The following is a 140,048-nucleotide window of genomic DNA, read 5'->3' on the forward strand; positions in this document are numbered from 1 at the left end:
CTGACCCCAGCCCATCAAGTCTCATTAGGATAGCCTGCATCCTCTTCCTCTGTGGCCCTGCAAGACTGCCCTGCCAAAGGGAAGTGATCAAATCTCGGGCACCAGAGTCTGTGTCAGAGGTAGCTCCTGCTCCCCTCACTAGGGAAGCCATGTGGAGAGTGAGCTGTCCACGGGCGACATCTAAACAGGGGTTTCAGTTCCCTGCATGCATTGTCCTTGGTTGGTGCATCAGTTTGGGCCCAGGTTTGTTGGCTTTGATGGCCTCCTTATGGAGCTCCTGTCCCCTCTGAGTCCTTCTGGGCCCCACTCTTTCATATGACTCTCAGTGTCTCTGCCAGAGGAGTGCAAATTTACACAACCACTTTGGAAATGAATCTGGCACTTTCTAAGAAAACTGGGAGACCCAGCGCTACCACTCCTAGGTATATACCCGAAAGATGCTCCAACACGGAACAAGGACATTTGCTCAACTACGTTCATAGCAACTTTATTTTTAATAACCAGAATCTGGAAACAACCCGAGATGTCCCTCAACCAAAGAATGGATAAAGGAAACTGTGGTACATCTATACAGTGGACTACTACTCAGCTATTAAAACAAAGAAATCTTGAAATTTGCAGGCAAATTGCAGGAAATAGAAAAGATCATCCTGAGCGAGGTAACCCAGACCCAGAAAAACATATGTGGTATATACTCACCTGTAAGTGGATATTAACCCAACATAATATCCTCTGAAGACTTCATCCAGCCGGGGATCGGGACAGATGCTAAGACAAACACACATAGTTTAAAATAATTAAAATAACACTAATGTCACTTGTACTTAGTAGCTCATTATGTCACTACTTTCTCTGGTAGCACATTTCTGGCTTTCAACGTAGCATGCGGTCCCGGGCAGCCCATTTCTTCCTCGGTGCCCCTGTGGGAGCCGACACTGAAGGCAAGCAAGCGCTACTGTACTGTAGGGGCCATCTGTGTACTGGAGTCTAGTGATGGGAAGGTGAAGTCAGAAACTGTTACAAACATGCATCTTTCCACCAAGTGGGGCTAAACATAATCTACAACAATCCAGGCGACAATCACAAACCAGAGAGTTAAAGCAAGGCTAGCGGGGGCTGGCAGCTAAACCCAGCGGCCGCTCCTGAAGGCAGGCATGGAGCTGGAGCCCAGCCACAGGGATGCCAGGCTTCTGCCAGTGCTGAGGGCTTGTGATACCTTATTTTAGATATAACTGAACTATTGGGTGGCAGTAGTGAGTAGCCCTCAGAGCTAAGTACATTGCAGGCTGAACTGAAGTTATCTCAGAGCCTGGCAGGAGGCAGCCGGGCTCCTCGGAGAGTGAGCTGTTCATGACAGGACAGCCACATTTTTGTTCCTGGGGCCCTCAAGCCGAGGAAAACACCCGGAGAAGGTAAGCGCCCACAAACTGACAGGAGAAGCAGAAAGCTGGCTTTCGTTGTGTGTGCCTGTTCAAGTTTTCTGAACATTTGCCTAAGAAACAATAATAAACAGTACAGGGAGAGGAGACAGTGTCTGGATGAGGCGGGCTGCAGGTGGCAGTTGCTGAGAAAGACACTTCTCTCCTTTGAGAGCCCTTCCTTCTTTTGGTTTAGAGGACAGGAGGGCTGGGAGGGCAGCTGCCTCCATCAGATGCCAGGAAAGCTCTTCCAATTCTTCCTGATTATTTACCAAGAAAGCAAGAGGTAAGGCCCCATGCAGATCATGTGAACGGAGCAGAGAACATGGTGAGGTGGGCTAGAATTACTACAGGGAGAGTTGGTTCTGATTCGTTGCCTTTTAAAATTGTGGAATATAGCATGCATGCATACATACACACACACACACACACACACACACACACACACACACATATATATATGTAAACATGAATGTATCACCAGTCAGTTAAGCAAACATACATAGCCACTACCCAGGTGAAAAACGGGACCATCAGAAGCTTCCTGAACATTCCTTCCATCCGGACATCTTCCCCGTTGGAGGTGAACGGTCTGACACAGTGCACGATTCAGCTTGGTTGACTGGTTTGGGACTTTACACGTCTTTACACGTCTTCTTTCAGTACTGTTGCACCATTTCCCATCCGGTGCGTGTGGTTGTATTTGAGTTGCTGTGCAATCTTCTAACATTGGTATGCTTGTTTATTTTCATTTGATTGTTTCCAGTGTTTCAGAGGTTATCCTGCTGGATGCATGAAATGGTTAAGTTATGGGGTGTGTTTTCCTACGTAATGACTTCCTCCAGTGACTTGGGCCGCTCCTACCCAATCTGCCCAGTCGTATGTGCATGACTGACTGGCGAGTGGACAGTAACACAGGAACTCACCGCGCCTTCTTTACTGAGCTTCCGTCGTGGCACCAGGTCAAGCTCTTTTCATGTGTTGGTTGTTATTTTTTATTTCCTCCTGTGAAGTTTCTGTTTCTCACACTATTTTACTAACCTGGGTGCCCTGTTACCCGCTCACCTAAACTGGAGCAGGGGACATAGCTAGAACAGCCCTGTCTACTGGGGAGCCGCGGGCAGCAGCGAAGGCAGCTGGACCGACAGAAGGACATGGCTACGGGTGACTTTTGAGCCATCCATCTTGCCCAGGCTGCTGCAGGCTGGGGCTCCTACTTGCACCATGTACAAACCCACTAGGTGCCCAAGGATGTGGGAGTGGAATTCCTCCGACGAAGTCTCAAAAAGCAAAAATAAGGAAAAGGAGGAACATTCTAGGCCAAAGAACAGAATATGCAAAAGTCAGGAAGGAAGGAAATGTATCCACGAGGTGGTATGAAGTTTAGGACAGCCAATAGAGTGGATGAGGGACAGGCTAGGGGGACAGGGCATTGGCCAATGGTCACTCCAGGAAGGGATAGACTTGTAAATCCTGTTAGTGGGGATTGAACACGGAAAAGGAACTTCCTCCCAGGGCCGAGAGGGTGCTGTTGAGTGCCCGAGTGAAGCTTTCCAAAATACCGTGAACAAAAATAAGCTTGTCGTTGAAATAAATTGCGCGGCAGCTCTCAGACAACGTATGAATACAGCCAAGCTAGCGAGGGGTGTGGCGAGGACGGCCGTGGGTGTGGACTGCGGCCGCCCAGCCCTTGGAGTGGGCGGGATGTTACTCTGCGACTGAAAGCAAACCCCTCCTCTCGGCCCAACTGTTGGGCGGGGGAGCCTTTCCAGGAAACGAAAGCGAACTCTGGGGAGCCATCTTACGCCTAGCCGCCTAGCCGGCGCTATGTCTCAGGGGGGCAGGGGACCCGCAGGTAAGTCCGCGGGGTCTGCACCCTCACTCCCGGCTCCTGGAGTATGAGTTGCGTGGGTTGTGTGCTCCCTCTGAAACCGAACTGCCTGCCCTTCTGGGGATTTGTGTTGAGAGAGTTCTTGCAGCTTTGAGGATTCTCAGGAAGGAGGCGTGGGAGAAGATGGACTTGATTCTGAGTGGATGAGGACCCAGGACCAGGCTGACACCTTTCCCTGTGTGTTAAGGTCCCTGATACCTCTCTGAGCCGCTGTAGCCCGACATGAGCAATTTTCCTTACCTCAGGGCCATTCCTCTTTTCTCTCTTTGAACTTTCTGGGAATTTTTAATTACCTTCAAATAACTAGTGCCTGGGAGTGGGGGCAGGCGTCCTGCTCTGTTCACTGTGGCTGAGGAGGAGGTCGGTCCACAGCTTACTGAGTAAGCTGCAGTGGGATTCGGCTTAGCACTAAAGTGAGATGTGCTGTTCTTGTGCTGCCATACATGAGTCTCAACTGCAGGGTCTGACCAGAAGAACCGCAGCTTCAGAGAATGTTCTCGCTGTGCGGAGCACTGGTTCTGGAAAGCAGTAGGGATGGAAAACATACTTGGGTGCTGAGGGCATGAAGTAGGGCAAAGGTTGGAGATAGAGGGGAAGGAGAAAACTTTTTGTTAAGTAGGAATGTTCTTTATCTTGACTGGATGATGCTGGTTTGTTTTTTGAGACAATTTCTATCTGTTGCCTAGGCTGGAGCCACTTGTCTTTCCCTGCTAGTGCTGGCCTTGCAGGCAAGCCCCACGCAGGTTTATACCTCAAAATTTAAAAAGCTATTTGGGATGAACCCATGGCCTCACGCTTGATAGGCACATACGCTACTGCTGTGCTATTATTCTAAATCTGTGTGTGTGTGCGCGCATGTGTGTTTGTTCTCACACTCATGAGCACATAAATATTTATCTATTTTTGGTTTTTCAAGACAGGGTTTCTCTGTGTAGCCTTGGCTGTCCTGGACTCACTTTGTAGACCAGGCTGGCCTCGAACTCACAGCGATCCACCTGCCTCTGCCTCCCGAGTGCTGGGATTAAAGGAGTGTGTCACCGCGCCTGGCACATGAGCACACTTTTAAAGCTTTTGATTTTGGGCTCCATGGTGGCTCACGCTTTCAATCCCAACACTCAGGAAGCAGAGGCAGGTGGATCTCTGTGAGTTCCAGGCTAGCCAAAGCTACATAGACCCTGTCTCCAAAAAACCTAAAAGCTAATTTGTAATTGTGTGGCTATGCAAGCATACATGTGCTCCTGTCTGGAGGTTAAAGGGCAGGGCCCTCGCCTCCACCTTCTTCTTCACAGTCGCTGGCCTTCGGGCTTCCAGGAATCCTAGTCCCCTGTGCCCTTGGGAGTCCTGCAATTACTGATGTTTATACCACACATCAGGCTTTTTTTTTTTTTTTTAATGAGTTCTGGAGATTCACACTCAGGTCCTTAAGATTGTACAGTAAACTGTAAGGCCGGGCATGGTGGCGCACGCCTTTAATCCCAGCACTCGGGAGGCAGAGGCAGGCGGATCGCTGTGAGTTCGAGGCCAGCCTGGTCTACAAAGTGAGTCCAGGACGCCCAAGGCTACACAGAGAGACCCTGTCCCGAAAAACCAAAAAAAAAAAAAAAAAAAGATTGTACAGTAAGCGCTTTACGCACTGAGTCATCGCCCCGGCCCTTACTCGTGTATGTTATAAGAAGCCCTCCTCTAAAAGCCTTAAGGGCTTGTTTCTTGTTGCCTGAAAACATGTGACTTGAAGGAAATGCGCTTTTACACACTCTACAGTATTAGCCTGTGGAGCGTGTATGGTACTCCATGGTTGTCCTTACGCTTGGTCCTGTAGGTGGGAGCCAGGAGCCGGGTGACATTAGGAGGGCCACATTTGGGGGAGATGGCTTGTTCTGTAGTTTGCATGGTAAATAGGCCCGAAGGGAAGGAACAGGCAGGGACTGGGGGGTCAGGAATACTCGGTCCCACTAAGTGACTGACTGCAGCTGTTCTTAGTCCTAGCTCCTCAGAATAGCTCAGTGCACTCATAACTGTTTCCTTTCTTCTGTGCTCAGTCTAGCATTCTCTCTCTCTCTCTCTCTCTCTCTCTCTCTCTCTCTTTCGGTTTTTCCCTTTTTCTTAACAGAAGAGCACATAACATACATTTACACTTTTCTGCCATTTACACTTTTAACATATACCCAATTTTTTGTAGTCAAAATGCAAATGTATTCAAACACATATGTTTAAAAACTGTGACAAATGTTCTATAGTATGAGTCTATGGCAATTTCAACTCTTTTGTAGCTAGGCATTCATATTTGCCAAATTTTGACTGAAAATAGCCATGTAAATTTTAAAAAAATCTATTTTGGGCTAGAGATGGCTCAGCAGTTAAGAACAGTAGCTGCTCTTGGGTCACAATGTCCAGTTCTGGGGAGTCTTTAGCCTTTGTGTGCACCAGGCACACATGTGGTGCACAGACATGCGTGCAGGCAAAACACCTATACACATAAAATAAAATAAAGAAGAAAAAAAAAGTCTAAAAAGGAGTATTTATCTAGAAACTAACTTTAACCTCTTTGAAACGAAAATGTCTTTTTTCCATTTTCTCTCAAAGAGGCAATCAGAAGTCTCTTAGAGTCCCCATTACTGAGCTGTGTGACTGGGCCCCTCATTCTGTTCCTCACACCTCTGTCCCAGCCCTACGGGGGTGGGGTGGGGTGGGGGGATGCATAGAGAAGAGCCAAGGATGGCCTTGTTTGCACAGACTTTACTTCAGCAAACACTGCTCGGCTCTATCTAGCCTCTTCTAGAAAATGTTTACCAGGGACTAGAAAAGAGTCTCAGGGTTGATGACTTAGCAGTGACCCAAGTTACAGCATCGTGACACTGTAAGGGTCACTAGACAGACACCATGTGGCTGAAAGGTGAAGATGGAAGTCAGTGACACAGGAGCTAAGGGACCCATGATCAGGTACCACAGCAGTGAGTAGGACGGTATGATCCCCAACCATCACAGGGTGGGGAGCAGAAGGCTGGGGCCCGGCTCCCCAGGAAGGCTGCCAGTGTAGCTCATGTTTTGCTCGCAAAGGGCTGCTCCTGACAACCATTAGCACTGCTTCAGCAGGGTGTTGGCGGCACGGAGGCCCTGGCAGCTTCCCCTGGGGTAGCTGGGGAAGGCAGGAGGACCCTGGAGGTGCTGCGTAGACCCAGGTGCCTGGGTGCCAGCAGAAGGAGGAGGCCCACATGCCGCTTCTAGACGACCACAACTCTCTAGCCTCCCTGTAACCAAATTCTGTCCTCCTGCCTCAGTGGTGCCTGGCAGGTAATTCTCTGAGGCCCTTCACCACATGAAGCCAGCTCCTGCTGTTACATTCCTCCTTCAGCTGCAGGAGGGAAGCAGGCACACTTCTGTTTCCTTCTGTCTGAAATACCGCTTGTCAAGATCGTGCACACGACAGGTCTAGAGACAAAAGGGCTGTGGAGTGTCCTGGAGGGGCTGATCTCGATCTCGTGCACTCCAAGGCCTGCTGCTCTCCCCACTTTTAGGGTTGCATTTGTTTGTTTCTAAGTTACCATTTGCTTATTTTTTACTTTTAATTTTATTTATTTATTTATTTATTTATTTATTTATTTATTTATGGGGGTGATGGTGCATATGGCATGCTGTATCTGCTTGTATATCCAGGATTAGACTCAGGTCACCAGGTCTTGGGGCAAGTGCCCCTACCCACTGAGCCACTTTTTGGCTGCGAGTTGGGGGTGAATAGAAAGTACCCCCCCCCAAAATCCCTAAAATCCTGTTGCAAGGGCAAGAATTAAGTTGCTGGGGGTCTCGCCAAGGCATCTAGAATTGTGTCTTGCTACCTGCTCCCTCTCTGTGTCCCCTGATGAGCTCGCAAGCAGTAGCCAGTAGTGGACTAAAGTCACCCAGTGAGAACACAGGCCATAGCTCAGCCAGCCATTCCTCCTGTTAGGGATCAGGAACAGCTTCCCCAGGCGGAAACTGGAGGGCTAATAGATTCGTGTACGGCTCTAACTCAAGCTCTGTCAACTTCTGTGTTGTCTTCTGCAGGAGTGTTCCCTCACCAGACACGATCCTACCTGGACCCCAGCTATGAGCATAGCAAGTGGATATGTCCGCAGCCACATGGTCCCGAGTTTCACCCTAGGAGTTTCCAGCTCCAGCAGATAGAGTTCCTCAAAGGGCAGCTCCCGGAAGTGCCCCTGATTGGAAAGCAGACCCTGTCACTGCCGCCATTCCTCCCAGGACACTGGCCAAGGTTCCCAGGGCCACCTGCCGAAGGCAGGCAACTGGAAATCCGGGGTTTCCCCAGGAGTGTGACACTCAGAAGTCAGGGGCTCCACATAGGATCCCCACTTCCTCCCCCACACAGCAGGAGGCTGCCATGGAGAGGTGCTGACCGCCTTTGCTCACACTTCCGGGAGCTGAACATCAGTCAGAACCCAGAGCAGAAGGTCCTCAGCCACCTGGAGCAGCTTGGTGAGGGGAAGGCCACCACTGCCCAGGTACTAGCCAGGGAGCTCAGGGTGCCGAAGAAGGACATCAACAGAATCTTGTACTCTCTGGAGAAAAGGGGGAAGCTACACAGAGGAGTGGGAAAACCCCCTCTGTGGAGCCTTGCACCCTCGCATCAGGCGTGGACTCAGCCCGGAGCTAAGAATCCACACAACTGTAGCCAAGAAGTCCCTCAAGAAGAGCCTGGTTTGGTCAGTGAGGACGGAGATCCTGCCACTGACCTGGAAGGACCCTCGGAGCTTCTTGACATGGCTGAGATCAAGGAGCAAATCTGTGACTACCTGTTCAATGTTTCAAACTCCTCTGCCCTAAACCTGGCTAAGAACGTGGGCCTCACCAAGGCCCGAGATGTGAATGCAGTGCTACTTGACCTGGAAAGGCAAGGGGATGTCTACAGACAAGGGGCCACGCCTCCCGTCTGGCACTTGACGGACAAAAAACGTGAGAGGCTGCAGATCAAGAGGAGCGCACACAGTGTTCCTGCAGCTACCCCAGCTGCTGTCCCAGAGGCCACTAGAAGCACCTCATTTCCCACGTGTCACTCACCCCCCTCAGGTGCCTCAAGCAGCATGGCAACCCCCAAAAGAGTGGAGAACGGGCAGGAATCTGTGATAAAGTATGAAAGTAGGCATGAGGCCAGACCAGGGCCAGTGCGACTCCGGCCACACACTTACCACAATGGCCCCTCGAGAGCAGGGTATGTGGACTCTGAACATGGCCAGTGGGCCACAGATGACATCCCAGATAACTTGAATAGTATCCATACGGCACCAGGTGAGTTCCGAGCCATCATGGAGATGCCCTCCTTCTACAGCCCTGTCCTGCCACGGTGTTCACCCTACAAGAAACTGACTGAGTGCCAGCTGAAGAACCCTGTCAGCGGCCTGTTAGAGTACGCTCAGTTCACTAGTCAGACCTGTGATTTCAACCTGATAGAGCAGAGTGGACCATCCCATGAACCTCGGTAAGCCACCACCTAGGAATGGAGCCCGCACTGAGCCTGCCACACGGTTCCCGCACCACCTCAGCACACCTGCGAGAGCTGTCCTTGGTGGCGCCAGTCCTTGCCTGCTTTCTCTTCCGTCTTTGGCTAAATCCTCCTCCACTGGTCCTTTCTCTAAATGCTAGTCAGGGATGATAGACCTCAGGGTAGCCAGAATCCTGGCTGACCAAGGGGAGACTAGTTCTCTTCCTCAGAGATGACCAGCTCGGGTGCATCCATATCTGCCTTCTGAGGCCAGAGGTAACACAGCGTTTACTTCTGTCCCCGTTGGCACTGAACTGAAGCTGCTGAGAGGAGTGTAGCAACAGGTGAGGTGCATGGGCTGAGCAGGCAGAGTAACAGCGACTTCCCACCGCAGCCGGGAGGGGAGGGAAGGGTGGGTCAAGCACAGGTAGGTGAGGTGCACCTGCTGCTGCTGCAAGTCAGAGAAGTTGTTCCCTCGTTCAGAGGGCCGGCCAGGCTTTCCACTGTGGCAGTGGCTACGAACCTGTAATGCAGTTCCCATGTCGCAGTGACCCCCCAACCACCAAAGTATTCCGCTGCCACTTCATAACTATAATTTTGTTGCTGCTATGAACCTTAACATAAATATCTGATATGTGGGGTATCTCACTTGCCAGCCCTGTGAAAGGTTGGGTTGTTTGACTCCCCCCAAAGGGCCCATACGTTGAGAACTACTGCACTATGGATTGTGTACACCAGGAGGCAGACTGCACAAGCTAGGTGCACCTGAGAGAGAATCACTGTGATTGAAGTCCCTGGGGCTGAGTAGCTGCAAGCGTAGGCTAGCTGCCACCAACTTCTCTACAGCCCACATTGCCCACTGACAAGGACACTGTCAGAGTAATGATCCCATGGCACGATTTCAGCACCCCATGAACACTGAGTATACTCAGCAGCTGCGACCAGGCCTCGTGTGCCATGCGCTCATGTGGAGGAGGTCAGGGAACAATGTTCCCGAGTCTGTTTCTCTCCCTCTGCCGCGGCTTCCAGCGCTTGCACTCAGGTTGTCAGGCCTGAGCAGCGAGGTGCTTCACCCACTGAGCCATGTGGGTAGCCCGTGGCATGTAACCTCAGGAGACGGCTGTTATCTGTAGAGCTCATGGTTGGCTCAGACGTCACTGAGCAACATACAGTGATACAGTACAGACCTGCTGTGGGTTCCTGGGGAATGTGAAAAGGAGTACTCCAATACCTTTGCTGTCTTTCAGGACCTCCATGGAGGAGGCCCATCCACACAATTGTGCTAGGATAAAGGTCTGTCCAGCCATCTCTTTTGTGTACTTGATTATTTTCTTTAAGAAATGGTAGGGAGCCAGCACCCCTGTAATCCCAGCATTTGGGAGGCAGAGGCAAGAGGATGTCTATTTCAAGGCCAACTTGGGCTGCAGAGCAGAACCCTGTCTCAAAAACAGATGGGCCAGCGAGATGGCTTAAGAAGTAAAAACACATGCCACCAAGCTTGACAACTTGAGCTCGGTCCTCTGAACCCGTGTAGTGAAAGGAGAGAGCTGGCTCCTACAAGCTGTCTCTGACCTCCATCCACACGTTTGCAGGAGCGCAGTAGATTTAAAACAAAACAAAAAGATACCACTGGGTGTGGTGGTGCACACCTTTAATCCCAACACTCAAGAGGCAGATACAGGGCAATCTCTGAGTTTGAGGCCAGTCTGCTCTGCACATTGAGCGTCAGGACAGCCAGGGCTGTGTAGAGAGACCCTGAAAGGCACTTGGAGTAGCAGAACATTCTGGAGTAGAGATCCTTTTAGAATGGGCAGAAGGGTGACCCAGCCTGGTGCTCACACATCTTAACCACTCTCTGGCAAGATTTAAATTCCAGGTTGTCATCAATGGCCGAGAGTTTCCCCCAGCTGAAGCCGGCAGCAAGAAAGTGGCCAAGCAGGATGCAGCAATGAAGGCCATGGCGATTCTGCTCCGGGAAGCCAAGGCCAAAGCCAGTGGACAACCAGAAGAGTTGTCTCAGTGTCCCATGGAAGAGGACTCAGAGAAGGTGCGTGTCCTCCCTGGGAGGGCAGCCCTTGGCTGTTCTGTGTCAGCATTTGACAGGCACTAGAAGCTGCACACACACACATACACATACACACACACACACACACACACACACACACACACACACACACACACACACACACACACACCTTGTCCTGGTGTGATTGTATTTGCAGGACCATAAATTAGTCAGGGTTCTCTGGAAGAACAGAACCTACAGAACAGATAATTAAAAGAGGATTTCTTAGGTTGGCACACGGTGTGGTCAGGTGGCCTCATGGGGCCATTTCAGGAGTCTTTGAGGCTGGGTGCCTCAACTGTCCCAACCTGCCTCTGAGGCCCGAGCTGTTCCTCCAGAGACCTGCTCGAATGCGCAGACAAGCTGGCTCTGCTGTGAGGGAGTCGGCAGCAGCACTGCAGATGAGCGCCTCAGTCAGAGTGAAGGCAGGGCGAGCAAAAGCAGCAAAGCCTCCACCGCCCTTTACCTGGGCTGTCGGCACTTAGGGCGGCTCGCCTACATCAGCGAAGCAATCAGGACAAGCTCCCACACATGCCTACAGGCCAGTCTGATGCTGACAGCACCTCACCGAGGCCCCTTGCCTACGGTTTTGACCTGTGTCTGATTGACAGTTAAACTACCCATCACTCTCCTGTTGTAGCTGGCACCTCACTCCTTCCTGTCCCCACAGCTTCTCCTTTGGAAGCCGCGCCTCACATTTAGTTGTCTAAAAGAAATTCTTAGCTGGGCATGGTAACTCTACCTGTAATTAAGTGCAGCACGGCTGCGGCAGGAGGATTACCTTGGGGTCAAGGCTAGCCTGGGAACTATAAGAGGAGACACTGTTTCAACAAGCCAGGAGTGGGAAATAAAGCCTCGGCCTCCCCACCTCCCTTGCTAGGATGAGCTGAGGAGAGTGTGCGTTGTCTGTGTTTTGTCTCATGGTTTCTTCTTCTCTTTTCTCCAGTCAGCAGAGTCCCAGCCCCCCAGCTCCTCGGCAACATCCTTACTCTCTGGGAAGAGCCCGGTTACCACACTGCTCGAGTGCATGCACAAACTAGGGAACTCCTGTGAATTCCGTCTCCTGTCCAAAGAAGGCCCTGCCCATGACCCCAAGTACGTCTTACTGTGGTGTCTCCTGTGGGGGTCTCCCTCAAAGTAGGAAAGACACTTTCTCTCGAGGCCGCAGAGATGAGAAGTCCGTTCTCTGCATGGTCTCTCCTGTTGCAATCTGAAAGGGCCCCTCAGGGCCTGGCTGCTACTATGAAGCAGAGAATCTGGGATTAGACTTTCAAAGGGACCGGGGACACTAGGTAGGTAGGGTCACAGCGTGGACAGTGTGGCAGTCACTGTAGGGGCAGAAAGGATGAGAACCTGGGCATGCCTTAGTAGCTCCCTCCTTGTGGGTTCTGTGCATAGACTTCTTCACAAGACTTCCTGAAGGGGGTGAGACTCAAATGGCCCTGGCGTGTTGAATGGTTAGCCAGGTCCTGTGACACTGGGGGCAGAAGATGGGTGGGGCACTGGCCATCCAAGGCCAAAGTAACTGCCCAGAGTGTGTGTCAGAGCTACAAGTGGTGGGGAATGGAAGCCTGGCAAAGGTGAGGCAGATGCTCCCAGCCTGGCCATCGTGACCTTTGCCCGTTGTTTCCTCTAAGGTTCCAATACTGTGTAGCGGTAGGAGCGCAGACTTTCCCCACAGTGAGTGCCCCCAGCAAGAAAGTGGCAAAGCAGATGGCGGCAGAGGAAGCCATGAAGGCTCTGCAGGAGGAGGCGGCCAGTTCAGCTGATGACCAGGTACAGTACTGTCCAGCTCAGCTTATAGCTCATCTTCTATGTGCTCTTTTCCTTTTTCTTTTCTGAGATAGGGTTTCTCTATGTAGCCCTGGCTGTCGGCTGGCCTCGAACTCACAGAGATCCGCCTGCCTCTGCCTCCCGAGTGCTGGGATGACGGGTGTGCGCCACCACACCCAGCTCACGGGCCATCTTTTACAACGTGGGCGGGTAGGGTTGTCTTTGAGTCCCTCTGAGTTTTCTGAGTTTCTCTTCTGCTAATTCCCCCTCAGTCCGGAGGTGCAAACTCGGAATCACTTGACGACTCTGCGGTCCCCAACAAGATCAGGAGGATTGGTGAGCTCGTCAGGTACCTGAACACCAACCCTGTGGGCGGCCTGTTAGAGTATGCCCGCTCCCATGGCTTTGCTGCTGAATTCAAGCTGATCGACCAGTCTGGACCTCCGCACGAACCCAAGTGAGTGTCTTAGTCCGGGCCACCACCGTGTGCCACTGGGTGAGGGTGGCCTGTAACCGCGGGGAAAGAAATGATGCACACTGTGAATAAAAGGAAGGCAAGCTGTCTGAACAGCCTAATGAAGACATTAGGTCAGCCATCTTGAGAATCTAGTCACTGTTCCACACTCACTAGGTGTGAGCCTTTTAGTTTTATGAGCTAATTTTAGTTCCTACAAAAATCATTCAGGGGCTGGGAAGATGGCTCAGCAATTAAGGGCACAGTCTGCTCTTCCAGAGGTTCTGAGTTCAATTCCCAGCAACCACATCTATCCTGGGACCTGATGCCTTCTGGCAAGCAGGTGTACATGCAGATACAGAGCACTCATATATATAAAATAACAAGTAAAGCAGCTGCTTCTTCATCATGGACGCACATACGCGCACTGAGCTGCAGCCTAGCATCACCCAGAAGTAGGATCTTGGAGCTTCCTTCCTTCCTTCCTTCCTTTTTATTTACTTTTATTTCATGTGTGTTCACATGAATGTGCCTGAGGAGGTTGGAAGAGGGTGTCGAACCCCTTAGAACTGGAGTTACAGACAAGATGGTTGTGAACCAACATGTGGATACTGGGAATTGAACCCAGGTCCTTTGGAAAAGTGACCAGTGCTCTTAACCACTGAGCTATCTCTCCAGCTCCCCTTAGAGAGCCTCTACATCACCCCATATCTTGTTTTTATTTTCATTTTTCTTAGTCTTACTATGTAACATAGGCTAGCCTTAAATTTGCTGTCCTCCTACCTCGGCCTCCCAAGTGTTGGGATTCTACATAAACACCATCACACCAGTTCACTCAGACTTACCCAGTCAGCCATAAGCCACTGGGAAGGGTAGTGGAAGAAATCCCCGTCCTGCAGGACAATCAGACTGATACAGAAGCACAGGCCTGCTAGGGAGAAATAGGAAGCATGTGAGTATGTGACAAGTTAACACCAGTCACAGATAGGCGAGGCAGATGAGAGAAGCAGTTTACGTATGTGTGTGTGGGTGGAAGCCAAACCCAGACCCTGTGCCAACTAAGCAAATATTCGATGGAGTTGCACCCCCGTTTCATGAAAATCTATTTCAAAAATATTTCCCTAAATTAAGCTTCATGCTTCAAATTACAAACACTCACCAATAAAATATATTTTGGAACTAGAGAACTTGATTCTGAGTCTTATCAAAAATAAATATTTAAGGACAGCCATGAAGGAGCAGGTGTGGTGGCCCACACCTTTAAACCCAGCTCTCGGGAGGCTGAGGCGAGGGGTCTGTGAGTTTACCTATATAGTGAGTACGAGGACAGCCAAAGCTATGTAGAGACTCTTTCTCAAGAAAGAAAGAATTGCTAGGAAAAAGAGAAGTAGTGAGTGTAGTGACCCAGAAGATGTGAGAACAGTGGGAGCGGGTTGGCAGATAGGCAGGCATAGCCGTGGAGCAAGTGGGAGTGCCTGAAGAGACAAGTGCATGTGTGGCTTCTGCCTACCCCTTTTCCTGCACCACAATTCCAAACAATCCAAGATTTAGATGGGAAATAAGTGAAATCACAATAATAATAACATGGAATGCAGGGATGTTTCTAGAATCTTCCACAAAACAAAGTCATAAAGGAAAAGTCTTGGAAATTTGACAAGAAGAAAAATTGGTGCATAGTAAAAAGATCACCTAAGGAAAAAACGCAAAACCACCTCAAGTCTAAGTTCAGAGGAACTCTCACAAAGTAAGCAATAAGCAAAGTATGGCATGTATATGTTCACAGACAGGAAAACAATAGATTAACAGTGAGTGAAAAGGTACTCAACACTGCAGAGCCCCCATGTCAGTGTGCTAGCTTACAGTCACCGAACAAACATGAGGTCACACCTGCTAAGTCTTGTGGAAGGGCTGGACTGGCCTGAGAAGGATCTGTCCTGACACAGCTTGGCTCCCTTGGGGGAAGGCTCTTCCCAGGAAGTGATGCCTGAGAGAAAACAAAGGATTCAGGACAGGGGACAGGCAGCCTGTGTCCATTGGAACTGCATCCACTTAGCCAAGTGGAGACTGGATTTCCTTTTAGTTGCCTCCAGCTTTGCTCCTCAGCTTCACCCTCACACAGTGTGTCTACCCTGAACAAATGCTCATTGTTCCCCGAGTCAGATGGGCAACAGTGTCTTATGCAGAACTTCTACCTCACTGTGTATCGGAAGCAGCTGAGGTGATGCTACACAGCAGAACGGCATGGCTCCTCTGCAAGCACCATGCTCTGCAGGTCTGGTGTCCTCGGGCAGTCCTGGACTGTGCATCTCCTGGGAAGGACAGAGCTAGTGAAGGGGCTGCGGTGAGGGATGGTGTGGCCTACCCTGCAGTGTGTGAGTGCTTACCACAGAAGCAGCAGGCGCTCACTGAGGCCTGTGCGCAGCCGCAGTTGTCCTCTCATTCTCGCCCCTTTATTAGCACTTCTTTGCTAAAGCTCGTTTTCTACTTTGAGAGAGCTCTTCCAGACTTCACCTCAGATTTCCACTGAGTCCCTGTTGAGGCTCTCAGCTGGTGACCCTTGTTTCCCACTTCAGAAAACAGAAAGACTTGATCCTCCCCGGCCCAGGCCACCTGCCTACCTTGCATCTGTCAGGACGTGTGAAGGAGGTGTCCTTCCTCCTGGCTCAGGTCCTGGTCCCCTCCGCTTGTGCCCTTGAGGAATGGTTGTCTCATCTGCTTTCTCCTCCCTGTCTCTCCCTTGCATCCTGTCATGGCTGTTGACCTCAGCCTTTACACAAACCCTCACTCCATCGTCCGAGGATCTTGCTTCCCTCCAGGCTACACCGCGTTTCTCTGCTGCTCTAGACCCCAGACCTCTCCCAAGGACAGTTTGTAGTTCCTCTTGTGCTCTGTTTACGCCCTCTGAGGCCTGGAGAGATGGCTCAGCATTGAGAGTGCAGGTTGCTCCCACTAGAACCCTAGTTCCCAGTTCAGTTCCCAGCATCCTCTAGGCAGCTCAGAACCACCTGTGACTCCAGCTCCCAGGGATCCAACACCTGATCTGACCTTCCAAGGCAGTGCACAGATGCCCATACACAATTTAAAATAGAAATAAAATCGTAACTTCTGCTGAAAAGCCTGTCCACTGCAGAGTGTAGTTATTGAGCCCTGGAGATGTGGCCCGGATGACCGGGTCTGAGTAAGTCATACACCTAACCTTTTAGTTCTTAACATGTAGTAGCCTCACATGCCTTATGATTCTAACCTCATAATTAACTAGCTTAATCACATATCATACATACATGAACATATTTGTACAAGGGGTCATCCTTCCAAAGACAGAATGGCCGCACAGCTGTGCTCTCCAGAGGCAGAGGCCCTACACCAGCTGCCTTCCAGCCCAGGCCTTTTCCTGCTGCCCTCACTGTAACGAGTTTTGCCCATTGGCTGGATGGACCTGCCAGCGTGGGCAAAGAGAGGAACAGAGGTGCTCAGCTACTCAGTAACTGTGGACAGTGGGAGCCCTGTGCGATGGCAGAGGCTGGGCTGGGCTGGCTGAGTTTGCTGTAGGAAATGGCGGGAAGCTGGCAGGTTTCCAAGCTGCTGTGCTCCAGCTTCCATCTGGAGGAGGGAACCTGCCCCAGGAACACTGGAGCCCGAGGTCCATTTCCTCCTCCCCCTCTCCCCGACTCAAGCCTGCTGCAAAGGGACAAATAATTCCTCAGGAAAGCTTGGCTCCCTGGCCTAAGGCCAACCTTGTTGCAATCACCTTCCCAAGGCCATCAGGAGGCATACAAAGAGACAAAATTGGGTACTATAAAATTCGGACAGTATTAGGAATACAGTGCAGGGCTAAGACACTTGCCTGGCCTCATGAGTCGTGGAGTGGAGGGTCAGAGAGTGCTGAGTACCTGGCCTGTGGGAAGACAGTCACTCCTCCATTTCTACTTGAGAAGAACCCTTTTCATTTGTGTGTACATGGACGTGGGGTGCCATGTCATTCCTCAGTCACCATGTTTGTTTGGTTTTTTTGTTTTTTTTGTTTTTTTTCCATTTTGTTCGTTGTTTGTTTGAGAAGGCTATGTTAGCTAGTCAGCAAGCCCCAGGGATCCAACTGCTGAATTTACAAGTATGCTGCAGCACCATGCCAGACTTTTGGGGGGCGGGGGCGGGAATAGAACTCAGGTCCTTGTGCTTGCAAGGCAAGTACTTCACCAACTGAGCCGTCTTCTCAGCCCGTAAGGAAACCTTTTCCAATACTCTCTCACCTTCCCTTTTAATAAGGAACAGCTCAGAGACTTTGCAGGTAACAGCATCTAGACAGAACTTAATAAGATCTTATGAGTTTTATGTCACTTAAAATATATGTGAAGTGGCACTGTTTTCCCATTTATGGTAATGAAATGAAATTTACTTTTAAAATACGTTTATAGTTCTGATGGGTATGTTTAAAGGGAAATACTAAGAAATAGTGGAACTGACATATGGAAAGCAAAAAAAAAAAAAAAAAATCATGTAATTCATGAGTCACCAAAATCTGAGAAGTGCCTCTCAGTGAGACCAGCAAGTCCTTGAGTTTCCAAGAGCAGCCTCATCCTAAACAAAAGTAGTCCTCCCATATAGCCTCAGGGTTCGCACTGCTCCCCCACAGCCCTCAGGGGCCAGGCTGTTCCTCTTCATTCTCAGTCTCATCCCAAAGGTTTGTTTACCAAGCAAAGGTCGGGGGCCGCTGGTTTCCAGCCGTGTGTGCACACAGCAAGAAGCAAGGCAAGCAAGACGCAGCGGATGCAGCCCTCCGTGTCCTGATCGGGGAGAGCGAGAAGGCGGAGCAGTTGGGTTTCGCAGAGGTAACCCCCGTCACAGGGGCCAGTCTCAGAAGAACTATGCTCCTCCTTTCCAGGTCCCCAGATGCACATCCAAAGACAGTTAAGACATCTGCTTTTGCTGCTTTCTTTGGGGGGGGGTCTGCTTGCTCCCCAGCCCCTGGGAGGATTTGGCTCTTCACCCCAAGGCTTCCGTCTTGGTCTCAGTAGAGTGCATGTCAGGGTTGCTGATGTGGGTGGGAAAGAGGCCTCTCCTGGCACCGTGGACACTGGCAGGCCTCCGGGGTCCTGACGTGCTCCTGTCCCACAGCTTCCTCTCACCGGCAGCACCGTCCATGACCAGATAGCCATGCTGAGCCACAGGTGCTTCAACACCCTCACCAACAGCTTCCAGCCCTCCCTGCTGGGCCGCAAGATCCTGGCCGCCATTGTTATGAAGAGAGATGCTGAGGACATGGGTATTGTCGTCAGTCTGGGGACAGGTGAGTGAGTGCTCCCTCAGACGCTGGCTAGCCTCTTGATAACTGGAAGCAGGTCCTTCTTGTCCTCTCTCCGGAGTCACTCTGAGCAAGTCCACAGATGTGGACAGAAAACTCCACATACAATGAGTGTCGTCCAAGTTGCTGATACGACATTCAGAACGTATTGGAATTGGAGCTGTTAAGGTTGTTTAATTAACTGCTTAATAGGTAAATACTACACAGATATTCCAGTCTTTGAAGTCTGCCAGTCTGGCCCCCAGCAGTTTAGTTGAGGAGGACTGGTTTCTGTTCATTTTAGCTATGGTCAGCTCAGACTTGAATGAGTTTTGGGTCTGACTGGGATTTGCTTTGGTTCCGGGATTTTGTTTTGTACTGAGGCAGGGTCTCACCGTGTGGCCCAGGCTAGCCACAAACAGCCATCCTCCTGCTTCAGCCTTTCTGGTGCTGAGATTTGCATGCAGCATGTGCTGGCAGGGATCCGGTCCTCCTCCCTAATCTAAAGGAAGCAGCCCAGAGTCTGTCCCCAGAGGCTGTTTCTGCAGGAACTCTTCACCTGCTTCACCAGCGCTTTGATTACCCCGGTTTTGTTTCGATGCCCTTCCCAGGGAATCGCTGTGTGAAAGGGGACTCTCTCAGCCTGAAGGGAGAGACAGTCAACGACTGCCACGCAGAAATCATCTCCCGGAGGGGCTTCATCAGGTAAGCATACGGGTGCGGCGGCCCTCTGGCCCTTCTGGGGCCCGTCCAGCCCCGGTCCACTCACCTCTCTGAACCCCAGCAAACTGGCAGCATCTGTCAGGCCTGTCGTGGGCAGTCAGTCCCTTTGTGGCCTAGCTGCGTCTTTTCAGAACAAAGTGACCCCTGAGGCCTTGGGCATGAAGCAGCTTTCCCTCCGTGTGAGACCCTGTACACAGGGGCCCGCGCTCCCTGCCAGCTGTCTCTGGCTCACCTTCAGGGAGACGCAGCTGCCAGCGCTGTCAGTTTCTTCTGCCTAGAATCGGGTGTGGCTACCCAAAGGCTAGCAACCTATCACAAGACGCAGGGGTCTCCTGCTCAGGACACCCAGTCCCTCTTCCACCTGAGAAGCTGAAGGCCGTGCGCCGTGGGGGCCTTTCCTTACCTGTGCTCAAACCCAGGGCAGGGTGTGGGAGGTGGGGTGCGTGGGTGCGTGGTCTTCGCTGCCTCCCAGCCAGCTCTCTGGTAGGTTTCTCTTCAGTGTGCTGGGCGGGGCGGGGCGGGGCGGGGGCGTGGTCTGCGCTGCCTCCCAGTGAGCTGGGAGGGGTGGGGGCGTGGTCTGCGCTGCCTCCTAGCCAGCTCTCCTCTGGTAGGTTTCTCTACAGTGAGCTGATGAAGTACAACCAGCACACCGCCAAGAACAGCATATTTGAGCTTGCCAGGGGAGGAGAGAAGCTTCAGATAAAAAAGACGGTTTCTTTTCACCTCTACATCAGGTCTGTACCCATGGCTTGGCTGTCCATTCGTTCCTCTGGCTCCAAACCCTGACCTTGTACTGTAAGCCTCCACATGACAAAGGCATTCCTGCCACCCAGTACCCATATAGGCTGAAGAATATGTCCCTGGCTTTGATAACAAATGGTTTCAAGGCCCGTGAGGTTGGAGGTGAAGTCCTAACTAATGCCATTATTTGGCAGCACGGCCCCATGTGGAGATGGCGCCCTCTTTGACAAATCATGCAGTGACCGCGCCGTGGAAAGCACAGACTCCCGCCATTACCCAGTCTTTGAAAATCCCAAGCAAGGCAAGCTTCGCACCAAGGTGGAGAATGGTGAGTGATGGGTGGGCCTCCCTCTACTTACAGAGATTCTGCAAGATCGCTAGTGGGCAGCGAGGCGTGGGGGGTGGGGTGCGTGGGTGCGTGGTCTGCGCTGCCTCCCAGCCAGCTCTCTGGTAGGTTTCTCTTCAGTGAGCTGGGCGGGGCGGGAGGCGTGGCCTACGCTGCCTCCCAGAGCTGGGCGGGGTGGGGGCGTGGTCTGCGCTGTGACGTAGGGGGGTTCTGTGTGGTCTGTAGCCTGGGACCGCTGACCGCCCTCCAGACTGCTTCCAGGGCAGCCGTGCCTGGAGCTCAAGAGAGAGTCTAGCTAAAAATTCTCTCGTGTAATGGGGATGGGGGGTGGGGGGATGGATATACAGAAAGGAAAAACCCTGACGGGAGGTGGGGCCCACTGAGCTGACAGAGCTCCTGCTGCGGCCCTGCCCTCCCCTCCTGCATCCTCTCCTCTCTTCTGTGGTCCAACGCCTCCTCACATCACTCCTGCCCTTCACACTCCAGTGTCATCCAGCTGGTCCTCAGACGTCAGTACGGTCCTTTCCTACACACTCGAAGTGTGATCAGAGTTGCCATACAACCCTGCTCCACTTGTAGGCGGTCACCTACGGAGAGACGGTGTGTGTCCACAGACACACGCGGCAAGAGCGCCTGTGCTAACAACAGTCACAGCGTCTGGCATGCAAGGAGCACAGGTGCCCATACCGGGGAAAGAGATGAGTAAAGTGTTATTCCAAACGATGAGCTAGTATCTGCCATGGAGAGGAAGAAAGTCCGCGACTGCCACAGCATGGACCTGGAAAACATGCTAGCCGAAAAACAAGTCGCAAAAGAACACACATCATGTGATTCCATGGCTGAAAGGGACAGAGTAGACAGATCCCCAGACAGAACGTGACCTGAGAGTTACCTATGTCCTCCCAAGGGAGGTCCTAGTGCAGAGGGCTTCTCTGTGACTTGATAGTGCTCCAGAGCTGGTTCAAGCATGAGAACTCATGTGTGTTGTGTGTTTAAGTGGGTGGATTGTATGGTGTGGCACACTTCCAGACTTGGAAGGTCAAGACTGGAGGAGCAAACATTTGTACTTGGGTTATATAGCAAAACTGTCTCAAAAACAAAACAAAAAAACAAGAGCGGGGAGATGGCCCAGGTGAGCTGGTAAAGTGTCTGCCGTGTAATAGCACAGGGACTTGAATTCTCTCTCTCTCTCTCTCTCTCTCTCTCTCTCTCTCTCTCTCTCTCTCTCTCTCTTTGAGACAGGGTTTCTCTGTGTAGCACTGTCCTAGACTTAAATTTGTAGACCAGGCTGGCCTGGCCTCGAATTCACAGAGATCCACCTGCCTCTGCCTCCTGAGTGCTGGGATTACAGGCGTGCGCCGCTGTGCCTAGCTCGACTTGAATTCTGATCTCCAGAACACATCTGTGGCAGTAATGCCCATAGCCCCAGTGCTGGGGGCCTGGAAGCAGGAGGCATCGGCCTAGCGCCTCATGTTTAGAGACCATGCCTTAAAAAATAAGGTGGAGATCCAAGAAAGACAGACAGACAGACAGCCAACATCAGCCTCTGGCCTACACACACACACACACACACACACACACACACACACTTGCACATCTGCTTGCATGTACACAAAAATAAATCATACTTACAAGTACCTGCACACCACTGCTACACACACACTTTCACACACACACGCACACACATGAAATGATAATAATAATAAAACAGGCTAGAAAGTGTAGCTGAGTGAATGTGGTTCCCCACAGCACTCTACAAAGGCGGAGGCCTTGGCCTCACTGCACACGCGGCCCTCAGCCGGCTGCTGTGGTTGCACCTACTCTCTGTTTCCCTTGCTGCCTTGGCGCCTTGGCTTTGCTGTTCTGGGTCTACAACACTCGCTGCAGTTGCTCTTTCTCCCTCGAGCCTAAGGTCCCTTGACTCCTCCGCCCTCTGTGTCTATTCCGTCCCCATTATCGCTCCCCTAACGTTGTCTGAGCACAGCGTGCATCCAGAGTTTCTGCACGTGTGTTGGTTTCGTGTCTTCCCCTCTCCCTTTCCTTTTATCCCATAAGTGTAGCAAGAAGCAAAGTCTTGAGTTCTGCTCCTCATTCTCAAAACCAAGCACCGTACTGGACACATAGTAGGTGCTGTAAAATATGAGCAGCCAACGGCTCATATCTCAGGAGCACACATAGTGTGCCCCAGATATGGCTTGGTCCAGAAGCCTTCACCGGTCCAACTCAAGTTTCTCGTGCAGGGGAAGGCACAATTCCTGTGGAGTCCAGTGACATTGTACCCACGTGGGATGGCATCCGGCTTGGGGAAAGACTCCGTACTATGTCCTGTAGTGACAAAATTCTACGCTGGAATGTGCTGGGCCTGCAAGGGGCACTGTTGACTCACTTCCTGCAGCCGGTGTACCTGAAATCTGTAACACTAGGTAAGGGACCTTACTCTGAGAGCTGGAACCCACATGTCATTGGCTCACATCCCAGCAAACTCTAGGCCACGCGGTACTGTGTTAATTTCTCTCCCTTCCAAAGTGAGCTTGATTTTTACCTTAGGAGCAGGGTCTAAATGCCCAGTCTGCCCTGACAGGGAAGATGGGCAGAGGTAGCAAGTCAAGGAAAGACATGCCAGACTGGATCTCAGGGTGCAGTGAGATCTCCCCCCCACCAACCCCCCCTCTCTTTTTAAGATAGGGTTTTTCTGTGTAGCCTTAGCTGTCCTGAACTCACTTTGTAGACCAGGCTGGCCTCACACTCACAGAGATCCCCCTGCCTCTGCCTCCCGAGTGCTGGGATCAAAGGTGTGCGCCCCCACTTCCAGCTGCAGTGAAACCTCTTAAAGCTGCATTGTTGTACATCTGTCTTCTCCCCAGCCCTCTGCCCTACCTAAAACCTAAAAACTCTGTGTTTTGTGCATAGGCATTTGATGACCCGTGTGGCCACAGGCGTTTCATATCAAGGGAACTGTTTTTCTCACCATCCAGCTCTCTGTGTGGCTCTGCCTCATGGTAGCACTTGCTGCAGACCCAGGCGTAAACTTGCTTTTGTTTTCCCCCAGGTTACCTTTTCAGCCAAGGGCATCTGACCCGTGCTATTTGCTGCCGCGTGACCAGAGACGGGAATGCATTTGAGGACGGACTACGCTATCCCTTTATTGTCAACCACCCCAAGGTGCCATAACCCTGTGCTGTTTGTTCTTGACCCATTCCTCCTTCTTATGCAAAGCTATGTACCGGGGAGAGGGAAGCTTTTGCTGGGGTCCCCAGTGCAAGGTGTTCCTCCCTTCCGGTATCTGGACTTAAACTCTGAGTCTGAAGTGAATCTGATTTGTGGTTAAGTCAGTGCAGCTCACAAGGAGAAAGTTCGGGGCCACATCCTCCTTACCCAGAAGGCTTGCGCCTCTTCTCCCAAACCCTTGCTCTGAAAGGCTTCCCTCCCTCCTGTCACTCTGTGCTTCCTAGGTTGGCCGAGTCAGTGTATATGATTCCAAAAGGCAGTCCGGGAAGACCAAGGAGACCAGCGTCAACTGGTGCCTGGCCGATGGCTACGACCTGGAGATCCTGGATGGCACCCGAGGCACCGTGGATGGGTAAGGAGGCGGGAGGGCCCAGGAGAGGCCCAGCTGGGCTTGCTGCAGCCTCCCAAGGACAGGCTCCTGCCTGCCAGTCTCCAGAGCGAACAACCTGGTGCAGAATTCACACCTTAGCTCCCACCTCGCCCGCTCCCAGATGAGTAACAGGCGCCTTTGTTTGCCGCAGGCCAGGCAAGGAGTTGTCTCGCGTGTCCAAGAAGAACATTTTCCTTCAGTTTAAGAAGCTCTGCTCATTCCGTGCCCGCAGAGATTTGCTGCAGCTCTCCTACGGTGAGGCCAAGAAAGCTGCCCGAGACTACGATTTAGCCAAAAACTACTTCAAGAAAAGCCTGCGGGACATGGGCTATGGGAACTGGATCAGCAAACCCCAGGAGGAGAAGAACTTCTATCTCTGTCCAGTACCCAACGACTGATAGTGGGCGTGTTTCCTGTGGGGTCAGAGGGAGGTCATGGCATTCCTCATCACATTGGGCCAGAGTTTAGGGGCTTTTGTTTTTAACCCACCCACCTCTCCTTTTTTTAAATGGCAAAACCATAATAGATGGTACCAAGAATTTTGGTTCCCGTTTATCCTGCTTGCTTTGGGGTTTCGAGGTGGGGTCTGGCCAAGCCTTCCCCCCATCCGTCTTTTCCCAAGGGAAGAGGCAGAGATTAAAGGAAGAGGAAGTGCTACCACTCCACATGCAGCATATAGATGGTCCCGGGTCACCCTGAGCCGCTCCCCAAGGGTGTAGTTCTGTGGCGGTTGTTTTCATCTCCTCTTCCTTTGCTATGCTGACTTGCCCCCCCCACACACCACCCTTCCCCCCCCCCCTCTGCCCTCCTTCCCACCTAGGATCCCTTCCTGTGATGAGGCTTCTTCCCCACCCCAGAGGGTAGAGGCGAACATAGGGGATTGATGAAATGTTTACAAGGGCAGGAGTTGGAAACTGGTCAGGGATTGTAGGGCAACCGGAATGTGGTAAAATGCATTTGGGACAGGTAAGCCCTACCCAGGAACAGACTGTGCTGGCCAGCCGAGGAACTTCCCTTCCTGGGCAGCAAGGAGGTTGAGAACCAGCCAGTGGTACTGGGGAAGGTGTCCACGGCAAGCAGGTCTCCCAGTAGGGACCCACAGAGCACTAACCAGGGTGCGCCAACATTCCTTCAGAATGTAACCACATCCCATCTGCCCTTCTATAAAGCATTCCCAGAAGCTGGCTCTGTCCACATGGCACAGGCCCCAGCTATTCGTGAAAAGCCAAGGACAAGTCCTGGAGGGCAGATCATCTGTCCAGACTGAGCAAGAGTAAATGCAAGTGTCATGTTGGCGATGCTTCGATCTACTTGGGAATCTTTTCATGGCACCGATACCACCAGAAGTTGGCAAAGCCTTGTATAAAGTTAATGCTTCTGAAAGGCTGGAGTGTTGACACTGAACTGCACTGCAGACTTGAGATGCAAATATATTTTTCCATGAGTGAATGTACTTTGATTTTAGCAGATGGCTTCAGAAGCTGGTTCATAGGCAGGGCACAAGGCACTGGGATTTCCTGCCCTGCCCCATTGGGAATCCCAATATATGTACAGCAGTGTTGTAGGTGACAGGGCAGGCTAGCTTCTGACTCTGGGGTGGGCTCCTTTGACTACTCCTCCTCCCGACATTGACTTGTAGACATGTGGGAGACTTAGCATCTGTAGAGTCTGGTTCTAGCACCAAGTCAACCAGATAGCCAGACCTTGTTCCATTCTGCGCCGGTGGGACCAAGCCCACCTCCTTCCTCTGAATGCTGTGGCTCCATCTGGGAAGCTGTGCCAGTGTGTTCAGTCGTTTCCTGCACTTCCTTGCTTACCCCTCAGTGCTGCCTGGCTTCCCCCACCCTCTGGCCCAGTGCCAACAACAAACATCACATTTGCACTTTGATTCTATGGCTACTGTCTCCTCAACCTATGATCAAACCTGGTCAACACAAGAGCCAATGTGTTAATAAACTGGGGATGTCTTTGCACAACACCAAATCATCCTGTGGAACTACCAGTGTCTACAGAAGTGAGGGTCTACCAACAGACTTCAAAAGTAGCGCCAGCTTGTGCCAGCTGGGAGGCACAGTACGTCCTGGCCCCTGCATCTGAAGCAGAGCCGTGATGGCTTCCGGGCCTGGGCAGGAAGTTCTTCCCCTGGGGTCTAAAAGCCAGAGACTTTTCTCCATTGATTCCTTTGGCCCCTCTGGTCCTTCCTGGGCGTTCATGTGGCAGAGCTAACTCAGCAACCCTTTCCTCAGCCAGGCACACTGGGCTCTCTCCAGGTCAGAGCACCCCGCCCCCATCCCCTCCCGAGATCCTGCATAGCAAACCATATGGTTCTGGGTTTGTGCTGGCAGAGGAAAGCAAGGTGTCCGTTCTGTGGGCTTGCTGAAGTGAGCCACGGGCACACACACACCCCATCTCTGGTCCCCACTGGACAGAGGGCAGAGCTTCCGCTGTGTTTTCTTCAGTGTGTGTGTGTGTGTGTGTGTGTGTGTGTGTGTGTGTTTTCTTCACTTTAAGAAGCTGGGCCTCCCTCTACACCGTTTAATAATTTCTGTAGTTGATTTGTCTGAACTGTGGCTGTCTTGCATTCTTTGAATAATCACGTGTAAGAATTGTCAATGCTTGAAACTATTTCCTGTACTCAAGTTGAAGGGCCTTGGGGTTTTGGCAGTGACTCACTCCAGGAGCAGAGGCAGGGAAGAGCCCAGGCATAGCCTTGGTGCTGTGATGAATGAGGTCCCTTCTTGTGTCCCTTAACAAGTGACAGTATACATTCCTCAGAAATAAAAACAATGAAGCATCAGGACTGTTAGAAGGTCTCCTGTCTTCTCCTGTCTTGGTTGCTCCGGGGAGGTGAGGTTGGAAACAGCGACCTGTGACACTGGAGATCTCAAGCCACAGCTGCAGCTGGTCCAAGGGCCCCGCTGCCCTGACAGCCTGACCCAGTGTGTAGTGTGGTGTGCCAGTGGGTTGGGCACTTCCCCTGTTCAAAACCTTTTCCTGTCTGAGCCCACTGTCATTCCTTGTTCATGGGGAGGGGCTTATATAGGATTTCAAACCCCCAAATGAGACAGCATTTGAGACTCAAAACTCACTGTTCCTGCCAACTTCACCAGTGTTTCCCTTCCCACAAGCCTTCAGCCTCTGCTATGCCTGGATGTGCCTTTTGGAAGGGAGTCGCAGCAGGGGCCGTGACACGTTCAGTTGCACCTTTTAACTTTGTACATGACATCCAGAGTCTTCCTCTTCAATTTCAAGGAATTTCATCTCTTCCTACATAGAAACTTACTCCAGATCTCCTGGGTGACCTGTCTTTGGCCTTTGAACCCAAGGATAGTTCCTTCATCATCCTTTAGACGGATGGGATGACTGTGGTCAGAAGACCCAGAGACATATTTTGGGGCACAATGCGATATAATTCACTGTCTATTTAAATGCAGTGATTGGGGAGCTGAGCAGTTTTTAAGGCAGCTCACAGTGACAGCTCCTGCTGTCCTGGGGTCTTCAAGTGCCTCTGTCCTCAGGCAGCCACTGGGTCCACATGCAAGGAAGTAGAATTTTCCAGTCTCTGAGGATGCAGCCAACTTCGTGGGCTAGGAATGTTGCTCAGGTCAGAGTAGCATGAACAGGTGGACTCTGTCGACCCCTGGCCCCCAAATGTAAAGAGAGCAGCCAGTTTCCTCCAAGCCTAGCTGACGACCCAAAGAGGCTCACCACAATTTCACTGGGACCCCAAGGTTTGAACACAGATCAAGCCTGTGCTGTGGGAGTCTGCCAGGTGACTGATGCCTGGAAATGTCAGAGCATGGGCTGGAGAGGAGGCCCCAGCCCACCCTGGCCCTGCTGGTTCCATATGGAGGGTCTTCCCCAGAGGCTCCTTCTGGGCCCAGCCACCTGCCCATTTCTTTTCCATCTGATAACTGGAGCAGATAACCCTGCCTGAGCATCACTCGCTGCCACTCACCTTTTGTTCTGGCTTGTGCAATGCCTTGCCCTCCCATGAGTGGGGATTCTGCGGCATTCTCCCCTTCTGTATCTGCCAATCTGGCCTGGAAGGGTTAGTCCCCCCTACCCCCCACAAAAAAAAAACCAACAACACAGTAACAAGACATACTTGGAAACAATTTTAAGAGAAATGAGTCCAGCTGTGGGGGAGCAGGTTAGGGAGAGGATGTGGACCATTGCAAATATTCCGGGAATGGGGACAAGGACGCACCTAGGATAGTTTAGGGGTGACTGCACTGGAGGTGGGTGGGTGAGGCGTCCTACTAGCTCCCAAAGTTTTAGTCCTATAGGAAGCACATGACTGGCACACTGACAGACTTCTCAGCCGTGATGGGGTAATTATTATAAAGTGTCTCTGACCAGTTACGTTAGGCGAGTGGGAAGCTACCTGCTGCTCAACATCCCACGTCTGCCTGGAAGCAGAGGGTGCAACAGGAACTATTTCACTCTCCTTGAGGGAACAAAGAAGGTTCTAAAGGCCTTTGCTTTTCTCCCTGGGAGGTCTCCCACCTGCCTGAAGACCCTGGTGACAGGCAGGGTGCAGGCACCAGGGGCTCGGAAGGCGTGCTCTGCTGCTTCCCTGCAGGGCTGTGAGAGATGGTGTCCCAGAGCATAGGCCCAATGGCCGGTCCCTCACTGTCCCTGTTCCTTACAAGGATGTCCTTCCCTTCCCCTTCAGGCTTCCCCCAAAAGAACCATCTGGAGGGTCCTGCTTGCTTTCAGCTTTCCGTATTCTTGGCACCGGTTGCTCCAGACCTTCACGTCTCCACAGAGGCAGGGGGCTTGTGGTTGCCATCTCTTCAGGCAAAGGTGGTTGCCAGGTTACTGCAGCTTAGCCACTGCCAGAAATCCCCAACTCCTTTCCCATTGCTACTCCCATACCACCCTGTCCCAGGTTCCTACCCAGACTCACCGAACCAGATCCCTGACTCCCTCCAGAGTCAGCTCCACACAGGAGACAAAGAGCCTCCCAACTTCAGCAAGGGTAGAGACAGAAGGCCCCCAAGTGGCAGGGGCTGAGTTTCCCAGTATCCTTTAGGGTTTATACTGTCCTGACACACTATGGCCTCCTAGCACCCGTCCCCCATTGCAGTCTTCCTCCAAAAAGGCTGCACCAAAATAAATAAGTAAATAAATAAATAAATAAATAAATGGTGGGAACAGCACTGCCCCGTGACCCTTCACACACATGGGTCCTTGACACCCGCCCAGCCCAGCCCTGCCTACCTCTGTTCCCACTGGGCAGATGACGAAAGCGGGCTCTAAGGTGGGCACTGTTTGCCTGATATGTTCAACGGGACGTGGAAAGGAGTTGGACAAAATGCTCACTGACCTTTCCAGCCCTGGCTGGTGACTAATTTGGACAACAGCCAGTCACAGGAGGTAGCAAAGTCAAGGGTGGTCTCGGCAGCAGCTGGTGGGTCTCACAGAGGCTGGGCAGCCTTCACGGGTGCTACCCTTTAGAGGGCAATGTCTGCTTATGACTCTGGGGTCCTTTCTCGGGGGCTGGAAGTTTGTGGGGGGAGCGGGGAGGCCTTACAGGCAACCTTCCGTTTCCTATTCTAGTAGAAGGAAGTCTCTGCTGCCACCGAGCAGAGATGCCCGTGAGCTCCCCTGACAGCTGGGGAACCCACTGAGGCACAGTTCGGATGTCTGTCACGTACGTCCTTCAAGCAGTCCGTGGCCTTGGAGCAAGGAGGAAAGGGCTCACCTTCCAGGCCTGCTTGGAATCTGTAGCAGGGTTCCCACTGGGCAAGTTCTGAGACTGTGAGCCTAGCCTTGTCACCTTGTCACCTAGCTCATGACCTTCGAAGGTTCTCCTAACACCTCACCTTTCCCACGTGAGAGAGGAAGGAGAGGCAGAGAATTCCACACTGGCACAAAGGAGCCCGGAGCTGGGCTCTGGAGGTACAGGCTGTAAGACTGAACTGAAACTCCCCAGGACACTAGGAGCTCTCAGGAGGAACACCTAAAATGGCAAGTCCTCCCAGACCAGCTGCTGCCCACTTAGGTGGTGGGTGCCAATTACTGGCCATAGCCTGCACCTCCTATCTCAGAGGCCACCACTGTCAGCCCGGCTGGAGCCCTTCTCCCTGCCTCTTCTTCTCCCATGACTTGGAGATCATAGATAATCCTGTCCTTTTCTTGGTCCCTTCTCCAGCATCCTCCTCAGGATGGATGGCTCTGAAACCTCTGGCCTCTACTTGCCAGCCTTGACCCCCCCCCCCACCATTAACACTACGGCCTGAATTAGCTCAGGAGGGGGAGGAGGAGAATACTTGAACACGAGGCAGCTGGTCCAGCCTCCAGGCTGTGTGTGGATGGAGGTGTGAAGCAGGGCTTCAGTGGAGTGGGGATCGATCCATCTTCTGCCCAATACTACTGAACCCCAGGGGTCACGGGGTGAGGCGCTACCGACGAGTGAAGCCTCACTTGGAGCTGGGAGCTGAGTGGTCGGGGTGGAGGAAGGTCGTGGCGGTGTAGTTCTGGAAGAGTGGCTGCAGGAACATGCCGATGGTGCCAAAGACACAGACAAAGACAAAGATCCAGAGGAACAGGCGGTCGATCACCATGGCAACATATTTCCAGTCCTCCCTCACCTGGATGGAAGAAAATGAAGGCGGCCCAGATATCAGTCTCATGATGTGGGATGGGGTAGCAAAGTTCCTACCATGTTTGCGCATCCCCACTCCTCTCCTTTGCCAAACCCAGAACAACCTGTCACAGCTCCAGTCCTGCCTAGTGTCCCCCCGGGGCCCACCCAAACCTACCCGTAACAAATAGGAACCTATTTCCTATTGCTTCCTATACCCCAAAATTCAGAGTTAGTAAAAATTCCAACATGTCTTCTTAGTTCTCTCACTTCCTTTATAAAAAAAAAAATCAGGGCTGGAGAGATGGCTCAGAGGTTAAGAGCAGTGACTGTTCTTCCAGAGGTCCTGAGTTCAGTTCCCAGCAGCCACATTTGGCTCATGACCATCCACAATGAGATTTGGCGCCCTCTTCTGGCCTGCAGATGTACATGGGGGCAGAATACTGTACAAATAATAAATAAATCTTTTAAAAAATAAAAAACAAGCCGGGCGTGGTGGCGCATGCCTTTAATCTCAGCACTCGGGAGGCAGAGGCAGGCGGATCGTTGTGAGTTCGAGGCCAGCCTGGTCTACAAAGTGAGTCCAGGATGGCCAAGGCTACATAGAGAAACCCTGTCTCGAAAAACCAAAAAAAAAAATAAATAAATAAATAAATAAAAAATAAAAAACAAAAACCTGGTAAACTCCTCCATACATTTGAAAGCCCTGATTGCCTAGTCGTTTATTCACTAGACAATTGAAGGTGTCCCTGCTCCTTTTGTCCCCTCAGCACTGGTCATCTCCGTACTTATACTATGCCACATTATTTCAATCTATATATTTGTCCCCCCTCCCTAACTGCAAACTCCTGCATGAACGGAACCCTGCTGGCATCTGGGGCAGTGCTCAGTAACTGAGAGCTGCTGCCTCTGAGGCTCTGCTTTCATGGTAGGTGGGGACACAGTTCCAACAGCATCCTTACCCCTGCACAGAGGCCCAGAGGATGTAAATGGAGTCTAGGTGTTAAAACCTCAGTCAGAAAGCTCATAATGGCCCACAGGGTTTGAGAACCGTCTACAGGGTCATAGGGAGAGCCAGCCTCTCTTCCAAACTGAGTCTGGTCTTTGTATGTGATTCTCTGGGGCCCAGCCAGCTCGCAGGATGGGGAGGAAGTGACTGTGCAATTTATGTAGCTGCCAGCCAGTCACTCACTGAAGTCAGGTCTACGTCAGACCTAGCATCCTGCAAGGTGCAGGGACACAGGCAACTGAAGCACCCTGTGGTTTTTAGTCTCTTCAGGGAGACAGAGGCAATAAACCAAAGATTATACACTAAGAGGAAATGGAAAACTAGGACAGAGAAACAGAAGTAAGGCAGGAGCCGAGGAGCCTGGAAACGCCTATTTCAGGAGAGGATGCTTAGAGCAAGATCTGACGGGCAGGAAGGAAGCTGTGTTTCAGGTCCACACTGAAGACATGGTCAGGCAAAGCCAGCAGAACAGCCCTCGCCGGGCCTGTTCCCTTCAAACCCAAGAAAGGCAGCCCTGAGGGGGGTCGCTAATGAGGCTTGGCAACCAAGTGTAACTCGGGGTCTCAGGTCTAAGGACAATGATCCTAAGAAGGGTGTTCCTAGGACAACTGAAAAGCTTTAATGTGGGCAGTAAAGTGGTAAAGGTGTTGATGCCGTTTCCAGAATTTGGCCTTTGAACCCAGGCGCTTCGTTATTATCTTGATTGGTTGTTGGCTGCAGGAGGAACTTGGGGCCTTTCACATGCTAACCATGAGCTCTATCTCTGAGCCACATTCCCCCTGCCCCAAGCTGAGTCAAGCTAGAGAGCATCCCTGTTCTTAAGGAGAGACACACTGACGTGTTCGGGATAAAAAGGTTACATGTTTAATTCTTAAATAACAGAAAAAAAAATAACAGTAATAAGTTTTTTGTTTTGTTTTTAGAAAAAAAAAGAAAGAGTAATATTGTCATCATGATGAGATTTAGAAGCACTGTGGAAACAAAACTAGGGAGGCCTATGGGGGAATTTTTCTAGATTAGATTATTTGAGGCAGGCAGCAAGCACTATTCCAGGGGTCAGGGTCCCAGACAGGAAAAAAAAAGAAAGAAAACGGTTAGTTAACACCAGCATGGGCCTCTCCCCGTTTCCCGACTGTGGGAGCAACAGGACCAGCTGCCCCCAGCTCCTCCTGCTTCCTCTCCCGCCTTGTGCTGTAACCTCAGATTATGCAGCAAAACCCCTGCTTCCCTGAATCTGCTCCTGTCAGGAATCTTGTAACAACAATTTTGTTACAATGAGAGAAGTAACTAATACAAAGGTTGTTCCAAGCTGAGGAACCCAGATGCAGAGGCTCTGAGGGCAGGAAGGAGCTTTTCTTGCTTTGACACAGCTGAGTGATGAGCCAGTGACCCAAGCAAGGGGGCAGTGCAGGAGCCCAGGGGCATGGTTATTTAAGGGCAACAGAGGAAGTCGGACAGGGAGGCAGTTGGGAGATTCTCTCCTGGCCCACACAGGAACTGACAGGAGCCCAAGGCCCAGAGTGTCATTATAAAAGTGATAGGAAAAGGACAAAGCAGAGAAATCATTTTGGAGGTAAAGGGCAGGGCTTTTTCTTTTTTTCTTTTTTTTTGGGGGGGTGGTGGTTGTTGTTATTGGTTTGGGGGGGTTGTTTGTTTGGTTTTAGTTTCTTGAGACAAGGTTTCTCTGCCCCAGAATTCACTTTGTAGACCAGGCTGGCTTTGAACTCCCATAGATCCACTTGCCTCTGCCTCCCGAGTGCTGGGACTACAGGCATGCACCACCGCGCCTGGCTCAGGGCAGGGCTTTTGACAAGTTCAGTGATGGGAAGATAACTCCAGTAAGGGGGAGAGCGGAAAGGATCACCCTAGGCCTTCAGCCTGAACCACTAGGCCCCTGGTGATGCCATTTATATACAAAATAGACAAACTAGGGGCAAGGTAGGGCCAGGTTGGGGGTGCAGATGCAGTTTTTTTGCATGTGTTGAGTTCTAGATGCCTCTGAGGCATCCAAGTAGGTCACTGCACCTTCAGCACCTGGCTTGAAATGTAGGCCAGATGATGGACGGCAGCAGGAGTGGAGGCCAGTGATCCGGCAGCCGCTGCAGCCTGCACCCTTGTGTCTCCCCGTTAGCTGCCTCAGCTGCAGTCCCAGCCTCCCCCGTTTCCTCTGAACTAGAAGATGCCCCCTGCCTCATGCTTGTCTGCTGTCCAGGGGAAAAGATGTCTGAAATCAGCTCCCAACCCAAACCACAGCGCCTGCCCTTTATCCTTCCCCAGCAGGAAGGGCAGAGTCCCAGAGGAAACCCAGCTGGTCACTATGGCAACAGCTGAGCCTTGGCTTAGAACCAGCCCAGGTACCTGAACATTGATCTGGGGTGGGGGTGGGGGCTCAGGCCAGATGGTCCCTAGAATGAGGGGGCAGAATGTTAACCCATCTCTCCTTCCCCTCAACTTCTGGCTTAGTCTCAAGGACTCTCTGCGAAGACTGCAGAAAAGGCCAGAAGCCAGGTGTGCAGAAAGAGGAAAAGATGAATCTAGGGAGGCCTGGCCTCTACCCACCCCATCTTTATAAATCTTCCATTAGACTCTTCTCAAGGCCCAGGACAGTAGAAATGGAATGTTGATTTTAAATTCTGCTCTCTTGGCTGGGATCAGCCCCATGGAACCTCTACACTTCCCTTTCCCTAACTGTCATCGTCACTGTCCTCAATTTTGCCTGCTCTGTGGCCCACAAGGACTCATCTCCATTTGCACAAAGAGCTGCACATTAACAACTCAGATGTGTTCATGTGAGCTACAGAGAAAAGCTCGGTGACACCCTCAAGCCCCAAAGTACCTCTCCCTGCCCCCCAAAGGTTCCCGGTCACCTCCCTCACACTGAGGATGCCTCAGCTGATGCATCTCACCCTGAATACCTCGGGGAACCACAAGGTCATTTGGTACAGACTCCAATGCAGGCAAGTCAATCTGAAAGCCTGCCCTGCAGAGTCCGCCTCACCCATGTTGCCTCTCTCCTGTATACCCTTGCTCTGTGACCCTAAATGACACCTACCCCCCCCCCCACAGGGGCCCCTGCTCCTTTGGCGTGCCTGTCTCACACCTGATACTCACACTCTGGTCGTCATCCTCACTCCGCATATGGTCTGCAATGAAGCGTACGCCATCCACTGCCTCCCGGAGACCACAGCTGCATGGCCCCGGGCCGGCTGCAGGAGTGGCCTCGGCCCGGAAAGGCCCAGCCAAGCCCTGCATTGAGGCGGGGTTGACAAAGCAGGTGCATGGGTCAGCCGCAGGGCCCTCACGGAAGAAAAGCGTGCCTGCGCCCTCGCGCTCCCGCTGTTGCCTCCGCAAGCGCAGGCGCTGTCGTGCACAGCGATGGCGTGGCTGCTGCAGGAAGAGCAGGGTGGGCAGCTTCTCCAGGAAGATCACCTTAACCCAGGGTGCCATGGTGTGCGTGGTGGGCGAGCGGTGGTGCACGTTGAGCACACACACGCTGGTGACGATGGAGAAGGTGACAAGCACCATGGTGAACATGAGGTACTTTCCCACCAGAGGTACGTCGAGGGACGTGGGCGGCACAATCTTGGAGATGAGCAGCAGGAACACCGTGAGCGCCAGCAGCACAGAGATGCAGAGCGTCATCTTCTCGCCGCAGTCTGAGGGCAGGTAGAAGACCAGGATGGCCAGCGAGGTGATGAGGACGCAGGGGATGATGAGGTTGATGGTATAGAACAGCGGTTTGCGACGGATGATGAAGTCGTAGGTGATGTCCACGTAGGTGGAGTCGTCCGGGTTCTCGTTGCGCCGGCCCGGCAGCGCGACGATGTCCCACTCCCCGCTGGGTGTGAAATCGTCCAGGCTGGCCACATCACTTTTGAGCACCAGGTCGATCTCGGTGCGGTCGTAGGTCCACGAGCGGAACTTCATGGTGCAGTTCTGCTGGTCAAACGGGAAGTGCTTCACCTCAATCTTGCATGCGCTCTTGTAGATGGCGGGTGGTAACCAGAAGATGCTGCCGTCGTAGGAGACCACGGCGTTGGAATAGAAGGAGACTTCGTACATGCCGTCAGCACTGCCAGAGGAACACGGGGCGGTCAGCCCTGACTTGAGGGTCTCTACTCAACCCAGGGAGGAGAACCTGGGCTGGGAGTGACCATCTAATGCACGACTGAGGCTGGCCAGAAATCAAGCTGGGGGTGGGGTATGCATGGTTTGGTAGTAAAGGAAGGGTGTTCTGTTCGGGAGATGTGCTGTGCGTAACCCTTCAGAGGTAGAGTAGAATGATTGGGGTGGGGGGGACACGGGGACACATCTGCTCCTTGACCCACACAAGCTGACTAGTGTGGGAAAGACTAAGCTTTGTCACAGGTGAAAGCAGTCTTGGCGGGCTTTACCCTTGGACACCCCATGGATACTCTGAGATAGACTGGGTGGGGCTCTCCCGGGTCTGGAATTCAGGAAGCGGACCTGGGGACTCCACCTGGACTATTGTTTTTCTAATCGACCCTCAATGGGAGAAGGAGACACAGGCAGGCAGAGAGGAGAGAGCAGCAGCAGTTTCAGACTGGGCTTGAGCGCACGTGGATCAACGCGCAGGCCAGAGACACCTAGGGACCCGTCGGGTGGAACGGATACCGGAAGGTTTACTCTTTTTTTTCCCTTTAACCTTTTTTCCCTCTTGTGTAAGCTAGTTGGGTTGTATAATAAAGTTTAATTGTGAAGAAACAGAGCTTACAGACTAGTCTTCATGAGGGAGCCGGAAGAGGCCAAAGCAAGGAGCCCCAGGCAGTGACACAATCCCATCAGTTAAGAGTTTTGTGCCTTGAAGGTAAGGAGGCTCACTGAAGGGAGCAGAACAGAACCATCTAGATGAAACTTGCTTCCAGAAGAGCCTGTTCTTAACCAAGTTAGGAATTGAGAACTGTCGATCTTTAATATCCTTACCCCACACCCCCAGCTCCAAACACTGTCAATCTAAGTAGCTGGGAAGGGCTAGTCCAGGCCCGAGTCAGTTAGGTCTGTGTGGATAACGCCTGGCTACAACCTGTAGGGGAAAGCGCCCTCTCTACCACACAGCACGTATCCCCACCTCGCCCCGTCATTCTGTCCCTTTCCAAGCACACCTCTGGTCTTCCCTACCCTTCCTCCGGCTCCAGGGTCACCTACTTGTTGTACAGGACCACATCTGGGAGCCAGATGTGTTTAGAAGGGAGCCGGACTTTCTTCATATTATCGAAGTCCTCAGGTCTCCATGTGAGGCGGTAATCTTCCCACTCCTGGGGAAGGGAGAGAGCAAGGCAGTACTAACCTCTAGCCCCCAAAGGGGCCCAAGGTCAAGGGGCAAAAGAAAACTCTTCTGGATAGTCAGCCGTCTCTAGACAGTGGCTTCTCTGCCCAGACATAGGTCATATGATGACGATGTTTCTTCACTTAGCTTGCAAAGCTAAGCCAGGTTGTTAGATTTTACATGCTACAGGCGTGGAAATGAATCTTGGGAGTGCTTAACACGTTTAAAGTCACAGAGTTGAGCAGGTATGTGAAGTAAACACCTTTAGTCCCCATCGCTAATGAGGCAGAGACAGGCAGCTCTCTGCGAGCTCAGGATCGCCCTGCTCAACACCTTGAGACCTAGGTCGGCAGGACCACACAGTGAGACCAGAGTCTAATTAAAATTAATTACAGCTGGGCGTGGTGGCGCATGCCTTTAATCCCAGCACTCAGGAGGCAGAGGCAGACTGATTGCTGTGAGTTCGAGGCCAGCCTGGTCTACAAAGGGACTCTAGGATAGCCAAGGCTACACAGAGAAACCTTGCCTTTAAAAAAAAAAAAGATAAAATTAATTTTTAAAAAATCTTTGGTCCAAACAAGGATTAAACCCAACTATTCAAGACTCCTCTCTGAAGGAGATGATAAGCCGGGAGGGGGAGGGGTTGTGGGTGGGAGAGAGCACTGACCTGGGTCAGCCAGACGTTGGTGGTCATGATCTGCTCCCGTTCATGCTGCGGGGAAACAGAGCAGCTGCTGAAAAGGCCCCACCAGCACCACCACCAAGTCCTCAGATCCGCCACCACCCTATTAAGGTCCCTCCGGCCCTGGAGGCACCTAAGGAACAAGCTCGGGTATTAAACCTTTCTGGCTGGGCTGACTTTCACAGCTAAACAAAGAGCTCAAGACGCACACTCACCACACTGATGAGCTGGGCCAGGGACACCATGAGCTGTACAGTCACCAGTTCAGAGCCATTAGTGGCTGGACGGATCAGCTTGTTGTAGCGGGAAGGGTCCAGGAGATGCTCCACTAGCCGCTCCTCAGTGTCGGTACCCAAAACCCCTGGGTAAGGAAAGGCAGGAAGTGAGTAAACAGAAGGGCTCAGAAAGACCCACCTAGTGTGAGGCCACTGATCAATCAGCTCAGCCTCTTAACAGCCCTGTGCTTAAGGGTATTGCCAAATATTCAATTATGCCACAGAACCACAGGAGCCCCTGGCTGTCTTTCATAGGTAAGTCCCTCTTTGAGACAGCACCACAGAGTCCAAACAGGACTAATGAGGCTTGATGAGGAGTTGTTTCCCCCCAGAAGGTCTCCGAGGGACAAGGCTTAAGGTCTCTGCCCCCATGGGTTGGAACGAGATATCGGGCGGGCACCCACCCTCTTGTGTTGTCATTCAGGCGTGGAAAGATCGTCCCGTTGTACTATTGCCTTGTAGCGGCTCCTCTCCTTGTCGCTCCCCTTCTGTGACTCTGCACAAGCCCCCTCTTTGGGCACCCCCACTGAGTGCCTCCCTCACCCTCTGTCTGGGGTGCTCTGTTCTTGCAAGTTTCCTAACCCATCCTATGAGAGGTGGGAAGTCACTGCTCTCCCCTTCCTGCCTTGTCCCCCAAAACAGAACCCTAATGAAGAGAGTGGGAAATGGAGGGCTCGGAGATTAGAGAAAGGTGTTAACCGGGTCATTAGAAGTCAGAGGCTATCTCAACCCTCTGGTCATCTCACTGTCCTCTCCTTCCTTCCTCCTTGCGATCGTTTGCTTCTTCCCTACAATGAATGGCCAGGTTTCCACCTCTCCTGGGCCTCTGGCCTGCGCCTGCGCCCGGGGCTCCCTTCCAGATCAGTTTTCCAGAGGCTCCCTACGGACCCTGGAGTCTCTCCCCATCCCCCCGCCCCCCCCCCCCCCAAGCAGGCTCCTCCGCCTCTTGAGAATCGCTCGTTTCTCCTTTGTCCTGGCACAAGTGACAGAGTTTGGCATCTTGAGCTACTAGCTGAGGCAGTGGAGCCAAGCCGGCCAGTTCTTACCTGGGCACAGGCAAAGGAGCCCGAAGCTGAGCAGCAACGCCATAGAGCTGGAGCGCCGGGCCATGCCGCCAGCATAGCGCGTGGCCTCGCCGACACCGAGGCTGCGGGCCGGGCGCTGTCCGTGGTGCTGAAGCCGCGCAGCAGCCGCCTGCGCCCGGCTTGGGATCGCGGCCTCCAGGGCTACAGCGCTCACTGAGCGGCAGTTCCTGGAACGCGAGGAGGACCCGGCTTCTCACCGGTACCGGCTGCTCTTCCAGGGAACACAACTGGGACTGCGAGGGGAGGAGTCTCCGCCCCGGAGGCGGAAGCGCGGAATCCCAGGGAAAAAAAGGTGGTCCCTTGGTAGGGTGCTCTTTGACTGGGCCTGCCTAGGTGGAGTGTGAGTGAGGCGAGAAAGCGACCCACTGCTCAGAGTTCTAAAGCCCCGAAGTTGGGGCATTACCTAAAAGAGGTTTGCGCAGGACTGGAAGGGAGCGAGAGCCGGAGGGAGCCAAGTAGGTCAGGGCTCTCTTTGGGTGTGGGGTGGGTTGGGGCGTTTCTGGGACCCCTGTCTTCCTCTAAGTTCTTACCCAAACTAATGACTCTGCGGCAGAGAATATGTTAGGACCTTGGACAAAGAAGCAGGGAGCTGGCTGGTTTTAAAAAGCAAATTACTTTGGTGTTTTATAATAGAGTCCCTTCAGCTGCCCTTTTCACGGCTTCCATAAGCTCTGACAAGGCCAAGGTCTTCCCATCCTCTGGGGGGTGGGGGGGCAGGGAACCTAAACTAAAAAGGTCTAGACCTCCTGAAAAGAAGGTAGCCTTGAAGGTTCTGACATGCGCATAAGCAACGGATATCAGCGGTCCCTTCCACCCCGGTCGTCCTCTGTGTTCTGGGGAGATCAGGGGACCATTTCACAAAGAAGGAAGCTAACACGGAGGAGAGCAAAGATGAGAGGAGATGTCAAAATTCAATGACGCCTTTGATCTTGAAAGCCCTGAACTTTAAGCTACCGAGCCCATAAAGGGCCTCTTTTTTTCTTAGTGGATCAGTGGTCACTTTCAACCAAAACGATTCCTGTCTGAAGCAGACTTGGCAGATGGCAAAGCTTCATTTCATTTCATCAATGCCTGCTTCCCAGCTCCACACTCCAGCTATCGGCAAGGTCTTTAAGATCCTTGAACATTTAACCCCTCCCAGCCCTCAGCCTTTTAAACATGTAGTTCTCGGTCCAGCTCTTTTATCACCCCGCCGCCCCTAACTACCTTCCACTTATACTTGAGTGATTTCAGGAATTTCACTTCCTCAGGGAAGCTGTGACTGACCAAAGGTTGAGTTAGGTACCTTGTCAGACTCTTCCAGAATGAAATCCTTCTATAGCAGTCACACAGCCTTTCCAGCTGGACTACGAACTAGCAGAGGGCCTGGCTTCAGATGACAGCTTGGCAGAGAAATGGCAGACACATCTTAGGCAGAAGCAACTTATTTAACAAATGCCCAGATTTGGGGGACTCAGGGGATAGCAACGCAGCTTGATGACAGAGTGCTTGCCTAGCGTGTGCAAAGCATGGGAGGAAAGGGGCATGGGGGTGAGGCTGAGGGGAAACAGCAGGCAGCAAAGCACAGGAGAGGGAGCTAGGGGACAGGGAGGGGACAACCACAGGGAATGTGGAAGTGGACTTAAGTCTGTCCACAGGGGCAGGGCAGGGCATGTCCAGGGTCTGTGGATGTGTAATGATTTCTTCAGAGAGAGAGAGATCCGAGCACCACAAGCAAAGGCCAGAAAGATGGCGAGGTGTGTGTGCAGCCACACCGCTTGGAGAAAGGCTCAAGGCTTAGAGCAATTTACATGGCACATGAGGAGGATGTTCCTTGAGCTCAGAATTGCTTGGAGCAGACGAGGCAATGGTTAGAAAGACTTAGCTCTGGTTGTTAAGGTGACCACACGACAACAGGGTACTAGATGCTGTGCCGACACTAGGAAGGACACCGGTGGAGACTGGGGATGCTGGGAGCAAGGAAGGCAGTGACAGGGACTGGGAGGGGCACAGATGAAAGCGAGGGTGAATCACAGGGGAAGGCTAGCTTGCAGGCGCTCCACACTCCCAGGACAGCTTCTCCCATGGACGCAGCATGGCTGAGGAAGGCTGGCATTGCCTTCTGCTGCTAAACTTCTTGGAGTGCTTACTTTCTCTGATGGTGACTGAAGGCCACTCACCTTTTAGATGACAAACTCGGGGAACTATTGGTTGCCTTCTACATGGCAGGCTTGGGGGGCGTGTGGTGGGGCATTCACTTGCCTTATGGATGGCTAACTGGGGGTGGGACACTGACCATCTAAATGACGGGTGTTGGGGGGCATTCAGTTGTCTAAAGCCTGTGGCTGTTCCTGCTTGTCCAGGTAGCCTGTACACCTTGGCCTTTATGTTGTCTTCTCGAACCTTCAATGTTTACTTCTAGCTTGGCAGGGAATGAGTCCACCGAGATAACCAACCAGTGGCCAGGGAGAGTGGGACACCCTCGCTCTGCCTTCTATGTTCCCCAGGAAGAGAGGTGGCAGAAGAGATGCAGAATTATACACGGTTGGGGCAAAACAGAAGTACCAGTCCTGACACAAAAGGGCAAGTCAGCAGGGTTCTAGTGCCCCTGAGTACAAGGAATGTTTCTCTCTCTCTCTCTCTCTCTCTCTCTCTCTCTCTCTCTCTCTCTCTCTCTCTCTTTTGGTTTTTTGAGACAGGGTTTCTCTGTGTAGCCTTGACTGTCCTGGACTCGCTTTGTAGACCAGGCTGGCCTTGAACTCGCAATGATCCACCTGCCTCTGCCTCCCAAGTGCTGGGATTATAGGCGTGCGCCACCACGCCCGGCTGGAATGTTTTCTCTTGAAGATATTAAAATTAATACATATTCCTTTAAAGTGTTTTACATTTAAATTTTTTTGTTACCACAGTAATACTTGTGTTCATGAAAACCACCTTAAAAACAGAAATTAGCAGAGAGGATTCAAAATCACACCTGTAAAGGGGTATGAAAGTCTGTATCTACAAAAATTTAGGCATAACATGCACACAGAGTATAGTTGGTGTATCTGGATCTATTACCACGACAGAAACGCCCATGTTTTGTTTAAAGCAACAATTACCAATAACCAGGTGCTTCTCCCAAACACTATCCCTCTTCAAGGACAAGAGACCCCAGTCGACACCTCCTCAAGTTCTGGGACCGGGGCTGGAGCAATGTCTGAGTGGTTGAGAGCACTGGCTGCTCTTCCAGAGGTCTTCCGTTTGGTTCCTAGCACCCACGTGACTGCTCACAGCCACCTGTAACTCCGATTTTAGGGGATGCAATGCCTTCTTCTGGCCTCCATGGGCATTGCATTGCACCCATTGGTATACATACATACACATACATGACTGTGCGTGTACATGCAAGGAACCACTCATAACACATAAAGAAAAAATAATAAAATTCTGAAACTAATTATTGGGAATGATTATACAATAGTATGAATGCAAATGGTAAATTTTTAGAGTATGTGTATTTTATCATACTTTGTTTTTCCCTTTTTTGAGTCAGGGTTTCTTGAGGCCCAGGCTGATCTCAAACTCACAATATAGGGCTGGAGAGATGGCTCAGCGGTTAAGCGCACTGACTGCTCTTCCAGAGGTCCTGAGTTCAATTCCCAGCAACCACATGGTGGATCACAACCATCTATAATGTGACCTGATGCCCTCTTCTGGCCTGCAGAGCACTGTATACATAATGAATAAATAAATAAATCTTTTTTGTTTGTTTGTTTGTTTGTTTGTTTTTCAAGACAGGGTCTCTCTGTGTTAGCCTTGGCTGTTCTGGACTCGCTTTGTAGACCAGGCTGGCCTCGAACTCACAGCGATCCACCTGCCTCTGCCTCCCGAGTGCTGGGATTAAAGGTGTGCGCCACCACGCCCGGCGAATAAATAAATCTTAAACAAACAAGCAAAAAACTCACAGTATGGCTAAGGCTGGCCTCGAACCCTTGATCCTGCTGATCCTACCTACCAAGTATTGGGATTCCAGGCAAGCAGCACCATACCCAGCCACGATCTTTTTAGATGACTAAAAATAAATAAATAAATAAAGAGCCACCATTCTGAGTTCTAATAGTCCAGGTCAGCCTTGGCTGCTGAACTTCATATAAATGAAATCATAATCATTTGTGTCTGCATTATTGACATGTTAGTGAGAATCATGGACATTGTTTTGTTTTTCACTCTTCATAGCTGGAGTATTCATTGTGTGACTTATCCATTCAACTCTTCATAGACATTTGAGTTGTTTCCTATTTTGGACTATTAAAACAACACTGCTTAGCACTTGGGAGGCAGAGGCAGGCGGATCGCTGTGAGTTCGAGGCCAGCCTGGTCTACAAAGTGAGTCCAGGACAGCCAAGGCTACACAGAGAAACCCTGTCTCGAAAAACCAAAAAAGAAAAAAGACCAACACTGCTTTTTAAAATATTTTTTATAATTTTAAATAAATAATAAAGACACTTATTTTAAAAATAATGTCTTTTTGATTTTTGTTTATCAAGACAGGGTTTCTCTGTGTAGCCCTGGCTGTCCTGTAACTCACTCTGTAGACCAAGCTGACATCAAACTCAGAGATCTGCCTGCTTCTGCCTGCTAAATGCTGGCATTAAAGGTGTGCTCATGTCATATATTGGGCATACATATATATGTAAAACATACATTTTGGTCATTTTGCAAAGAGGAGCAAAGTGTGCTGTTCCTTTGTAATCATCCTTCTTATTCACTATTTCACAAGCCTCTCTCCATGTGGGTAGGTGTTCTTTGATTCTATTTCTTATTGATGGTATACATTATAAATTGTACATGCTAAGCAAGCCCTTTGCCACTGAGATACCCCTCCAATCCCTAGTTTTTTTTATTTTTAAAAAATAATTATTTATTTTTATCTTATGTGCATTGGTATTTTGCCTGCATGTATGTCTGTGTATGGTGTCAGAACTTGGAGTTTTAGACAGTGTGGACTGCATGTGGGAGCTGGGAATTGGATCTGAGCCACCTCTCCAGCTCTCCCCACCTCTCCCCACCAGTTTTAAGACAAGGTCTGTTGTAGCCTAGGCATCAAATTGCCCCTTCCTTCCCAACCGCCTTCCACTTCAGAAGCAAATCCTGGCTCCCCACAAAGCTGGGCTCTGTTAGTGCTGCTACTGATATTTGCTTCTTAAAGCCCTGTTGACCTTTTGGTGTCCCCAGCTCTTACAATAAACGCACACCCCTAAACAGCTCAATGGGGTCAGTCTTTGCCTGCCCTACCTCCATTATTCTCCTCTATTCTAGACCTACTATTCTTATGTTCCTTCAGTTTGCCACAACCTTCCTTAAGGCCTTTGTGTGCTGTTACGACGGCTGAGGAAACTCCATTCTGTGCGGGCACCTCCTTAGCAGCCATTGGCCTCTGCCCTCGATTTCTGAGATGAGCCCCTGAGCAACCTGCAGCCTCCCAGCTGCAAGATGGTTAACAGCTTGCTCTGGCTTCTGTAAACCCTCTTATCACTGTGTACAGGGGAGTGAGGTCCTTCCCTTATAGCTGTGAACAGGCGGAAAGAGCCAGCTCCTCACACAGCTGAGGGCAGTGACGCAGTCTGGTACAGCTGCAGATTCCACAGAAACGAGGTAATCGTCATCTCCACCTTTAAAAATCCTTCCCTTGGCCCCTTCTGGGTAGCATGCCTTTGATTTGGCTGTCCCCCTGTTGGGGACGATAGGCCATATTGCCAATGTTCAGCCATCTTGTCCAAGTCCACACCTTTAAGTCTCTGTCTTTCCCAAAGCTTGCCTTTCACCAGAAACTAGCTGACCCTGTTATGAGTCAGCAGTTAGACTAAAGACAGATAGGGATGGAGCGACCCTGTTGTGAGTCAGCAGCTAAAGACAGATAGGGATGAGCGGCCCTGTTGTGAGTCAGCAGTTAGACTAAAGACAGATAGGGATGGAGTGACCCTGTTGTGGGTCAGCAGTTAGACTAAAGCTACATGAAGACAAAGCAAGATGCCCTGTGTGGCAGGACATTATGACCCTGCCTGGAATTCCCTGTGTTTTGAGAAAAGCCTGCAGCTGCGTTGCTATAGGAACATGCTTCCCTGCCTTCTGACTTATAAAAGCTGCTACCTAATAAAGTTTGAGAGTTTGATCAATCAGACTTGCTCTCCTTCTTTGTGTCTTGCATTCTCAACAGGTTGAACCCTGCAGGCCGGGTCATCCCTCTACTTGCAGTTTTAGTAAACCTGGCTAATTGCGGTTTGGATTGAGTTTGTTTCCTTTTCCTGGTGGTCTCAAACTCGGTAGCACCGTTCCTTCTGCTTGGGACTCGTCAGCTCTTGCCCCGCCCATTCCCCTTCCTCTTCAGAAGTTAGTGTCGCTTCTTGAGAACCTTTCCAGATTCAGTCTTCTTTGAAGCACTTACTACAACTGCAATCCGGTGCTTGAATCCGGTCTGTCTACACATTAGTGTCTAGTTTTCTAAGTTTGTATTTACTGTTGGGGGCAGGGCAAGGCCAGGGCATTCATTGTATGTGACGATCAAAGGACAGCTTTACGGAGTCTATACTCTTCTACCTTTGTAGACGGTACCTGGGATTAAACTCAAGGCACTAAGCTTGTATCGCACCTGGCTGGCCCAAATGTCGGACCTCCTGCCAGGCTGAACATAAATGTGAGAATGTAAGGACTGAATGCTGTCTCTTCAGTGCCCCCCACACAGTAAGTAGGTGCTCAATAGAAATTTGTTCAATACCCACATTTAGCAAGCCAGTTGACTTTGTAGATTCTGGCTTTATAATTTCTATTTTCCTTAATATAATTTCCACAAGAGAAGGGAGCTTTTTTGTTTTGTTTTGTTGTTTGTTTTTTGTTTTTCCAGACAGGGTCTGTGTTAGCCTTGGCTGTCCTGGAGTTGCTTTGTAGACCAGGCTGGCCTCGAACTCACAGAGATCTGCCTGCCTCTGCCTCCCCAGTGCTGGGATTAAAGGTGTGCGCCACCACGCCCAGCTAGGGAAGGGAGTTTTTAACTACTCTACTCTTGCCCCAGCATTCACTAAACAGATATATCTACTTTGTTTCCAGTTCAGATGGAGACTACAGTCATGACCCATTATTTTAGGTGTGACTTCATATGAGGCTTATCAGCAACAAAAGACTCTCCCAGGCAGAACTGAGATGCTGGACAAATTTGCAATAGAAGGCATTATGCCCCATCCTCTGGGAAGTGGGGGTGTAGCTTACCAGTATGCAATATTGTGGGACTGTCTCTGATTGATTAATCAGTATGAGCTAATTGGAAGAGGCACAGGAGGGGCAGGGGAAGGGAGAGCTTGCGCTGGGGATGGGGGCAGGGGTAGGAGAGAGGGTAGGGAGGTAGGAAAAGGGCAGGGGGGAGGGCAAAAGGGGGGCTGTGAAACGAAAACTGGTTTATACAGTGAGTCTCTGGGAGAGGGGAAGACCCGCCTCTAGGTAGAGGGCAGGGCAGGGCATGCCAGCCACACCCTACAGCAGGACCTAAGAGTCTCAGCGTGTTTTCTTCCAAACGAAGCCCATATGGGATGTAGTTCAATGGCAAAGCCCAGCATGGGTGACACCCTGGGCTCAATCTGCAGGACAATAATTAAATGTATAATTTAAAACTGTATATGGGGTTGAGGAGTTGGCTCAATGGATAAGCGCACTTGCTCTTGAAGAGGACCAGGTTTCAGTTCCAAGCACCCAGAGTAGCTAACAATCATTTTTAACTCCAGTTCCGGGGAACCCAATGCCCTTTTCTGGGTCTGTGAGCACCAGGCACACATGTGGTACATGTACATATGCAAAATATGCATACATAAAGCTTTTCTATAAAGCTCAAGTCAGGCCTGGTGAGTGCACGCGTGGCTGAGAGGCGTGTGGGCCCCTGCTGGGTAAGGCTGGAGTCTGGCTTCTCTGGACGGCCATTTCACACTCCTCCTGTGACGGCAGACTCCCTTCTCTTAGCAGGGGTTCTCACGCCACCTGATCTGGTAAGCCCAGATTTTGTAAGGAGTGTCACATAGCCCTAAAGAAAATTACAGGCCTGACCCTTTCCTGATAGGGAACTTCCACGAGCATGGGGAATTCCCGGAAGTACCCCACCCATGCTGAGGAGATCCTAGCCTCCAGCAAATGACCTTTAGTTGTACCTAGAAGTCATCCCCTTACACAGGAGAATTAAGTTCGCCTTTTTCCTTCTTGTGACAGAGCCATGTTCCTGCGTGTAAATGAGGCACTGTACCACTGTATGTAGACTAAGTGTCCTGTCACCCTTAGCCCTAACAATCACACACATTTACCCTCAAACCCCTCCCCCATCGCCCAAGGTTTATAAATAAAAGCTGGCTGGTGCGCTGGGGGTGCATGCTCTGCTGCTAGCTCTCCCGACATTCCTCCACTGTGATTTTCTGAGCCTCCCATTTATTCAGGGGGTGGGGGTGGGAACTGCTGATGGGAGACAGGTGGTCAGGCAGTATCGGCAGAACTGCTTCTGCGCCCACTGGGGCCTGCTCCATCACTACCCGTCAGTGCTGACCTCCAGCGAAGCACACTGCCCGCCCTGCATCTCACAGGGCCTGCCTGTCAACAGTTTTAAGACATCCACCGGCATCGTCTGCTGTGAGCTGGGATGGAGGCCTAGCACCCAGGAGACCTGCTTCACCCTAAAGCACTCTAGCTGCCCCTGAGGGAGAAATGGGCCCTTGGGACCTTTAATCCCAAGGTCTGGGCCGTTCTCGTCTGGAGGCAAGCAGTGCCTGGACCAACCCTCGGGCTGTGGAACTCAGGCCAGCCCACCAGATGCTCAATAGAGAAGGTCTCAAGTTCCAGCTTTTTGGGCAAGGGCTAAAGGCCCTTGCCCGCCCCCCCACCCCCACACCGCAGGTCAAGGAACATGGAATTTCTTTAAGCATCCAGAGTTGAACTTCGAAAGCCTTCTTGCTATCATCACTGAGTGAATGAGTAGCCCAGCACCACGGTACAGTCAGCTTCCAACAAAGGTAAAGGTGGCGACGGCTGAAGGGCCACTGGCTCACAAGCTGAACTGGCCCGGAAGTCATCAGGCCTCCCATGAAGCTGGCATCTGCCCTTTGCAGCTCTGGGTTTCAGGACCCTCAAGCAGCGTTGTCCTTTGTCACAGTGCCACCTAGTGGTACCGTGGAGGTACTACCGGAAACTTCCGGCCGCGCTCAGGTTCAGGGTGACAAGGTGGGAGGGTAGGCAGCAGGTGGGCCTGTGAGTCTTGTCACCCAGCTGCTAGTGACAAACTCCTGGGACTCTGTGGAGGAAGCCGCACCATAGTTCCCCTCGGAAGTAACTGTCCAGCGACCATACTCAACACTTTGGCATCCTCGGACCGAGTCCTCTGAATCAGACCAGAGAGGCATCGCTGCCTTGTACGGATGGAGGAAACAAAGCTCGGTAGCCGCGTAGATAACCCAAGGTCACACAACCGCAGAGACCCGCAGGGAGATACAAATCAGCTTCTCCCACGGTGATGACACTGCGCCCCCCCCCAACAGACGCAGAAGTGGGCGACGCAGCTCCTGTGGGGGATACAGGACAGACAACAGAGGCGGGCGACGCACCTCGACGGCTCGAACGGGGACACCGGACAGACTCGGCCAGCCGCCTTCCACCCGGCGCCCCACGGGTCGGAGCTCGGGCGAGGGAAGGGGCTGGGGGTTGGGGGGAGAGCCGCGGGACCAGAGCAGGAAGCAGGAGTCCAGCGCCGGGAGGCCCTGGGAAACCGGGCGCCGACCACGTGACAGGCGACGCTGGCCACGTGACGGGGAAGCGCCGTCGTGCGCAGTCACGCACGACGCGCGTCGACACGCACGGAAGCGCTTCGGAGCGGCGTGCCCCAGGGCCGCGGGTCACATGTGGAGGGTGACAGGCGCGGGCCGGGGGGCGGGAAAGACGCGCGGATCACGTGCGGGGGGCCGGGGCTCGGAGGTCACGTGAGGCCGGAGGCGGGGCCGCCGCGGAGGGGGAGGGGCGCGCGGCTTCCGGCGGCCGTGGGGTGGGGGGGGTGGGCCGGCGAGCGGAGGGGGCCTGTCCCGGAGGTGGCGGCGGCGCCATCTTGGCGAAGGGGGGATCAGGAAGTGCGGACCGCGGCGGCGGCGGCGGCGGCGGAGCCCGGAGCGGAGGCCGGAGGCTCCCGGCCCGCCGGCCCCGGAGCGGAGCGGAGCGGAGCGGAGGATGCAGCAGCCGCAGCCGCAGGGGCAGCAGCAGCAGCCGGGGCCGGGGCAGCAGCTGGGGGTCCAGGGGGCGGCGCCGGGGGCCGGGGGCGGCCCGGGAGGGGGCCCGGGGCCGGGGCCCTGCCTGAGGCGGGAGCTGAAGCTGCTCGAGTCCATCTTCCACCGCGGCCACGAGCGCTTCCGCATTGCCAGCGCCTGCCTGGACGAGCTGAGCTGCGAGTTCCTGCTGGCTGGAGCAGGAGGGGCCGGGGCCGGGGCTGCGCCCGGACCCCATCTCCCGTCACGGGGGTCGGTGCCGGGGGACCCCGTCCGCATCCACTGCAACATCACGGTGAGGACCTTCTCGCTTGCGCCAACGCTGGGGGTCCCTTATCTGGTGCCTGGAATCACACCACATAGCTCTCGAAGGACTGACTCGGGGGCCGGAGCCCCCTCTTGGTGCTCGGCTCCTTCTCTCCCAGGCTACACTTGTTTCTCCAGCTTGGGGTTCCGTGGTGCAGTCACAGCCTCTGCTGTTGACCCCTGAGAGCGAGGGACACCGGGACATGTGGCCCCTCGACCTACCCCCTCCTAGGAACCCACCCACACCTCGGGTATTATAATTTTGGTTCCTTTGGCTTACTCCTCCACAACTTTACCGTGTCACCTAGAAATGCCCATTTCTTCTCCCCACCCCCAACTCTAATAAGATTCCAGGCCTCTGCTGGAAGCACCTAGCTTGGAATTCAGCCCAGTTCGGCAGTGACCCTTCTCAGCGGGCGATGCTTTCCACTTAGATGGTACCACCTGTGGGTTCCCCTGCCCAGGCATCCTTGGTGCAACCCCTCTCTGCTCTCTGAATTTCACCGAGTGGGGTTTGCCGTTCCTTAACAACACTTTGGATTTCCTCTTATTCCGGTGTGACTAACCTTTAACCCCACTTTTTTGCCTGAGCTGGTAGCCACTTTGCCACTCCCCACCCTATTCCTGTCCACTTGTCCTAGGTAGCTGTTGCCTTTTGTGGTGGTGGTAGCTTGTGTGTGTGTGTGTGTGTGTGTGTGTGTGTGTGTGTGTGTGTGTTGAGCAGTACCAGTGCCATCGCTCCCTAGTAGGCATCACTCCATCCTACCTAGACTAGAGTAGGAGACACCTTATGTGTGTCCTGACTTAGGTTATCTATCCCCTAGTGTCCCGTGAGGAAATTGTTGGGTGTAATTTTGTAACAGCTGGTACCGAGAGATACATTGCAAACATTGGTTGGTAACACCCATTGTAATGGTCTTGTCCCTCCTGGAGCTAGAGAGCTGCTGGGCCGAACCTTTATCCTTTCTGGAAATGGGAGTACCCCGGGGAAAGACAGACTTGTGAATTCTGTGGCTCTTGGAGGCTTCAGTTCATTTCTCATGGTGCGTTCTACCCCTTTCTGCCACCCATGGTTTGGTGAAGAAACTTTGGGAGTGGAGTAGGAATGAGACGCTTGAGTTTTGGTGGGGATGCATCTGTCCAAGCTGAGACTTACCTCACCAAGCTGTGACCACCAGGCGTGCGTGGCTCAGTCAAGTAAAGCTTTTAGCATCTTTGGTACTGTTTTTCCTGCAGCACTGGTTAGAATGTGGCATCGCTAAGATCCCCAGTAGAAGTGGGTAAGGCTCCCTTGGCATGTGTTGAGACATCAAAGATTGGATTTTGCTAAGTGGATTCACTCACGGGTAGGTTTGCTTCCTCCAGCTGCTTCCTTTTTGTTGCCAGAGGCCATCTACTTTCTGTGTCTTTGGGGGTTCTCAGCTGCAGTGCCCATGGCCCCTCTAAAGGACACTTGGCCTAGGCTGGCTGCCGTGCCTAGGGCAGAGGGGGTGTCTCTTCAGGCTCCGTTGGCATGGTGGCTCAGGAATGGTGGGAACGTCAGTGGCGTGGGCTCCGGTCTGCCAGCCCGCGCCTGCACTGTGAGGGAGAGTGTGGCCCAGAAGGCTCTGTTTGGGGGGTGAGGGGGGCAGAGATCTTGCAAGTGCCCTTTTAGTGTTAGCTTTGGATTTGGAGACACAGTTTTATTTTGGTTCGAACTCCCCTGGTGGCTACAAGCCTGCGTTTTTCTCCTCAGTGTTAGGAGGTGATCTCCCTCCTGATTCTGGAGTTTGGAAGCACCAAGGACTCTGGCCTGGGTGTGGGGAGAACTCAGAGTGGTGTCAGGACAGTAGAGCCAGCTTCCTCCACCGTCGCTAGCTTTCCCTGCTGCTTCCTCTGGGAGAGAGAGTGCAGGCGGCTTCCTAGGCATGGTTCTCCAGGCTGCTTCTAGGGAAGCTGAGCTGGTGTTCATGAGTGAGTGTAGGGCCTGGTGGTCGGAAGGAAAGGAAGGCTAAGCAAAAACTGGCTTCTGTCAAAGTTTCTGGTTGTGACCAGTCTCCCTGCTTTCCCCTCAGGAGTCATACCCTGCTGTGCCCCCCATCTGGTCGGTGGAGTCCGATGACCCTAACTTGGCTGCCGTCTTGGAGAGGCTGGTGGACATAAAGAAAGGGAACACTTTGGTGAGGGGGAAGGGGGAGGAGCTGTGCGTTGGGGGCGGGGCTTCAGCCACTAAAGTACCCTAGGAGAGGCAGCTAGATCTGAAAAGTGGGTGGTGCTCTAGGTGGACCTGCTTGAGGCCGACTTTTAATAGAGTTGCTTATTGAAGCCAGAAGAGGCAGGTCCCTGTAGCAGCTCCAGGGTAGGTCCACTAGGGAAAGTCCTTCCTATAACTAAGGGCCGTCCAGTTTACAGAACCAGCCACCATTTTGAGATCTAAGCTGAAAGCGCATCCATGCAGCTGTCCAGATTCCAGTAAGGAAGGTGTATTTGATGTCTCTGTGGTCCCCACCCCAGCTCTTACAGCATCTGAAGAGGATCATCTCTGACCTGTGTAAACTCTACAACCTTCCTCAGCATCCCGATGTGGAAATGCTGGACCAGCCTTTGCCAGCAGAGCAGGTATGCAGTTGAGGGGAGGGCTTTGGGTCTTGTACAGTCATTCCAAAGAGTGCTTGGTAAATACTTGATCATTGAGATGGAACTGCAGTGGCTCTTCCCACCCCCACTGCTCCCAAACACACATGTGATTCTCAGCCTCTTGCGCCTCCTGATGGAAATTTAGCTAAATGGGGCGCCATTCCCTGCTCATTCTCAGGGGCAACATCCTTCATGCTGAGCGGAGGAGAGAATTCTTTTTCTTTGAGGTTTTTTTGTTTTGTTTTTTGTTTTTCTGTCTTGTTTTGGTTCTGGTTTTTCAAGACAAGGTTTCTCTATGTAATAGCTCTAGCTGTCCTAGAACTTGCTCTGTAGACCAGGCTGGCCTCAATCTCACAGAGATCTTCCTGTCTCTGCCTTCCGAAGTGCTGGGATTAAAGGCGTGGTCACCACTGCCCAGCAAGTGGAGAATTCTGAACATTATCTCAGCAGTAGCAGTTGATGGCTATTGGGCCCTTCCTTTGTTTAGAACCAGAGATGCACTGACACTCTAGAGAAGATGAAATGAAAGAGGGTTCTAAGGAACGTTAAGCTGGGATCTGCAGAACAGGTGACAGGAACAGCTGGTCTCCACCCCAGAGGTGGTAGGAAGAGATACTTGGCCGCTGGCAAAGTCACCATCCCGTGGGCTCTCGCTTTCACTCAGGTCTGGCTGGTGAAGAAACTGGCACCTTTATGGGCACTGCCAGGTTCCAGACCTTCAGAGCCGGGGGGTGGGGGGGGGGGTGTAGGTCAGATGTTGTGTTTAGCAGCCCAGTGGGCTCTGGTCTTCATCTTTGCCTCCTCCTCCACTGCAGTGCACGCAGGAAGAAGTGTCTTCAGAAGATGAAGATGAGGAGATGCCTGAGGTAGGCTTACTACTTGAGATGGCATTGTCGTGAAGTGTTTGTCATCAGTTTGGTCATTCGATAAATAGCTTCAGCTTCAAGCTGGGCAAAGAAACATCAATAGAATAAAGACTGACTGGCCTGACGTAAGGAGATCGCCATCTATATCCATTCTTTGAAAACATGTAGGTGCAAATCTGTTTAAAAAGCAAGTAAACACTGGACAAAGTTAATCCCAGATGGCTTTAACATACCCTCGTACCGGGCGGTGGTGGCGCACGCCTTTAATCCCAGCACTCGGGAGGCAGAGGCAGGCGGATTGTTGTGAATTCGAGGCCAGCCTGGTCTACAAAGAGAGTCCAGGACAACCAGGGCTACACAGAGAAACCCTGTCTGAAAACAAACAAACAACAACAAAAAAAAAAACCCCACAACATACCCTCGTTTGCACCCTGATTATGTTAGTTGGAGAATTTTACTTATTCTCATTAAGCTATAGTTTTTCATCTCTAAAATAATAACGTGATACATATTACATGGTTATTTCACATAATAAATAATAAGTGTATTATCTGATAGAATCTTTTAAAATATAGATGCTGTATTTTTCTCATTGTGATATGTGTGGACGTTGTCCCTGCATGAGTGTCTATGCACTGTATATGTGCAGTGCCTGTGGAGACCAGAAGACGGCACCAGATCCCCTGGGACTGGATGCTCGTAAACCACCATGTGGGTGCTGAGAACTAGTTTTCTGGAAGAGCAGCCAGTGTTCTTAACCTCTGAGCCATCTCTCTAGCTCGTGTATATTTTTTGAGACAGTCTTGTGTAAGCCAGGCTGCCCTCACACTCAGGTGTGTAGTCGAGGGGAGCGGAAATTGATCCTCTTGCTGCTACCTCCAAAGTGCTAGAACTACAGACAGCTGCCGCCTTGTCTAGCTAAGGTAGAATGTAAAGATGTACATTGTGCCTAATGGCCAAGTAGAACTTAGTCTTATTTCTGTGAGATCTCCTTTGGCTGGGCATGAAAATCAGTTCACTAGGCCTCAGCTTTTCTGATAAGTGAATATGTAATAAAGTAAGCTGGTGTGTGTTGCCCCTAGTATAAAACTTGACAGGGTATCTTAGGGTAAGGTGTCTCTAGCTTTGGACCCAGATTCTGTAACTTTGTACTGATCTTCAGACCCACAGTGGGTGGATGATCCATGGAACCTAGTGCTTCCTGGCAGCGTTCAGCCCTCTGCCACACCCACAGCACCTGACTGTGGCGCTGACGCCACCTCAGTGTGGCCTCTGCTTGGTGAGCTGCTAGCATCGTGAATAAGGAGCTAATTGTGTTGTCAGGTTCTACCATCTCCTGCATTGGGACACCTCATTTCCATCTTGGTAATGAGTATTTTGGGGGACCTAATTCAGGTCCTGCTCTTCTAGGGAGAGAATAAGAGATTATGTTCTCGTTTTCTTTTTCTTTCTCTCTCTCTCTCTTTTTTTTTTTTTTTTTTTTTTTTACATTTTTCAAAAGTGCTGTGTGTTGTAAGTCAGGACAGCTTGGAGGAGTCAGTTCTACCCACCATGTTCCAGGGATTGAACACAAGCTACCAGGCTTTACAGCAAGCCCCTCTGTGCCTGAGCCACCTCGCTGCCTCATGTTTGTCTTTAGGTCTAGGGTCCTCAAGACTCCTGGGTGAGAGGCTAGCCCAGTAAACAAGCTTGTAGTCACCACTGCAGGCCAAAGCCATTCATCTAGGAATGGGGAAGTTTGCTGCTGCTAAAGGAACTTTAGAGACAGTGGGAGCAGGTTTCCCTGGGGATAAGAAGAGAGTCCCTTTCTCGATCCTCTTTGCAGCTCTGCTGCTGCGGTTTGAGACTTGAGAAAGAGAAGAAAATTGCCTTGGGAGGCCAGATGTGTTGACACACACCTATAGCTGGTACTCAGGAAGCTAGTGAGTTTCACGACAGCAAGGGCTACATAGCAGGACTGTATTCAAAATAAAACCCAGGTGCACACCTGTCTTTCCACACTTGACGGGTAGAAGCAGGCGGTCAGGGGTTATCCTCCCTATAATGAGTAGAAGGACAGTCTAGGCTATATGAGACTCTGTCTCAAAAAACTAAAACCAACCTTGCCTTGGCCTTTAGACTACAGAGGGAATGAGGCTGAGCCATCTTCTAGAACTGGGAAATACATTGTTCAGAACGCCATGGGCGGGGGGCAGCGGGCCGTGGTGGGGATCCGGGATGCGTGAGACTGAGATAGGGATAGTGTATCCACCTTTGTGGTGTTGTTCCTTTTGCACCCCCATACCTACTCAGGATACAGAAGACCTAGATCACTATGAAATGAAAGAGGAGGAGCCAGCAGAGGGCAAGAAATCTGAAGATGATGGCATCGGAAAAGAAAACCTGGCCATCCTAGAGAAAATTAAAAAGAACCAGAGGCAAGATTACTTAAATGTACGTGCCTTGTAGAGAGGCAGGGCAAAGGGTTGGTGGGTATGGCTGGGGAGTGGCAGGCCACTGCCTATCAGGTGTGCAGAGCCGTCCCTTTTGTTGGGTCTGCCTGAGCCTTCCCCTAGTCCAGAGTGCTTTAAAGTCCCCCACCAGACCAAGGAGTGATTGGTTGTATTTTGCCTCCTTTACAGGGTGCAGTGTCTGGCTCGGTGCAGGCCACTGACCGGCTGATGAAGGAGCTCAGGGATATATACCGATCACAGAGTTTCAAAGGCGGTGAGTTTGCACAGAGGCTGCACAGGAGTTCCTCAAAAAGGACATGGTGTGGGTAAAAGCACTTGCCGCCGAGTTTCAGGACCTGAGTCCAGGCTCCATGACAGAACCTCTGCTTGCATGGGTAGCACATGCAGTAAGCAAATTAATGTAATTATTTTTTTAACTGTTACAGTATGATGCTGGCAAGGAGCCCTGAGAATTCTTAGATCACACAAATGCCTGTAAACTCTTCAGATTTGATTGGAACTCTTCAAGGCATGGGCTGGTGCATAGCCAGGGACACACCTCTGGACCCTTGGAGCTTTTTTGTTTTGCTTTGGTTTGGTTTGGTTTTGGGTTTTGGTTTTCAAGATAGGTAGCCCTGGCTGCGTGGAACTCACTTTGTAGACCTTGAACTCCAAAATCTACCTGCCTCTGCCTCCTGAGCTTTGAGATTAAAGGTGTGCACCATCACCCGGCTTGAGCCTTCTTCCTAGGGAGAGGAAGGGAACCACCCCTGGTCCAGACAAATCTTCTGGTGCTGATGAATCTTCTCCTTCCAGGAAACTATGCAGTCGAACTCGTGAATGACAGTCTCTATGACTGGAACGTCAAACTCCTCAAGTGAGTGGCAACTGTGGGAGGAGAAAGGGTGAGGGAGCCAAATGAGTGGAGTGACTGGTGGCACTGAGGGGCAGCCCTGTCCCATTCAGTGTGTTGGTTTTGGGTCCCAGGAGCAGGTGTGGGCAGGGGGTCCCTTAGGAGGCTGCTCAGTCAGGACCCAGCAGTCTGAGCCCAGATTCATTGCTCTGTAGAGTTGACCAGGACAGCGCTCTGCACAATGATCTTCAGATCCTAAAGGAGAAGGAAGGGGCAGACTTCATCCTGCTTAACTTCTCCTTTAAAGTAAGATGGCGCAGCTCTTCCCAGCACTCCCTCTGCCTTGAGTCTTGTGAGGATGCAGGCCTCCTTCTCTGACTGTTCTCTGCCTCTCTCTCTCTCAGGATAACTTCCCCTTTGACCCACCGTTCGTCAGGGTTGTGTCTCCAGTCCTCTCTGGAGGGTGAGTGGCCGGGCAAAGGGAATAGGCCATTTCTGATGCAGCATGTGAGGAAGGGACTGGGCCTCTGGCCGGGCACGGCTGACTAACCCTTCTTGTGCAGGTACGTTCTGGGCGGAGGTGCCATCTGCATGGAGCTACTCACCAAGCAGGTGAGCCTGTTTCCCTCTTGCCCATTGGCCTGGGTAGGACTGACTGAGCGTTAGCTCTGTTGGTTACTGAGGTGGAGACAAACGATAGCCATAGTGTGGCCCTTTCACTGCACTAGGCCTAGCCTGTCCCCAGTGACCTCAGCGGGCAGGGGATGACTGTACTGCGAGTAAAGGGACCCTTCTGTAAAGGCAGCCTCTTGCCCAGAAAGGTGCTGAAGGTGTCTCAGGAGCTGTGTCCTGACTTCCTGCTTTGTCCCTGCCATGCCCCAGGGCTGGAGCAGTGCCTACTCCATAGAGTCCGTGATCATGCAGATCAGCGCCACGCTGGTGAAGGGGAAGGCACGGGTGCAGTTTGGAGCCAACAAAGTAAGGGCCCTGGGGCTAGGGGGAGCCAAGTACAGTTTGGGCCTCCAGCTGACTAAAGCTGCTTTTTAGGGACAGAAGGGATAAGGCCCTTGCAATGGAGGGAGGGCATTGGCCTCAGGGACATCCTCTGATGTTCGGATGGAACAAGTCTGGAAAGGGAAGCTACGTGTGGTTTTGTCCCCAAGGCCTTCCCAGGGAGAGGTGCTTGGTGCTGGAAACTGGGACTCTCACGCCCCTGGATGACAGCCTGCAAGTGAGGGGCAGTAGGCTATATCTAGCCATGACCTGATCTGGCTTTCTCTCCCCAGTCCCAGTACAGTCTGACAAGAGCACAGCAGTCCTACAAGTCTTTGGTGCAGATCCATGAAAAAAACGGTGAGACTGGAGCACGGCCTGCTCAGGGCCCGGGCCCCACTCCAGCCAAGTACAGGAGACCTTTTTGGTTTCTGAGCCTTACTGTCCATGATCAGCATCCGCCCAGGTCTCCACAATCTGCAGGTGGCTAATGTCACCTTTCTTCCCAAGAAGCAACCAGTGGTGGGGTTGAAGGTGGGCTGGGTATTGTCCTTTTCTGTCACCCTTTGCAAAGCTCATCTAATTCCTGTTACTTGTGGGTGGGCTCACCCTTCTCCCGGCCTCAGAATAACTCCAGGTAAGCAGCCTCAGCTCTGTGTGCCCGCGTCGCCATTCCTAGCATCTGCTCTCCTGGAACGATGCCGGTGTCCCCAGGGATTGCTGTGGGCAGAGTTGGCCTGGGCCTGCCCCTCACTCTGCTGGTTTGTGCTTCTTTGTTTTCATCCAGGCTGGTACACACCCCCGAAGGAAGATGGCTAACCCTGGAGCTTCCCCCTCCTCCCCAGGCACCACTGGACCAATTACCTTTGAATGCTGTATTTGGATCTCACGCTGCCTCTGGTTCCCTCCCTCATTTTTCCTGGACGTGATAGCTCTGCCTATTGCAGGACAATGATGGCTATTCTAAACGCTAAGGAAAAACAACACACAACACACACTGAACTGTCTCCAGTGCTCAAGACTGACTACAGACCAGCCTCCTTGCTGGGACCCTTGCTAGCAGGCATTCTTCTAAAGAAACTCAAGCCTCCTTATACTGCTGGAAACTCAGCTCTGCTCCAGACTAGAGCCTCCTTACCTATGCTATGGGTTTTTAATTTATTTTCTCTTATTTCATGTACACTGCTTTTTTTGGTTACAGTGTATGATGGATGTGTATGAAAAAAATGTATCTTTGGGAAAACAATTACAGTTTGTTAATTTGAAGATGCTGGTCTTGACTCATCTTTATTTTTATTCCCACATCCCCTGACTGCCGGGTGGTGGGGGAGGGTGCCAGGCCCACCATGCTTTGGTAGTGAGGAGAAGCTGCAGGGAGGCTGTGCTTTGCTGCTAGCATGAGACAAATGCCTAGCTGAAGCTCTTGCCTCATCTGACCCTAGATCACACTGAAGGCCTCTAGAGTGGCCAGCACCTGCTCCTTGGAAGGCCGGCCTGCTGAGCTATTGTGCAGAGGCCCAAAACCATCCTGATTACTACTACTAGTTGGTACTAATCTCCATTTTGAAATTTCCAAGAAAAAGATGAGACTCGAGTAGCTGCTTTATAACCTCCTTTTAAGTTGAGTTGGGTGGGGCCCTGGCCCTGCATGCATGAGGTTCTCTAATCCCAGCAACATGCTGAGTGGCTGTAACTCACTGATCCCCGCCTTGCTGTCTGCTCTGTCACCTCTCCTCTGCCTCATTGGGTTACCTAAGGAAAGACCTGAACTCTGGATTCTTTCTAGCCATTCCCAAGGTGCGGGCCTACTGGAAACAACAGTAGCTCACTGTGGTTGTGTTGCGTAGTGGGTCCTCAGCTCAGCCCCAGGAACTGCACGGCAGGGGCCAGAGCCAGTGGTGGCCCTGCACACAGCACGCAGAGCCTGCATCTCCCTGTCTGAGCTCGCTGTGGGACCATCCGCCTACAGACTGGAGGAAGACCAAAGTGACAAGGCAAAGGACAGCTAAGCAAGGTTCCGGGGCTCAGAAAGACCAGCCCTGGGACAGTTGCCTGCGGTGTTCTGTAATGCTTCTGAGATAGGCATTTTAATTTGGCCATCCTCTCCGCACCCCATTTCCTTTAGGGACTTGAATGTCTTGCTGCTTAGGTGGGTGGAGAGTTCACCAGTCCTTGATGCTGCTCTAATTCTGCCTCCACCCACCAGACTAGGGGTGCTGATATATGGTGAGACAGAGGACACAAGGGGACGTGTCATCCCATAGAACTGAAATCTGTCTCCTAGCCTGTGTGGCTTCCTTCTGAACTTAACACCAGCCCTGGCTGGCATGTAGATTGTGTTTTTAGTAATGTGTACCGTGAACTGTCCTCTGTATAATGTATTTTGTAATGTATTTTTCTCATCTACCAAAGGATGAATCAAATAAAGTTATTTAAATAGTTTGGCTCTAATAAACTTATTTAAAGAAATAATGGGTTCACGTCTACTTGACATGAAGGAAAATGCCAGGTTCTGTGACCTGTAACACCAACTCTTGACAGTCCTCCATTTCTCTTAAACTTTTTATGACAAAATTTTTCAGCTTAAGCTTCTTTGCATTTAAAACTTGAGGCCATAGGCAGGTGCAATGCTGCATGCCTGTAATCCCAGCACTTGGGGAGGCAGAGGCAGGCGGATCTCTGTGAGTTTGAGGCCAGCCTGGTCTACAAAGCGAGTCTAGGACAGCCAAGGCTACACAGAAAAACCCTGTCTTGAAGGGGGGGTTAAAAAAAAAAAAAGGCCGTATCACAAAGTGCAGATTTCTTCTTTGCAGTAGGGGGAGCAAGGATTGTGTATCCACGACCCAGGTCAGGCTGCCTGGCTTAAGGCCACAGCCTAGAAGCCGGCTGCATCTGGGAAGGCTCACAGCTGCTTTGTGCCACAGTTCAGAAGGTAGCATAGGGCAGTAGGCAGTGGCCAGGGGAAAGTACCAGTGGCCCCAAACGTGTGAGACGTGACAAAGTTTATTTGCTAGGGTGATTGCTCATTGTACATGCAAAAGCCTCTTCCAACCTCCGTGAGTCCACCCTAGCACACACAGAAGAGGGGAAGCTGCCTGGCTTCTAACCTAATGGAAGCTTACTATTTTCAGTTCAAATGTCTATGCCAGCTTAGGAGACTAAAGACACCTGACAAACAAGACTTCACCATTCGGAAAGATGAGCTGAAATAAAGGCAAAGTGAAAAGCACGCTGAGGCCCCAGAATGCATGGCACTCAGGACAGCACAGACAGGCGCACGGTGTGCTGGGTGCGTCCCATCAAAACTCCTCACACTTGAGGGTGTATGACTAGAAGAAAAAGAAAGCCAATGAGATGGCAGGGTGCCCCGACCCCAGCCAGTCCCCCCCAACTCCCTGGCTATGTGCAGCTTGTTTCATCTAAGAGGATTCCAGGGAGACCCACAAAATCCTGGCGGGGGCTGGGAAGAGTTGGACAGGCAGCTCAGAAGAACGAGTGATTTCCCCTGGGGATTTAATGGACACCTGGTGTGAATTCAGAAATCTCTGCAAAACAGAACACCACAAGACTTAGGGCAGGTGGTGGCAGAGGAGGGTAGCAGAAGGCGGAGGCCACGGGGAGCCCACTCTGGCAGCAGACCAGCTCCCCAACAAGTTTCCGCTAGCTCCTGCAAACTCCCTGCTCTGGGATGAAGATGCTGAGAGCTGGAGCAGTCGGAAATGGGGTGGGGGGCAAGGTAGGAGCGTGTTATGAAAAGAGGCAGCCCTGTTGTTACTGTTCAAACAATTACAGGGGCCTGGGCTGTGTTCTCTAATGAGAAGAAATTCTGCCAGGGATAAAATGACATTTTTTTTTTTTTAAACCATGGTAAGCAAGCACTTACATGCTGAAAGAAAAGGGGGAACCAGACAGAAGTTCATCTTTCTCCAGAACTCAGCTCTGCCCTCCTAGCGTGGCCTCTTAAACTCTGGGGCTATTAGTAAGAGTGAGAGTAGTTCTGATCCCTCCCCCATGATGCTGTTTTTTTCATGCTGTGAAATACCAGGAAGGTCCTTTCACTTTTACCCACAAAAGAAGGAAAGCTATCCCCTGGGGTAGCGTTCTCAGTCTATTGAAGAAGCAAGCACACAGCCGAGCTGTCCTGGCAGCCGCTCTCTGGAGCAGGAGACTCCCTTCTGGGCCAGCTTCCAATACCCAGAACCAAGAGACCCAGGTCAAGAGACCTGGGCTGTTCCTCCCCAGGCAAGGCAGCAGGGCTCTTTTCATGTAATGTCTCATGGTGCCCTCTGGGTGGAGCTCCCTGACCACTGGGCACAAGGTTGCCAGCCTCCCCGTAGGCTGAGGCCAGTATCTTGGGAAGCACTTTTCCACCCAGGGAGAGGGCTGTGTTTACTTCAACTGCCCCCAGTTGAGAAGGGACAGGGCAAGGAGCAGGGTGTGTGTGGGAGGTTGGGGTGTGTGTGTGTGTGGTGGGGGTGTTGGGAGTTCTGCGCATCTGGATCTAAAGAAACAGCTTGACAACCCCACCCCCATCCCCCAAGTCCAGGGCCCACCCTCCACATTCACTCCCAAACTTTCATTTTCTTCTACAGCAGAATCCGATGCCAAAGAAATTGTAAACAAAGCTGAAATAGCTGTCGTTTTGGGGGTGGAAGCAGAGACGGGAGGTCCCCATTACACTACCAAGAACTCAGCAGTAGCTGCTATGCCTCAGCGACACCGCTGCTCCAGAAACAGGAATGAGAACCATTGTTTAAGAGAGCACTCTACCTGCCCAGCTGCTGCTAAGGTGAGGGGTGGGCAGAGCCAGAGGCGGAAGGGAACCGCCCAGTCCAGTCCAGGAGGCTCCAGATGGTGGCACCTCCTGTCCCTGCTCCTCAGGACAGAGTGGAGGAACTGACCTTCCTCCCAACATAAATGGCTGAGATAGAGGTGGGGTGGTCCAGAAGTCAGTCACCATTGTCTTGGCTGTGCAGGGATGGTAGTCAACTGCCCAGCGAACAAGACCATAGCCCAGCAGTCTGCTTTATGCAGTACCCAGCCCTTGGCCAGCAGGAAGGCAGGAGAGAGGCAGGTTATGCCACTTGGGCCTATGCACGACAGCTTTCAGTGAGGGGATGGAACCCTAAGGAGCACAACACTGTTGTTTCCCACATCGACCCTCAGCCATGCACATCCCTGAGGTACAAGTGGGGTCGGTGGCCCCCCTGGGCTCTGGTACCTTTTTCATAGAGTGAACATAGTGATTGGGGCCCAGTCAGTGTTGGAGATCCAGAACTACCATTGTGTGGTGCTTGCTTTGAGCCTTGTTTTCTCCAGGGAAGCTTTGGGTTCCCCTGTGGAAGCTGAATAGGACTCCTATAACAGGGCACGTGCAGGGACAGACGATGTGCCGTGCAGGTCTGGCCCGCTGCATTCCCGCTACCTACAGATGCTCTGCCAGGTTCTATGCAGCACCCTGGCTGAAGCAGAGGACCCGCAACCCTTTCTGGGTGGCTCAGCCCCACGCCTTGGGCTTCTACTTAGGCAACAACAGTGTCACTTGGAACAGGTGTGTCCCCAAACATGAGGGCAATGTGGGGGGGGGGGTCAGGGGGGCCGGTAGCAGTCATCCCTTTTTCTTCCTTGCTTCTTTGGATCCCACAGAGACCCCAGCTTTGAGCTAGCCACTTCAGGTCCCTTAGAAGTAGCCTCAAGATGGAGCCAGGAGCCAGGAGAGTCGGCTACTAGGGCAGCTGCCCCAGGCATTGGCCTGTACTAACCTCTCCAGGCTTTGGACCAAGACAAAGACCCAAAAAAACCACCATACCTGATAGAGGAAAGGAGGCCCTGGGCCCAGGAGAAACCCTGAAAGGGGAAGAACCCAGCAAACAGATACGTCATGATGTCTCTTTAAGGAAGAAGTTCTTCCTTAAGGTGAGTTTTGAACTTGCTGCAAAGACTGGGACTTTCTGACTGACTCACATGAAAATTGCCAGAAACACAGGACACTTACGCTTAAGGTCTCACAACAACTCCTCCCTCAACTCCTGGTCCTGGGTTCTCCAGCCCTCTGCCACTCGAGTTCCCAGGGCCTGCCTAGGTCCCGAACCGTTAGTGAGATAAACCTGCTTCTTCAAAGACAAAGACAAAGCACTGGTCCTAAGATGCCTGCCACACACTCTTCTGGCTTCCCCGAGGTTAGGAATGGTGTCAATAGTTTAAAAAAAAATTATGTGTGTGTGTGTGTGTGTGTGTGTGTGTGTGTGTGTGTGTGTATTTGTGTGTGTTATGTGTGTGTTATATGTATATGTGTGTGTGATATGTGTGTGTGTGTGTGTGTGTGTGTGTGTGTGTGTGTGTAATTTTTACAGCTGGGCATGGTGATCAGGAATCCAGAGTTGGGGCTGCTGTCTCGGGCTCTCACAGTACACAGATGGGAAACAGGCCGGCTGCAGGAGTTGCTGAAAACTTCATCCTGCCCAACACTACTACCCTGCCCTACCCTCTGGGTAGAATGAAGCTTGCCCTCACTATTTGACTTGGCAACCCTTCTACCTGTGCTCTCGTTCCATGGGAACCTCCAAGGCCGCCTGCTTCCTTACTTGAGGGGTGTGGGGGCCAGGGCACTCTATAACTGTGTTGTAGGAGTGCAGTCCCCCTCACATGGCCTCAGCCTGCCCTCCAATGGCACCTTGGATGGGCTGAGAAGACACAGCCTTCCTCTTGCTGGCCCCCCCACATCCTCATGTGGATTAGGAAGGTGCCCCAGGGGAAGGAAATGGGAACAGGGACATGTCTATACCCTTCAACAGGAAACAACGCTAAAAAAGAGGCTGCTGAGGAGGTCGTGGCCCGAGTGGGCTGAGAGAAGTAGGGAAGCTGTGTGAGCACGCTCAGGATCTCATTTGTGGTCTGGGTAATCTACAAAGCCTGGAGGTGGGGGCGGGGCGGGGGCAGCAGCGCCATCTAGCGGCAGCAGTGTCTGTGCTACTGGCTTGTGTGGCTTAGAGGCAGAGCAACCTCTCCTTCCTCTCAGAATCCCAGAACAGGTCAAAATGATGCACAGAAAGAGAGAAGAAGGAGAGCCAGGGAGGCTGACTCACATGTGAGTCCTCACAAGCCCTCCACAGGCAAAGCAGAGGTTAGCCAGGGCTGCCTGGCCTGGAGGCTCCCCGCTGGCGCAACTCAGAAAGAGAGAAAAACAGAGGGGTGGGAATAACTCTGGGAGAACAGCCTGAGGCCCTTCACTCTCACACCCAGCTTAAGCTGCTTTCACCAGGGAAAACGGCAGGCCCGGTTAACCCCAAGTCTGCATACTTGCACACTGACATGCACACTTACACATAGTGGCCCCGTCTCCCCCACTCCCTTTAACAACATGACCACCTGTGATCAGATTGGTGGGCAGCGAGGGAAAGCAAGGCAGAACGGCGGGGTGGGGGCAGTGAGAGGGGGTGGGGGTGGGGGTGGGCGGGGGACAGAACCAACAGGTGAGTGCCGCAAGAAATGGCCTCAGACTTCTCCAGAGGAAGGCTTCATTGCGCAGCTTGTTTCACTGGGGGTGGGGTGGAGGGAACAACACTACTTAAACCTTCGGGAAGTGGGTAGGGGCTTTCCGGGTGAGTGCACACCATTGTGGCGGCCGGGGTGGGTTACAGTGCTGGAGTTTGCTGGACATGACCTTGTAAGGAAGTGGTAACCTGTGGCAGCTACATGGCTTCCTCTGGTGGTGGACACAGGACAACTTTTTCCCCAGGACATACAGGGCCAGGGCAGGGGAGGCCATAGCTCTCACTCCTAAAGCACTCAAGGCAAGATTTCCAGGGTTGAGCAGGATGCGACCTCACTCCTGCTCTGGACCCACACAGCTGGGGCTGTGCCTGGATGTCAATGTAATCACTGCTCCTGAAGTAACTTGTTATTATCATAGCTAGGCGTGGCAGTATGTGATGTACATGTATATACATATGCACGTATGCAGCGTACACGTAATCCCAGCACCGTGAGAAGCTGAGGCAGGAAAACCGCTGTCAATTCAAAGCCAGCCTGTGCTTCAGAGTGAGTTCACGGCTACTTTACCTCACCCCTTAGGCTGCTCCCTTCCTCACTGCTGCCTCTCCACCAAGAAACAAACATGGCTTAGCGATTATCTGGGTCTGGGAAGACCTGATTTGACCCCACATCAGCCTCTATGACAGCCCTTCTCTGCTGCAGAGAAAGGCGTTCTCACGTCCCCTCCGGGTGGCTCTGCACAGGGGCAGCACTGCCCTTCACAATCCCACAGCCTAGTCTCTGATCTAAGTTTACTACCCAGTTCCCATCCACCAGCCCAGAACCCGCTACATAGACCAGGCTGGCCTCAAACCTCAAACTCGGGGAGACCCACCTACTTCTGCCTCCTGGGTGCTGGGATTAAAGTCACAAGTCAACACACCTGCTCCGCCTCTCTTTTTAGACACGCTCCTAACACATTTCCTCATTGCCTGCTTTTTAAAACTGTCCCCAATTCCAACGTTTGGGGGAATTAACAATGCCTCCCAAAGTCTGGGGATCAATTCGGACCCCCAAAGCTGGACCTCTGCCTCAGTCACTCTATAGAACAACAGTTCTCAAAATGTGGTAGCAACTTCTTTGTAGGTCACAACTCAGATATCCTGCACATCAGGTATTTACCTTAAAACTTATAACAGTAGCAGAATTACAGTTGTAAAGAAGCAAGGAAATAATTTTGTGGTGGTGGGGGTCACCACAGTACCATGAGGAACTATATGGCATTTCAGAGGAAACTTCATAACTATTGAGCCCCAGGGCAGCCATGTTACCCAAAAGTAAGGGTTGTATTTCAGGATGAATTCTTTTTTTAACTTTCTTTGAGGCAGGGTCTCACTATATAGTCCTGGCTGGCCTGGAACTCTGTGTGTATACCAGGCTGGCCTTGAACTCACAGAGACACAGGTCAGAGGTCTAACAAACCTGTCAGTGGCTTCCAGATCAGCTGTGTTTAATTACGTTCTAGTGTCACTACAGGCACAGAAATTGTCAGTCAGCCGCCGCTGTCAGTTATTCCTTTTCTTGCCCTGGGATGGTTCTACCAGCTAGTCAAGCGAGCCTCACAATCACCCGGAGGGAGCTGAAAATGGGAGAGAAGACACAGAGGCATTGGGAGGACCCCAGAAGAAGTCCCCACACACTTCTCAGCAGAGGCTCAGCCTCTCTCTGATCCAGAACGATGGTAGGCTCTCAGCCACCCTGAGCAGCTCTGAGGGGAGTGTCTGTCATTAACATCTACAGCCGGAGACTTTGGAGCCTCGGGTGCTCTGATCACCCTACAAACTCTGTTCTAGGAAACCTACACTTAGGCACTGCATTAGGGTCTGTAAAGATGCCGGCCGTCCCCAGGCTCACACCCTGGTGAGCGCAGCAGACACCAGGTAAGAGCCTAGAACAGAGTGAAGAGACACAGGCAGGGAGGGATGAGTGCCGCGTGCCTGCTGTCATCACAGTCCTGAGGAAATAACTCAGCAGAGACCCGAAGGAAGTTAGAAAACAAACCTCCTACCTGGGTCACGTGACAACAGGGGGTACGGAGGCCTTACAGCCTGCCCTGGTGTGGGGAAACAAACTTCTGTTGTCCGAAAGAGCAGCAAGGAGTCTTAGCCATTGTACATTGAGCAATCTCTCCAGACCCAGTAAAGTTTATTTTGTCAAAGATGCAAATTGGTTCAATTTCTCCTTCCTCAAATCCTTCAGTGTTCTCAAGTGACTATAAAAAAAATTATTACTGTGGAATCAAGTTATGTGTTTCTTTCATTTAGATTTCCTTAAATCTCTGACTAGAATTTCCTACATTCGTGGCTTGGGTGTTTGGTTGGTTGGTTGTTTTTTGTTTTAGAGACTTGTGGCCCAGGCTGGCCTCAAGCTCAGTATGTGGTCAAGGCTGATCATGAACCCCTGACCCTCGCACTCCACTGGGTTGCAGGTGTGCACCATCGCACCTGGCTTTGCAGTAGCTCTTCATAACATTTGTCCATTTTTCTTGCTCAGTTTTCTACTTCTCTTCAGGCCAACACCGGTCTTGGAGCCTCAGGTATCCCACTTGGTCCTGGACTGCTGGCCACACAGCAAGTCACCCAGACTTGAGCTGGCTGCACCCTGCTGTTCTGGCTTATGGGTGCATTTTATGGGAGCACGGTCACTCCCTGCTTCCTATGAACAAGTGCAGGAGACTTGCCTTTCTTTTAGATGTACACAGCTGGGAAAGGCTTTATTCTGCCTTCACCGAGATCACCCAATTCCATGTCCTCAAACTTGGATCTTCTTTCTGAAGCTTTATTGTGAGTGGCATCTTGGGACTCACCGCTTCGTCCCCAGGTGCTGAATGACAAGTGTGCACCCCTATGTACGCCCTGACAATGTACTAGGAAGTCTTTTCTTTGGGTTTTTTTTTTTTTTACAACCATTTAAAGAGGTATGCTTCGTTTTAAGATCCTCCGCCCTGAAATGGGATTGGTGTGGTCCTTCCTATCCTACGAGCTGAGCGAGGTGTAAAACCAGGCTGTTGCGTGTCAAACCTACCTAAGATGACTCAGAAGTGAGGAGAGCCTGACAGCCTGGCTAGAAGCCTTGGCATCCGGTGAGCACGGCGATGTTTTCAGGGGATTTCTTTATGCTGTGTGTATCCCAGACTCAGAGCCAAAGAGCCTGGCAACCCAAGAATCCCAGCAGACAAACCCGCCCTCACCCAAGCCTACTTCCTCCAGGCTAGGAACCTGAGTGCAGCCTGGCAAGAGAGAAAACCTCCGAAGGAAGACTCCTCTATTCTTACTGAAGTGACTTCTCTCTGCACACACACACACACACACACACACACACACACACACACACCAGCCAAAGCAGAGAGCACAGCTCAGACTTCCAGGGAAGTCGCCTCAACACCCTCCCCTGATGGTATCACAGAAGACCAAGCAGGCAGTGTTCATCCTCCAGGCGGAAGCCACTCGCTCTCCCATGCCCAGCCTGGGTCTCAGTGGAGATCACAGGACAAGTTTAGACATCCATGCTTGCCCAGCAGGAAATGAGACTCTCCCTCTCTCTACCTACTGAGGTAGATCAGAAGCAGGCCGGGGAAGAGCCAGCACTTTCTGGAGTAGGAGGAGGGGCAACTGCCACCCACAGGACTAGATCAGCAGGAAGCAAGAGCCAGAACCAGCAGTAAAAGAAGGCACCATCGCTTTAAGAAACCGGACTTATATTTCACCTTCGCCCCCTGCCACAACAGCGTCAAAGAATGTAGGAGCCACAAAGCTGGCCACAGGTCTGGAGAGATGGCTCAGAGGTTAAGAGCGTTGGCTGTTCTTGCAGAGGACCTGGGTTCAGTTCCCAGCACCCACATGGCAGCTCATAAATGTTTGTTACTCCAGTTCCAGGGGATCTGACACCCTCTTCTGGCCTCTGCAGCTGCTGCAAGTGAGGCACAGATATACATGCAAACAAAACAGCCATATACATAAAATAAGTAAATAAGCAAACGAATAAATAAAAATTTCAAATCCAGTCACATGGCTATAAGGAAGAAGAAAATATCCAGGTTTCCAATGAAACATGTCAAACTCAGAACCAAGAAAAATCTCACAAAGAATAAAAAAGACAGTCATGCCTTGCCAACAGCAAGATGCCACAGATGTCACACGACCTGACAAACATGTTATTTTGGACATGAAAGAACATGTGCAAATTGTAAACATCCTTAAAGTGAGTGAGAGATAGGAAGTCTCATCAGAGGTATACAAAACTGTGGGGGAGTCTTACAAAGATTGAAAATATTTTTAAAAAGACATTTTAAGATGGCGGCAGGGGTGGGGTGGGGTGGGGGGAGTAGGGGCATGGGGGGGGTGTCCCGGGGCGGGGGGGGGGGCGGAGAAGTAACCAAAATCCCAACAGAATCTCAGCAGATAAATTCAACCACAGGATGGAGGTAAGACAGAAAAGAATCGTAAGTTGAAGAATGATAAAAGTTACACAATCAGAGGGAGAGAGAGAGAGAGAGAGAGAGCAGGCTGACTAAAAAACTTCAATTCAAAAAGGGCTAGAGAGATGACTCAGTGGTTCAGAGCAGGCTGCTCTTACAGAAGACCTGGGTTTGACCCCCAATATCCACACTGTGGCTCATAAGCCTCTGTAACCCCAGTTCCAGGGGACCCAATTCCCTCTTTTGACTTCCACAGGCACCAGGAACGCATGTGGTGGACACACATGCAAGCAGGCAAAACAACCATACGCATGAAATAAAATGAAGAAACCTCTAAAATATAGGGTCAGGCATGGTGCTGTGTGCCTTTAATCCCAGCACTGAAGAGGCAGGCAGAGTGGATTTCTATGAGTTTGAGGCCTGTCAGGACTGCATAGTGAGATCCTGGGTTCAAGTGGAGATCCCAGCATCCACATGGCAGCTCCAAACCTGTCTATAACTCCCGTTCCAGGTAATCTGGCACCTTCACACAGACACACATGCAGACAAAACTGTAGGCATAAGGCTATTGTGTAGTTCAAATACTGATTCCTGTACCCCCATATCTGGTTGTAATCCTTGTTATGAGAATTTCCTGTCTCAATATTGTGTAAACACTGCTCCCCAGTTGTCCCCCAATAAAGCAGCTTACAGTCAATTGCTGAGCAGGGAAGAGAATATGTCTGGATTTTCTTCCAATTGCGGGGGGGGGGGGGAGGGGGCGAGGGGGGGAGTAGTTAGAGGAAGAAGTAGGGAGAGAGGTCCAGAAAACATCAGGAAGGAGGAGCCGGAGGAGGAAAGCCACAAAGTGCAAGTACCGCTGGGGTGTACACTGGGGGGAAGGCAGCCTAGGGTAATAACTGCTCAGTTATTGCACTGTGAAGCTTATTAAAATAATATAATGGGGTCTCAATTATTTTTCTGATAGCCGGGTTAAAAGAGAAACTGAGAAACAACAGTTTTATGAAAATAACCTTAACACAAAACACCAATGTACATATAAAAATAAATTATAAAAAGGGGTGTGCAGGGAGATAGTATGGCTCAGCAGCTAAGATTATCCTCATTCTGTTCCTGGCACCTATGCTAGGCAGCCCACAACCACCTGTACCTCCAGCTCCAGGAAAACATGCACCATCTCCTGGTTTCCAGATGTATCTGTACACACACACACACACACACACACACACACACACACACACACACCACACCATCACCACCACCGCCACCCACCCACCATAGAACTAAAAATAATAAATACTTTATTAAGGGATAAAGGATAGAAGATTTTAGAAAGAAATGGGGAGGGGAAAACTAGGTAGAATTTGGAAAGTATACTATCTTAAAATGCGAATAGCCTTGCATGTGCTTAAAAGCAGGTGGCACAAAGCAACAGAAAGTACAGAGATGGAGACCACCTGCAGCCCCTGAGCCACACATGCCCGGACACCTGCGAAGGAGCCCCAGCACCTGTGGATGTCAGTGTCATTTTGAAATATCAAAAGGTTGCACACCCTGGATAGGTCAGTGTGGGAAAGCCCGTGTGCCAAACAGCCCAGAGAGAAGAAAAGAGGCAGAGGGTTGGGCTCAGCCAGCGCTGAGGCTTTGCAAGACATGACCCAGTGAGAACAGTCTTAGACTAAGGTAACTTACAGCCTATGGGGCCTAAGCTAAGGAGGAAAATGATTTGCTTTTAGTTTTAAGGCAATTGGCCCAAGATGGACTCCAACTCAAACACTCCAGCCTCAGCCGTTCTGGGTACCAGTACAGGTGTGCATCACCATGCTGAGCCCTGCAGGTTGTTTTTAACAGATGCATCAATTGTTTCTGTTGCTTGTTAAGACTTTGAGAACCAGACTCATAGAAAGAGATCCGTGCATGGAAGGTGCACAGTGGGATGCTTGGGGTGGAGGTTTTGGATTAAATACTTGCTTTTTGGGCTGGAGAGATGGCTCAGAGGTTAAGGGCACTGACTGCTCCTCCAAAGGTCCTGAGTTCAGTTTCCAGCAACCACATGGTGGCTCACAACCATCTATAATGTGACCTGGTGCCCTCTTCTGGCCTGCAGGTGTACATGCAGGCAGAACACTGTACACATAATAAATAAATAAATATTTTTAAAAAATACTTGGTCATTATCAGTAACAAGGTCTGGAGAGAATGAGAAGCTGCAATGAGTTGAAAAACCCTGGAGGACAGCGGGCCAAGAAGTGGGTGGGGCACCATCAGGGAGTGAGTGAGAACTGAGTGAACCAGACCAGGCAATTTGTACCGAGTGCGGAGCTGAAGGACGAAGGGGTTCCAGTGAAGGGGAGGACCGCAGTCAAGATGGCAATCCCCGGCAGCAGAGCCTAAAGAAAAAGGATGAGAAGTGACCTGGTCCATCACCTCATTCCCATCTTTCCAGCTCGTGGAGACTTTGGGAGCCCGGCTGACCTGCATCCTCTCCTCCTTTGGTGATGGAACCAGAGGTGCAGCAGCCACTTGTCCAGCATCTCTGCCCGGAGAGGCCAGGAGCCACAGCGCTCCCCAGCGAAGCGCCAGCGTACCGTGCTGGGAGTTTTGGCGTCTGAAGAGGATATTCCTGCTTGGGACCCCATAACGAGGCGGACTTCCAGAGGGCAGCCTCGAACCACCTATCTCTTGCTTCTTCTCCTGGAACTCAGACAGGGAGCTGACAGGTTTAAGCCATCGCGTTTGGACTTCCACGGCTGTAGCCAACCCTGACGTTCAGAAACGGGATCCCTTGCTCCTGATTCACCCTTCCTCACTAAGCACATCTCCCACCTCCACCCCCACCCCACCCTCACCCCACCCATCCCCCACTCCCTCCCCCACCCCACCCCACCCCACCCCACCCTCACCCCACCCATCCCCCACTCCCTCCCCCACCCCACCCCACCCCACCCCCACCCTCACCCCACCCATCCCCTACTCCCACCCCACCCCCACGCAGGCTCAGGAAAGCTCCTGCCCGCAGAGGCACTGCCGCTGATCAAACCTCCTTTTGGCAATGTTTGCCATCGAGCCAAGAGGGACCAGATTTTATTCACCCCACACCAGCAGCCAGAGCCAGGCGGTGAAAATAATAAGCAATTAATGTGTGCCTCCGTAAACAAATAAAAACAGGAATTTCAATACTCCAAGTGGGAAAGAGCTGGCTGAATTGTCACATGACTCTTTCTGTCCCTGCCAGGAAGACAGACTCACCTTTATTTTGAAACGCAAAGTTTTTGGTGCCTGGACAGGCTGCTGATGGCCAAAGGCTATGAAGGTTCCCTGAAGCCATCTGGCCCAGATTCACTGCGTGAGCAATCTTAAAGCAAAGCCTCCCACCCGGAAGGGTAACCAGAGCAGAGCCCACAGGTTTACCCGAAGCCCCCGGGCCTGTGATTTTCGCCGCTGAGAGGCCTGGGTGGAAGTTCAAGGCTTGGTCGGCAAAGAGTGAGTTACAGGACAGCCAAGGATATACAGAGAAACCCTGTGCCGAAAACCAAAAACAAACAAAAAGGTACAAAGAGGGGTGGGGTGTGCCTCAACAGTGGAGTGCTTGTATAACATATACGGAGGCCCTGGGGTCCATCCCCAGCACTGAGGGGAAAAATGCAGATCAGAGCTGCTGGGCAGCAGCAGAGCTACAGAGCAGGCTCCTGTCCCTCCTCTGGAGCCACAAGAAAAACAGGGGGTTGGGGAAGGGAGGGAAGGAGAGGCAGGGGGGCGCGGAGAGCGGCGGCAGGGCCACCAGTCAGGCCAAACTCAGGAGTGGGAAGTGCCTCAGCAATAGAAAAAGCAATTTCTTTTTTTTTGAAACCATAAATAGCACATTTTGTGACTTTGTGTTTCTTTAACGCACCCACCCCTAAAGCTCAAAGAACTTTTATTACTTTGAAAATGAAAATGAGGCTGAGTGTAGCGGCACGTGCCTGAAATCCCAGCACTAGGGAGACTGATGCAGGAGGGTTGTGAGTTCGAGGCCAGTGTGGACCACATAGTGAGAGCCTGTCTCCAAAGGGAGGCGTGGAGAACACAGGAGGCCGGCGCAGCAAGGTCTGAGAGAGGCCGATCATCCATCTCCGGCTAGAAAACAGGACCAAGGACAAAAGTAAGAGGAACCCCGGCCATGGGGACACCAGGGCCCAGGGGAGCTGATGCCGCTGTCTGCTGAGCCAGAGGGTTGAAGATGGGATGGGGCATTCCCAGATGTCACTTTGCCAAACTGTCTCATCTGCAGAGTAGACAGGGGAGGGGCCCGCTTTCCAGAACAGACAAGGAAGTGGTCACTGCCACATCAGCTCTTTTGGATTCTGCAGACCCGGAAAGGGCCATGGAGCCCTTTAGAAGGGAGAGGGTTTCCTTCCCACAGCAGCCGGAGGAAGAGAGCAGGTGGCATCACTCACGCTGAGCTCCCTCCGACCCCAGCCAGTTAACTAAACACTAATTCAACTAAACACATCTAGTGAGCGTGGGCCAAACTTCACGCCCATTGCTGAGAACACAGTCAGGTGGGAGGGATGAACACTGCCGTTAGTGAGCCTGAGCACCTCAACGGGGATGGATGCGAGGGCAGTGAGCAACGCCACAGAGTGACAAATTCCACAGTGAGCATGCAGGACCAGTGGCAAAGAAGCAGGAGGTCCCCAGGAGGAAGCGACTTGCACACCTCTGGAGATCCTCTCAATGCTCTTGACCAGAGCCTGGCTGTCACTGTCCCAAGATATGGCCACTTGACCTATACATCCCCGCTCCTCCTCTTTACCCTCACATGACCCTTCAGTCCCAGTGAGCCCGCCCCCCCTGCCCCCCCCCCAGTCCCAGCCTACCTTGACCCCCCTCCTCGGCTCTGAGATACCATCCCTGCCACCCTGGCATCTCTTTGAGCTACACTCTATTGCTCTCATGGAAAGCCCTCCCACCATCTCCCTGCAGATTGGCTGCCAGCCCTGCTCTGCAGCATCCGAAGGTCACAGGTGCTGGTGCCACTGTGATGGCTCTCCTTGGGGCTGTGATGGATGGCTTTTCTCAGGCCTCAGCCTTACTCATCTCATACCTGCACACCTGCACACACATCTCATACATGCTTCCTGCTTCCTTCCCAACCAACCCTCACTGTTCCCTGGGAAGTTCTATTCTGGAAAACCGTTATTTATGCCACCATTTTGAAAAGCATGTTGTACCAACCTAAAGCCACCATGTTGGTGAGGAGAGCAAAATAAATAAATAAATAAATAAAAGATGCATTATGTATAACGTGTGCTTCCCTTGCTTCGTGTTTATAGAACATTTAAATTCAACGTTTTTAATTTGCTTCGCTTTTAAATATTTAATGTTTATTACACTTGAATCTACGAGATGCAGAGCAATAAGCAGTCTGCAAGGACAACTTGCATTTCCATCTAAGCAGAGCTTGCATATTTTTTATTCTGCAGTCATCATAGCCACCCTGTGATGTGCACATTGTGATGTTCCCCATCACACTGATGGAGAAAAATAAGGGGTAGAGGTTAGGTGACCTCCCTCAGATTCCACAGCGAACCTGCAGTTAGGACTTGTACTTTCGGGCTTGGAAGTCCGTTCTTTCCACTTTATCATCAAAACCATAATGTGACCACCGTGATGTACGTGTCTATCATCCGACCAGCAGGACTGCAATCTGAGGCCAGCCTGGGCTACACGGTGGGACGTTGTCTCCAATGACAAAGGAATTAAAGAGGGCGGGAGAGGTGGCTCAGAAGTCAAGACTGCTTGCTGCTCTCGCAGAAGATCCGAGCTGACAACCGCTTGTGACTCCAGCTCCAGGGGACCTGGTGACCTGCAGTGGATGTAAACACCCCAAGTGTGGGGTGTGTAAAACAGACTTGTGTGAGGGTGTGTGGTGTTTGTCCACTGGAAACAAACTTGTGAGAGAACACAAGATGTTTGTCCACTAGAAGAGGACCTGCCTCTTGCAGGGGGCATGGTCTTTGCCAACTGATAAACATCCTAGTATGGACTCTGAAAGGAGATTATATATATATGAGCTCCAAAACAAGAGGTTTGGCTTTTTGTTCTTTGTCACAACCCCTCCAGTGGAGTCTGTGTGACAAACATTACTGCAGAACCCAAGGCAACGACCCCTAGGCAAGGGAGAGCCTCCTGGAACAGGTCTGACGTTCCTGACAGGAGTAACTAATTGCAGTTTTTCTTCTCACTCGTTTGTTTTGGAACATTCTGTCTTTGTTTTTTACTTTCTTATCAGAACTTTTCAAATGTAACTGTGTTGCTAGGAGACGCCTTAACTTGAAACTGCCACCAAGGGTCATTCAGGCAATATTATCACCAAGTTCCGTTCCACTTGTTAATAAAAACATGGCTAAGAAGGCTAAGAATTAATCATAGTTTGTATTATGACTTACAAATAAAGTGTTTAAGAAAGCTCCAGATGGGGCTGGAGAGATGGCTCAGAGGTTAAGAGCACTGTCTGCTCTTCCAGAGGTCCTGAGTTCAATTCCCAGCAACCACATGGTGGCTCATGACCATCTATGATGAGATCTGGTGCCCTCTTCTGGCCTGCAGGTGTACATGCAGGCAGAACACAGTATATGTAATAAATAAATTTAAAGAAAAAGAAAGAAAGAAAGAAAGAAAGAAAGCTCCAGATAGTGGTGGAAGAGCTAAGAAAAAACTGTCCCGACTCACAGATGTTTGGCATAACGAGAGAACACTGACCTTTGATAAAGAGGGCACATGCACTGACACCAATCTAATGACTTATGAATGGTGGTTCAAGATTGATGACAGGTTACAGTAGGTCCTGGTGGAAGAACTTCGGTTGCTAAAATCTGAGCACACTGTACACTGTCAAATCCTCACACAGACCAGAGGAAGGTTCTCCCATTTCTCTGAGCCTGAGCCTTAGCCTGAGCCTGAGCCTGGGGGATGTTATTGCCATGCCCGTGGGTCCGAGGCGTGAGGGTCCTTGAGCCACGTCAACAGCACACGTTCACTTGGGACTTCATCCACTCCCCACATCCCTTCTTAGCGCTCTCTCTCTCTCTCTCTCTCTCTCTCTCTCTCTCTGTGTGTGTGTGTGTGTGTTCAGGGCTGATCATTGGTATTGAACTAGGGTTGAGGATTGCCACGACCGTCTCAGTTGGGTATAGGTCCTTGGGAACAGGAGTTCTCAAAGTGTTGATGGGCAGAGACAGGCGAGTGACAAATAGAGACAAACTCAAACCCAGAGGTACAGTTTGAATCTGAGTGTATTTTTCAGACTAGCAAGCCAGGTTTTTACACATTTTTGAAACAGGGGGAGGTGTTTTTTCATTGTTACTTTTTTTCCCATACAATTCAAAATACAGGATGCAGAGCAATAATGCTGTCATCAATTTTGAATAATCATTTATAAGTCATTAGATTGGTGTCGGTGCATATGCCCTCTTTATCAAAGATCAGTGTTCTCTCGTTATGCCAAACGCCTGTGGGTCAAGACAGTTTTTTCTTAGCTCTTCTGTCACTATCTGGGGCGTTCTTAAACACTTTATTTGTAAGTCATAATATAAACTATGATTAATTCTTAGCCATGTTTTTATTGACAAGTGGAAGGGAACTTGGTGGTAAAACCGCCTGAATGACCCTTGGCTGCGGTCTCAAGTTAAGGCGTCTCCTAGCAACACAGTTATGTTTGAAAACATAACTTGATATGGTAGTAGGTCAGAAGAACAGAACAAAGACAAGATATTCCAAAACAAATGAGTGAGAAGAAAAACCGCAATCCTTTACTCCTGTCAGGAACATCAGACCGTTCCAGGAGGCTCTCCCTTGCCTAGGGGTCGTCGCCTTGGGTTCCCAGTAACATTTGTCACACAGACTCCACTGGTGGGGGGTCGTGACAGAGGATCCATGAGGTCACCTGTTGTTATAAAGAAAGAACAATCCCAAACTTGGAAGGAAAAACTCAAAAAAGACTCAGGAGCCAGATGCTGGGGTGGGCACGTGCCAGCTCGGAGAGGCAGAGAAAGCACCCGGCTGACCTTCCCACTTAACTCATGTTCTGAGGGGAAAAGCCAAAAACCGAAAGCTTGCTAGCTCACCTGACAGCCCAGGAGGAAAAAGCCAAAAAACTCTTTCTTCTTTTCCACACTGTCTTAAATCCTCTTCTCTCAAGTCTCTCTTTCTACTTAATCCCTGTCAGCTGGTTTCTTGCTCGGTCTCTTAACCCAGGCTTAACTTTGTTAAAGTCCTGTGTATAGAAAGCTCTTGGATTAAAAGTGTGTGTTAGGGCTGAGCCAAACCATAATCACCTGTTTACAATAAACAGAGCTCTTGAATTAAAGGTGTGTGTTGAGGATGAACCACACCAAACAGGAAACAGGCTTTTATAGTTCACAATCTTGGGGTTCACAATGGGATCAAATATCCTGTAACAGTTCCACTTTCCACATTAGCACAACTGTTGGTTCCCTTGTTTGGGAAGCTATGTTGGTGCAACTACATGGGTGTCGCTTCTCTGACATAACTAGGAGAGGAAATCTCACTGCCGATTTCCAGGTCCTCTGCTCTTAACAAGCTTTCAGCCCCCTCTTCTGCTGTGATCCCTGAGCCTTGGGTGCAGGAGCTGTGTTGTAGATATGTCAGTTGGAGCTGGGCACCACGAAGTTATCTGTGCTCTGTGTTTATCAGTTGTAGTTTTTTAAATTGTTGTTTTTTTTATAATGACCTCTGACTGTTGCAAAAGACATTTCTTTAATGAGGGGTGAGAACTACACTTACCTGAGGGCCTAGGAATGCATATTTAGAATGTAGTGAAGAATCTTGCTGATAGGGCTGGAGAGATGGCTCAGAGGTTAAGAGCACCACCGTCTGCTCTTCCAGAGGTCCTGAGTTCAATTCCCAGCAACCACATGGTGGCTCACAATCATCTGTAATGAGATCTGGCGTCTTCTTGTGGCATGCAGAATACTGTATAAATAATAAATAAATCTTTTTTAAAAAAGAATCTTGCTGATTTAGAAAACTGGCAGTTGTAGGTTCTAGTCCAAGATCCGTGACTTTATCTACACCAGATAGTTGGCTGGTTTTTTAGTACCAGACACGATTTACCTCTTGTTGAGTGCACTTTAAGTCCAATTAGAGAGCAGTCGGTTGCTGCTGGGGGATGTGTGCCATTATTTCACATGTGAGGATATTGTGTCGTGTTATGTAGTTCATAGGTGCCATGGCTGGTTAGAGCTATTGGTTATCTGTCTCCCTCTCTGCACAGTACCTTCCGGTATCATGAAAGCTAGTCCTCACGGAGAAGGCTTTCCGGTCAGATCCAGCTGGCCTCCTGTGTCTCGAGTGCGTGGTGTCTACAGCAATAAGGACTTATGTCCAATCTCTAGGAGAAAGCCAAGGGCGACAGCAATGGCCTATATTGTTCTGGAACAGTTCTGACCAACAAGTAAACAGGGTGCTTTTTATGTCTGCTATGTAGTGGATGTAAACATTTTTGTTTTGATGCCAGGTGTGGGATGTGAAAGGGACTTATGTGGTGTTTGTTTGCTGGAAACAGACTTGTGAGAGGACACATGATGTTTGCCCACTTGAAGAGGAATCGCCTCTTCCTGGCATGGTCTTTGGCAGCTGATAAACATCCTAGTACGGACTCTGAGAGGAGATATATATGTGTGTGTGTGTGTGTGTGTGTGTGTGTGTCTGTGTGTCTGTGTGTCTGTGTGTCTGTGTGTATACACACACACATATATCCCAAAATAAGAGGTTCGGCTTGGCATTGTTTCCTGTCGTTTGGCTGTTCATCACTCCGCTTGTAGACGCTCTTAGAGAGAACCCGCCAGAGAATGGTTTGAGGTTCCGGGTTCCAGCAGCTGCTCCAGATTCCTGCTGCTGTGGTTGCAGTCGCCTTTGCTGGATTGCTGCTTTGCTGTTTAACGGGTCTGCTGGAATCCTGCCTATGAAAGTGGAATTGCTCCAAGGAACTGAGTCTAAGGAGGTCTACATCTGCTGTTCCCACTAACCTCGTTTCTCTCCTGTCTAGGGTAGGTGGGTTGCAAGGCGGGGATAGGCATTAAAGGACCCCAAATAAAGTAGGTTTGAAAAAGTTCAAGGCCTAAGCCGGGCGTGGTGGTGCACGCCTTTAATCCCAGCACTTGGGAGGCAGAGGCAGGTGGATCGCTGTGAGTTCGAGGCCAGCCTGGTCTACAAAGTGAGTCCAGGACAGCCAAGGCTAACACAGAGAGACCCTGTCTTGAAAAAACAAACAAAAAAACAAAAAAAGAAAAGAAAAGAAAAAGTTCAAGGCCTACACTGATATTAGGGGGTTTTTGTTAGTCTATAGTTTTAGGGAGAGTATCATCAACCCAAATGGGACTATTTCATTTAAACTTTATATGTGTATGTATACATACATATAGACTTATGTGTATTATAAGTAATTTTATGTAAATATACAATAATGTGATTCCTTATAACTTTTCAGACAAAATTCCTTTTTAAAAATGTGTTCAGGTGTTTTTTGGTTTTTTTTGTTTTTTTTTTTTTTGGTTTTTCGAGTCAGGGTCTCTTTGTAGCCTTGGCTGTTCTGGACTCACTTTGTAGACCAGGCTGGCCTCGATCTCACAGCGATCCGCCCAACTCTGCCTCCCGAGTGCTGGGATTAAAGGCGTGCGCCACCACGCCCGGCCCGTGTTCAGGTGTTTTGCCTGCATGTTGTCTACACACCATGCACATGCAGTGCCCCAAGGAGACCAGAAGAGGGCATCAGATCCCTATTTTTCTCATTTTTATCAGCCAATGAAATGCCTAGGCTATCTCAGATAAACAAAATTAGGACTGGGAATAGGACTAAGGCGTTAATTCTCTCAAAATTTCTCCACCTGTACAACATGGTAAATATTCTGTAATCCCAGTGTGCAGGAGGCAGAGGTTCAAGGCCAGCCCTAGCTACATAGGCAGGCCCTATCTAAAACCACACCCAATCCTCCCTAGATGACCTTAATAATCAGTTAAGGTCAGAAGCAACTGCTCTACAGTGTGTGGGGGGTGGGGGTGGGGGGATGGTTTTGTGCACTACGTTTTCAGATGCTGATTTCTGTGCCCAGAGATCTGGTTGCAGTCCAGATATGGGGATTGACATTATTATGGAAGAATTGTGTAAAAAATTGTTCTCCATCCTCTCTGGTTGGTTAATAAAGAGCTAAACAGCCAGTAGCTGGGCAGGAGAGTTGAGGTGGGACTTCTGATCCCAGGGAGGGGGTCCTAGGTAGAGTGAGAGAGAAAAGGAAGGAAGAGAAGATCACCATGAGGAGGTGGCCACGAGAGAGGAGTCACCTTGAGGACAAAGATGGAGTCGGAGCAGCCAGCAAGAGGTTAGGTGGCAGGTAACAGGGGTGGGGCGGGTGGAGGCACACGGCTGGGAAACGGTCCAGTGTGGACGGGCTAGAATAATAGGTTTCTGAGTTGTAGGACTCTGCTGTTAAGGTCAAAGCCTGGTGTTACCAGATCCCCCGAGCTTAGTGTAAAAATGACAGATTCCCTCCGTCAGCAGGGCTCCCTCTTCTCTGCCTGAACTGGGGAGCCTGGATCCCCACATTCTCTACCTGAGGAATGTCACATAGTCCTTGGGGGAAATAACAGGTTCAACTCCCTTTCTTCTAGTAGAATCTGTTCAGCAAGCACCTGAGGATTCCTGGAAATACCCACCCTCTGCTAATGAGAACTTAGCTTTCAGAAAATGACCTTTAACCATACGTGGAGCTCTTCCCCCACCCTTAGCATAATTAAACACTGTGTTCCCCCTCTTATGATAGGTCTGTGCTATTGCATGTAAATGAAGGATCCCTGATATCCTTAGCCCCAGAGAACCAAACACATTCACCCCCAAACCCCCCTCCCACTGCACAAGGTTTATAATGTCCCTGTGACTGGAGTTACAAGGCAGGCTGCTAGGTGGGTGCCGGGACTCCAGCTGTGGTACTGTGGTATTCTGCAAGAGCAGCCAGTGCTTTTAACCACTGAACCATCTCTCCAGCCCCTAACAATGGCTCTTAATTCTGATTATTGTCAAGATTCAGATGGAAAAAAATCACTATTTTTCTCATTTTTATCAGCCAATGAAATGCCTAGGCTATCTCAGATAAACAAAATTAGGACTGGGAATAGGACTAAGGCGTTAATTCTCTCAAAATTTCTCCACCTGTACAACATGGTAAATATTCTGTAATCCCAGTGTGCAGGAGGCAGAGGTTCAAGGCCAGCCCTAGCTACATAGGCAGGCCCTATCTAAAACCACACCCAATCCTCCCTAGATGACCTTAATAATCAATTAAGGTTAGAAGCAACTGCTCTACAGTGTGTGTGTGTGTGGGGGGGATGGTTTTGTGCACTACGTTTTCAGATGCTGATTTCTGTGCCCAGAGATCTGGTTGCAGTCCAGATATGGGGATTGACATTATTATGGAAGAATTGTGTAAAAAATTGTTCTCCATCCTCTCTGGTTGGTTAACAAAGAGCCAAACAGCCAGTAGCTGGGCAGGAGAGTTGAGGTGGGACTTCTGATCCCAGGGAGGGGGTCCTAGGTAGAGTGAGAGAGAAAAGGAAGGAAGAGAAGATCACCATGAGGAGGTGGCCACGAGAGAGGAGTCACCTTGAGGACAAAGATGGAGTCGGAGCAGCCAGCAAGAGGCTAGGTGGCAGGTAACAGGGGTGGGGCGGGTGGAGGCACACGGCTGGGAAACGGTCCAGTGTGGACGGGCTAGAATAATAGGTTTCTGAGTTGTAGGACTCTGCTGTTAAGGTCAAAGCCTGGTGTTACCAGATCCCCCGAGCTTAGTGTAAAAATGACAGATTCCCTCCGTCAGCAGGGCTCCCTCTTCTCTGCCTGAACTGGGGAGCCTGGATCCCCACATTCTCTACCTAAGGAATGTCACATAGTCCTTGGGGGAAATAACAGGTTCAACTCTCTTTCTTCTAGTAGAATCTGTTCAGCAAGCACCTGAGGATTCCTGGAAATACCCGCCCTCTGCTAAGGAGAACTTAGCTTTCAGAAAATGACCTTTAACCATACGTGGAGCTCTTCCCCCACCCTTAGCATAATTACGCACTGTGTTCCTCCTCTTATGATAGGTCTGTGCTATTGCATGTAAATGAAGGATCCCTGATATCCTTAGCCCCAGAGAACCAAACACATTCACCCCCAAACCCCCCTCCCACTGCACAAGGTTTGTAATGTCCCTGGTTCATGAAATAAATGCTCTCTCACTCCATTCATCCACCATGACTGCCTGATACTCCTCATTTATTCTGGGAAAGGACCGGCTTTCCTCCTCCCTGAAGAATTTACCACCAGACCCTCTGGGCTTGGCTTCTGGCCAGGCAGCCATTGCTGCCTCAGTCACTGCTGAAGAAGAGGCAAGCTGCTGAACTGTAAAGGCACAGTGCAGTGTCAGCCGGCATCATCTGCCGCTGCCGCCATTAGCACCACAGCTTAACTGAAGGGCTATAATTCTGTGGTATCATCCCCGGCTTTGGAACACCCAAGTTTCCACTGTCATCTGGTACCAGCAATCTCATTAAAAAGAGCTAACTGTAACACCCTGTGAAAATTTCTTTTCAACACTCCCAGTGAGATTGGGAGCCTTGCGTATGGACCTCACTCTGAGCACTCCAGCTGTTCCTGGGGAAAGCGGAACCTGAGATGCTGAGGTCCCATCCACCCCCACCGGGAAGGGAAGCCAACAGCCCCTGGCCTGGACATCGAGGGCAGCAGCAGGGAAACACAGACCACCACCACACCATTACTTGGGAGCTAGAGGGTAGCAGAAAAGCCCGTACATTATTTTTACAGCAGGCCCAGGTAGCACTGGGCTTGGGAAATGTACTTGAGGACCAGAGAAAAACCTCCAAACCCTCCTTTCCTCCAGCACACACCAAAATGCAAAATAAAGCAGAACACTGCTGCCCGATTTTCATCCACAAAATGTTACTGTTGATGGCTATAAGTAGGCATCCCCCCAAATCTGAAGACAATGCCTGCTACTGTTGATGTTATCTAATAAAGACAATAAAGACACAAGAGGCAGAAACTGAGGTAAAAACCCACTAGCTCAGCAAGGTAACTTTTTTTTCTGAAGTATATACAATGTATATACAACCCTGATCCTGCAACTAACCTCCTAGCTCTGTAGAAATCGCCTTCTGTCTGTATCATTCTACTCAGCTAGTCTGCCTTTCTCTTGGGCTCCTCCAAAACCAGGGGGCTCTCTAGCGCTCTTTCCTAGATACTGTTTTACCCATGTCCTGCCACCTGCTCCTCTGCTGTTCCTGCAAACCCAGAGAGAGGAACTCTTACCCAGAGCGCCTACAAAAAGGAAGAGCGCCAAGCCAAGGAAGAAAGAAACAGAGAGAGAGACAGACAGACAGACAGACAGACAGACAGACAGACAGAGACAGAGAGAGACAGAGAGAGAAACAGAGACAGAAAGACAGAGACAGAGACAGAGACAGAGATCTATCAAAGTCCACTTGCTTATCAAAGAAGTCTCTAGCTCCTTCCCCTACACACTTGACAGGCTGAACCATGTACTGTCGTGGTGGGTGTGGGGGCTCCAAGCCAGGTCAGCAGGGGCAAAACAATTTCACCTTTACAGTGGGGTAGCTTGAAGCCACCCAGCTGATTTTGCCTTGGGTCATAGGGCAAAGACCACAAGACCTCTCCCAAGCAACGAGCCTTAGAATAAGCAGGAACTTTCCATTCTTCAGCATTCTTATCTATGGAGGCTTTTAGAGGCACACCCAAACCACACATCTCTTCAGGGCACACCTAGCTGCATCTGACAAATGCAGTATTTGTTCAGGCTTTATATTTTGCTAACAATTAGGTTTTCTATATATAATAATAATCAAATATCCTGTAACACATGCCCTGTCTACGTTTGCTTTCTACTGGTGTGATAAACACTGTGGTTTATTTGGCTCCCATCACTGAGGAAAGTCGGAGCAGGAACCTGGAGGCAGAGACTGAAGGAGAGTCCAAAGTGGGTGCTGCTTCTTGGCTTGCTCCCCATGCCTTGCTTAGCCTGCTTTTATCCACACCCCGGGACCACCCACAGCAAGCTGGGACTTGCCTTATCAATCTTAATCAAGACATTATCCCATAGGCTTGCCTAAAGTCAATCTGAAGGGGATGCTTTTTTCTCAGTTGAGGTTTCTCTTTCAGGGTGACTCTTGCTTGGATCAAGCTGAAAAACAAAACAAAAACCTCCCAGGGTTTCTTCTGATAGTCCTTGTTAGCAGGCAGGCATCTCCACAGCCTGCCCCAGGGACCCAGTGACAGCAGGATACATCATCACTAGCTGCCAAGACGTGACCCATTCCCACTGTCCCATAGCCTCCCCCTGCGCATGCGCCTCACCCCCTTATAAAAGGCCAGCCCTTCCTCCTCCCACTCTCTCTTTTCCTCCACCCTCACCTAGAGGCAGCCTCAGTATACCCACTCCCAATAAGCCTCCCGCATGAGATCCGACACACGGTGTGACTTTATGGCATCCATCGTTTTGATCATAATGTTGGTACTGCGACTTGATAGACTCTTCCGGTGCTTGTGTTCCCCTTTGTGGGTCAAAGCTGCACGCCGGGACCCTATTTCCATTCACCTGCAAAAAAGCTCACTTTTCTGACTGGTTGATAGGCTGCTCCATCCAACTCCGGCAAGACTGGATCCAAGGAAGTGACCACTGAGTGTCCAGCACCCCTCTGGTTTTTTTTTTCTTCTTGTTTTTTGAGACAGGTTTTCTCAGTGTTAGCCTTGGCTATCCGGGACTCACTCCGTAGACCAAGCTGGCCTCTAACTCACAGCAATCCGCCTGCCTCTGCCTCCGGAGTGCTGGGATTAAAGGCGTGCGCCACCATGCCGGGTTTCCTCTGGTTGATATTCTTAGATATGGAGGTACACTTAGCCATGGTCCCTCCCCCGCCCCCTCCATTTCTCCACCATGACCATGATCGTCTGAGACTCATCAGAAGAAAGTGCTCCCTTCTTCCCCAAAGAATTCACCGCTGGACCCCTGGTCCAGCTTGCCTGCCAGGCAGGCAGCCGCATGCTGATGGCCGCCTTGAGCTTCCACCATTCACTGGCGTGCCAGCACAGCTGCCACCATCTTCACGCTACCACCCAGGCCTCGGCCACACCCCCACCTCCGCCTACCCCTCGGCCACACCCCCACCTCCGCCTACCATAGTGCCCACCTGCGAAGGTGAGTGCCCGGCTGTTCTCGAAGCAGCCACTCTCTCCACCGGAACCAAACTGGGATCCTGTCACTGCTTCTTGGTTTTGGAGCTCCAAGCTTCTATTACCGACTGTTCTAGAACCAGCCACTCACTCCTCCAAGTCAGGTCAGGCCCTCGTTGCTGCCTGGCTCGGGTTTTGGAGCCCTAAGCTCCCGGTAGCCACCTGGCCAGGTGCTGGAAGCCCAGCGAAAAGAGCAGGAACACGTGTTGCCGGGAAATCTTTTCTCCTGCATCTCGGGCTGAACCAGAGATCTTTTGGCGAGGATCTCAATTCCACGTTCCACCCTTACCGGCCTGGAGACCAGCGGTCTGGGAGAGACGCAGAACCATACCCCTGTGTCCACCGCTCCTTCATTGAATGACCTTTTTGTCTTAAAGGTCACTGTAAACCGTGATCAGATAGATATGGAGGCTGCCCATACAGGTCTGTCCACTACCACTCGCCAGTCGTGAAACCTCACCCCAAGTCTCTCCTCTCATTCAAGATAAGGATCTCTACTTCCGTATCTAAGACCCATGGAACCCCAGGTGGGTTGGTAACCTCTACCGTGGATTCAACCTGAGACACCCGGTAAGCACGGTACATATTCAGAGAAAACATGTCCTGATTATCCAACCCCTGCAGATAGAGGCTGTAGAACAGGTAATTAGACACTTCTCCAAACTCATTGCTGCTTTAACATCCTCTCTCCTGAATGATACAAACCTCCGGACTCTGACCTCAGGTTCCTCCCCCTTTCCCCCCCCCCCAGAGGGTTTCTCTGTGTAGCCTTGGCTATCCTGGTCTCCCTTTATAGACCAGGCCTTGAACTCAGAGATCTTCCTCTCTCTACCTCTGCATGCTAGGATGACTGGTGTGTGCCACCGAACCCGGTTCCTAGTGGCTCCTTAATGTCAACCAACCCGGCCACCTTGGAGATTGCTGGCTGTGTGTTCCTCCTGCGACTAGCTCACAACTGCCACTTACAGCTTCTCCAGTGACCCTTCATTGACATGGCAAACTGTTTTAAGGCATCTGGGACACATTCTGCCAAAACCCCCTAGACTGCATGAAACACTCTCAATACCTCAGCTCAGCCCACAGCACCTGCTGGTTGCTCAGGAGTTTGCACGCTGGTGTCTCTCTTCCCCATGTTGGGGTGATATACGGAGAGGAGCCCCTACCGATTCCGGACGTGGACTTAGTAGCTGCCCGACATAATAAAAGGGCAGTTCAAATCTTGCCCCTCTGGGCTGTTGCAGGACTAACTGTGGGTGTCACCCTGGGCAGCAGGACTGACCTCTTCCCTAGCTTGTATCATCAATTTTCTTCCCAATTTACCCAGGACCTCCAGCAGGTGGCGCAAACCATAGTCACTGTTCAAGGACAAATGGACTCCCTCGCTGTGGTGGCTTCAAATCCAGGGGGGACTAGGGCTTCTTACAGCTGAAAAAGGTGGCCTTTGCCTCAACCCCCGCCCCCACCTGCCATTAGTAATCACACTGTGGGAAGATCTGGCCCTGGGAGCTGGGCTCATCGGAAGACTGCCTTTGCCCTTGCGGTGAGCGCTGTAATTTTCTTTCTCTACAAATTGTGCAAATCTACACAACAAATTTACCACAGTCTGTAGACAGACTCCTTGAATTAACAAGGACTGGCAGGCAATTCATTGGCATTGCTAAACCAAAATTCTTTCAAGAAAGAATCACATTCCAAATTCTTTAGAATTCCAAAGGAGACCTGTGGGTAAAAGCATTCATCACCCAGCCTGAGTCCAATCCCCAGGACCCATAAAGTGGAAGGAGAAAACTGACTCCTGAAAGCCTAAATGCACAGGTACACAGAGAGAGGGGGAGGAGGGAGGGAGGGAAAGAGATTTAAAATAAAAAAATTTAACATTTTTAAAGATATTTATTTATTTAATGTATGGGAGCGCTCTATTTTCATGTACACCTGCATGATAGAAGGTGGCATCAGATCCCAGTAGAGATGCTTGTGAGCCACCATGTGGTTGCTGGGAATTGAACTCAGGACCTCTGGAAGAACTGACAGTGCTCTTAACCACTGAGCCATCTCTCCAGCCCCAACATCAAGTTTCTAAAGGGTCTTTTAGAATATTGGAGAAATCAGTGATTTCATTTCTCTCCATGGGAGTAGTTAAAATACTATGCGTGAGTCCCTGCGGTCATATTTATTTGACTCTTCCCCTGAGCAACAAATGTAATCTTCTGTAAGTGATGGGAGTTTTTGCTTTGCTCAGAATTGCCCAGACTCTTTGGCAGTTTAAGTCTTGTCCTGTTAGGCTGGGGAGAGGCTCTGGTCAAAGTGCTTGGTCTGTGGCCCACCTGTAACTCCAGAGCTCCCTCAGAAGGTGGAGACAGGGCCCTGGGAGCTAGATGGGCAGCTAGGCTAGCTTCCATTTCAGAGATGCTGCCTCAAGGAAAGGTGGAAAGAGATGGAGAAGGACCCCGCCCTAAGCCCTGGGCAGGCACATGCAGACATGCTCTGGTACACATGGACAAACTTCTGGGTTTTTTTTCTTGTTTGTTTATTTTTGTTTTTAAAAAATGGATTCATCTCAAAATCTGATCTGGGCTGGGTGGTGGTGGCGCACACCTGTAATCCCAGCACTCAGGAGGCAGAGGCAGGTGAATCTCTGAGTTCGAGGCCAGCCTGGTCTACAAAGCGAGTCCAGGACAGCCAGGGCTACACAGAGAAACCCTGTCTCAAAAAACAAAACAAAATCTGAATTATTGTTTCTTTTCATCCTAATTCAAGAGGAATATGTGAAATGAGATGGACCAAGGGGACTTGGGTTCTCATTTCAGAGGTAGACTGCGTTTGTTAACTTACAATTAAACTGCATAATTGGAGTAAAAATTTGAAAGTCGCAAGTTACTTTTTCTGCATCTGAAATGAAATGCCACACAGGTGATTATATTCATGAATTAAGGAAATGAATGGAAGCCAGGAAGTGGTGACCCACGCCTTTAGTCCCAGCACTCGGGAGGCAGAGGCAGGTGGATTGCTGTGAGTTCAAGGCCAGCCTAGTCTACAAAGTGAGTCCAGGATAGTCAGGGCTACACAGAGAAACCCTGTCTCGAAAAACTAAAATGGAAAGGATAGAAAACACGATTACTTACAGGCCACTGGTCAGTCCTCACACAGCATCACACATCAGGAAACAACTGCAGCGCGTTACAGGAAGGCGGGCGGAAGGCCAGGGCGCAGTGTGCATGATTAGCTGGGCAGGGAAGGCGTGGCTGTGGATGTAACTGCAGACAACACACTGCTAACCCTTCACACTGTGGTTTTTTCCAGATCTGAGCACTTATGCCAAGGCTGTTATACTGAGCTAGACATTGAATTCATTGAATCTCCCGACACTTTTCCTGCGCCTCTTGGGAAGAAGAGAGATGACCTGATGGGTAAAAGAGGAAATCAGGAAGGGAGATAAACACAGAGAGCAGGGCTAAGGGAGGGAAATGAAACCAACCACATTTCCTTGAACCGACAATAAAGGGTCCTAACACTGTTATACCCTGAAAGGATTCCTACCTAGCTTCCCTGAGAAGTGACTGTTTTTTACCTGAGGGAAGAAGAAAACACATTTAAAATAATAATCATTATTATTATTAATTTATTATATTATTATTGTTATTAATAATACACATTAATTGAGCTGCAGTATTAGTTACAGAATACACACAACAATATTAATTTTTTACTGTTACTGTTATTAATAATACAGGCAAGAGCAGGTTGGGGCATGGAAGAGGTCTCACCAGTTGTGGCTGTGCGTGTAAAGGGTGCATCTATTTTGGAAAAATGAGAGTCTTCACAAAGTTAAGCATGGACCTGCATGTGACCCAAAAAGTTTGACTTTAATTATATACCTGAGAGAACATGTATTTACACAACAAAAAGTTATACGGTGGAGCTGGAGAGATGGCTCAGCAGATAAGAGCACTGGCTGCTTTTGCAGAGGACCCGAGTTTCGTTCCCAGCCCCACATGGCAGCTCACAGCAACACACGAGCCCAGCTCCTGGGCATCTGACTCCCTCTTCCGGCTTCTGAGGGCACCAGGCACACGCATGCTGCAGATACACACAGGCAGGCAAAATACACGCATAATGTTCAAAGTTATACACTAATGTTCATATGCATTATTCATAATAGCCAAGAAGTAGAAATGGTCCGCATGTCTGTCTGACAGGCTAACAAAGTATACTGTTTCCACACAGTGAGATACTGTTCATCCATAGCAAGGAATGGCAGGGGGTTACTGCTCCACTGATGATCCTAAAAGCACCACAAAAATGTAAGAAAACAGTTCTGCACATTGTCTGAGCCTACGTCTGTGAAGACTACAGACTAACTCAAACTCCTAAACACACATCAAAGCTGGTTCCTGTGTGTGCACAGAGCGTATGCTAGTGGCGTTGCTGGGAGCTGGAGGGGGGGGGGAGGAAGAGGGAAGAAGAGGGGTTCAGGACTTATTTTAGATTTTAAGGTGTGGTGGTGCACACCTTTAATCCCAGCACTTGGGAGGCAGAGGCAGGTGGATCGCTGTGAGTTTGAGGCCAGCCTGGTCTGCAAAGCGAGTCCAGGACAGCCAAGGCTACACAGAGAGACCCTATCTTGTAAAACTAAAAGAAAAATATGTTTTGGTGAAGCTTATTAATATATTACTTCTTGTGAATAATTTTGTAAAACTACTGAACCTAACATTTAAAGATATTTTATTTTGAGCTGGAGAGATGGCTCAGAAGTTAAGAGCACTGATTGCTCTCCCACAGGTCCTGAGTTCAATTCCCAGCAACCACATGGTGGCTCACAACCATCTATAATGAGATCTGGTGCCCTCTTCTGGCCTGCAGGTGTACATGCAGGTAGAGCACTGGATACATAATAAATAAATAAATAAATAAATAAATAAATAAATAAATAAACTTTTTAAAATGTACTTTATTTCTAATTACATGCGTGTGTGTGTGTGTGTGTGTGTGTGTGTGTGTGTGTGTGTGTGTCTGTGTGTGTGTGTGAATATGTGCATGTGGTGGCTTCAATGAGATGTCTCCCCCATAAGTCTCAGGCATTTAAATATGTGGTTCCTAGTTGGGGCTGACTTCGAAGGATTAGGAGATGTGGGCTTGTTGGAGGAGGGAAGTCACTAGGGATGGGCTCTTGCTGCCTCCTGCTCGTAGATCCTGATGTGAGCTCTCAGTTGCTGCTTCATTTCATCACCGTGCCTGCCTGATGCCAGACCACAGTCCCCACTGCGGTGGCAACAGGCACCTCTCTGAAACTGTAAGCCTCAAATAAACCATTCCTTCTTTAAGTCGGTACAGTTTTTTATCCAACAGTAGAAAAGTAACTAAGACGATGCATGTGGGTGCAGTACCCTCAGAAGCCAGAAGAGGGCTACTTTGGCTGGAATACAGACATAATCCTTAGCACACACCTTTAACCCTTTAATGAAGGTAAAGTTAATTTGTGGAAGGAAGCATACATGTTTCAAGGTGACATCTAACTGAGGGTAAGATTAAGTGATGAATCAGAGAAAGATTTGACAACTCACACAAGATCACAGAGGAAAGACAGATGGCTTAAGAGAGAGCAGCACAGAGAGAGAGAAGAGAGGAGACAGTTTTACAGACAAAGGTTGAAGAGAGAACAAGATAGACACAGATGAAGTCAGAACAAAGCAGAGAATGAGAAGGAGCCAGAAGATAAGAACAGGTCACTAGAGTTAGTTTGAGGCCAAGCAGAGCGAAACAGAGAAGTGAGAGAAGCCAGTTTGAATCAGTCAGCTTGGAGAGGAGTTGGAGCCAGAACAGATGAGTTGAACCAGCTAGCCAGAGTTAAAAAAACAAAACAAAACTAAACTAAACTAAAAAGGGTGGGCTTACTCAGCAGTAAGCCTCAGAGGCTGAAAACATCCTAGGTCTAGATTAGATTGTACAGAGGCTAGAAGTTTCCAGGAGTAAGCCTAGGCTAGCAGATGGAGGCTGTAAGCCACTGAGACAAATTTTTTTTTTGTTGGTTTGTTTTTCGAGACAGGGTTTCTCTGTGTAGCCTTGGCTGTCCTAGACTCACATTGTAGACCAGGCTGGCCTCGAACTCACAGATCCTCCTGCCTCTGCTTCCTGAGTGCTGGGATTAAAGGCGTGCGCCACCACCACCCGGTGCCTCTGAGACCATTATATCAGGAGAATAAGAGTTACTTTACATATGTGTATTGTGTGTTTCTGTGTGTGTGCCAGATGTGGGCAGATGCCCATGGAAGCCAGAGAAGGGCATTGGGCCCATTGGAGCTGGGGTTGCAGGCAGTTGTGAGACACCCAGCGTGAGTCTTAGAAACCAAACTCTGGTCCTCTGTAGGAGCAGCAAGTACTCTTAACTGGGGAGCCATCTCTCCAGCCCCCTAAAAGTGTTTCTTGAGTACCAGGCTTTTCGAGCAGGATGGAGATGGAGCTAGGAAAAGTAAGAGACTTACATGCGCTAGCTGTTTTCCAACAAGCTTCTGCAAAGCAAGGCGGCCTGGCTGGAGACAGGCCAGAGGAACCTCCACTCAGTAGCGGACATGGTAGGCGGGGTAACATCCCTTGGCCTCCCACATCCTGATCCACAGGACCTAGAAATGTAAACCTTGAGGAGGGGCGCTAAGCAACTTACCGTAAAATAGGTTCTCTAGATGGGCCCAGCATAATCACGTGGTCCTTGAAAGTGGAAGAGGGAGGCAGAAAAGAGTTGTTTTTTGTTTGTTGTTTGTTTTGTTTTGTTTTTTTTAAAAAACCATGGAAGTCTAGTAGTAAGATTAAAGTCATGTGAAATGAAAACACAACCATAGCTGCTGTTGAGAGAAGAGGGCTCACCAGCAAAGGAGTTGGAGCATCCTGAAGAAGCTAGAAAAACCAAGGAGTGGGAGCCTCCAATCCTTATGTCAGCCCTGTTGACAGGCTGGCTTCAGCCCAGCGGGATGCACATCAGAAGTCTAACCCACTGCACTGTAAGGTCCTTTGTGGCAATATGCTACAAGCAACAAAGTAGCATATTCTGCTAGCAGCTTTAAGTTTAAAATATATATATATTTAAAATTTTTATTTTATGTGTACGGGTGTTTTGCTTTGCAGGTGTTTCATGCGTGTCACATGCCTGCTGTGCCTGCAGAGGTCGCAAGAGGGCTTAAATATCATGGAACTGGAATTACATGGAACTGGTTGTGAGCTGCCATGTGGCTGCTGAGAGTCAAACCTGCGTTCTCTGCTCTTAACCACCGAGTCATCTCCCCAGTCCCCGAAGCCATGAACAACGTTTAAGCCCCACATGTTTGTACACAAGGGTTGGCCTTTGAGAACAAGGCCTGGGAAGCTGGACCTGCAGCTCTGAGCAGAGGCGTTGAGCATGCTTCTTCTACAGGATGGTTAGTCACTGCAGCATCCTCGCCAGAGACAGGGCTTCGGAAGCTTTCCATCTGAAAGTCCTTCCTGTCAAGGCTGGAGAGACGGCTCAGCGGTTAAGAACACCATCTGCTCTTCCAGGGGTCCTGAGTTCAATTCCTGGCAACCACATGGTGGCTCACAACCATCTATAATGTGACCTGGTGCCCTCTTCTGGCCTGCGGGTGTACATGCAGATAAAACACTCATACACATTTAATAAATAAATAAACCTTAAAAAATAAAGAAAGAAAAGAAAATCCTTTTTTTTTTTCCTAAGAAAACTTTACATGGGTCCAGATCTGTGGGTGTCTTTGTTAGGTGCTGTGACAAAACACCATGGCCATAAGCAACTTGGAGAGGAAAGGGTTTATTTCACTTATGCCTTCAGGTAACAGTCCTTCACTGAGGGACAACAAGACAGAAACTCAAGCCGAGCAGGAGCCTGGAGGCAGGAGCTGATGCAGCGGCCATGGAGGAGTGCTGCTTACTGACCTGCTCTTCATAGCTTGCCCAGCCTGCTTTCTTATAGAACCCAGGGCCACCAGCCCAGGGACGGCACCACCCACAATGGGTTGGAGCCACCCACATCAATTGTCACCCAAGAAACTTCCTCACAGTCTTGTACACAGACCAATTTGGGGAGGGCATTTTTTAAATTCAGGTTTCCTCTTCCCAAATGACCCCTAACTACTAACTAGCACAAATATGTATGTAAAATAGGCATATGAATTAAAGACTTAGCCAGGTGCAGCCGCCCATGCCTTTAATCCCAGCGCTTGGGAGGCAGAGGTACGCGGATCGCTGTGAGTTCAAAGCCAGCCTGGTCTACAAAGTAAGTTCAAGAACAGGGCTACACAGGGAAAAATGATAGATAGATAGATAAAATAAGCCAAGATCTTACTGATAGTAAGTCATAAAGAAATGCATTTTTAAAATAATTCTTTGGTACACACGTAGTTTTAATATTTATATCTTCTAAGGTTTAATTTTCATTTTTATTATTAGGTATTTATAGCATGGGTGAGCGCAGACTCATTCTCGCTACTGTGTGCATGGGGGAATCAGAGGGCAGGTTTGGGGAGTCAGTTCTCTTTTTCCCCCATGGGTTCTGGGGACCTAACTCACATTGCTGGATTTGCATGGCAGGTGCTTTCACCCACTGAGCCACAGAGCCAGACGGATCTCACCAACTATGAAGGATGAAGGCCAGGCCATCACAATGGCTCTGTGGACAAGAACATGCACTGCCAAATCTCACCACCCGAGTCTGATGCCCAGATCTCACACTGTGGGAGAAAACAGTCCCACAGTTGTCCTCTGTCGTCCAGACGCATGCCATGGCACACGTGCACCCACACAAGTTCACAAAATAAATGAACAAATATGTCTAAAAACCAAAGCTGATTAAGGTAAATCTGCATATTAATGGCAGGATTGCTTAGTTTTGCATAAAGAATTAACTCTGGGATGAATATTTGATTCCAAATGAATGCAGCATCTCCAATGCTTTTCAGAGTTGATCGATATTTTGATTTTATAATTATCAATGCTGAGAATGACACTTCACATAAACACATACCCAGATGGCATACATACTAAAGGGAGATGTCAGGAAATACTGGAAGAGTGTCATACATAAAAATGAAACTCAAATTAGCAACCCCAAAGCCATTTTGTCTCTCTGCTACAGAAGTGTAAACCTAGGACCTCCTACATGCTGGTCAACGGCTCTGCCACCAAGCTTCATACCACACTGGTTTGAAAAAAAAAAGCATTTAAAAAAAATGAAATATCCTAACATCAATATGAACCAAAGACGCAGTAACGTGATGCTTACGTTGCTGAGGAATGGCAGTGGGGAAATAATTGCTTTTTGTTTTTCGTCACTAGACACCGTGTTTCTCTGTGAGTGGAAAACTCTGCATGCACAGTAAAAGTACACACCTGGGACCATAGGAACGTGTTGAGTCTGAGCTGCAGTGTTTCCGGCATGTTCCGTGGCCTTGCATTGCCTGGCAAGATGGCACCCACAGTGCTAACTGTGTGTGCTGGGTGTTCAGAACCAAGGTTCAGTGAAGTTATCCATGCGAAACAACACAGCCACAGTGGTTGATTTTTTTTAATCAAATTGTGATTTGCCTATTTAGAAGCTTTTGATTGTTGCTATTTTTTCCCCCATAACCTCCGTGTGAGTTGTGCCAGGGGTGTCTACGAAAGTCAGGGGACGACTTCTGGGACTGACCTCTTGCCATTCATTCCCTTGCTGAGGAGGGGTCTTTTTGTCTCTGCTGCTGCACTGTGCGTTCCAGGCCACCGCACCCGGCTGATTTGTTTCATTTTTTGAGACAAGGTCTCATGTAGCCCAGGATGAGCCTTGAACTCAGCAGGTAGCCAAAGATGGCCTCAAATTCTTGATATTCCAGCCTCTGCCTTCTTTGTTCTGGTATTACCTTTCATGCTCCGCCAGGCCCAGCTAAAATGTTAAATATTAAAAGCAAAACTCCTCCCTCTAATATGTTCCCGGCAGTGGGAGGAGCAACTGCTATAGCTGCAGTTACAGCCAACTAAAGCTAAAAGTAGCTAAGAAGAGGCTTAGGGATCAATGAAGGAGTTTATGGGAAAAACCGGACTCAGACTGTGCACACAGACTTCCTGTTGACCCATGGGAACGGATATACAGTCTTTTGGACTAGGACAGGCACCGAGACGTCCCAACCACGTCAAAACCTCCCAAGATGCCGCACTGGTCTGCCTGGTGTCATGACCTGCGGCTCCTACACACCTCGCTTCATCCCCAACAAAATCCCAAAAGGGGCGGCGCTGCCAAAGAACAGTTATGAAAAATTATAAAAACTAATAGTTTCAAAATTAAGCTTAAGCCGGGCATGGCGGCGCACACCTTTAATCCTAGCACTCGGGAGGCAGAGGCAGGTGGATCACTGTGAGTTCGAGGCCAGCCTGGTCCAAAGCGAGTCCAGGACAGCCAAGGCTAACACAGAGAAAGAGACCATGTCTTGAAAAACCAAAATAAATAAATAAATAAAATAAAATTAAGCTTAGTTGTTTAGGAGTTAAGGAGATACTTTCAGGTCTAGATAGATACTTTTAGGCTGATAGATTTGAACTTTGATAGATACTGATTTCATTCAAATCTTTAGACTCATCAAAATAAGACAGATAATGTTTTCTCTAAGGTTGCCAAACACCTTTTAATTAGACATTATGTATATAAGTCTTACCTAGTGGTTTTTATAATTTTTCATAATTGTTTTTAATATGTATAAAAATGGCCTTTTATTTAGGGAAATTGTTGATCTGATGTATTTTGATGCTAATTAATAAAAGGCCGTCACACCCGGGCAGGGCAAATGGGATAGGTGTGACTAAGGTTCCAGGGCTGGGGGAGACGGGAGGATCTTGAGAGGAAGAGAGACCAGAGGAGGAGAAGGTCGCCATGATGGGTTAGGTGGAGGAGAAGCACATGGCCAGAGCGGATGGAGACTTGGCCCAGATGATGATAATTAGCAAATGTATGGGATTATGCATGGGAAGTAGCTTGATAGAAATTATTAGAACTGGGCTGGAGAGATGGCTCAGAGGTTAAGAGCACCACCTGCTCTTCCAAAGGTCCTGAGTTCAATTCCCAGCAACCACATGGTGGCTCATAACCATCTGTAATGTGATATGGCGCCCTCTTCTGGCTTGCAGGAGTACATGCAAGCAGAGACTGTATACATAATAATAAATACATAAATCTAAAAAAAAAAAAAAGAAATTATTAGAACTAGACGCCGTGGGATTGGGGCAGGGATTCTACACTTTCCACACCATGGGAAGTAGTTTAGAGGATTACCATCTACCCTGCCCCAGGTTAACTAAGGCTGTTCTTAAATATAACAGGTATGTGTGTCTTGATTAATTGCTAGCGGGTGATACTGCCATAATAACCGATAAATTAACAACAGCACGCAGTCTCGCTGCTGCCGCCCCAGCGCCATGCCTGCCTGCTGCCACACTCCCCACCATGACGGTTATGCTCTAACCCCAAAACTGTAAGCCAGCTCCCAATCAAATGTTTTATTTTTATTTGTTTGTTTATTTATTGAGACAGGGTTTCTCTGTGTAGCCTTGGCTGTCCTGGACTCACTTTGTAGACCAGGCTGGCCTCGAACTCAGAGATCTGCCTGCCTCTGCCTCTGCCTCTGCCTCCCGAGTGGTGGGCTTACAGGCGTGCGCCACCACGCCCGACCTAAATGCTTTATTTTATAAATTGTCTTGGTCGTTGTGTGTCTTCACAGCAATAGAGCAGTAACTGAGACAGGCTCAGGTGGCTCGCCTTGGACTCCTAGCCCTCCCGCCTGCCTCCGCTTCCAAAGTTTTGGGATTTTAGACACATGTTCTCACAGCTAACTAATGTTCCACGCCTCTAGCTATTAGAGAAATGCTGTTTTGGGGTTTTGTTTTGTTTTGTTTTTTGGGTTTTCTGTTTTGTTTTTGAGACAGCTTTCTTTGTGCAGCCCTGGCTGTTCAAGAACTCGTTCTGTAGACCAAGCTGGTCCTCAAACTCAGCAATCCACCTATCTCTGCCCTCCAAGTGCTGGGGTTAAGGCGTGTGCACCACCGCTCAGCTTTCGTGGCACTTTTTTTAACAGCCGAGAAGTGGGAATGCTCCGAAAGTTATCAGCTGACACCTGGGCACCGTACAATAGAGTATTTATTACCAGACAATATGAAATGGGTTGAGCACACACATACATACAATGTGTTTCTAAAAAGACACTAAAAGGACAAGCGGAGACAAGAGGTCACGTGTGTGATCCCAACAACATGAGACCTCCAGAACAGTCAGACCTGTAAAGACAAAACAGATGGCGGCTGCTCTGATGCTCAGTCCTGGTTGTCAACTTGGTTGGCTCTGGAACCAACTAAAAGACAAGCTGCCCGGCACCCCTGTGGAGGACTTCCTTGATGTTGCTTGGCCTTCTGGTGACAGCGCAGACACTGATGACGGGGAAGAAGGAGCTTCGCTTTTACTCTGTGGCCAAGTTCGTCCACCCTCTGCTTTGTCATCCCTTTGCTGGTATTAGAACCAGCTTCTCCAGGCTTCCAACACAGACTCACGACCACAGGCTGTCCCGGAGTCCTCCAGGCCCTCCGGGAGTCCTCCAGGCCCTCCGGGAGTCCTCCAGGCCCTCCGGGCCAGACTGGTGAGACATTCAGTCTGGTGGACTGAGCAGCTACCAGGCTCCTGGCCTCTCTGAGGTGAGACAGCCACTGTTGGGCTACCCAGACTCTACTGTGTAAGCCAGCAAAGCTCTGTGTGTGTGTGTGTGTGTGTGTGTGTGTGTGTGTGTGTGTGTGTGTTCTGTTCCTCTAGACTAGAGAAGCACAGGTAATAAATAATACACGACCCACGGAGGGAGCATGAGGAGTGGCTGCTAATAAACAGGTTTCTTTCTGGGAAGGTGGTGTGTGTGTGTGTGTGTGTGTGCACGTGTGTGTGTGTGTGTGTGTGTGTGTGCTGTATGGATATTCACGTGTGGTGGTAGACATGTTTGCACGTGTATGCAGGCCAGAAGTCAACCTTGAATGTCCTTCTTCAACAACGTCCACTTTGTTTTTCTGAGAGGTTTCTTTTTTGATTTGTTTGTTTTGTTTTTTTTTTTTTTAAGACAGGGTCTCTCTGTGTAGCCTTGGCTGTCCGGGACTCACTTTGTAGACCAAGCTGTCCTCGAATTCACAGTGATCCTCCTGCCTCCTGAGTGCTGGAATTAAAGGCGTGCGCCACCATGCCCGGCCTGAGAGGTTTCTTAATTGGACTTGTGGCTTGTCCATTAGGCTAGGCTACAACAGAGTCCTGGGGGCCTGCTTTTCTCTGCCTCCTCAGCACTGGGGTTACAAGTGTACGATGCCCAGAGGTTTTCTTTGCAGGTGCCGGAGTTCACACTCATGTTAGCAACAGGAGCTGTCTTCCCACCTATCGGGTGGATGCCTTAAAATCAGACTATAAATGAGACTTCGATGTTTTAAATTTTTCCCATAAGTATACACGTTAAATAGCTGGATTTCGTGGCGTCTAAATTATACCTCAATTACGTTAAGATGCACTTTGAGCTTCTGAACATTCAGGATAAGCCTGCATTTCCTCTGCCTGACTAACCACCGTGCACAAGCTGATGGAGGCTGGCGGCTGGTCCTATCCAAAGCACGTAGGGTTTTTGTTGTTGTTGTTGTTGTTGTATAATGGTGTTGTTTTATTTATTTGTTTGGTTTTTTTTTTTTTTTACTTTGAGGTTAGAAGACGATTTTATTAGAGTTTGAGAGGAAAAAATGGCAGAGCAGGCAAACTGTAAACTCTTGGTAGCTAAAAGGATAGAGCCGGGCGGCAGTGGCACAAGCACACGGGAGGCAGAGGGAAAGCGGATCTCTGTGAGTTTGCGACCAGCCTGGTCTACAAAGCAGGTCTGGGATAGGCAAGGTCACACAAAGAAACCCTATCTAGTGGGGGGGGGGGAGGGCAGAAAGAAAAAAAGAAAAAAGATAGCTAGATCTATCCGAGGCTGAAGGCTTAGTTGGGTTGATAGAGCGCTTGTCTAACAAGCACGAAGCCCTGGGTTCCATCCTCAGCACCACATGGAATTCACAGAGGTGGCACACCCTGTGACATCCCGCGGAAGTTCAAGGCTTTCCTCCAAAACACAGAACCGGAGGCAAGTTTGGGTTACAGAGGGTCCTATTGGAGGAGTAGAAGGGAGGAGAGAAGCTGGTGGGAGAGAAGGGGGGTGGGGGGAAGAGGGAGAAGAAGGAGAGGAGGGAAAGGAAGAACAGCGGCACCACAGGAGTATCAGGTCCTGCGGACTTGGTAATTTGGTTTGTATCCGGAAAGAGAAAAAGACACATTTTCTGACTCAAAAGCTCGCACGTCTACCAGGGAAGACTTGTAAGCAACTGCCATGTTTCTTTTTTTCAAACGAAATTATTTAGCTTCGTGTTCATATTTAATCTATTTAACCAAAAAGCTTTGAAATTCCTTTAAGGGGAGAGCGAGAATGAGAGAACGAACGACGGGGAGCGCGCGCTGAGGCGTCTCTACGCTGAGCCGGTCGGGGCCACCAAGCTCTTCCCCCAACAACGCCTCCGGAGTCGGGGGGCGGCTGTCACCCCCTCGCCGATCCCGCGGCCCAGGCGGTCCCTGCGCTAGCCTCCCGGGTTCCCGCGCTGCCGCCTAGCCTTTGCCCCTCACGTCCGGTTTCACGCGCCCCGCGACGCGCGTGCGGGCGCTCGCGGAGACCGTCCCTGAGCGCGACTCCAGGTCACTTCTCCCTGCACACGTCCAATCTGTATAAAGGGGGACTGCTCAGCGAGGCTGAGCTGGGCTCGGTGCGAACGCGGGGGGCCCCCACCCCCGGCGCCAGCGAGGGAGGGGTGCGGCCGTCCGTCCTGTGCGTCCACCATGGGGCGGGTGCCCGGGCACTGCGGCCGCCGTTGTCCCTGGGAGTGTGGGCAGGGCTGTCGGGGGCTTCCGTGAGCTCGGCCTCGCCCACCTCAAGAGGAAAAGCAGGGGAAGCCCCGGCGCCCGCCAGCCCCAAGCGGTGGAGCGCAGAGGACACGGCGGTCCAGTCACCGCGCCCGTCCAGCTTCGGGCAGAGGGGTCCCACCCTGGCCGGCGCGCGCGTCCACCGGCCACGAGCCTCGCGGCGGCTTCCAGCGCCCAGCCCCGGGGAATGCGGCGATCCCTGGCCCCTGGCGCCCCTCGGTGTCTCGGCTGGGCCTCCCCGTTCGTCTGCTCCGTGGCCTCGACGCTCCCGGGCCCCCTGATGGCGGCGAAGTGGTTCAAGGAGTTCCCGCTGACTCTGAAGACGGCGACGGAGCGCGCCAGGCCCGGGGGCGCCGGCGGCAAACCGCGCAAGAACTCGGAGACCGGCGGCGCGGCGCCCACCCCGGGCAAGGGTCGCAAGAACTCGGCGGCCGAGCTGGGAAGCAGCAGGGCGGGCAGCGGACCCCCAAAGGACAGCCGGCTGTCCCGGGACAGCCTGCAGGGTCTGATCCAGGCCGCGGCGGGCAAAGGCCGTAAGAACTCCCGGGTCACCGCCGCCGCCGCCACCACCACCACCGAGGAGGAACCCCACCGAGGCGCGGTGGCCAAGAGCGCAGGCTGCAGCACCTACATCAGCAGGCTCATCAAGGTGGACACGCAGGAGAAGAATGGTAAGAGCGGCTACCCGGGCAGCGGCAGCTCCAGCAGCTCCAGCAGCTCCTCTTCCTCTGCGTCCTCTTCCCCATCCTCCCTGGGCCCCGAGCTGGACAAGGCCAAGATAATGAAACAGCAAGACACGGTAAGAACACAGCATCTTTACCCCACCTCTTAGTGCGGAGGTGTGGTGGTGCACGGGAACGCGCTGCGGTTCAATATTTTTTATGCTTAAGGGAAGTTGAAGATCTTTTCTAAGGTCCTTGCGCCCATTCCTACTCACAAGTGACCCTTAAAAAAAAACATTAGACTTATTTTCTCTTAGAAAAATTCTTACCCGGGGCTTGGAGGCTTTGCTAGTAAGGTTTGTTGTGGTTGGTTTTGATGAGTGGTTTAGAAGAGCATTTGAAGGGAAGGAAATAAATTGGCCTTTTTATGGGCCTGGTGTACTTCGGTTCTTGTTTTCAAGTTTGACATCAAGGGATCTACCAAGCTAGATTTCCGTATGGCTTACATCTCTTAAGCACACAGAACAGCAGCGAGTAGCCAGCCTGTACGCTGTCAAGTGCGGACCTCCCATCTTTAGCCTGAGTTTCGGCACCCACAAGTGACAAGCCTACCACTCATCCTGCGGATATTTGCTGTGCTACAGGCACTCAGAGTCAGGGCAGTGGACACTAAGGGGTGTTGGGGGGTACAGTCCCTAACAAGGAAATGCCCTTAAGGAAATGACAGATCAGGAGAAAAGAAGGTGTTTCCTGCATCTTAGTCACCACAGGGCTTCTGGGTACTGTCCAGTGTGGGAAAGGTAAGGGGGTGGGGGTGGGGTGGACCTGTCAGCCTATCCTCTCTCCTTGCAGAGCAGGGCTGGACTTTCTATCTTGTGAGAAGTGTAGGAGAGGAGACCTCCTACCCAGATTTTGCTTTTGTTTCTTTGGTTGGTTGGTTGGTTGGTTGGTTTTTCGAAACAGGATTTCTCTGTGTAATAATAACCCTGGCTGTCCTGGACTCGCTTTGTAGACCAGGCTGGCCTCCAACACACAGAGATCCACCTGCCTCTGCCTCCCAAGTGCTGGGATTAAAGGCGTGCGCCACCACGCCTGGCTCCCACCCGGATTTTAGACTTCAGCCTAAGCAGGACCTTCCTGGCCAGGGGCTTTAATCTCCTCTTTAAACAAGCTGCCTACCTACGCACTCAGGAATTTGTGACACATGTAAGGTGGCATATATTGGGCATCTCTGATCATTCCTCCATTCAGGCGTTTACAGAGACGTTGAGTGGGCCTGTCCTGTGCCAGGCCCTGAGCAGAGCCACGGAGAGATGGATGTGGAGGCATCTCATATGTAACCGGGTGGCATGCCTCACTGTTGGGTGAGACCCTCACAGCAACCTTAAAGGCAAGGACCGCGTGCACGTGCCACAGTCTGACTTATTTGCTGTATCTAAGCTATAACGCATGCAGCGGATGTCAAGGAGAAAGATGGTTCGGGGTGTGTGGTGGTCACCATCCTCTGTTATGGGTGTCGCTTTCGGGCAGCTGAAGTTCCTTAAGCTGTCTTCACCAAGGGGGAGGAGTCACCCGGTCTGTTCCTCTCTGTTCATTTCTCCTTAACCGTTGGATTCTTTCCTCGGGCTCCTGTAGCGCTTTGTGAGCTTTCTAGGGAACATTCTGTCAAACTGTGGAGCACAGCTCTGGCTCTCTCTCTGAGGAGAGTTCCTTACTAGTGTCACCCAGACACTGCACATCGGGGACGGCTATGCGCAAAGCGCTTCTCCAGGCACCCCGCCCATGCTTTTGGAACGATGGGTGCTCTCCGACACTAACACCATCTTTCCATCTGTTGTGTAGCCACTGGATCCTGCTCCCCGTGGGTCATGGAACCCAGAATTCTGCTAAGCTGTGAAGCCTGTCTCTCTGGAGCTTGTAGAACTCCCTGGAGGCCAGGAGGCAGGGCTTGGGTTCACTCTGACTTGACTCAGCATTGTGCGGGGACTGGCTCACTGGGCTGTACAGCTTAGCTGACAGGAGCCGGGAGGACTCAGCTCTCAGTGTGTGGCGGATCAACTCTTCCTACCCACGGAAGCCACAGATACCCTCCACTTCCCACTGCCCACACCACCACCCTCTAACTCACAAGAACAAGAGTTTTGGTAAATTGTCACAAATCAAAAAGAAAAAATTTTCTTTTTAAGTTTGTCTGACAGATATATGATCAAATGCAAAAACTGCCCCAACTAATGAGAGACGTTGACTCCTTGGACCTGTAGAGGATTTCAGCAGCCACTTCAGTGCTGCTGCCATTTTCCTGTCTGGGAATCCATGGCAACTTTCCTTTCTTATTGGGCAGGTCATCATCTTAGAAGACTATGCTGACCCATATGATGCAAAACGAACAAAAGGTCAAAGGGATGCAGAGAGAGTGGGTGAAAACGATGGCTACATGGAACCGTACGACGCACAGCAAATGATAACAGGTTTGTTGCTGGGCTCTGCTTCATGAGGGCAGACGTGTCAGTCTCACTTTGAGTGTTAGAGAATTGTAACCAGGGCTGGGCATGGTGGTGGCTGGGCATGGTGGTGGCGCACGCCTTTAATAGTAGCACTTATGAGGCAGAGGCAGGCGGGTCTCTGTGAGTTCAAGGCCAGCCTGGTCTACACAGTGAGTTCCAGGATAGCCAAGGCTATGTAGAGAAAGCCCGTCTCAAAAGTGAGAGGGGGGCGGGGCGGGGGGAAGAGAGAACAAGAAATGAAAAAAGAAAGATGGGTAAATGGATGGATGGGTGGATGGATGGATGGACGGACGGATAGAAGAGAGCAATCTAAGGAGGTCCTGCCTACTGGAAGAAACAGAAATTAGAGTAAAATCTTAAAGGGAATTTTCCTAAATGCCTTTTAGTGTCTTTCAGAGTTATAAGAATTTGAAGAGTTTTGTTTTTTCTAATTTTGTGCAAGATGGCACTTGAGAGTCTCTCAGTATGTAACCTTCACCTTCTAAACTAGTTGACTAACTTTATTTGGGGATACACATGGCACTGAGTGGGGATGGAAGGCAGACGGCAACTTGGGGAGGCAGTTCTCCTACCTTGTGGGTCCCAGGGATCAAACTTGGATTGTCACACCAGGCTTTGTGGCAGGTGCCTTTACCCACTGAGCTGTCTTGCTGGCCTCATGGTCCCCAGCTTTTAAGGTTCTTGATAGACATTTCTTGGCCATCCTTAATGGGAGTCATAAGTCAGCACAAATACATACTTAAGGGATCCAATTAGCAAACATTTGCAGATGTAATATAGTGTGTGTGTGTGTGTGTGTGTGTGTGTGTGTTAGAAGATTTATCCCAAATTCTTCAGCATTGAAACAAAACAATTAATTACTAGGGACTAATTAGTTAACAATCACTGTCAGCCATTCCAGGCAAGCCCCATGAAACCAAACTAATCTTGTCACTTTCAAGTCCCAGCCGGTCCAGTCTGTGGGCTAAGAAAACTCTCTTGTCAGCTTTGGTGTCGTCTTTCCCTTTTCCTCAGTTCTTGTAAGCCAGTATCAGCAGTTCTCAAGCAAAACATCAAACCGGTCGTCCATATTTACTTGGGAAATTTAAAGTAAACAATTGCACTAAAGTTCCCCGAGCGCCTATAATAAAAGCTGTGGCTACTGAGTGCTGACCCTTCACACGTGGAAGACTGTTAAAAATGAAGCCGACTGCAGCAGAGCTCTCTAGCTCTGGCTGGGCAAGCCCATCCCTGCAGAGGCAAGCAGAGAGCTAACTGTCACACCCCGGGAGGCCAAGACAGGCTCCGAGTGATCTGAGCAGCGACAGGAAAGCTCAGCTCTGTTTCCTGCTTCCCTGCTCGCGGAGATAAGGCACCACTCTGGGGAGGGTGTGCCCTGGCCAGGCTGTGACCCTGCAGGTCACCGGACTGTGGCCCTTAATGAAATCTGTGAATGAAAGGAAGTGAAAATGAATTTAGTCACTTTTACAAACTATCAGTGGCTTAAAGGAATAAGGGGAAGGATTGGCTTTCACATATAGCCAAGGAAAAGTGTTTTCTTTCCGTTTTATTCTTTTGCTTTTTATTTATTTTTAGAATTTTTATACGTAAGTACAATGCATCATGGTCGCACCCACCCCTTCCCTCAGCTCCTCCTGTGTCCTCACCCCACCTCTCTCAAATGCACGGCCTCTTCTTCTAGTACATAGATAATAGATGGCATGTAAGCATAAAACCTACCGCATCCGAGTAGTGTTGCCGACACGTAGATGGGCACAGGGCTGACCACTGGGACATGGGCATCCTACGGAGGGCTTGTCGCTCACTGGAACTGACTCCCTCTTTTAGCAGCCATGGATTTTCTGTAGCTTCTCAACTTGTGGGGTTGGGGAAGGCTTGCAAGCCCTTCCCCCACCGTGCTGATGTGTTCACTAGTGTGGTCTTGAGCAAGCAGACACAGCCACCGAGAGTCCATGAGTTCAGCATCCCTGCCAGACCCAGAGATAGTCCTCTTGGTCCTCTGGCTCTTACGGTCTTTCCTCCTCTTTTTCCACCGTGTCCCCTGAGCCTTGGGTGTAACAGTTGTGTTATATATAGATGCCCCTTTGGGATACGAGCGTTCCACACTCGCTTGTTCCCTGTTTTTTAACCAATTGTGGTTCTCCGTAGTGACAAATGTCTAATGCAAAAAGGATCTTCTTTAATGGGGCGGTGGTGGCACACACCTTTAATCACAGCCCTCGGGAAGCAGAGACAGGCAAATCTCTGAGTTCGAGGCCAGCCTGGTCTACAAAGCAAGTTCCATGACAGCCAGGGATACACAAAGAAACCCTGTGATGAAACCCAGCATCCCCACCAAAAGAAAAAATAAAAATAACAAGAAGAGAGAGAGAGGGAGAGGGAGAGGGAGAGAGAGAGAGAGGAAAAAGAAAAGTAGCTTCTTTGGTGGGGGTCAGAACTGGCCAGGAGTACATGCAGCTGCCTCCCTAATGCTCCCCGCCTCCCCTGCTCTGTGGTTGGGATTTGAACCTGTGACTTTAAGAGTCTTAACAGCGCTTTACAACTGAACTGCACCCTCAGTTCCACTTTCGTCATTTAATCACCACAAAAGCTGTCTAAGGGGACTGTAGTCCTTTCCCTGTTGTTACTAGGTGGAAAACAAGGCTTCTTTAGTCTTGTCCCACTTACAAGACATTTGTTTGTTTGTTTGTTTGTTTGTTTGTTTGTTTTAAGACATTTTATTTGGTGGGTGGGTCAGGTGCCTGCCACAGTTCGTGTGTGGAGATCAGAGAGCAGCCTGTCTGAGCTAATTCTCTCCTACGGTGTGGCTTCTAGGAAGTGAACCTGGGTCAATTAGAAGCAGGCCCCAGCCAAGCCATCTTGACACACACATACACAGCTTTTTTTTTTTAAAAGAAACAATATCTGCTCACTATGGTTTTTAAACATTTTTGTTTGTTTGTTTGTTTGCTTTTGTTTTTCAAGACAGTGTTTCTCTGTGTAGCCCTAACTGTCCTGAAACTCACTCTATAGACCAGGCTGGTCTTGGATTTACAGGTCCACCTGCCTCTGCCTCCTGAGTGCTGGCATTAAAGGCGTGCGCACCGCCATACTTAGCAAGGTCTGCTCACTATGTAGCCCAGGCTGGCCTTGCATTTAAAGCAATTCTTGTGCGTCAGCCCCGCAAGCCCTGAGGTCACAGGCGTGAGCCTCTATGCCTGCTATCTGGGTTGTTTCTGGTTGTTTGTTTTGAGGGAGGCTCTTGCTGTATAGCGATGCTGCCCTTGAGCTCACTGCTGCCTGCCTTCCTCAGCCTCCCCGGTGCCAAATTATAATCTCTCACCCGACTTCACAAGACTTTTTCAAAGACAAATGAAGAATCTGAGTTGTGATCTGCCACTCCAAATTGAGGGCCCTGTTCCCAAGGGCCACACAGCCCTGAAAAATCTACTGAAAATCATACCTGCAAAGGCATTACAAACTCAACCCAAAGCCAGGCCATCTCTCTGCTCAGATTCACGTGATATACCAAAATGAAAACTGAGCCTGGGGTAGTGTCATCTACCTGTAAGCCCAAGGCTGGAGAGTCTGAGACAGGAGGATAGTGACTTCAGGGCCAGCCTTGGCTATACACCGAGTCCTTGCTCCCCCATCCGCCTACCAAAGAAATAAAAAATGTCCATTATGAGATAAATATAATAAGCTGTGCATGGTGGCTCTCACCTTAATCTCAGTGCTTGAGAGACAGAGCCAGGCTGATCTCTGAGAGTTCAAGGCCAGCCTGGTCTACAAAGCAAGTTCTAGACCAGCCAGGGCCACATAGTGAGACCCTGTCTAATACATATATACATACATACATACATACATACATACATACATACATACATACATACACACACACACACACACATACATACATATGTGAATGTTTAGTGTTTAATATTTGAGCATTTGTAAGGTCTTTGCTTTGTTTTAAACAGTATGGGTAAATCAAATTTAAAATATAAGATTAATTTATTCAATGGTAAGTTAATTCAAATTTATTAATAATGTAACTTACTAACTTTCAACAAGGTGTGGTGGTACAAGCCTATAATTCCAGTATTCAGAAGGCAAAGCAGAATGATGAGGATTAAGTTAAACACCACCCTGTATTATATTTATAGTTCTGGTCCAGACAGTGGGATCCTATCTCAAAAAGAAGATAAAACCGGGCAGTGGTGGCACACGCCTTTAATCCCAGCACTTGAGAGGCAGAGGCAGGTGGTGGATCTCTGTGAGTTCGAGGCCAGCCTGGTCTATAAAGCATGTCCAGGACAGCCAGGGATACTACACAGAGAAACCCTGTCTTAAAACAACAACAACAAAACAAATAAAACGAAACAAGAATTTACACACAAATGCTCCTTAAAGGGTTATCCAAAGGATTGTTAATAAATACAGGGCGGGGCACAGGGAAACCTGTCTCTTTTCTGCTAAACTACAAGAGCGTGTTCCCTAAGCAACTGATACATGTGTTGTGTGTAACTTAGCAGTGCAGCTTTTAGCCACGTAATTGAAACTTTCCACCCGAGGCCCAGGCTTTAGAAGTCTCTCAGACAGCCGGCAGTTAGCATGAGGATTCTTCCCACAAGGGTTTGGGGAGCCAAACTTGCCAAATAACTTTATCAAATGCCCCAACACCAGTGTAAAGGCAGGAGCTTTGTTAAACAGCTGAGGAAATCTAGGTTCAGAAGAATTAGCTTGTCCAGGTCACTCAGCTGGCAGCCTGTGGCTTTGGTGCTGAACTCTCATCAAAGATTGTTTTTAAATCTTTGTTTTGCCACCAAGTGGTTTTACTGGTTTGTTTAAATCGTCAGGTCTGTAGGACAACCTCAGTGTGTAGGTCTGCATGTTTAGAAACTATTACAGGGGGAAAAAAATCATACGAATTCTTTAGTTTTCCTTGGTGCTGGAGATTGAAGCCAGGGCCTCACACCTGCCGGGAAGTGCTCTGCCACTGAGCCACACCCCAGCCCAGTCTCTAATCTGTCTCTCCTTGGTAAATGTTGGGGTGTCCCGACTGTATCTATTTGCCTTTGTTGAGGGCTTGAGTTAGAACATAGGAAAACACTGACCACATTAGGAGCTGAGCACTTGGTAGAAGACCCAGGTGAGACCGCTGTGCACCAGCCCCGTTCCTGACTCCAAGAGGAAAACAGAGATTCGTGAGGCCAGCTGCCTGTTGGGTGACTTTGGAAACATGAGAGCGATTCGGGGAAAGATATGTTATTTGGAATCATAACTGAAATATTACATGTGTGGCTGGAGAGATGGCTCAGTGATTTAGAGCACCTCCTGCTCTTGACGAGGACTCGGGTTTGGTTCCTAGCACCCACATGGAACGCAAGCCTGGCTGTAAGTTATTCAGACGGAGAACCTAGCGCCCTCTTCTGGCCTCTACAGTCACTGCACACTCATGGGGCACAAACACATGTGTAGGCAAAAGCTCTATTATACACATAAAACAAAAATAAATAAATCTATTTTTTTTTAATGAGAAAAACCTTTTAATGAGGAAAAATTTAAAAATAAAGATGCATACAAAGTAAGGCGGGATAGACAATGATAGGCTCCCCGTTTGTACACCAGAATCCGTGACACCAGGGCCGGCCCCCTGTGAGATTCTGGGCGTGGCCCACTGTGCTGTACATGCCCAGCAAACACAGCCAGCATGACTGTTGAGAGAGAATCCTGCTTTTAAAGAGAATTCTGGCTAATATAGGGCGATAATAGCAGTTAAATTGTTGCCAGGTGTAGGAGTACACTCCTGTAGTGCCAGTCTCTGGGACGCTGAGGCAGGAGGATCCCTGCAACTTAGAAGTCAGCCACAGAGTGAGACCCTGCGAAAACAAATCTGTCATTAGTACATTAAGAAAGACGTTGGCCTCCTGCCACGCGCTGGGTGTAAATGGCTTAATTATGTGTGATGGGAACTGAGGCTTGGAAAGGGAAGTTTTTCCAGCCCGTTAGGCTTTGTACGGATCAGTCCCACCGGTTTGGGGCAGCCCTGGGTCTCGGGGAGGCCGCACAGGAGTGTTTATCTGCTGCCCAACGGCAGCACCCGGTTGTCTGCCACAGTAAACGGCCTCTATCGGCAGCCAGGGTGTAGCTTCCTCTCGCCATTTCCTCCTCCTCAGGCCCATTTCCTCTTGGAGCCAGCTCTGCACGTCAGGGGCTATTCTCCGAGCAGGAAGGGTCGGCTAGCAGCCCTGTGATTGTTTCTGTTTCTATGGTGCCTCAGGTTGGGGACAGGCAGGTGTTGGAATGGACCTGCAAGGTTAAGGCCCTGGAAGGGGGAGGTGTCCAGCCTCTTTTCCGCCTAATTAAACGCTGTTTCAAACGATGTTTTACCAACATCTCTGCTCCCCGGGCCGTGCAAGATGGAGCATTTTCAGCTGTGTGCTTTCCAGGTGGCCCCCAGTCCGTTTCAAATGGGCGGGCGGGCGGGCGGGGGGGGGGGGGAGCAGGAGGAGCAGGAGGGCCCCGCTGCAAAGAACCACGGCACACAGATGTAAATCGCTCAAGGTGCCGGTCACTGTGCCTCCTGTGAGGGCAGGTCTGTGGACATTTCCTTGTGAGCAGGGCCTCTACCCTAAGGATGGTCCATACAGCTGGGGGGGCGGGGGGGGGAGCAGACTTGAAGCCAAGACATTTTTCTCTTTATGTCTACTTTGTGTGTTTGAGTGTTGCCCGCATGTACATACGTGCACCATGTGTGTGCCTGAGGAGTCCAGAAGAAGGTGTGAGAAACTGCAGTTACAGATGGTTGTGAGCCTCCATATGGGTGCTGGGAACCAAACCTGGGTCCTCTGCAAGAATGGGGAGTGCTCTTAGCCACTGAGCTGCGTCTCCAGTCCTGAAGCCGGGACCTCGGGGAGAGGACTTTCTAAACTGAGCATACATAAGCTCTGGTTAGAAACCTAAAAACTCTAAATCCATCCCGTGGGTTCCTTTGTGTGTTCTGCTTCTTTTTTTTTTTTTTTCCCCTTCAGTTCTTGGGAAAGGTTTTTCTTTTTCTTTTTAAATGCCAGCCTTATCTCAACTGAACCAAGAACAGAGCATGTTTTTGTTTCTTGTTTTTCATAGCTACATCTAGAATAGGCAATGAAGGAAAAAAACCATGGGGTTGAAAGTCAAGAGGTTAGGACAAAAGACACAGCTCTGGCCTCAGACAGCCTGGGCCCCTGACCTGGTGTGAGGTGAGCAGGGGACAGTCCTGCCAGCTACATTCACAGCATTGTGTTCAGCTGCTCTGTAGAACACCTTACTAGTCTGTACCATCTGGCTGACAGGCTGTATCCCACCAGTGAAGTCAGGTCCTGTGGAGGCAAGCAGTGCCTAGATAAATGAGTGTTGTAGTCGCCCAGGTAATCCAGTGAGAGGAGACTTGCACGGAATTGGAGGCAGAGGTGGTGGCAGACAGGATCCAGAATCCCACAGATCCAAAACCTCACCCTAGAAATTAGCATACACACACACACACACATACACACACACACACACACACACACACACACACACACACACACAGAGAGAGAGAGAGAGAGACAGACAGACAGACAGACAGACAGACAGAGACAGAGACAGAGAGACAGAGAGACAAGGTCTCACGATATTGCCCTAACTGGTCCAGAACTCACTATGTCAAGCAGGCTGACCCAGGACACACAGAGATCAGCTTCCTCTGCCTCCTGAGTGCTGAGACTAAAGGTGGACATCACCATGCCCTCTTCAATTTAGTGGCCTCTTTTGTTTGTTTGTTTGTTTGTTTTTTGTTTTTTTGAGACAGAGTCTCTCTGTGTTAGCCTTGGTAGTCCTGGGCTTGCTTTGTAGACCAGGCTGGCCTCGAACTCACAGCGATCTGCCTGCCTCTGCCTCCCAAGTGCTGGGATTAAAGGTGTGCGCCACTACGCCCAGCTTACTAGCCTTTATAAAAGTAACCTTTTCTTTGTTATAGAACTTTCACTGGGTCGGTAGCTCTCCGGGCACATCCCTTTCTCTGTTTTAATTTGTGGGAGGCCCTTCAGGGCTCACTGACACAGCATTGCAGTCCTCTGATCCTGTTTGCCCCACCGTTCCTTCTCAACCTCGCTTGCTTCTGCCAGCCACCCTTCGCTAGAATCCCTCGCCTAGCGTTCTGCCATGGGCTCGCTGTCCTTTCAGAATGCTGCGTTCACTCTCACAGTAATAGCAGCCGTCCCAGGCAAGACTCTCCTTGACACACACAGCGTTCTCACCCTGGACAGCCACTATCCCATCCCATCCCGTCCCATTACACAGCCGTGTGTCCTGCCAACATAAGCAAGGCAGAGTGGTCCCTGCCCCAGGCCATCTCTGCCAAGTTGGAAACACATCTGTCAAAAACTAAGTCCACGGTGGTAAAAGCGCAAAGCAAGAACAAGCCTGGCCTCCCACAGTAGCTGGTGAGCTGTAGAACACAACTGTGTCTCTACAACACAGTTAGAATTCCATTCTTGGCCGGGCGTGGTGGCGCACGCCTTTACTCCCAGCACTCAGCAGGCAGACGCAGGTGGATCTCTATGAGGTCGAGGCCAGCCTGGTCTACAAAGCAAGTTCCAAGAAAGGGCCAGCCAGGGCTGTTACACAGAGAAGCCAATGATTTGTAAATGGTTTTTGCACTGTGCACGGCACGATCCAAACTTTGTGTCCTTGCCTTTAAAAGAAACTTCCAGAAGAGTTATGTACACCTGTGTTCAAGGCCGTTTTTTCTCTAAATAGCAATCTCCAGGCCATCCTGGCCTACATGACGCTTTGTCTTTAAAAAGCAACAAAGATGAGGTTGGAGAGCTGGCTCAGCTGACAAGAACACTTGCCGCTTTGGCAGAGGACCAGCGTTTGATTCCCAGGACCCAAGTTCATCGGCTCAGAACTGTCTCCCGGTGAACTGGCGCCCTCTTCTGGTTTCTACAGAAACACACACATAATTAAAAATAAATAAACCAAGTCGGGTGTGGTGGCGCACGCCTTTAATCCCAGCACTCGGGAGGCAGAGGCAGGTGGATCACTGTGAGTTCGAGGCCAGCCTGGTCTACAAAGTGAGTCCAGGACAGCCAAGGCTACACAGAGAAACCCTGTCTCGAAAAACAAAATAAATAAACAAACAAACAAACCTTGAAATATTTTATTTAAAAAATAGATAGATAGATAGATAGACAGACAGACAGACAGGGCTAGAGAGATGCCTCAGTGGCTAAGTGTTCTTGGCTATTCTTCCAGAGGTCCTGAGTTCAATTCCCAGCTACCACTGGGCTAGAATCCCTCGCCTAGCGTTCTGCCATGGGCTCGCTGTCCTCTTCTCTATACGCTGTGTTTACTCTCACAGTAATAGCAGCCGTCCCAGGCAAGAGTCTCCTTGACACACACAGCGTTCTCGCCCTGGACAGCCACTATCCCATCCCATCCCATCCCATCCCACAAATCCCACAAATCCCAGGCTTACATGCAAAGAAAGCACACATACATACGTACGTACATACACACACACATACATACATACATACATACATGCATACACACACACATACATACATACATACATTCACACATCTTTTAGAAATAGAAAGCCAGCAGCACTGATGACCCCACAGCTTGCTTCTCTGGGCTTGTCCCTTCTCCAGCTAAGACCTTCCCCCGGTGCCTTCTGCTCCTCTGGACCTCTGCCTTTGGAACTCTCCTCTTGCTCCCCTGGACAGCAATGCACCCCTGTGTTCCCCACTGCCCTATCTTCTCCCATGCAGCTCCCTCCGCTGGAAATGACCTTCTCCATCCGAGTCAGCTCATCCTCCATTTTTCTTCCACTTGGAGTCCATCCAAGCGTGGTGTCAAAGAGTAAGGCTCCTAGTGCCCAGCTTCCTGCTTTCCACCCCAGGCCTTGCCACGTCCTGGTCTGGGTCATTTCCTTGAGCCTTTTGTGCTTCGGTTCTCTTTAACATGGGGGACACAGAAGTATTTATCTCACTGAGCAGCCCTGAGCATCAGGGCCCTGAACAGCCCTTTGCCACCAGTAGGACAGAGCGGCGGGGGGCCGGGGCGGGGGGGGGGGGGGGGAGCGGAAGGGGGCGGCCACGGGGGTAGGGGGGCGGGGAGTGTCACAGATTACTTTGTTTTCTACCATACACCTTTTATTTGGATGTATCCTTCAGTAATTAGCCAAGTATACTTTGCTCTAAAAGTGTCTGTGTCTTAAGAACGCTGATGGTGGCTCACGCACATGCACGCATGCACGCACGCACGCACGCCTCCATTTCTGAACTCGGAAGGCTGAGGCAGGCAGATCTGTGAGTTGAAGGGCCAGCCTTGTCTACATGGTGAGTTCCAGGCCAGCCGTGGGCTACATAGTGAGACCTGTCTCAAACACAAACCTGATGCAAATAGCTTTCCTGGTGTATCGTGAGTGAGCAAAGCTTTCAATACCATACACAGCTAATTTTCCTCAAAATATTTCAGTATGGGCTTCCTAACAAGCAGTATTATAGGAACGGAAGCAGGGTAGACTCAGGGCAAACACTAGACACCCTGCTACCCAGAGGCCACTTCTCCACTACCCTAGAAGGGCTCCTGCAGGCCACCTGCGGGCAGGTGTCATCCCTCATCTTAGGCTTGGCCCGTTTGGCTGTGCAGGAGGCGATTTCTTCTCACAGCTGTCTTTTTAGAATTGACACTCGGCAACTGCACAGGCTGGGGACTGTGTGGTATCTGTTTGTGCGCATGTTGTGCAGTAGCCAGGAAAGCTCTGGAGCCTTCCTTTTGCTTCTGCAGCATGGCCCAGGAGTGGTCAGACCAGACCAGGACAGTTTTGAAACATTCTGCCACCTCCCAAGGTTTCCTGGGTTACACACGGGCCCCAAGGCACCTTTCCATGTCCATTTGAGGTGCTCTGTGTGACCTGTGTGCCCGGTTTTCAGAAATCAGACGCCGAGGTTCCAAAGACCCCCTGGTGAAGGCCCTGCAGCTGCTCGATGGCCCATGTGAGCCAGGGGAGAGCATAAAGGCGGAGACCACAGCCAAGAGACGCAACTCCAAGGACCTGCTGGGGAAGCCACCACAACTGTACGACACGCCCTACGAGCCTTCGGAGGGCAGCCAACGGGCCACAGAGGTGAAGGCACGGCCGGCAGACAGCAGGCTGCCAGAGGAGGACGATCGGCCTGCCGCTGAGTACGAGCAGCCCTGGGAATGGAAGAGGGAGCAGATCGCGCGAGCCCTGTCAGGTGAGGGTACAGCACCTGCCACCCATGCGAACACTTTGTCCTTTTCAGAGCTGGCATGCAGCAGTGCTGCAGGCTCACGAGGCATAGTGTGGCGTTCCGTACATGTGTACGTTGAATGATGGTCAAGTGGTGAACGTGTCCATCACCCAGCATGAGGAGAGTACTGGTTACCAGAGGCTAAGGCAGGGGAGGAGAGGCTGGTCACCATGTCCAGTTCCAGAGGAGCAGCGACTCTGATGGCTGATGACAGAGGGCGCTGAAAGTGATCCATGCTTCATAGTCTCCAGGGGACTTCAAATGCTGCATCAAATCTTTCCTTTCTTTTTCTTTCCGTTCCTTTTTTTTTTGTGTTTGTTTTTGTCTGTTTTGTTTTTGGTTTTTGGTTTTTGGTTTTTGGTCTTTCAAGATAAGGTCTCTCTGTGTTAGCCTTGGCTGTCCTGGACTCGCTTTGTAGACCAGGCTGGCCTCGAACTCACAGCGATCCGCCTGCCTCTGCCTCCCGAGTGCTGGGATTAAAGGCGTGCGCCACCACGCCCGGCTCTCTTTTGTTACTTTCATTTGTTTGTTTTGATGCAGGCTCTCATTACATAGCCCATGCCAGCCTCAAACTTGCAGTTTCTTGCCCCATTTCCTCAGTGAGGGTGTTCTCAGCATAGGCTACAATTCCCAGCTACAAACTGATTCCTTTAGAAAGATATTCCAAAGTAAAACCTAGATTGAAGGTAGAGGCACATCTTCAGTGTGGACCTTTTGTTGAGGGGCCGGAGGAGGCGTCTCTTATTTAGTTAGCTCAGGCTAGCTTCAAGTTCCCGGGCTCAACCTCACAGGCAGCTGGGACACAGGCACAAACTACCACATCCTGTTCATGTGAAGGCTTTTAAGTAATTTAAGAGGAAAATGTATAAACAGGCTTTAAAAGAAAGAAAGAAAACCAATGGGGGTGGGGTGGTGCTGGAGCTTACATAGCTCAGTGGTTAAGAGCAATTACTCATTTTCTCTCTCTCTTTTTTTTAAAGATTTATTTATTATGTATACAATATGCATCAGATCACATTATAGATGGTTGTGAGCCACCATGTGGTTGCTGGGAATTGAACTCAGGACCTCTGGAAGAGCAAGCGGTGCCCTTAACCAGTGAGCCATCTCTCCAGCCCATTTTTCTCTTTTTTGAGACAGGGTTTCTCTGTGTAGCCTTGGCTGTCGTGGTCTCCCTTTGTAGACCAGGCTGGCCTCGAACTCACAGCAAGTCCACCTGCCTCTGCCTCCCCAGTGCTGGGATTAAAGGTGTGCACCACCATGTCCAGCTTGCAATTACTGACCTTGCAGAGGACCTGGTTCAGTTCCCAGCACCCACGTGGAGGCTCAGCCATCTGTAGCTGCTACTCCCAAGACATGGTTGTTTCCATCTGGCTTTCACGGAATTTGCTTTGCCTTTGATGTAGAATTTTGAAGGCATCTTTCCCCCTTAACAATTAAACCCAATTAAAAGCAGAACAAGTGTGCTGGTTGGTGGTGTGTGCCTGTAATCCCAGCACTCCCCACACAGCAGCAGGGGGATGGCGAGTTCCAGGCCACCCTAGGCTGTACAAGAGCTTGTCTAAAAAGAAAAAAAAAAAAAGTGGGGCTGGAGAGATGACTCAGCGGTAAAGAACACTGACTACTCTCCCTAGAGGTCCTGAGTTCAATTCCCAGCAACCACGTGGTGGCTCACAACCATCTATAATGTGATCTGATGCATACTGTATACATAATAAGTAAATCTTAAAAAAAAAAAAAAAAAAGTAAAGCCAACATGAAGTGCCTCTGTGCGTGTTCTCCTCTGCCTGTCCTGGGGTCTCAGCAGCTATGAGGCACCGTGTTATGGTTTGGTTTTGTTTCTGAGTGCTTTTTGTTTGTTTGTTTTTTTGTTTTCTCTTTGTTGTCTCATGGTGGAACTTGCCACTGATTTTAAAGAAAGCAATGGGCTCCTGCATTTCACCAAGTGTGTGTATGTTTAGTCTCTGAGAATTTCATATGGGCTGTTTTTATCATATTCTCTGCTGCCCTCCGGCTGCTCTTGGATCTAACCTCCTCTCCACCTACTCAACTTCTCTCTTGAAAGGAAAGGAAAGAGCCGCTAAAAAACACAAGAGTCCAGCCCTGCAATCCCAGCACTCCAGAGGCAGACAGGCAGATCTCTGCGAGTTCAAGGCCAGCCTGATCTATAGAGCGAGTTCCAGGACAGCCAGGACTACACAGAAAAACCTTTCTCAAAAAAAGCAAAACAAAAACCGAAACCAACCAACCGAATAAAAACCTCTCAAAGCACAGAGTCTCATTAGTGTTGGCCTGCTGCTCCCAAGCTGACGTGGTGTGTGCTCTGGAGCGTGGCTGAGGGACTGGTTGCCCTCTCTTGATTAGCGTCGTAGCTAGGGCTCTAGGGCTCGGACTCTGTGCTCCCTTCCCTCCCCCGTGCTGCTGTCTTGTCTGGCCTGAGCTTGTGCAGGTCTTGTGTGTGTGCCATCACAGTCTCCGTGAGTTCACGGGTGTCTGGCCCTGCGGTGCCTGCAAACGCGGTTTGATTACAATCACCTCCACATGAGGATCTCCCAGCCTTTCTGTCCCTTGGTCTGCTCAGATCCCTGAGCCTTGGTGAGAGTGTGTGATACAGATATCCCACTCAGGGCTGAGAGCTCCAGAATCACATACTAAATTTATGTTTAATCTTTAAAAAAAAAAAAAAAAAAAGCCCGGCGTAGTGGCGCACACCTTTAATCCCAGCACTTGGGAGGCAGAGGCAGGCGGATTGCTGTGAGTTCGAGGCCAGCCTGGTCTACAAAGGGAATCCAGGACAGCTAGGGCTACATAGAGAAACCCTGTCTTGAAAAACCAAAAACATAAAAAAATTTAAAAAAAATTAAATTAAATCAACCAACAACAACAAAAAAAAAACCTTACTGTACATGTTTTTTTTAGAATAAAGTCCATGCTGAAACACAAGTCTCCTCTTCTGTTCCCAAGCTGTTTACATGGATGAGTCACTTCAAGGAAAGTGGTTGTATGAGGACACTAGCCATGTAGTCAGATGTCCATCCGAGGGGGTGCACAGCCGTCTAGTGACACTCCTGTATGTTACCCCTAGCTTTAAGGGAGAACTGTCTCTTCCCTGAGCTGAGGAAGGCATGAGGGTTACAGGGCTGGCCTCTGTGGTCTCCAGTATTAAGTGACTGTCTTCCTTCCAGTCCAGCTCGAGGGATCTGATCGCCCTCTGGGCAAAGAGGAGGCAGGGAGACCGCACCACTGGCAGAAGACCTTGAAACCGACCCTGTCAGACCACGGCGACGGGGAGAAGGTGGACCCAAGCCTGGCCCTGGAAAAGCAGCCGTAAGTCTCCCTTGACGACTCTGTCACAGCCTGTGTGGAGTCCCCTGGTCCAGTTTGTACGATTCCTTTCATCTACGAGTTCTTCGTCTGCGAGGAGCTTCTAAACAGAGTGCACTGGCTCAGGATGGAAAGGTCTATATCCCAGGAAGATTCTTTCATCTTTTTTTTTTTTTAATTTTTTAGGCAAGGTTTCTCTGTGTAGCCTTGCCTGTCCTGGACTCCCTTTGTAGACCAGGCTGGCCTTGAACTCACAGCGATCCACCTGCCTCTGCCTCCCGAGTGCTGGGATTAAAGGCATGCGCCACCACGCCCTGCTCAGGAAGGTTCTTTAAGCCTCCTGCCATGCAGAAGAGGAGCTTGCTTTGGTTTTATTTTATGGGTGCTGTATGGTGAGAATTGTGCACATGCCTGATACACAAAGAGGCCAGAAGACAGCGTTGACTCCCCTGGAACTGGAGCTGTGGGTCGTTGTCAGCCGCTGTGTAGGTGCTAGGAACTGGACCCAGGTCCTCCATAAGAGCAATGACTTCTCTTAACCACAAAACCATCCCTCGAAGCTCTGGAGGGAAACATTTCAAACAACATGGCCGTGTCGGCCTGAAAGGCTTTGTGGACCAGGACCACTGTACTGTGTCTGTTTCCGAGTGTGAAGCAGGATCTTACCCAGGCTGTTGAGCATCTTCCAGAAAGTCCTTACAAACTGGGCCTCAGCGGGGTGACGCGCGATCTGGATTTGCGCTGCGACACTCACAGCACTGTTTCTCCCCTCCCCATGTTCAGTTGGTATCATGGCACCATTACCCGAGCTGAGGCTGAGAGCCGACTCCAGTCCTGCAAAGAAGCTGGTTACCTGGTCCGAAACAGTGAGTCAGGGAACAGCAGGTACTCCATTGCACTGAAGTAAGTGTCTGCGTCCCGTGGCCTCCTTGTCTGAAGGCAAGGCTGCTAGGAGAGTCTTTCCTCCCTGGGAGTAGGTGGGCAGTCGGAATGGTATAATTTGAAAGTGGTTTCAGCTGGGGCGGGGATGGTGAGCACTGACAGAAAACAAAAGGCATTTATTTGGACAACACATGGTTAAACTCTGTGATCAGGAAGCAGAACTGATCCTGGATAAAGACCCCAGGATCAGTGACAGTCGAGGTGCTCCTGTGTTCTTAATCACTGTACACTAACCAGCGTCAAGCTTACATCACCAGATCTAAGGCCTCTTAGAGAAATAATCCCTGATAAGAAAAGAAGGTGTCAGGGCTAGAGAGATGGCTTGGTAGTTCATCGCACTAGCTGCTCTTCCAAAGGACCTGGGTTCAAATCCCAGCACCCACATGGCAGCTCATAACCATCCTTAACTCCAGTTCCAGGGGATTTAGTGTCCTCTTCCGACCTCTGTAGGCACCAGACGCGCACATGGTGCACAGACATATATGCAGGCAAAACACCCATACCATATAAAATAAATACTAATAAAAAAAATGAATAGTGTCTGGGGTTGAGGCAATAGTTCAGGGGTAGAATACTGGTCTATCATACACAAACCCCAAGTTTGTCCCCCAGCAATGAAAAAAAAAGTCAATAAAAAAAATTAAAAGAGTGCAGTTTAATCTCATCTGTGTTTTTTAAAGTTATGTTAATGGGTATTTGCCTTCATGTTCGTATGTATAACTATGTGCCTGTCTGGTACCCATGGAGGCCAGGAAGAGGGCATCAGATCTCTCGGAACAGGAGTTAAAGATAGTTGTGAGCTGCCCTGTGGGTGCTGGGAGCTGAACCCAGGTCCTCTGCAGGATCAACAAATGCTACTAACCACTGAGCCATCCCTTCAGTTCCCCTTACACACATACACACACACACACACACACACACACACACACACACACACACTCACTCACACACACACTACACACATACATACACACACACATACATTTTATTTTATTTTATTTTATTTTATTTTATTTTGAGACAGGATTTCTCTGTGTGGCTCTGGCTGTCGTGGAACTCAGTCTGCAGACCACACCAGCCTCAAGCTCACAGAGATCGGCCTGCTTCCACCTCCTGAGCACTGGGATTAAAAGCCTGTGCCAACATGCTCAGCGTTCCTTTTCTTTTTCTGAGACAGGGTCTCACTGCATAGCCCCGGTTGACATAGAACTTAGTGTTCCCCCTGCCTCTGCCTCCCCCGTCAGAGAACTACAGGCCTGTGTCAGCGCACCCAGCGTCAGACATTTTCCCTTCAGTCCCTAGGGAGGACGAGGGACCTTAATGACTGTTTAGTCCTTGATTATTGGCAAAAGGCCAGCTGCGTTCGGATGCTTGTCTCTTCTGTGAAGAAGGAAATGTTGAGTTGCCTGTTGCTCCCTCTGTCTAACTGTGCACAGAAAACTCACTTTTGCCCGGTGGGCCAGGCAGAGCGCGCCTCACGGAAATTCTCATCAGTGGGGCTGTAGTGGATGGTCATTGTCAAGAGGCCTAACAGCACTTCCTTCCTGAGGAAGCTGAGCCCCTGCAGCTGAAACAATCAGGCTGGAAGGGAAAGGGGGGTGGGGGGGGGTGGTGAGGGGCACATGAGCAATATGGCTCAGAAAATGGGATAGGCCACAAGACAATGCCAGGAACAGCCGCTGTGCTCCTGAAAGCCGCGTTTGGGATGAAATCGTTGAAGCTTCAGTGCCAGCTGTGGTTATGTGTAACCAGGGCCGGTCTTTCCTCATGCCGGGAGTGGGGTGGGGGCAGTGGACAGTCATTGCTGTTATTACTATTAATGTGTTCCTTTTGGGAAAAATAAAGGAGAAAACCTTACATATCTTTTTAGCAGCAGCAGAGAGGGGCTTGGACATGAGCTGTACAGAGGCGGCAGCAGGCTTGGTCTCGTGCGCTTGTCGTATAATTTGGGCAGTAGAAAGGATTTATTTGGCTTTTCCCTTCCAGTCCTGACTGGACGTGTAATCCTTCCAGCCCTGACCGGATGTGTAACAAGGATAAACAAGTTGGGGTGCCATGCATTTAGGCTTAGAAGCATCTATAAACACCCCACCGGCGTGCTGGCCGCTCGTCTGTATACGTACAACGATTGCGAGACGGGAGAGAGCACCAGTCCATCTATTGCGAACCCAGCTGGGATACCTTCCAGTGGGGGCTGGACAGTCTTGCTTGTTCATTCATGCCTCCTTGTTTCTTTCCTTCAGGACTAGCCAAGGGTGTGTCCACATCATAGTGGCCCAGACGAAAGACAACAGATACACTCTGAATCAGACGAGCGCTGTGTTCGGCAGCATCCCTGAAGTGGTACACTACTATTCCAGTGCAAAGTTGCCTTTCAAAGGGGCGGAGCACATGACGCTACTCCACCCAGTGCACAAGCCTCACTAAGGTCCAGCCCAGCGCGAGCCCAGGCGCACACCAGCCTCGCGTGGACAGGACTCTCTCTCTCTCTGCTGCTGCACACCGGGAGTTGGGCACCTGGAAGTCAAGCAGTCTGTGGTCCTAGATTCAGGACGCGTGGTTCTGATCTGTTCTTTCTCTCCCTGCCATGTAGTTCTGATGTAAAAAAAAACTATCGCTCGCCTGTTGCCTTCCCTCTTGGGCTAGGAGTTCTGTTTGGGGTGTGACACTTGGGAAAGGTAGTTCTAGAACTCGGGAGTGAGGCGCTGTTCTCTGGAGCGTCCGGCCTCTGGACTATGGAGAACCTGTAGCCCTTACCACCATGGGCTGGAAGGTCCTGCAGCGTGAACCACTCGTGAGGAAATGGGGACGACAGACGGGGAAGCTGCCGCTCTTGGGGTCCTGCTGCCGCTGTGGCTTTCACCCAGCATCCAGAGCGTCACTAGAGGGCTGTTTGCTTGGTCAGCCTACCTGAGAAAAGTATTTTGCTTTCTTGCTGTCTCTGGGTACCCTCGTCACTTGTCAGTACATCAGGACCACAGTAAAAATGGGATGGAGGATCCCAGATTAAGGTATTAGCAGTACAATCGCGCGATAGCATCCTTGTGTGAGCCTGATGGTTAATAAGTGTACTCCAAAGATTTGGTTTCTGGTTTTTTTTAAAAAAAACAAACTGTACAGAGCCCAACAACTGCTTTGTTATTGGATAATTACATAGCACATCACACATCTTTTGTTTTCTCTTTGTGCATTTTAGTTGCATGAGATCATCTTTAGGTTTTCTTTCTAAAATTAGATTTGCTCTGTATTTTTAGCAAAAAAATAATTTACTACAAGATTAGGATCCAATTGTATGGACTGAGTCACTGGTCTGTAATGACCCCCCCTTATGTACAAAACAAACCAATGTGTGCCTTACAGAAACCTTTTGAAAGGCACTGAGGCTGGCTGTACTGCTCTCTGAGGCGATGCAGCCTTGTATGTTTTCCCCTGTGATCTGTCTAGTGTAGAAAATCCCACAGGAGTGGCATGAGGTGAGCGAGTGCTACAGGCAATGGGCAGGACCAGAACTAGACAAACTCTTGCTCAAAGTTTGTAAACTGGGTCTCAAGACTGTTCTAGAGGCAATGCGCTGACCACCCCCGGTGGAAAGTGAAAGTGTATAGCGTTATTCAGATGCACAAGAAATTATTCTTCTTAGTCTTCTCCTCCTCCTCCTCTTCCTCCTCCCCTTCCTCCTCCAACTCCTCCTCCTCCTCCAGGTCTGACTTCTTAGTAAAACATGGCTTTGTACTTAGCTTCATCGCTCAGCTGTCCTGGCTGAAACATGGGAAGGCTTTTGCTCCTGTGTCAGTGAAGATCTTAGCCAAAGGGTCGTGTGATGTTTTGTTTTTGAAAAGGACTTTTCCTCCTTGTAGCAGTGATCTTCACAAAGGCCGGTCCTCGCAGTACTGACAATTGTTTCAGGCGTGTGTGTGTGTGTGTGTGTGTGTGTGTGTGTGTGTGTGTGTGTGTGTGTGTTGCAGGGTGCTCGTTTTAACGTTTTCAGCAGCCACAGTTCCAATTTCACCTAGCAAATGTTTATTATCTTGTATATGTGCAGTGCTCACTGTATTAAACCTGTTCTTAGCTCATCTTTCTAGCCACAACGACTTACTTTTTTGCTTAGCCTGCCTTACTCTTCAAAGGAAATCAAGCTGTTGTCTTGAATGGTAAGAGCATTAAAAAAATGTTACTGTGTGTGAAGGGACTAGGGACTCTGCTGAGTGCAGGTCTGACATGTCATTGTCACCCGCTCGCCCAGGTGTGCTGCCTGCGTATTTGCTTTTTGTGACTGGAAGTGGAGGAAACAGTTTGTATACAGTCTGGTGTTTACGGTAGGGAGACAGGGCTATAAAAAGCAAAACTACCCAACATTAGTGGGAGGCCGGGGTGAGGGGACGTGTTAAAGCTGCTATTTTCTTCTTGGGTTGTGACACAAGGAGACAGAAGGCAGGGAGCTCACAGCTGGGTGATGACATCAAGTACCCTGGGTTCTAAAACAATTAGACCCAGCAGGGTGTCCTTAAGGCTCACTGGTGAGCCAGGCAGCTGGGCTAGAGCCCTGGGATTTGTCCTAGCTCCAAATGCTCAGGCTTTTTTTTTTTTTTTTTTTTTTTTTTTTTTTTTTTACCTTCTTCTCCTGGTAAAAGTATTTTCTTGTCATCTTCACTCTTTAGAGTTGATTCTGCCTCCTAGGGGGAAATTTTTTTTTCTAGAAAGATTGTCTTTCTGTGACCCCTCAAGATGCCCTGAACGCTATGGCATCTAGACAGCTGTCCACCTTTTCTCCTTTAGAAAAACTTGTTTTCAAAAACTGCTCTGTTCCCAGGCACTGACTTAGTCAGGGGCCCCTGAGAACCGAGGGCACCTGTAAGCCAGCGAGCTACCCAGGAAGGGGGGCGGGGTGAGAGTTCAAAACTAGCCTGGGCAACAGAGTGAGAGGGTCTCCAAAAAAAATAAAACAGGAAGGCAAATGGTGTCTCTAGTCCCCGCAGTAGCACAGTGGCTTCTCTGAGGATACTTTTTAACCACTGCCTGTGGCAGCCAGGGCCAGTAGGATATGCTGAGGAGGCAGAGGCGGGAGGATCTTCAGTTTAGGCTTATTCCTGGCTTACACCTTTGAGCCAGAGAAATGACTCAGAGGTTGAGAACACTTGCTACTCTTACAGAAGAGCCTGGTTCAGTTCCCAGCACCCACGTGCCGCCCAGTTCCAGGGGATCTGATGCCCTCTTCTGGCCTCTGAGGGCACCGAGCATACACATACAAGCAAAATGTTCATGCACATAAACTCTTCTTTTATTTTTATTTTTTTTTTATTTTTTGGTTTTTTGAGACAGGGTTTCTCTGTGTAGCCTTGGCTGTCCTGGACTCGCTTTGTAGACCAGGCTGGCGTCGAACTCACAGCGATCTGCCTGCCTCTGCCTCCCGAGTGCTGGGATTAAAGGCATGGGCCACCATGCCCTGCTACATAAACTCTACTTAAAAACTTGAATAAAGGAATTTTAGTGAGTGTACACAAAGGCAAGTGGTGATGAAGGCACAGTGTCCTCAGGCCACTGAGAGAGCTTTAATAGGTCTCTGTAAGAAGAGCCTTTCGGACTGGAGAGATGGCTCAGTGGTTAAGAGCACTGGTTGCTCTTCCAAAGGTCCTGAGTTCAATTCCCAGCAGCCACATAGTGGTTCATAATCATCTATAATGAGATCTAGTGTCCTGTTCTGGTGTAAATGCAGGCAAAACACTGTATAGTTAATAAATAAATAAATCTTGGGGAAAAAAAAAAAAGAAGAGCCTTTCATCTTGTCCATGTAGCGGCTGCTTCCTCATCTGCTTCCGCTGTCTTGGAGTTCAGTGACTGGCCTCTGCCACAGGAAGAGGAGCTAGGCAGAGAGCCTCTAGTGAAATCCAGCTGTTCTCAAGGCAGTTCCTACTTTAATAGTCCTTGTTGGTTTGTTTGTTTGTTTTGTTTTCTCAAGACAGCGTTTCTCTGTGCAGCCCTGGCTGTCCTGGACTCTCTTTATAGACCAGGCTGGCCTTGAACTCGCAGCGAGCCACCTGCCTCCGCCTCCTGAGTGCTGGGATTAATGCCCGGCTTAGTCCTCCTTTGTTATTAGGATTATTTACCACTCTTACCACTGGATGCCCGGCGTTTGCTGTCGGATAGATCTTAACGTTTAAATCAAAAGCAACTGTGAGACAATTTCTAGCTGCTTGCTAAATGAGTCTGCCTCTTCTGTTAACATGCCCTTTTAAGTTACAAGCCTTATTTTCCTTTGCCAGAGCATGCTAGACGTGATGCCTCCTGCGCGTGCTTTTGGTACTTAGGGTTTCACTTATCTCTTCCTTGGACCTCACAGCCATTGGCCGTCTTTCTAATCTTCTGTAGCCAGCTCCAGTTTAACCTTAAACTCCCTTCAAATCGCTCTTCTTTCTTCTCCTTGCCACTTCGCTCACATCCCACTAACTTAGCCTTGGAGACAATTGACCTGCTGTGAGCCTTCCATGTAATTTAGCCTTCCAGGCGGAGCCTGTGTAATGAACGATGGTGTGCTACTGCCATCTACTGGGGAGAGGGAAAAACTGCAGTTGAGAAATAAACTGCGTTTCAGGGTAGTTTTGTCTAAAGCATTTCTGATACAGCCCATAAGTCAAAATAAACGATGACACAGCAGTTGACACCTTGAACTACACCCTTTCCTACAGGAAAAGCATATTTGACTCCTAGTATGACGATCAGCATGAGGTCCCTGGACCTAGGCTGGGTCATGTAGCTCACAATCTTAATTCTATTTTTGAAGACAGCTATCAACAGATCATTGGGACAGGCACCATCCTGTCGAGTTAGCTGTTCCATATGTTTTCAGGAGGATTTGACATTTTAAATATCAGCTAATATATTGTTTTGACTTTTTGAGATATTTAAGAGATTGTGATGCAGGTGCCTTGGCAATTTGTATTGTAGCAGAATCTTACACGTTGTTGGCTCTCTTGGTCAGGCCAATGTAGCTGTGTGCCTTCCGGAAGATGGTTCACTTGCAATGTTACTTTCAATAAATGCTTTGCCAGGAAAATGATCATTTCTCTTTGTGCAGTTGGTGTTCTGGTTGGTTTTCTTTTCTTTCTTTTTTTCTTTTTCTTTTATTTTATGTGCACTGGTGTTTCGCCTGCATGTGTGTCTGTGTGAAGGAGTCAGTTGGAGTTACAGACAGTTGTGAGCTGCCATGTGGGTGCTGGGAATTGAACCCAGGTCCTCTAGAAGAGCAGTCAGTGTTCTTCAGCGCTGAGCCATCTCTCCAGCCCCTGGTTGGTTTTCTTATACCGTGGTGATGGGCTGCACGGGCCAGTGCCCTGCCACCAAGCTACACCCTCTTTAGTTCCATTCCCTTGACAGTCACCTCCCTTTGTGAGAAGTACTTCCTGTGCAGACACCTACTGGAGCGTTCTGTGAAATCGCTGATACCGGAGTGTGCCAGCACAAGGAACAGCCAGCAGCCCAAACCTCCCCCGCATCTCGCCTTAGAGCCTGGCACTCTGCTTTCCCTGGAGAACACAGCAGTGCAGTTTACCAGCGTGCCGTAATTTTCCCCAGCACGTCCCTTTGTTCTCTTCCTCCTCTGAGCATCAGAATTAGAGTGTGTGTTTGTGTGCGCCTCTGTGTGTGAGTGTATCCGTGTGTATGTGTCTATGTGTGTGGATGTATGTGTGCATATATGTATATACGTATATGTGTGTCTGTGTGTTTATGTGTGTATATATGTGTATGAGTGTGTGTCTGTGTGAGAGTGTATGTATTGTGTGAGTGTGTGTGTTTGTGTGTGTATGTACCTGCGAGTGTGTGTCCCTGTGTGTGTGTAAGTGTGTACGTTTTATTGATATAGCTGCTGTCTCCCAGTTGTAGTATTTCATACTTATAAAACTCTGTTTCAAAGGTAGCAAATATATACATGTATTTTTAAGTATATGTGCAGAACTTGGTGGCACATGGCTAGAGTCCCAGCACTTGGGAGGTAGAGGTAGGAGAATCAGGAGTTCAAGGTTATCCTCTGTCACACAGAGTTCAAGACCAGCCTGGACTTCCTCGTCTTGAAAAAAGGGTGTGTTGTGGGGGGACCCTAGCTCTTACGGCTCACTGTCAACCTTGGTAATCTACACTATCATCAATACTTCATTCCAAATAATGTTACCGCACTACATTTGCACACACACACAAATCCACCAGGTAACTCAGACGCGCAGTCAGGCTGAAAACCACCACTGCGCACTTAGAAATGGGAAACTAGCCAGGTGGTGGCGGTGCATGCATTTAATCCCAGCATTCGGGAGCCAGAAGCAGATGAATCTCTGTAAGTTCGAGGCCAGCCAGGGCTACACAGAGAAACTCTGTCTTAAGTAACCAAGAGAGGGGGAGGAGGAAGAGGAAGAGGAAGAGGAGAAGGAAGGGAAATGGGAAACAGCCATTTGAAACAGGTACACTGTTCAGTCTAGTATTTTTTCACAAGATTTGCTTATTGATTTACTTATTTTATTTTACTTCTATTTTTGGTTTTGAGACAGAGTTTCACTGTGTAACAGCCCTGGCTGTCCTAGAACTTGCTTTGTAGACCTGGCTGGCCCTGAACTCAGACTTCTGCCTGCCTCTGCCTCCGCAGTGGTGGATTAGGGTGCACACGCCACCACTCCCAGCTACTTTTCATTGTTTATAAAGTCATTTTATTTTTAACTTTGTGAAGAAGGGTGGCTGGTATGTGCACCTTCCTTCAGAGGCCAGAGGTGTCAGATCCGTTGGAGCAAGAGTTGTAGGCAGTCGGTAGTGAATGAGTGTGAACTGTAGGCAGTCGGTAGTGAATGAGTGTGAACTGTAGGCAGTCGGTAGTGAATGGGTGTGAACTGTAGGCAGTCGGTAGTGAATGGGTGTGAACGTGCTGAGCTGCTGAGCCACCTCTCCAGCCCTGAGTCCACTTGTGTGGATGTGTGCAGTGTCTGCAGAGGACAGAGAGAGCGCTGGATCCCCAGAACCCAGAGGTGTGTGGTACTGAGAGATGGAGTCTGGTCCTCTTCAAGGACAGGAGTTGCCCTTAACCCCTGAGCCATCTAGCACCCGGTTTTTACCTTCTATTGCACGTGTAAGTGATTTGACACCAGGTGATATGAGAGACTATTGCTTTTCTATGTCCACGCGTAAGAGCAAGGGGTGTTTACTGCCGTGATGCCCCCTCCACCCGATCAAGAATGACATCTCTTCAGAATTCTGACTGAACATATCTGTGAGTGCCCAGGCTTAGGTCCTGGCACCGTGAGGTGTAAGCACAGAGAGTGTAGGTGCACAGCAGGTGTCCTGCTGAGCAAATGGTTTTCATGCCACAGGCTTTTAGCTTAACCCTACACAAGCCAGGTAGCCAGCTGAGTGAAAGCCTCATCTCAATAACACATCCTGAGTCACTTACATGGTAATAGGCACCCCCCCCTCCACCCCCCTACCCCCCCAACCACCCCCCACCCCCCCACCCCCCCTACCCCCCCACACCCTCCCACCCCCCCACACCCTCCCACCCCCCCACACCCCCCCACACCCCCCCATCTGCCTCAAATTCAGGGTTTCGGTTCCTTCTTTATTGTTGTTGTTAAGACAGGGCTCTTTGTTTGTTTTGTTTGAGATGAGGTTTCTCTGTGTAGCCCTGGCTGTCCCAGAACTGGCTTTGCAGACCAGGCTGGCCTCGAACTCACAGAGACTCACCTGCCTCTGCCTCCCCAAGTGCTGGGAATTAAGGTGTGCACCACCACCACGCCCAACCATGTTGGTTTTGTTTTGTTGTTTTTTTAAATGTAGTCCAAGCTTCTTCAAACTTGAAATCCTCCTGTCTCTACTCTCCCAATCTTGGGATAACAGGTGTGTACCCCTATGCCTAGCCAGTTTGAAAAAATACCACTCTGGGGGCTGGAGAGATGGCTCAGTGGTTAAGAGCACTGTCTGCTCTTCCAGAGATCCTGAGTTCAATTCCCAGCAACCACATGGTGGCTCACAACCATCTATAATGTGATCTAATGCCCTCCTCTGGTGTGCAGGGACACATGCAGGCAGAACACTGTATATATAATAATAAATAAATCTTTAAAAAAAAAAAAAGAAAAAATACCACTCTGTACTCTTATATTTTTGATTGCGAGCCTAGCCTTTAATGGCTGAGCCATCTGTCCAGCCCACACCACTCTACTTTTTTTTTCCCCAAAGATTTATTTATTTATTATATATACAATGTTCTGCCTACTTTCTAACAATGGAAACGAGACAGACCAACGGGACACGAAGGTTGCAGTGACGACCACAGAGCCCTCTCCTGCAGCCCTTGAAGCCTGACCCCTCCTGTAGACTCAGGACAAGAGCTCTCTGCACGCCCCTGAGGCAGCCACAACACAGAGAAAGTGGCCCAGGAAGAGAAGGGGCAGCCCCTGTCTTTAACTTAGCACTTCTCCTTTAAGGTCAAGCCTAGGTCCGCGTTCAGCCACACCTCTGGACTGCATCCCAGTGGGCTAGAGGCAAAGGAAACAGGCCCAGGGCGGACTCTACATCTACCTCCAGGACAAACCTGGGCTGAGGCTCACAGGAGGCCTCCTGGGCCCAGAAGCTCAGTGTAGGGCTACACTGACAAGCCCTGCTGTGAGGCTGGAAGGTCACTTCCAGGCTCCACAAGTAACTGTGAGTCATCGTGCTGTCATCATTCACTCAAAAGGCTTCCTACGTGGCTTTTCAGTGATGCAGTTTGCCTCCTGATACACGCATGCGCAAACAAAACAAAACAAAAAAGCAGGACTACTAGTTTGAAATAATTATATTAAAAGATGCTTTACTTCATTTGCAAATAAATCTGGTCGACTTACCAAAGAACGAACCAGTGTTTAGTGAAAAAGAAAAAGCCCTCACGAGGGCTAATTAACAGCCTGGTCTACATAACAAGTTTCAGGCCAGGGGACAGAGGCAGGTGGATCTCTGTGAGTTCAAGGCCAGCCTGGTCTACAAAGTAAGTCCTGGACAGCCAAGAGTTACACAGAGAAAAACCCTGTCTCGAAAAACCAAACCTAAAACAAATAAATTAATTAATTAAAATTAAATTAAAAATAAAAATGGTTTTATTTGCATGTCATCCCTGGGCAGGGGCCATGCTGGTTTTCTCTGGGCTGTTTCAATTTTAATATACGTGCTGTCCAAATCGGCACTTTACTGTTAAAAGGACTGAGTCTGGCTTGGGTTCAAGTGATTTTTTTCTGCATCAGTCTCCTAAGGAGGTGAAATCACAGGTACATACTATGGGTCCTGGCCTTCATAGACAACTGCTCTGAGACAGTACACCCTATTAAAAAAAAATTAAAAAACAAAAAATACAGAGAGGGGTGGGGCACAGTAGTGCTCACCTTTGATCCCTGCACTAGTAGATCTCTGTAAGTTCAAGGCCAGCCTGTTCTACATAGTCCGGGCTACATAATAGGAGATCCTCCTCAGGAAACCAAAAAACAAAACAAAGATGAAAGAGATAAGATTATAGCTACATTATAGATACTTAGTGGAAAGTTTTCTTTCATTGTAAAAACAAAATCCTCATGGAAAATGTAATACACATAAAAGGGGGAGAAGCACACACCTCTCTGGCTTCCCAGACGTTCTTTGCTAGCTGTAGCTCAGATCCAAGGACGCAGCCTCCAGTCCAAGCGAGGCTGCTAGAAACAGCCTGACTGGAGGTAACACCCCGCCCCACCCCAGACTCCCAGGACATCAGCATCCCCAAAAGAGAGAAGGTAAGAGCAGGAAATCAGGGTTTCAAGACCATTCTGAGCTTCAGTGAAAACTGGAGCCCAGCCGGAGATACCTGAGACTCCCTCTCAGTGAGAGAGAGAGAGAGAGAGAGAGAGAGAGAGAGAGAGAGAGAGAGGAGAATGGAGCAAGGCCGGGTGTAGTGACAAACACCTTTAATGCCAGCACTTGAAAAGCAAAGACAGGTGGATCTCCATGAGTTCAAGAGCAGCCTGGTCGAGCTGGACACGGAGGCGCACACCTGTAATCCCAGCATTCGGGAGGCAGAGGCACAAGGATTGCTGCAAGTTGGAGGCCAGCCTGGTCTACAAAGTGAGTCCAGGACAGACACAGAGTCCAGGCAGCACAGAAAAACCCTGTCTCTAAATAAATAAATAAATAAATACAGCCTGGTCTACATAGTGAATTCCAAGAAAGCCAGGGCTCTTTAGAGAGACCTTGTCTCAAAAAAAAAAAAAAAAAAAAAAAAAAAAAAAAGCCGCAGAGCTGGAGACCCCAGCAGCTGACAGGAGGAGGAAGTCCCGCCTTTTGAGTTAGGCTTTGCGGTCAGAGAACCAGTGAGAAAGCCCCAAAATGTCAGGGAAAGCTATATTTAGTCTTTAGCCAGAATCAAAAAAAAAAAAAAAAAAAAAAAAAAGATAATAAAGGAAAAACATGCTTAGCTCCAGGCCGCAAATCAGAGGGCATCTGAGTCCAGGCTTTTGTGTCCTCGGCCAAAGGATTGTACCAGCAACAGTTGGCTAGAAATAGAAAGAGGTATTTTATTTAAAGGGGAGTGGGGGAACGCCTGAGAACAGAAGTGGGCTAAGTAAACTGAGGAGACAAACCCCTAAAGCCAATAACTTGTTTTTCTTAAAACTAGCTGGGTACTACTCCGGCACAGGGCAGGCCGAGAGGGAAAAACTGAGAACTGAAAGGGCAGCCTGGGCTACATAGCAAGACTGTCGAGAAAGAAAGAAAGAAAGAAAAAAAAAACCTCAAAACAAAAGCCTCCTAAGGGGCCCTCAGGCTGCTTTCATCCAGTGAGATCTAAAAAGAACCCAAGTTTGTAAGGCCCCTGGGAGGCACACCCACAGGAAGCCAGTGGCAAAGCCTCTTCCCCTGATGGAAGACCTTCTCAGTGAGGTGTTTCAAGTAACAGGAGCCGGTTCTCAGAAACGGCTGTGATTTTATTCTCAGTGCGCCCCGTGAACATTTCCGAGATTTCTGGGTTTTCCGTTGACTTTTTCCTTCTGCAAGCGCAGCGGGGGCTCTTAACCACTGAGCCAGCTTTCCAGTCCCAGATTTGTTGTTATTGTCTTGTTTTGTTATATTTTTTTCAAGGCAGGGTTTCTCTGTGTTATCTTGACTGTCCAGGACTTGCTTTGTAGACCAGGCTGGCCTCAAACCTACAGAGATCCACCTGCTTACCACACCAGCTCTAACCCCAGAGATCAATGCACTTTTTAAAAAATACATATTTATTTTTTGTGTCTATCTGCCACACGTGTGCAGGTCCCCAAAGAAGACCAGCATGCTGGGAACAGAATTTAGAGAAATTGCCAGGCATGGTGGCGCACACTTTAATCCCAGCACTCAGGAGGCAGAGGCAGGCAGATCGCTGTGAGTTCAAGGCCAGCCTGGTCTACAAAGTGAGTCTAGGACAGCCAAGGCTACACAGAGAAACCCTGTCTCAAAAAAGAAAGGAAAAAAAAAGAAGAAGAAGAAGAAGAAAGAAAGAAAAGAAACAACCCAGGGAGGTATTGGTATATGGCAGTCATTGCTATTAGATGACACTTTTTTTGGTTTGTTTTTTGGTTTTGTTTTTGTTTTTCGAGACAGGGTCTCTCTGTATTAGCCTTGGCTGTCCTGGACTCGCTTTGTAGACCAGGCTGGCCTCGAACTCACAGCGATCCACCTGCCTCTGCCTCCTGAGTGCTGGGATTAAAGGCGTGCACCACCACACCCGGTGCTATTACATGACTTTATGTCTTATTTTATGAGGCTGGGAATGGAACCCAGTGCCCATGTGTGCTAGGAATGCGTTCTGCCATTGGGCTACACCTCCAGGCTTCAGGAGTGGATTCTGCTAGGTCGGCTACACCTAAAACGTAGTCTGTAGAGTTCCTGGTAACTATAGGGCTGCTGGCCCCCTTTCTAACTAATGCCTGCTGTTGCTAAAATTCCTTCCTTGTGAGAGAATAAAGCAATGTCTGCCCCTCCTGCCCAAGGTCAAAGTTCATTCTGAGGACCAGTTCATTTATTGGGCTTCCCTACAGAGCCCAGGGGTGGGGTGCTTACAGGGGTGCAGACACTTCTCCCGCAACCAGCTACGCCTGGAGGTGCTTACTGAACACCACCAAGGGTTTCCACCCAATTGTCAAGTATGGATTTCCCCATATACTGTATAGCCCCTCCCCCAGGCCACAGCAGTGGTAGGGAGCAGCTCTTGGGTCTGACTCTCGGCCTCTGTTGGGGTCAAGGCATCAGACAGCCTCACTGGGATGAGCATTAGTGAGAGAGACACAGCTGAACTTTCCAAGACAGCGGTTGCTTGGCTCAGAGGACAGTCACTCACATATACAGTCAAATTGGTTCAAAATCAGCTCTGGGGTCCAGCACAGAGAGTGTTAAGCTGGCTTGGAGACAGACAGATGCTCAGGCAGTGATAGCCCTGCTGCTGAAGTTCTGTAGGTGAAATCAGCCTTGTCTTGATAAGCCAGATCCACCCAGGGGATCATCTGCTGACGTACACCAAGTCCGGAACTACGCTTCCCGACCCCCACCGCGAAGGCTCACATCTCTATCTGCAGGAGAGCCATCTGGAGATTTCACACGACTTTCTGAGACACACATCATATCTTCCAAAGGCAAGAATGGGATTCTTTTGTTTGTTTTGTTTTGTTTTTCCACACAGGGTTTCTCTGTGTAGCCTTGGCTGTCCTGGACTCACTTTGTAGACCAGGCTGGCCTCGAACTCACAGACATCCGCCTGCCTCTGCCTCCCGAGTGCTAGGATTAAAGGCTTGCGCCACCACGCCCGGCCAAGAATGGGATTCCAACTGTGTTGTAGAGACAAGGATGCGTTGTGTAACAAAACATACTAAACACATATGGGGGGGGGTGGGAGCCATCCTTCCTCCTACCCAGCAGCCCCCATTTGCATTTCCTTTCATTGCTTACTGGCCACAGGCTCCTGTGTGCCAAGGTTCGATGACTCAATCACAGACTCAATCAAAAACTGGTGCTGAGGGGCTGGGGAAGCGCCCGAGTGGAAGAGCACTTAGCTGGCCTACATAAGGCCTGGGCTTTGGTCCTCAGCACCTCACAAGGAAAAGGAAACAAAAGCTTCATTATTGAGCAGCCCACAACTCCATGATCCAAACCACACTGCAATCGTCCGTGTAGATTTTATTTTATGTATTTATTTTTGAGACAGTCTCCCTGTGTAAGTCCAGGATGGCTTCGAACTTGTGATCTTTCTGCCTCTGTCTCCTGGGTGCTGGGATTACAGGTATGTGCTCATGGTAGACCAGATTTTGATTTTTATTTTATGTTTTCAATAAAGACAGGGTCTCAGAATGCCTGGGCATGGTGGTGCACACCTGTGATCCCAGCACTCTGGGAGGCAGAGGCAGGCAGATTTCTGTGAGTTCAAGGCCAGCCTGGTCTGTAAAGCGAATCCAGGACAGCCAGGGCTCCACAGAGAAGCCCTGTCTCAAAGAAAAAAAGAAAAGAAAAAAAATTTTAATGAACTCTCCAAAATGTAGCTTCCATTGAGGCATAGCTATTTTCCCCCAAGGGCACTGGGTAGCTTTACTGAGCACTTTAAAGCACTCTTAATTGAATGTTTCATAGACCTGTGGTGTGAGCATTTCATGACCCCACCACCACCAACTACCATTAAGGTGTCTCTGGCTGTGCCAATGTGTGTAGTGCCCAAGCAGGGACCTGCATGCTAGGACTAATTTCTACCAGCTGGGGCACATCCCAAGTACCATTACTTCAGCTCTGTGCTTTCACCCTGGGCCCCAGGGCTGTGCCTCTCCGTCTCGATGCCACCTAGCCTCACACAGAAGCACTCCCAGTGGAACCCCTGCCGGGGAGCTGCACTTCCCATAGATCAGAAAGTGTTAACTTCCCTCATGCCTTCAAAAATAAAGAGAGGCCGCCTCTTTAGCAGAGACTTCCAGCGCCTGAGTGAGCCTTACATCTTGACAAGAACCACCATCTGCTCCCCTTCGGTCTTCTGGAGAGCAGAGCTCTGGTAACTGTCTCTCACATGACAGCAACATGCAGACCGGGAAGTGGTTCTCTCTCCCTACCACCCACACAGCCTGGCCACCCCTGCGGACACCTGGCTCCTGTGTTACTTTCAGCAAGGCCAGGGGCAACCTCAAGAGAAAGAGCAGCTATGCCGAGGGGCTTCCCAGGGTCCAGGTAAGCGGCAGGGTTGCCTGAGTTGAGACCTCTGCCTGAGGCAGCTTCTCCTCGGCCTGCTCTTACCTACAAAGCATCCACATGACAGGTTTTCTTCTGTTTGGATCACAGAGACGGCTGGCTCTGTTCTTTCCCAAGATCCTTTTCAGTGGGGGAGAGTTTTCCTTTTAATGAAAAGGTCCCCAAAGTAAAAGTACATCTCAAGTGCAGTTTTAGAAATTATTTATTTCAAACAGTTACAATTTTCACTTTAAAGCAAAACAGTGGCAAAAAGAAAAAAAAGGCACTGAAAAAAACATACTGACTTTGCAGAAACAGTCTTAGGTATCAGCTTACAGGTAACACAGTGGAAAAAAAAAACTTAAAAAATACTGTCTCAAAAACAAGAACATGTAGCGTTGAGGTATTCTGCGTAATGGATATAACCTCTAGCCGAAAACTCTCTCTGTCCCTCTGTCCGTTCCAGCTTGCTACACATGTGCCAGTCCTCCTGCCCCTCCCACCGCCCCCCCACCCCCAAACGAGCTCTCCGTCCAAGCCTAGGTTTACAAAACTGACAGTGTTCCTTAATAAGCATTACGGTTGCCATAGAAACTCCCTTGCGCTGGCTCCCAAGCACACTAGGACCAGAGGCTGGAGAGACTTTTGGCACACCCCTCCCAGTGCCAGCCCCGGGACCTGAGCCAGCTGGCCTGCCTCCTCCAGCCACAGCGGCACTGTAGGCTGCAGCATGGGAAAGGCCCTTGGGATGAGCCTACCTCTCCAGACGCAAACAGGTCCTCACTACCTCCACCCACAGTGGAGTGTGGGAACGCTCCCCAACTAGGTCAGCCATAAAAAAACTTCTAGGAGCTGCCACAGTTCAGAACCCAAGCACCCGGGCATTTCTTAAACCTGTACACCATGGCCAACCCTGGACCACCCGACTGGGCTCTGCTCCACACTGGCTCCAGCCCAATTCCAGCAGTGAATCCCACACTGCTTTCCTTCCTCCCAAGACATCAGGGACCCAGGAAAGGTTCGGTGTGAGCCAGGTGAGAGGGTGCAAAGGCTAGGCTCATGGAAAGAAAGTATGGTCACCAAACTGTCATGGGTGTGGCCGAGGCTTCTCCCCTGAAATATTGGAAAGCTATTCCACTAATGCCATAAAAACCAAAGATCACTCTAGAACCTGAGCCGGTATGCTCTGCTCTTCATACTGTGCCACAAAGGTCATTTTAAACCATCTCTGTCGAAACATCTGGCTGCCTGGTTGCTGATATAGGGTATTAAGTGAGTGATAGTGCCGTTGACAAGGCAGCCTGTGGACTGCAGAAACTCCAGTAAGAATGACCCAAGGATGGGGTCACCCACTCAGCTGGCACAGATTTGAGGCCAGAAGCAGCTAAGGGCATACACCTGGGTGCACTGAGCGATGCTGGGGCCCAGATAAAATAGACTTCATTGACATTAGCTTATAAAAAGTCAAAAGGAAAGCTGAGCATGGTGGTGCACGCCTTTAATCCCAGCACTCAGGAGGCAGAGGCAGGCAGATCGCTCTGAGTTCGAGCCCAGCCTGGTCTACAATGTGAGTCCAGGACAGCCAAGGCTACACAGAGAAACCTTATCTTGAAAGACCAAAACAAACAAGCAAACAACAACAAAAACAAGTCAAAAGCATCCTTTTGAAATGGGGCCTTGGGGGCGGGGCTATCCTGTTACAATAATAGTGAAAGCAATAACAAGCTGGAGATGAAAGCTATTTAGCTTTGAGAGATAATAAGCTATCTGGATTTCAGTCTTCCGCCAGCCAGCTCTGCCTGGCTTTGGTAACAGATGCAGGCAAAGCCATGGGAAGAACTGAGGAATCGTGGGTGGGCACAGGCACCCAGCCTATGCACATCACTACTACTGTTTCCCTTCCACCGCATTCTTTTGTTACTCTTTTGTTACTTTGTGCCAGGAACTTAACAAAGAAGGGGGGGGGGAACTGCCTGATTTTTGTCAACTTACAAAGCTTTTTTAAAGACAGCAACAGGCCCTGAAATGCACAAAGCTCAAAAAGAAAAGAACTGCTTTAGTCAGAGGCAAGCAGACAGCACCGCATCTTCTTGCCGACAGCTTTTGTGCTCTGACCCTGTCTCTTGATGGTGGCGCTTTCTGAAAAGGTGAGCTCCTAGCAAAGTTTTGAGATACAGTAAAAGTGGAGGCTCAGGGTTGCACAGCTCACTGTAACACCAGCACCTCTCTGTGGTCTCCTGGGTGACACTAACACCACTGGATTCTTTTTGTTGTTTGTTTGTTTTGTTTTTCAAGACAGGGTTTCTCTGTGTAGCCCTGGCTGTCCTGGGACTCACTTTGTGGACCAGGCTGGCCTCCAACTCACAGTGATCCACCTGCCTCTGCCTCCTGAGTGCTGGAATTAAAGGTGAGTGCCACCATGCCCGGCCCCATTGCTGGATTCTAAAGACCCCAGGAAAGCAGCAGCTGAGGCTGCCAGTGCTTCTGCGGGACAGAACTAGGAAGGAAGGCCGAGGTGGCAGTGAGGTGTAGCAGAAAGCGAACACCCATCCTGAGTGAACCTGGGAAGCATTCACAGCGGCTCATTCCCTGAAGCTGAGTACAGACAGACTATTTTTATACTTTTTAAGACTATATATATATATATATATATAGTCTTATATAGACAAAACCAAAGTCTTTTCTGTTATAGGAAGCAGTCATTTTTCTCGACTTTCACTTGAGTTGGCTTTTGTGCTAACCAAAGTTACTGTGCTTGCCCCCACATAAGTCCCCTACCGACCCTATACACCAGAGCGCAGTGAGTAGGATCTTCCAGCGTCTCAAAAGAAACAGGCAACAGTTCTCTAAAAAGCAGACGAAAGTGCCTTCTTCTTACTTAAGGGTTGCTTTTTGCATGAATGTCATCTTTCCTAGTAGCTCAAGTCCAGTCGAAACCGGTAATGGCAAGGTTGGGGTAAGGTAGCTGTACTCTCTTCCTCTGGGAGACAGAAAACATGTTTCCAGAGTCTGTCTCCCTCAGGGATAACAGTGGACACCTGTCCTCTCTCCTGCTTCCTTTCCTAAGTCCTGAGATCAAAGAAGGAAACACAATCTGCGGTCACCAGTCCTAGGAATACCGTTCACATTTGAGAGATGATTGCGAGGGCTTCACATCCCACTTAAGACTATCAGGCCCTGAGATAATTAGTCACCGCAACTGGGGCCAGCTGCTTTTCCAGCAGCTTTCCGGGTGTTGAGAAGGAAAGTAGCCTACAAAAAGAGAATGTCAAAGGTGCTTGGATTTTAAGAGGTCAAGCTAAAAGGTAGATTGGGGCGCCCCACCCCCACCCCGTGAGCCTGCGCTGCGCGACTGGGGCAGCCTTTGGCGCCCCTTTCGTGAGGCTATCCTGAGGGTGCAGCTGTGTAGACAGTGAGTTCCTCTACTCAGAGTCACCGCAGGCTCTCCTCACGGCGGGTCCCCTCACAACCCCTCCCGTGGGAGCCTTCGGTGCAGCACACCAGTCTTCACCCACGCAGAACCTTGGCAAGGCTCTTGCGGAATAGCGATGCTTCAGCCCCGCCCACCCCCGCTCCCGCCCCACCCCCGACCCAGGTTTAGGGCAGTGAGAAGCCTGAGCGCTGATCTCCTGGCATCATCCAGTCAACTATGTGGGGAATAAGTAGTCTCCGTTGCAGGTGTCAAAAGGCTCTATGTGTCCCTGACACCCAGACAGCCGTGGCTTAAGGTGTTGTCAGGCCCGGAGCTGTGGTGGGACCCCTCCCGCCTGAGGAGAGGAGCCAGAACGCAGGTCGGCTTCAGCTGTCCCAAGGAGTATGGCGGGGGAGAAGCCTTCTTGCTCTCCTTCACAGCTTGCAACTTCCATGTCTTCTTGAGCCTTTAGACAAATCCACAAAAAACAAACACACAGACGTTAGCATCCTCCCAGGCCAATGCCATGGTGAGAAACACCAGCAGCAGCAGGCGGCCTTGGTTGGTTGGGTGTGCCCAGGTTCAGCTTGCAGAAATGCTGACTACTTGCTCCCCCGCCCCGCCCTGCCCATGTCATCACCAGAGGGGTCCCACAACACCCCGAAGAGCTAGTGAGTTTCAAAATCACCTCAAGACCAGCTCTCACCAGCCCTGTTTACAAAGGGAGAGACATGTGAGTGGTTCCTTTATGGACTTCCAAAAGTCACCTGACAGCCTCTTAATCTGCCCTGAGCCAGAGGCTGCCCAGAGGCTGCCCAGAGGCTGCCCGTTGGGCACATAGCACCAGCTCTCTATCCACTCACATGAGAGAGGGGGGGGGGCAAATATTCTTTCAGTGGAGAAGGAAAATGGAAGTCAGTCCAACCACGGCTGGCAGGAGGCAGTTCATTCACACGGCCAGCAGTGAATAGCGGGAAATGGGCTGTGTGGTGGGGGTACCGCTGGGCACGTGTGTGACACATCTGACAGGAAAGCTAGTGGTCCCTGAGCAGCGCTCCGTCCTGTCCTCTGTCTTCAGTACCCCCCTCCTCAGGTCTCCAGCCACCCCCACCCCTAGGAGGGAGAGACTGCACACCCTGACAGTGGGGGCACCGCTGGGCACGTGTTGACTCATCTGACAGGAAAGCTAGCGGTAAGCAGGAAGGAGATAGGCATCGCTCTGATCACAGCCACCTCAGTGCGCTGCCTGGGCCCAGGGCCAGGTTCAGTAAACATGAGAAAAGTCACCTGACAGAATAAAGAAAGCTGAGCTGCAGATACAGATCTGCAAAGGTACAGTGAGGGGAGGGGCGGGGTCACTTCCCAAGGCGCCTTTGGCTAGAGGTGTTGGACCAGGGCCTCCTCTCCTCCCTTTGACTTCCTTCTCTATGGCTGACTTGCTGTGTACTGACCCCAAGGTGGGAGTAAGGTGACCTCCCCCCCTCCATTCCACCACACCAAGAAGGGCTGG

The 140,048-nt window shown here is 50.2% G+C and overlaps 5 protein-coding genes and 2 long non-coding RNA genes across 13 annotated transcripts in view; 4 read left to right on the top strand and 3 right to left on the bottom strand.

The window, feature by feature from the left end:
- Window positions 1-3,149: 3,149 nt before the first annotated feature.
- On the top strand, window positions 3,150-26,569 carry ADAR (adenosine deaminase RNA specific). Of its 3 annotated transcripts, XM_084769452.1 has the most exons (16): window positions 3,150-3,273; window positions 7,351-8,512; window positions 8,630-8,779; window positions 10,646-10,829; window positions 11,794-11,942; window positions 12,485-12,623; window positions 12,893-13,077; window positions 17,753-17,978; window positions 18,187-18,358; window positions 18,964-19,057; window positions 19,687-19,809; window positions 20,011-20,144; window positions 22,403-22,585; window positions 23,212-23,324; window positions 23,615-23,742; window positions 23,912-26,569. In XM_084769452.1, the coding sequence occupies exons 1-16, from the start codon at window positions 3,246-3,248 to the stop codon at window positions 24,156-24,158; spliced, it is 3,417 nt and encodes a 1,138-aa protein (XP_084625578.1). In that variant the 5' UTR covers window positions 3,150-3,245; the 3' UTR covers window positions 24,159-26,569. The 3 variants fall into 3 exon arrangements, with proteins under 3 accessions (XP_084625578.1, XP_084625576.1, XP_084625577.1); XM_084769450.1 differs by having other exon boundaries at window positions 7,351-8,779; XM_084769451.1 differs by having other exon boundaries at window positions 7,351-8,779; window positions 17,753-17,900.
- A 1,296-nt stretch (window positions 26,570-27,865) lies between these two features.
- Window positions 27,866-39,333, bottom strand: CHRNB2 (cholinergic receptor nicotinic beta 2 subunit). The gene is made up of 6 exons (XM_084769825.1): window positions 38,652-39,333; window positions 37,546-37,691; window positions 37,316-37,360; window positions 36,528-36,637; window positions 34,473-35,433; window positions 27,866-30,359 (listed from the first exon to the last, which is right to left on the bottom strand). Exons 1-6 carry the CDS (start codon window positions 38,713-38,715, stop codon window positions 30,189-30,191), a joined length of 1,497 nt encoding a protein of 498 aa, XP_084625951.1. The 5' UTR covers window positions 38,716-39,333; the 3' UTR covers window positions 27,866-30,188.
- Window positions 39,334-48,719: 9,386 nt separating this feature from the next.
- UBE2Q1 (ubiquitin conjugating enzyme E2 Q1) lies at window positions 48,720-58,257 on the top strand. The gene is made up of 13 exons (XM_084769826.1): window positions 48,720-49,220; window positions 51,286-51,390; window positions 51,725-51,829; window positions 52,663-52,713; window positions 55,006-55,146; window positions 55,335-55,419; window positions 55,962-56,022; window positions 56,214-56,304; window positions 56,403-56,461; window positions 56,562-56,610; window positions 56,881-56,976; window positions 57,285-57,351; window positions 57,779-58,257. The coding sequence occupies exons 1-13, from the start codon at window positions 48,891-48,893 to the stop codon at window positions 57,808-57,810; spliced, it is 1,272 nt and encodes a 423-aa protein (XP_084625952.1). The 5' UTR covers window positions 48,720-48,890; the 3' UTR covers window positions 57,811-58,257.
- Window positions 58,258-74,291: 16,034 nt separating this feature from the next.
- LOC311590140 lies at window positions 74,292-85,332 on the bottom strand. The gene is made up of 3 exons (XR_014776782.1): window positions 85,199-85,332; window positions 77,729-77,917; window positions 74,292-74,789 (listed from the first exon to the last, which is right to left on the bottom strand). It is a non-coding gene; the product is annotated as an uncharacterized lncRNA (long non-coding RNA).
- Window positions 85,333-85,673: 341 nt separating this feature from the next.
- LOC311590139 lies at window positions 85,674-89,432 on the top strand. Its single transcript, XR_014776781.1, has 3 exons — window positions 85,674-85,811; window positions 86,566-87,056; window positions 88,542-89,432. It is a non-coding gene; the product is annotated as an uncharacterized lncRNA (long non-coding RNA).
- A 10,071-nt stretch (window positions 89,433-99,503) lies between these two features.
- On the top strand, window positions 99,504-122,020 carry SHE (Src homology 2 domain containing E; the record flags this gene model as incomplete). 3 transcript variants are annotated; one of them, XM_084769923.1, is made up of 7 exons in its annotated part: window positions 99,504-99,606; window positions 99,704-101,002; window positions 103,207-103,333; window positions 114,316-114,621; window positions 117,843-117,984; window positions 118,765-118,884; window positions 121,167-122,020. In XM_084769923.1, exons 2-7 carry the CDS (start codon window positions 100,391-100,393, stop codon window positions 121,348-121,350), a joined length of 1,491 nt encoding a protein of 496 aa, XP_084626049.1. In that variant the 5' UTR covers window positions 99,504-99,606; window positions 99,704-100,390. The 3 variants fall into 3 exon arrangements, with proteins under 3 accessions (XP_084626049.1, XP_084626051.1, XP_084626050.1); XM_084769924.1 differs by lacking the exon at window positions 99,504-99,606 and having other exon boundaries at window positions 99,730-101,002; window positions 118,765-118,866; XM_084769925.1 differs by lacking the exons at window positions 99,504-99,606; window positions 117,843-117,984; window positions 121,167-122,020 and having other exon boundaries at window positions 99,716-101,002; window positions 118,765-118,883.
- A 13,311-nt stretch (window positions 122,021-135,331) lies between these two features.
- The window catches only part of IL6R (interleukin 6 receptor), a 51,855-nt gene continuing 47,138 nt past the window's right edge, over window positions 135,332-140,048 (bottom strand). For 2 of the 3 annotated variants that reach the window (XM_084769927.1, XM_084769926.1), the window contains one exon: window positions 135,332-139,004. In XM_084769927.1, coding sequence (XP_084626053.1) covers window positions 138,818-139,004 — 187 coding nt within the window. In that variant the 3' untranslated portion in view covers window positions 135,332-138,817. The remainder of the gene's footprint in view (window positions 139,005-140,048) is intronic. The other variant, XM_084769928.1, reaches the window with a different exon arrangement.

Source organism: Acomys minous, assembly GCF_964271855.1.
Source record: "Acomys minous genome assembly, chromosome: 19".
NCBI lineage: Eukaryota > Metazoa > Chordata > Mammalia > Rodentia > Muridae > Acomys > Acomys minous.

Bases quoted from the DNA above. Each gene is read 5' to 3' on its own strand.
- ADAR (XM_084769450.1), top strand. From the start codon at position 3,246: ATGTCTCAGGGGGGCAGGGGACCCGCAG. The intron at 19,058-19,686 runs GTAAGCATACGG...CTCCTCTGGTAG, and splicing joins TCCCGGAGGGGCTTCATCAG to GTTTCTCTACAGTGAGCTGA. The intron at 22,586-23,211 runs GTAAGGGACCTT...GTTTTCCCCCAG, and splicing joins CCTGAAATCTGTAACACTAG to GTTACCTTTTCAGCCAAGGG.
- UBE2Q1 (XM_084769826.1), top strand. From the start codon at position 48,891: ATGCAGCAGCCGCAGCCGCAGGGGCAGCAGCAGCAGCCGGGGCCGGGG. The intron at 51,391-51,724 runs GTGAGGGGGAAG...TCCCCACCCCAG, and splicing joins TAAAGAAAGGGAACACTTTG to CTCTTACAGCATCTGAAGAG. The intron at 52,714-55,005 runs GTAGGCTTACTA...ATACCTACTCAG, and splicing joins AAGATGAGGAGATGCCTGAG to GATACAGAAGACCTAGATCA.
- CHRNB2 (XM_084769825.1), bottom strand. From the start codon at position 38,715: ATGGCCCGGCGCTCCAGCTCTATGGCGTTGCTGCTCAGCTTCGGGCTC. The intron at 37,361-37,545 runs GTGAGTGTGCGT...GTTTCCCCGCAG, and splicing joins TGGCCCAGCTCATCAGTGTG to CATGAACGGGAGCAGATCAT. The intron at 36,638-37,315 runs GTCAGTGCTCTC...TCCCTTCCCCAG, and splicing joins CCAACGTCTGGCTGACCCAG to GAGTGGGAAGATTACCGCCT.